The sequence below is a fragment of the Papio anubis genome, chromosome 8, assembly GCF_008728515.1.
Source record: "Papio anubis isolate 15944 chromosome 8, Panubis1.0, whole genome shotgun sequence".
NCBI classification, from domain to species: domain Eukaryota; kingdom Metazoa; phylum Chordata; class Mammalia; order Primates; family Cercopithecidae; genus Papio; species Papio anubis.
In genome coordinates, this window is record NC_044983.1 from 118,628,525 (window position 1) to 118,772,703 (window position 144,179).

General features: G+C 41.0%; 2 protein-coding genes and 2 pseudogenes across 6 annotated transcripts in view; 3 read left to right on the forward strand and 1 right to left on the reverse strand.

The window, feature by feature from the left end:
* Positions 1-2,947: 2,947 nt before the first annotated feature.
* LOC101017867 lies at positions 2,948-5,263 on the forward strand (annotated as a pseudogene).
* A 3,459-nt stretch (positions 5,264-8,722) lies between these two features.
* Positions 8,723-113,078, reverse strand: ATAD2 (ATPase family AAA domain containing 2). Of its 4 annotated transcripts, none has more exons than XM_009213544.4 (29): positions 112,280-113,078; positions 96,263-96,411; positions 88,876-88,925; positions 87,899-88,064; positions 87,132-87,234; positions 86,796-86,883; positions 85,809-85,979; positions 85,182-85,299; positions 76,473-76,580; positions 74,528-74,636; positions 74,165-74,280; positions 72,486-72,660; positions 71,303-71,391; positions 64,560-64,719; positions 63,462-63,552; positions 62,066-62,380; positions 61,593-61,725; positions 61,060-61,246; positions 59,856-60,041; positions 51,117-51,252; positions 49,110-49,306; positions 47,865-48,024; positions 45,732-45,854; positions 45,410-45,553; positions 39,681-40,073; positions 37,372-37,505; positions 34,418-34,546; positions 32,602-32,653; positions 8,723-8,740 (listed from the first exon to the last, which is right to left on the reverse strand). In XM_009213544.4, the coding sequence occupies exons 1-28, from the start codon at positions 112,448-112,450 to the stop codon at positions 32,612-32,614; spliced, it is 4,143 nt and encodes a 1,380-aa protein (XP_009211808.2). In that variant the 5' UTR covers positions 112,451-113,078; the 3' UTR covers positions 8,723-8,740; positions 32,602-32,611. The 4 variants fall into 4 exon arrangements, with proteins under 4 accessions (XP_009211808.2, XP_009211807.2, XP_003903177.2 ...); XM_009213543.4 differs by lacking the exon at positions 8,723-8,740 and adding an exon at positions 27,992-29,860; XM_003903128.5 differs by lacking the exon at positions 8,723-8,740 and having other exon boundaries at positions 31,339-32,653.
* A 3,870-nt stretch (positions 113,079-116,948) lies between these two features.
* LOC101014310 lies at positions 116,949-118,879 on the forward strand (annotated as a pseudogene).
* Positions 118,880-133,913: 15,034 nt separating this feature from the next.
* The window catches only part of WDYHV1 (WDYHV motif containing 1), a 20,364-nt gene continuing 10,098 nt past the window's right edge, over positions 133,914-144,179 (forward strand). The window contains exons 1-3 of one of the 2 annotated variants that reach the window (XM_003903132.3): positions 133,914-134,109; positions 139,832-139,931; positions 142,203-142,253. In XM_003903132.3, coding sequence (XP_003903181.1) covers positions 134,027-134,109; positions 139,832-139,931; positions 142,203-142,253 — 234 coding nt within the window. In that variant the 5' untranslated portion in view covers positions 133,914-134,026. Of the gene's footprint in view, positions 134,110-139,380; positions 139,400-139,831; positions 139,932-142,202; positions 142,254-144,179 lie in introns of those variants that run through there. The other variant, XM_021942608.1, reaches the window with a different exon arrangement.

Genomic DNA, 144,179 nt, shown 5'->3' on the forward strand with positions numbered 1-144,179 from the left:
AAATAAAATTGCAATGCTGTCTCAATAAAATACTGGGGATATTAATGCTGGTTTGTGAGGTTTTGTAGCTGAGAAACCTTTAAAAAGTTGTTGTTGGAGTATTTCATTTTTTTCTACTTTTATTTTTTTTTATTTTTATTTTTATTTTTTGAGATGGAGTCTTGCTCTGTCCCCCTGGCTGGAGTGCAGTGGCACGATCTCGGCTCACTGCTTTTAAAGAGAGTGGGTGTCTTAGGTTGGGCTGCCCCTAAAACAGACCCTGAGTAAGAGATATGAGGGCAAGTGGTTCATTTGGGAGATGAAGCCAAGAAGAATGAGTAGGGGAGTGGGGATATAAGAAAGGGAAGGGAAGGAAGCTAGCAACGGTACAGTTTCAAGCAGGTTGCTGCTGTGGGACCTAGTGCTCAACTCTGATGGAGAACCTAGAGATAAGGTATAGAACACAGCTCAGAGGTATCCCACCAAAGGGCCAAGGGAACAGGGGTATTATTCACCAACTCCCATCTATGTCTAGCCAGAAACTATTCACAGGGGTGTTAACTATTTGTCACTTCCAGACCACCTCCAGCGTGAGTCATGAGAAAACCCTCAGGTGGAGGGTTACAAACATTCGCAGGAAATTGCCATTGGCACGTACTGGAATGCTGAGTGCCAAAGCCATACCGTGTTTGTTCAAGGAAGGTGGTTAAGAACATGGGTTTCGAGTCACAGAGACCTCATTTAAGTCCTGCTTCTGCCACTTATGTGTGATAGTGAGTAAATGACTTAATTAGTCTCAGCATCTGTTTCTTTATTTGTAAAATAAAAATAATACTAGAACCTACCTACTAGGCCTTTTATGGCATTGTAAGTATAAGTGAGATACTGTCTATAATCTGCACACAAGGTGAGTGTTCACCACATGTATCAAATAATTGGTTCAAATGGACTTGAGAGAGTAAGTCAGCAAATTTTGTCTGTTAAACTTCTGTGGCAGACAACTCCCGGGTTGCCTGCGAGGGTCACACTTTCTTATAATATGAGTTTCCCCTAATAATGTCTAAATTATGTGATATCGGTCTCTGGAAGGAACTAGGGTGGACATCAGGACCAGTCCAATTCTTTGGAGCCGAGAGGGTACTATGAAGTCTAGAACAGAGAATCACTGAGGCTTGGTAGCTTTGTCTTTGTCGAGTCACATGAATGGCAACTATTTTAGGAACTTCAGCCAAGGGCTTGGAGCAGGACTAGTTCCCTCTCATTGACGTTTGGTTGTTCGAAACATCCATGAGGTAATTTACATCCTTTCAAAAATGTGCCTTTTTGCTGAAGTTAGATGATTTCTGTTACTTACAACCAAAGAATCTTAACCAATAAAACCCATCTGTTTTTTTATTTGTGTTATTTTTCAGAGCTATATTTTAGGCTGAAGCATGGTAGGGCAATCATGACTCACTGAAGTCTCAAACTCCTGGGCTCAAGTGATCCTCCTACCTCAGCCTCCCGAGTAGCTGGGACTACAGGCATGCGCCACTACACCTGGCGAATTATTATTATTATTATTATCATTATTATTATTTTTGTAGAGATGGGTCTCGCTCTGTTGCCCAAGCTGGTCTCAAAATCATGGCCTTAAGTGATCCTACTGCCTCAGCCTCCCAAAGAGCTAGGATTACAGGCATGAGCCACTGTGTCCAGCAAAAACCCATCTGTTTTTATTTTATTTTATCTATTTATTTGAGACAGAGTCTCACCTTGTCGCCCAGGCTGGAGTGCAGTGGTGCGATCTCGGCTCACCGAAACTTCCACCTCCCAGGTTCAAACTCCTGAGTAGCTGGAATTACAGGCATGTGCCACCATGTCTAGCTAATTTTTGTATTTTTAGTGGAGATGGGGTTTCATCATCTTGGCCAGGCTGGTCTTGAACTCCTGACCTCAGGTGATCGGCCTGCTTCAGCCTCCCAACATGCTGGGATTACAGGTGTGAGTCACTGCACCTGGCCCCATCTGTTTTTAACCTAATTAATTAACTGCTGAATGCTCTCTTCTTTTATCAATATTTATATATAAATATAATATTTCTTGGTATTTTATACTTGTTCCCAGAGCTAGTAGAAAACAAAACAAAACTCCCACAACCCTTCAGTCCTTTCTGCAGTTATTTTGCTGACTGACTATGCAAAGCTTAGAATATACAGTCATAACTAAATGGATTTCAATCTCATGAAGGTACCCAATATGTAAACAATTAACTTTGAGAAAATCAAACTGAAAATTTGTTCTTTCATGGCCTTGGAATGAGATAAATCTAACAGAAGCAGCTTCTAAAAATATAATCAAGATGATCTTGTATCTTTTTAAAAATAAGCCATTATGAGCAAGATCCTTCTCTTCTTTTCTGAAGTATGGGCTTCCCTTCACTGTAGCCATATGTGCCTCCGTTTCTTGTTAAACTCATATCTTTCTATTCTACTTTCTTGATCCGCTTCTTATCTATTTATCCAGCAATTAAGTCAACTGATACTTATTTAGTGCCAACTGTGAACTGATTGTGGTAGGTGCTAGATCTATAATCATAAAACAAAAGAAAACAAAACAAAACATCATTCCTGACCTTAAAGAGCCTATGATCTCTTAGTGAAACCAATATTAAATAAATAAGCATTAAAAAATACCTAGTCGCCGGGCACAGTGGCTCACGCCTGTAATCCCAGCACGTTGGGAGGCTGAGGCAGGTGGATCACTTGAGGTCAGGAGTTCAAGACTAGCCTGGCCAACATGTAAAACGCCGTCTCTACTAAAAATACAAAAATTAGCCAGGCGTGGTGGCAGGCACCGGTAATCCCCGCTACTTGGGAGGCTGAGGCAGAAGAATCACTTGAACCCAGGAGGCAGAGGTTGCAGTGAGCCGAGAGCATGCCGTTGCACTCCAGCCTGGGAGACAAGAGTGAGACTTCGTCTCAAAAAAAAAAAAAAAAAAAAAAAAACCCTAGTCAAGGTATGTGTCACTGCATAGGCATGGGCATGGGCACAGTCCTCCCCTACACCAGTGACCGATATCACCAGCTGTTGAAACTCAGTGGTGAGACCATGAGTCCAGCCTCATGCCCTGGCTTTTGTAGAAAAAGGAGCACTAGTTGTTGTGAATTATTTAAGAGGGAGTTGGTAAAGGCTCCTTAGTTGCTGATGAGGTTGTTGAAGAAATAATAAACAAAGGTGGAAAAGTGGTGGCCAACTATGATTCAGTGAAAACAGGAGAGAAGATTGTAAAGACAGCACTGGATGCTTTTAGAATAGATGTTGTGGTCAACAGTGCTGGAATTCTGAGGGACCATTCTTTTGCTAGGATAAGTGATGAAGACTGGGATATCATCCACAGAGTTCAATTGTGGGGCTCATTCCAGGTGACCCTGGGAAGTGTGGGATCACATGAAGAAGCAGAAATATGGAAGGATCATTATCACTTCATTAGCTTCAGGAATAAATGGCAGCTTTGGCCAGGCAAATTATAGTGCTGCAAAGTTGGGTCTTCTGGTCCTTGCAAATTCTATTGCAGTTGAAGGCAGGAAAAGCAACATTCACTGTAAAACTATTTCTGCTAATGCTGAATCAGGGTGGACTCAATTATGCCTGAAGATTTTGTGGAAGCCCTAAAACCAGATTATGTAGCATTGCTGGTCCTTTGGCTTTGCCATGAGAGTTGTGAGGAGAATGGGGGTTTGTTTGAGGTTGGAGCAGGATGGATTAGAAAATTATTCTGGGACCGGACCCTTGTAGTGGTTGTAAGACAAAATCAGCCAGTGACTCCTGAAGCAGTGAAGGCTAACTGGAAGAAGACGTGTGACTTCGAGAATGCCAGCAAGCCTCAGAGTATCCAAAAATCAACTGGCAGTGTAATTGCAGTTCTAAGTAAAATAGATTCAGAAGGAGGAGTTTCAACAAATCATATCCATCATGCAACATCTACAGGAACATCAAGATTTGCTGGAGCTATTGGCCATACACTCCCTCCATTTTCTTCTGCTTATACAGAACTGGAAGCTATTATGTATGCCCTTGGAGTGGGAGCATCAATCAAGGATGCAAAAGATTTTAAATTTGTTCACGGAGGAAGCTCTGAGTTCTTCTGTTTGCCTGCCTTTGGCGTTATCATAAGTCAGAAATCTATAATGGGTGGAGAATTAGCAGAAGTTCCTGGGCTTTCAAGGAACTTTGCAAAGGTTCTTTATGGGGAGCAATACATGCAGTTATATAAACCACTTCCTAGAGCAGGAAAATGAAAATGTGAAACAGTTGTTGCTGATGTCCTAGATAAAGGATCTGGTGTAGTAATTCTTATGGATGTCTATTCTTATTCTGAGAAGGAATTTATGTACTATAATCAGTTCTCTTTCTCGTTGGCTCTGGAGGCTTTGGTGGAAATTGGACCTGAAAGTCAAGGTAACTGTAGCCATACCTGATAGACCACCTGATGCTGTACTTACAGATACCACCACTCTTAATCCGGCTGCTTTGTACTGCCTCAGCAGAGACTGGAATCTGTCACACGCTGATCCTAACTTTGCTAGCCTAGCACGTTTTGACATGTGTACATGGATTATGTACATGTAGATTTTTTGCCGGGCATGTTTTATAATGTGTCAAAGATTCAAGATGATTAAGACTTGTTTTGCAAAACCAGTATATCCAGGGCAAACTTGACAAACTGAGATGTGGAAGGAAGGAAACAGAATTCACTTTCAAACCAAGGTCCAAGGAACTAGAGACATGTCATTTCAAATGCATATGTGAATCTTATGCCAACATCTGATATTTCAGCTAAGACACCCTCTGAAGATGAGGAACTTCAGAATACTCTTGTATTTGAGGAAAAAGTTCACGGCCTTAAGGATGTTGGGTGTGAGATGGCAAAGAAAGTAAATGCTGTATTTGAGTGACATATTAATAAAGGTGGAAATATTGCCACTAAGTGACCTGAAAAGTGGTTCTGGAAAAGTGTATCAAGAACCTGGAAAAGGCTTTGCTGATGCAATCATCATACTTTCAGATGGAGATTTCATGGAGGTAGTTCTAGGCAAGCTTGAACCTCAGAAGGCATCTGTTACTGGCAGACTGAAGGCCAGAGGGAACATTGTGCTGAGCCAGAAACTTCAGATGATTCTTAAAGACTATACCAGGTTCTGGCTGGGCGCAGGTGGCTCATGCCTGTAATCCCAGCACTTTGGGAGGTCGAGGTAGGTGGATCACGAGGTCAGGAGTTCGAGACCAGCCTGACCAACATGGTGAAACCCTGTCTCCACTAAAAATACAAAAATTAGCTGGACGTGGGGGCAGATGCCTGTAATCCCAGCTACTCAGGAGGCTGAGGCAGGAGAATTGCTTGAACCCGGGAGGTGGAGGTTGCGGTGAGCCGAGATTGCACCACTGCACTCCACTCTGGGTGACAGAGTGAGACTCAGTCTCAAAAAAACAAAACAAAACAAAAAAAGACTACACCAAGTTCTGAAGGGCACACTATATTATTAATAAAAATAGAATAATTAAATACTCTCTTCACCCAAATATGCTTGATTCTTCTGCAGAAGTGATCAGAACTAAGATGCAGAGGAAGTTACTTACCATTTTCAGATGTCGATAACTTTTCAGATTTTTTTTTTTTTTTGAGACAGAGTTTCGCTCTTGTTGCCTAGGCTAGAGTGCGATGGCACAATCTCGGCTCACCACAACCTCCACCTCCTGGGTTCAAGCGATTCTCCTGCCTCAGCCTTCTGAGTAGCAGGGATTATAGGCATGCACCACCACACCCAGCTAATTTTCGTATTTTTAGTAGAGATATGGTTTCTCCATGTTGATCAGGCTGGTCTTGAACTCCCAACCTCAGGTGATCCACCTGCCTTGGCCTTCCAAAGTGTTGGGATTACAGGCATGAGCCACTGCGCCCAGCCCAGATTTTTATTTTCTACTATTTTTTAATGTATCATTATTTTTGCAAGGAACTATATATAAGCTAGCATATAGTTATCCTTCTGTTCTTAGATCTGCATCTTCATAATAAAAAATGTTCACTCTTTTAGATTCTTTAGAATTTGTGATAGCATTTATAAAAGTTAAAAGGAAAATTAAATGAATAAAGGCCACTTTGATACCTTTAAAAAATAAAAAATACCTAGTTAGAAATCATGAAATATGTAATGCAGGAATATTGTACATTAAATGAGAGGTTAAAATACGAAGTCTTGTTTAGATTCCAGAGGTAAGAAAAACTTCTCTAAGACAGTGACTTCTATGCTGATAAATGAAGGATAAGGAATAGAGGTTAGATAGGTATAGGAAAAGGAAAGAGCATTCTAGACAAAAGGAGCAGCGTATCAAAGAGCCCAGAGGTAAGAAAAAAAACTAAAAAGGCCAAGTGGAGGCCGGGCGCGGTGGCTCACGCCTGTAATCCCAGCACTTTGGGAGGCCGAGGTGGGTGGATCACCTGAGGTCAGGAGTTCGAGACCAGCCTGGCTAACATGGTGAAACCCCGTTTCTATTAAAAATACAAAAAAATTAGTTGGGCGTGGTGGCAGGCACCTGTAATCCTAGCTACTCCGGCGGCTGAGGCAGGAGAATTGCTTGAACCTGAAAGGCAGAGGTTGCAGTGAGCTGAGATTGTGCCATTGCACTCCAGCTTGGGCAACAAGAGTGAAACTCCATCTCCAAAAAAAAACAAAAAGAAGGAAGAGGGAAGCTGTTTCTGGTTTCAGCATTTAGATGGATGGTAGTGGAATTTATTGATACAAGGAACTTTGGAGGAGCAGCAAGTTTCAGGGGAAGATCAAGATACATGGGCTTGTAGTTCAGAAAAATGATATGACCTAGAGATAGAAATTCGGGAGCAGTTGTATACAGATGGTATTTAAAGCCTTGCGAGTAGAAAACACCACCTTGGAAAACAGTGTTGACTGGTAAGAGAACAGAACCCCACACCAAATCTGCAGAACAACATGAAGCTAACGGTAGAGGAGGATGCCATCAAAAAGGCAGAAAGGCTGGGCGCGGTGGCTTACGCCTGTAATCCCAGCACTTTGAGAGGCTGAGGCGGGCAGATTCCCTGAGGCCAAGAGTTCAAGACCAGCCTGGTCAACATGGTGAAACCCCGTCTCTACTAAAAATACAAAAATTAGCCGAGTGTGGTGGCAGGCACCTGTAATCCCAGCTATTCGAGAGGCTGAGGCAGGAGAATTGCTTGAATCTGGGAGGCGGAGGTTGCAGTGAGCCAAGATTGTGCCACTGCACTCCAGCCTGGGTCACAGAGGAAGACTCCACCTCAATCAAAAAAAAAAAAAGACAAAATGTTTAAGAACAAAAGAACAGCCATAGAATCTGGAGGAAAAATCACATGAGTGTAGAGTAGGCATAAGAAAGCAGGCAGAAGAAAAAATTTGTTTCAAGAAAGCTGTATGCTGTATTTTGTGGAATGATGCTAAGTGGCAGAATATAAAAAAAGACTAAAAAAGTGCACATTGATCCGGCCACATGGCTGTCACTGATCCCCTTAGACTAATTTGAAGAAGTGTTTTTGCAATTTGCTATGCCCTATTCCAATCATGCTCTTCTCCCTGACCAAAAATTTTAAAAAGCAAAAACGATTCTCCTACATTTTGCTTTGAAATTTGTAGCACTCCTACTCCAAGGTGAGCAATTCTCCTTCATATAAAATCAATTCAAAACCTCTTTCATTTCCTTCCTGACCTTATTCTCACATGAAAACCTCCCCATTTTCTGAGGACGATCCACTTCAAGGGGAGGAACTTAAAATGCCTGTTCTTTTTTTTTTTTTTTTTTTTTGAGACGGAGTCTCGCTCTGCTGCCCAGGCTCGAGTGCAGTGGCCAGATCTCAGCTCACTGCAAGCTCCGCCTCCCGGGTTCACGCCATTCTCCTGCCTCAGCCTCCCAAGTAGCTGGGACTACAGGCGCCCGCCATCTCGCCCGGCTAGTTTTTTGTATTTTTTAGTAGAGACGGGGTTTCACCGTGTTCGCCAGGATGGTCTTGATCTCCTGACCTCGTGATCCACCCGTCTCGGCCTCCCAAAGTGCTGGGATTACAGGCTTGAGCCACCGCGCCCGGCCTAAAATGCCTGTTCTTTCCCTCATTACTTCCAGGCATTCATAACTCTGCCAGTTTTCTGTGGAGTGAAACGTTGGTTCCAGCATTTGCCTCTAGCATTAATTCCATTATTTAACAAATATTTATCATGTACTTTTATCACTAGATATACAAAGACACAGTATTTATTCTCAAGGAGCTTATAGATTCGTAGAATAAACTGAGATAGTGGTATGATATAGATATAAACAAGTATTTTACTGAGAGGAATTACTTATGGACCATAAACATGTATAAAATCATTGATGATTGGGCCAGTGGAAATGAAGGCCACAGTAAGATGCCATTTTACACCATTTAATAGATACATGTTACAAAGTTTGACATTTTCAAATTTTGGAGGAGGAGACATGCATTCACAAAGTCTCTTGTACACTACAAGTGGAGTGGAAGTTCTGTGGCCGTTTTGAAAACCGTTTGACATCACCTCCTAAAGGTGGACATTCACATGCCTTATGACTCTAGGTATATACAGCAGTGTTGGCTACTTTCTGTTTGTCCCTTCAGGTCTGCTTTCTGCCCTTCTTCATCCTGTTTTCCACTAAGGTGTCTGACTTGTATGGATTGCATCAACGGGATCCCATACACCATTGCTTCTGGTTGGGTTAGCTGCTGGGGAGCAACAGCAGGAAAAGAGTGAGAGTGAGGTTAGGGCATTTATTCCAGTTCCCTCTGTGAGGTTGCTGTGGGGTGCCCATATCCCTCATCTGATGGTTACTGCTTCCCTCAAGGTAGCAGAATCTACATGACTTTCTCTTTCCAGGTTTCAGTAACTATTCCCCGCCCTTGTTCCTTTGGGCTTAGGGGTAGTAACTAGCACCATGCACCTACACATTTGTAAATAAATGCTCTTCACAGGTACTATGCTAAGACACTGACTGATACAGTAATTGACACCAGACCTAGGTTAAAACAAAACAAAAAACAGAAACTTCTCAGAATAGGATTCTGGAACTGGGTTAGTCATATATTCAAACGCTTGTGCTCTGTTGTGAATGGAAAATGATATAGCTGTTATGAAAAACAGTATGGCAGTTCTTCAAAAAATTAAAAATAGCATTATTATTTGATCCATCAATTTCACTTCTAGGTATATACTCAAAAGAATTGAAAGCAGGGCCGGACACAGTGCATCACGCCTGTTAGTCCAGCACTTTGGGAGGTTCAGGAGGGTGGATTGCTTGAGCCCAGGAGTTCCAGACCAGCCTGGGCAACATGACAAAACACCGTCTCTACAGAAAAATACAAAATTAGGTGTGGTAGCATGCACCTGTGGTCTCACCTACTCTGGAGGCTGAGGTGGGAGGATCACCTGAGCCTGGGGAGGTCAAAGTTGCAGTGAGCCATAGTCACACCACTGTACTTAAGCCTGGGTGATGGAGTAAGACCCTGTCTCAAAAATTAATAATAATAAATAAAGTAAAATAAAATAAATTGAAAGTAGGATATTTTATTTTTTTATTTTTCAGATGGCGTCTTGCTCTGTCACCCAGGCTGGAGTGCAGTTGCGTGATTTCGGCTCACCGCAACCTTCGCCTCCTGGGTTCAGGAAATTCTCCCTGCCTCAGCCTCCTGAGTAGCTGAGATTACAGGTGTGCGCCACCATGCCTGGCTAATTTTTGTATTTTTTAGTAGAGACGAGGGTTCACTATGTCGGCCATGCTGGTCTCAAACTTCTGAACTCAAATGATCTGCCCGCCTTGCCCTCCCAAAGTGCTGGGATTACAGGCATGAGCCACTATGCCTGGCCTGGAAGCAGGATCTTTTTTTTTTTTTTTTTTTTTTTGAGATGGAGTCTTGCTCTGTGACCCAGGCTGGAGTTCAGTGGCGCAATCTCAGCTCACTGCAACCTCCGCTTCCTGGGTTCAAGCAATTCTCCTCCCTCAGCCTCCAAAGTAGCTGAGACTACAGGCGTGCACCACCACACCCGGCTAATTTTTTTGTATTTTATTTTTAGTAGAGACAGGGTTTCACTAGGTTGGCCAGGCTGGTCTTGAACTCCTGACCTCAGGTGATCCAACCGCCTCAGCCTCCCAAAGTGCTGGGATTACAGGCGTGAGCCACTGTGCCCAGCCCTTCCAGGGTTTTCATAGTTTTAGATTTTACATTTAAGTCAGAAGGACAATTTTCTTATGTTAAACTTGTATCTTACAACCTTGTTAAACTCAACTATTAGTACTAGAGGCTTTTCTTTTTTTTTTTTTTTTTGTAGATTCTATTTTCTACACAGATGATCATGCTATATGTGAATGAAGACAGGTTTACTTTTCCTTTCTAATCTGTATGTCTTTTATTTCTGTTTTTTAATTATGGTAAAATACACATAACATAAAATTTGCCATCTTAGCCATTTTTAAGTGTTCAGTTCAGTAATGTTAAGTATATTCACAGAGTTGTGCAACCAATCTCCAGAACTTTGGCATCTTGCAAAACTGAAACTCTGTATCATTAAACAACTCCCTAGCTCCCAGCCCCTGGCAACCACCATTCTACTTTCTGTCTCTATGACTTTGACTACTCTAGATACCTCCTATAGGTGAAATCATACAGGATTTGTCTTTTTGTGATTGGTGCATTTAACTTAGCAAAATGGCCTCAAGATTCATCCATATTGTAGCATATGTCAGAATTTCCTTATTTTTAATGCTGAATAATATTCCTTTGTATGTATATACCGTATTTTGCTTATTCATTCATCCATGGATGGACACCTGGGTTGCTTCCACATTTTAGCTATTGTGAATAATGCTGCTATGAACATGGGTGTACAAATATCTCTTCAAGATCCTGCTTTCGGCCAGGCGCAGTGGCTAGTGGAAGACAACCTAGACAGTACCATTCTGGACATTGGAATGGGCAAAGATTTCATAACGAAAACTTCAAAAGCAATTGCAAAAAAAGCAAAAATTGACAAATGGGATCTAAGGAAAAAGAGCTTCTGCACAGCAAAAGAAACTATCAAGAGAGTAAACAGACAGCCTACAAAATGGAAGAAAATATTTGCAAACTATGCATCTGACAAAGGTCTAATATCCAGCATCTATAAGGAACTTGAACAAATTTACAAGCAAAAACCCAACAACCCCATTAAAAAGTGGGCAAAGGACATGAACAGACACTTTTCAAAAGAAGACATACATGTGGCCAACAAGTGTATGAAAAAAAGTTCAATATCACTGATCATTAGAGAAATACAAATCAAAACCACAATGAGCTACTATCTCACACCAGTGAAAATGGCAATTATTAAAGAGAGTAAAAAAATAACAGATGCTGGCAAGGTTGCGGAGGAAAGGGAATGCTTCTACATTATTGGTGGAAGTTTAAATTAGTTCAGCCACTGTGGAAAGCAGGTAGCGATTCCTCAAAGAACTAAAAATGGAACTACCATTTGACTCAGCAATCCCGTTACTAGGTATATGCCCAAAGGAATATAAATCATTCTATCATAAAGATACATGTATGCAAATATTCATTGTAGCACTATTCACAATAGCAAAAACATAGAGTCAACTTAAATACCCATCAACAACAGACTGGGTAAAGAAAATGTTGTATGTATACACCATGGAATACTATGCAGCCATAAACAAGAATGAGATCATGTCTTTTGTGGGAACATGGATGGAGCTGGAGGTCACTGTCCTTAGCAAACTAACACAGAAACAGAAAACCAAATATCACATGTTTTCACTTCCAAGTGGGAGCTAAATAATGAGAACTCATGGACACAAAGAGGGTGACAGTAGACACTGGGGTCTACTTGAGGGTGGAGGTTGGGAGAAAGGAATGTATTTTTTCTAATCCTTTAAGATCAGAAAATGACTGTATTTTTTCTGATCTCAGTACCTAGTATTGAGTAGTAGGCTTAGTACCTGGGTGATGAAGTAATCTGTACAACAAACCTTCATGACACACGTTTACATATATAAAAAACCTGCACATGTAACCCTGAACATAAAATAAGTTTTAAGAAAAGGAAAAAAATTGTCTTTCTACGTATTAGCAACAAACTATTGGAAATTAAAATTACAATGCAGGGGCCGGGTGCAGTGGCTCATGCCTGTAACCCCAGCACTTTTGGAGGCTGAGGCAGGTGGATCACGAGGTTGGGAGTTTGAGACCAGCCTGACCAACATGGTGAAACTCCATCTCTACTAAAAATACAAAAATTAGCCGGGCGTGGTGGCACGTGCCTGTAATCCAAGCTACTCAGGAGGCTGAGACAGGAGAATCTGTTGAACCTGGGAGACAGAGGTTGCAGTCAGCTGGGATGGCACCACTGCACTCCAACCTGGGTGACAGAGCGAGACTTCGTCTCAAAAAATATAATAATAATAAAATAAAATTACAATACAGTAGCACTTACAATAGGATTCAAAAATATAAAATACTTAGGAATAAATCTGACAAAAAATGTGCAAACTCTACATGAGGAAAACTAGAAAACATTGCTGAGAGAAATCAAAGAAGATCTATGTAAATGGAAAGATATACTGTATTTATGGATTGGAGGATTCAAACTTGTTAAAATGTCAATTTTCCCCTAAATTCAATCTAGAGTCAATACAATTTGAGTTAAAATTTTAGTAGGCCTTTTTTTGTGGGGGCGGGGGAAGAAATTGACAAGTTGATTCTGTAATTCACGCAGAAATTTAAAAGACCTAGAGTAGCCAAAACAACTTTGAAAACGAAGAACACAGAGGGAGAATTAAAACTATCTGATTTTAAGACTTATTATAAAGCTATAGCAATCAAGAGTATGCAGTATAGTAGAATAGAGTATGGAGTATAGTAATCAAGTAGATCAATGGAACAGAATAGAGCCCAGATATGAAACCATACATATAGAGACAACTAATTTTTGACAAAGGCACAATGGCAATTCAGTGGGAAAAGGATAGTTCTTCTTTGCATATGAATTATTTTTTTTTTTTGAGACAGAGTCACGCTCTGTCACACAGGCTGGAATGCAGTGGTGCAATCTCAGCTCACTGCAACCTCTGCCTCCCGAGTTCAAGCGATTCTCTTGCCTCAGCCTCCCAAGTAGCTGGGATTACAGGTGTGTGCCACCACGCCCAACAAATTTTTTGTATTTTTAGTAAAGACAGGGTTTTGCCATGTTGGCCAGGCTGGTCTCGAACTTCTGGCCTTAGGTGATCTGCCCACCTCGGCCTCCCAAAATGCTGCATATGGATATTCTTCAAAACATACTTCATACTGTAAACAAAAATTAACTCAAAATGGATCACAGCTCTAAATGTAAAACTTTAAATTATAAAACTTCTGGAAGAAAATACAGGAGAAAATTGTTGGGATATTGAGGGAAATATTTATTAGATAAAATGTCAAAACTATAATTTATAAAAGAAAAAAGTGATATATTTAAACTTTATCAAAATTTAAAATTTCTGCTTTTGAAATACTTATTAAGAGTTTGCGAAGTCAAGCCATAGAGTGGGAGAAAATATTTGCAAAGCATATAAAGGACTTGTATCTAGAGTGTATAAAGAACTCTTTTTTTTAAAACTAATCAGATGAATTTAAAGTTTATCAAAACTCTTAGAAATTATGAACATGATTCTTTTATTTATTTATTTATTTATTTATTTATTTATTTATTTGAGACAGAGTCTTGCTCTGTCGCCCAGGCTGGAGTACAGTGGCAACATCTCAGTTCACTGCAACCTCTGCCTCCCAGGTTCAAGCGATTCTCCTGCCTCAGTCTCCTGAGTAGCTGAGATTACAAGCATGTGCCACCACATATGGCTAATTTTTTAATTTTTAGTAGAGATGGGGTTTCACCATGGTAGCCAGGCTAGTCTTGAACTCCTGACCTCCAGTGATCTGCCCGCCTCGGCTTCCCAAAGTGCTGGGATTACAAGCATGAGCCACTGTGCACGGCATCAAATTTAAGATGGGCAAAAGATTTGGACATGTCACCAAAGAAGATATATGGATGGCAAATAAGCATGTGAAAAGATGCTCGATATCATTAATCAGTAGGGAAACGCAAATTAAAATCATGAGATACTACTAAATACCTAGAAGAATGACTAAAAAAACCAAAAAATATCTGACCATTCCAAGTATTGGCCGGGATATGGAGGAAATAGAATTATTGTGGGAATGTAAAATGGTACCATTTTGGAAAACAGTTTACCAGTTTCTTAAAAGTTAAACATATACCTACTATCCAGCCACCTCTAAGACTTGTACATAAATGTTTGTAGCAACTTGATTTGTAATTTTATCAATTGTGTACTTAAATAAATGCAGTTTATTATATGCCAGTTATATAATTATTATGTCAATTATATATATATTCTTTAAAACATACTTCATACCATGTACAAAATACCATATACCATATATATACATATATCAGTTAATGAAGAACTTATATATATGTTATTGTATATATGTATACAAGACATATACATATACACACACGCACACATACATATATGTATATTAATGAAGAAAAAAACGTGTTGATCTGATTCACAGATGGATCTATACAGTATGCAGGCACCAACCCCAAAAGTGGATGACTACTGTTCTACAAATCCCACTTAGAGGTAACCTTGAAAGACGACGGTTAAGGGAAATTATCCCATCAGGCAAGAACTTTGAGTGGTATATCTGGTAATCCACATCATGTAAAAGGAGAAAGAGCCTGAGGTATTGATCTACACTGGGCTATGAGAAGTGGATAATGAGTTGGCTGACAGGTCAAGGACTTGAAGGGAATGAAATTGGAAAATTGGTGACGTGAAGTTTTTGGGAAAACTAAATAGGTACGTAGAGTATGTGAATTATTAAATGTCTATCAAAGAGTATTCAAACCAGAAAGCCTCTCATTGATCAGTTGACAAGAGGACCTCATCCTGTAGATGTTAGTTTCTTTCCCAGTCATCCCAGTGCTCACTCGAAGGTTTTTACAAAGTGATTACGGCAGTAGGAATGAAGGCTATGCAACTGCTCAACAAAATGGTCTTGTCCTCATCAAGGCTGACCCACCTATGTCTGCTGAGTAGTACCAAAACAGCTAAGAGCAAGATCAATACTGAGGCCCCAATCCAGCACTATTACCCAGGGAGAATAGCTGGCTACCTGGTGGGAAGTGGAAGAGGAAGCACTTTGTTCTCACAGCAATGGAAACACCAGAAAATAAAGTATCAGAACATATCTGAATATTGATTTGTGATTCTTTACCATAGTGTTTCCGCCAGTACCACCATCCGTGAACATATAGATTGCCTTAACCATCTTTGGGGTATTCCATACAACTTCATCTCTGATCAGGAGATGTTTTTATGGCAAACAATGTAGGCAATAAGCTTACCTCCCAGAACTCATTTGTCTTACCATGTATCATACCACCTAGAAGCAGCTGGCTTAATAAAATAGTGAACTGGCCTGTGAAGACTGTTATGGCATCAGGGGGAGACAACATTGAATTTGGGGTGGTGTCCTACAGGATAGAGCATATATTGTTTTTTTCCACTTATTTTTTACTGTGGTAAAATACAAATAACGAAAAACTTGTGGTCTTAGCTACATTTAAGTGTACAGCTCAGTGGTATTAAATACATTCATAATGTTGTGCAAACATCACCATCATCCATCTTCATAACTCTCTTCATCTTGTAAAACTAAAACTCTACACTCATTAAATAACAACTCTTCATTCTCCCCTTTCTCTAGCTCTTGGCCACCACCATTCTACTTTCTGTCTCTATGACTTTTGACTGCTCTAGATACCCTCCTATAAGTGAAATCATATAGGATTTGTCTTTTTGTGACTGGCTCATTTAACTTAGCAAAATGGCCCCAAAGTTCATCCATATTGTAGCATATGTCAGGATTTCCTTCTTTTTAATATTCATATATATATATATACACACACATATATATATTTACACGCACACACACACCACATTTTGCTGATCCTTTCATCTATGGATGAACACCTGGGTTGCTTCTACATTTTAGCTATTGTGACTAATGCTGCTGTGAACGTAGATATACAAACATCTCTTCAAGGTCCTGCTTTCAATTCTTTTCAATATATACCTAGACGTGGAATTGCTGAATCATATGAGGAACCGCCATACTGTTTTTCAGTGACTGTACCATTTTACAATTCCACCAACAGTGCACAAGATTTCCAATTTCTCCATACCTGCACCAACACTTGTAATTTTCTGGGCTTTTTTTTTTTTTTTGAGATGGAGTTTCTCTCACCCAGACTGGAGTGAAGTAGTGCAATCTCAGCCCACTGCAACCTCCACCCACCGAGTTCAAGCGATTCTCCTGCCTCAGCCTCCTGAGTAGCTGAGATTATAGGCGCCCACCACCATGCCTGGCTAATTTTTGTATTTTTAGTAGAAACGAGGTTTTGCCACATTGGCCAGGCTGGTCTCAAACTCCTGACCTCAGGTGATCCACCTACCTTGGCCTCCCAAAGTGCCAGGATTACAGGCGTGAGCCACCATGCCTGGCCAATTTTCTGGTTTTAATGTTAGTCTTCCTCCTGGGTGTGAGATGGTATCTCATAGTTTTGATTTCTCTAATGATCAGTGATATTGTACATCTTTTCATGTGCTTGACCATTTGCATATCTTCTTTGGAGAAATGTCTATTCAAGTCCTTTGCCCAATTTTGAATTGAGTTTGTTGTTGTTAAGTTTTAGAAGTTTTCTTTATGTTCTGGATATTAATTCCAGGTATATGATTTGCAAATATTTTCCCCCATTCAGTGGGTTGTCTTTCTTCTCTGTTGGTAGTGTCTTTTGATGCACAAAATTTTTAAAAATTTCATGAAGTCTAATTTTTCTATTTTTTAAAATTATCTGTGCTTTGGTGTCATATCCAAGAAGTCATTGCCAATTCCAATGTCATGGAAATTTTGCCATATATTTTCTTCTAAGAGTTTCATAGTTTTAGGTCTTACATTTAGGTCATTGATCCATTTTAAGTTAATTTTTGTATATGGTGCTAGGTAAGGGTCCAACTTCATTCTTTTGCATGTGGATATCCAGTTTTCCCAGCACCATTTGTTGAGAAGATTGTCCTTTCTCCATTGAATGGTCTTGACACCCTTATCAAAAATCTCTTGACCATATAAGTGAGGGTGATTTCTGGGCTCGCTGTTCGTTTCCATTTATCCTTATGTCTGTCTTTATGCCAGTACCACACTGTTTTGGTTACTGTAGCTTTGCAGTAAGTTTTGAAATCAGGAAGTGTGAATCCTCCCGCTTTGTTCTTCTTTTTCAATATGGTTTTGGCTATTCAAAGTGTTGTGAGATTCCATATGAAATTTAGAATTGGGTTTTCCTATCTTTCCAAAAAATTCCCCAAAAGTCACTGGGGTTTTAATGGGGATTGCATTGAATTTGTAGATCACTTTGGGTTATGTTAACCTCATCAACAATATTAAGTCTGCTAATCCATGAACATGGGATGTGTTTCAATTTATATATGTCTTCACTAATTGCTTTCACCAATGGTTTGTAGTTTTCATCGTACAAGTCTTTCACCTCCTTGGTTCAGTTAATTATCAAATATTTTATTCTTTTTGTTGCTATTGTAAATGGAATTGTTCTTGCAATTTCCTTTTCAGATTGATCATTGTGTTTAGAAATGCAGCTGATTTTGTGTGTGGACTTTGTAACCTGCTACTTTGCTGAATTCACTTACTAGCTCTTAACAGTTTTTTCTTTGGCATGTGTATGTGTGTGTAATCTTTGTTTTTTTCTACTTATAAGGTTTATCTGCAAACAGATAGTTTTACTTCTTCCTTTCCAACATAAATGCTTTTTGTTTTTTTCCTAAAAGCTCTGACTAGAACCTCCAGTACTACATTGAATAGAAGTTGCAAAAGTGCACTTCCTTGTCTTCTCCCTGATCTTTGAGGAAAAGCTTTCAGTCTTTCACCATTGGGTATGATATTTGCTGTGGGTTTTTCATATATAGCTTTATGTTGAGGTAGTTTCCTTCTATTCAAGTTTGTTGAGTGTTTTTATAATAAAAGTGTGCTGAATTTTGTCAAATGCTTTTTTTCTGAATCAGCTGAGATGATCATGTGTTTTTTCCCCTTCATTCTGCTAATTTAGCGTATACATTGATCAATTTTTGTATGTTGAATCATCCTTGCATTCCAGGAATACATCTTACTTGGTCATGGTGTACAATCCTTTTTTTTTTTTTAATTGATACGGAGTCTCACTCTGTCGCCCAGACTGGAGTGCAGTGGCGTGATCTTGGCTTACTGCAACCTCCACCTCCTGAGTTCAAACAAATCTCCTGCCTCAGCCTCCCAAGTAGCTGGGATTATAGGAGTAAGCCACCACGCCCAGCTAATTTTCTGTATTTTTAGTGGAGATGGGGTTTCACTATGTTGGCCAGGCTGGTCTCAAACTCCTGACCACAAGTGATCCACCCACCTTGGCCTCCCAAAGTGCTGGGATTATGGGAGTGAGCCACACGCCTGGCCTGCAATCCTTTTAATATGCTGCTGAATTCAGTTTGCTAATATTTCTTTTTTTTTTTTTTTTTTTTTGAGACGGAGTCTCGCGCTGTGTCACCCAGGTTGGAGTGCAGTGGCGCGATCTCGGCTCACTGCAAGCTCCGCCTCCCAGGTTCACGCCATTCTCCTGCCTCAGCCTCCGAGTAGCTGGGACTACAGGCACCCGCCACCATGCCCGGCTAGTTTTTTGTATTTTTAGTAGAGACGGGGTTTCACCATGTTAGCCAGGATGGTCTCGATCTCCTGACCTCGTGATCCACCCGCCTCAGCCTCCCAAAGTGCTGGGATTACAGGCTTGAGCCACCGCACCCGGCTCAGTTTGCTAATATTTCGTGGAGGATTTTTACATCAGTGTTTGTAAAGGATACTAAAGAAAACTACAAATATTTGTCAGTAGTTTCCTTGTACTGTCTTTGGATTTGGTATCAAGACAATTCTGGCTACAGAATGAGTTAGAAAGTGTTCCTTCTTTAAAAATTTTTTTTAGAAAATTTGAGGATTGGTATAGTTCTTTAAATGTTTGCTAGAATTCACTGGTGAAGCCATCATGTCCAGGGTTTTTCTTTGTCAGGAAATTTTTGATTACAAATTCAATCTCTTTGTTATTGATCTATTCAGATTTTTTATTTCTCTATGATTTAGTGTTGGTAGGTTTTGTGTTTCTATAAATGTGTCCTTTTCATCTAAGGTATCCAACTTGTTGGCATATAATTGCTCACAGTGCTATTATAATCCTTTATATTTCTGTAACATCAGTAATAATGTCCCCATTTTCATTCCTGATTTTATTTCATTTATTTATGTATTTATTTATTTATTTTTGAGATGGAATTTCATTCTGTCTCCCGGGCTGGAGTGCAGTGGTCCTATCTCATCTCAATGTAACCTCCACCTCCCGGGTTCAAGCAATTCTCCTACCTCAGCCTCCTGAGTAGTTGGGATTACAGGTACCCACCACCACACCTGGCTAATTTTTGTATTTTTAGTAGAGACAGGGTTTCACCATGTTGGTCAGGCTGGGCTCAAACTCCTGACCTCAAGTGATCCACCTGTCTTGGCCTCCCAAAGTGGTATTACTACCATGAGCTACCATGCCTGGCCTGATTTCTGACTTTGGTAATGTGTCTTCTCTCATCTTTTCCTAGTCCATCCAGCTAAAACTTTGTTGATTGAATTGTTTCAAAGAACCGATGTTAGTTTCATTAATTTTCTCTGTTGTTTTTCTATTCCTTATGTTGTTTTTCTCTGCTCTAATCTTTAATATTTCTTTCTTTTTGTTAGCTTTTGGTTGTTTGCTCTTTTTCTTCTAGTTCTTTAAGTTGTAAAGCTAGTTTATTGATGTGAGATCTTTCTTGTTTTACAATAGAAATTGTTTATAGTCATAAAGTACCCCCTTAGCACTGCTTCACTGTGTCACATAAGCTTTGATATGTTGTTTGCATCTTTACTTGTCTCTATTTTCTAATTCCCCTTATGATGTTTTCTCTGATCCATTGGTTAAGAGTGTGTTGTTTAATTTCACAAGTTGTGAATTTTCCAGTTTTACTTCTATTAGTAATTTCTAATTTCATCCTAATGTGATCGGAGAAGATACTTCGTATCTTTTTACATGTATTCAGACTTAAATTGTGAAATATGGTGTATCCTGGAAGATGTCCCGTGTTGCACTTGAGAAGAATGTGTATGCTGTTGTTGGGTAGAACATTCTGTATATGACTCTTATATTAGTTGGTTTCTATTTATTTGCTTATCTTCTGTGTGGTTGTTGTATCCATTATTGAGAGTGGGGTATTAAAGTCTCCAAATGTCATTGTAGAATCATCTGTTTTCTTTCTTCAATTCTGTCAATTTTTGCTTGATATATTCTGATGGACTGTCATTATGTGTGTGTAATGGTTATGTTTCTATCTTCCTGCTGTATTGAACCTTTATTAATAAAAGTTATTTTTTTTTGTCTATAAACTTTTCTTGTGCCTTAAAGAGTCTTTTGAATAATTTACACATTTAAGATCTTCCTGTTCACCTGCTTTCCATCAGCATAGATAACCAAAAGTTAGGTATAGTTTTCATTAAAGAGAAAAATTAAGTGAGAGACTAACAGACAAAAGGAGAGGACAGACAAAAGCAGGATTGGAGGAGAACAGATGGATGTTCATTTATTGAATGCATTCTGTGAGTTTATGTCTCGTAAATTTTTAAAACTAAAATCTAGTTTGTCTTATAGTCACCCTGCTTTTCTTTTGGTTACCATTTGCATGAAACATTTTTTTGCTACCCTTTCACTTTCAACCTATTTGTGTCTGGACCTAAAGTGAGTCTCCTGTAGACAGCATATAGTTGAATCATGAGTTTTTATCCATTTTGTCAATCTCTATATTTTGACTGGAGAGTTTAACTCATTTACATTTAAAGTCATTATAAATTACTTTATACTGTCATTTTGCTTTATCCCTGTTGTATGCCTTATCATCTTTTACCTTTATTTTCCTGCATTACTGTTTTTTCTTTGTGTTTAGTTGATTTTGCTGCGAAATGTTTACATTCCTTTCCTGTTTCTTTTTGTGCCTATTCTATAGTGATTTTCTTTGTGTTTACCATGGTATTACCAAGTTTATAATGCTCAAATTGGAATTCATACCACCTTAATTTCAGTAATATACCAAAACCCTCTTTTACAGCTCCATCCCCAATCCTTTAAGTTGTTAATGTCACAAAACTACATCCATATAAATCGTTTCTCCAAAAACATAAACAAATAATTCTTTTAAATGAATTACTTTCCTTTTTTTTTTTTTTTTCAACCTGGGATGTGGAGGTTGCAGTGAACTAAGATTGCACCACTGCACTTTGAGACTGGGTGATTGGGTGATGCAGTGAGACACTGTCTCAAAAAAAAAAAAAAATTAAGTGGAGTAACAAACCAAAGTTATAGCAACACTACTGTTAGTACTAATAATTATTTTGTGCTAGTGCTGCTTAACAAACCACCCAAAACGTAATGGCTTAAACAGCAAATATGTGTTTTCCTTTTTTTTTTTTTTTTTTTTTGAGATGGAGTCTCGCACTGTCACCCAGGCTGAAGTGCAGTGGCGTGATATTGGCTCACTGCAACCTCCACCTCCCGAGTTCAAGCAATTCTCCTTCCTCAGCCTCCCAAGTAGCTAGGATTACAGGCATGCACCACCATGCCCAGCTAATTTTGTATTTTTAGTAGAGATAGGGTTTCTCCATGTTGGTCAGGCTGGTCTCGAACTCCAGACCTCAGGTGATTTGCCTGCTTTGGCCTCCCAAAGTGCTGGGATTACAGGCATGAGCCATGGTGCCGAGCCCAGTACTAATTGTTTTTAAATATATATTAGTCTCTCAAATAATGTAGAAAACAAAAAGTGCAGTTACAAGCCATTACTGTAATACTACTACTAGCTTTTATATTCACCTATGTATTTACCATTATTCCGATATTTATTTCTTCATACAAGTTCAAGTTACTGTCTAGTATTTTTTTGACATTTCACTCTACAGGAGTCCCTTGACAGTTCTTGCAAGGCAAGTCTAGTGGTAACATACTCCTTCAACTTCTGTTTATCTTAAAATGTCTTAATTTCTCCCTCATTTTTGTAGGACAGCTTTTGCCAGATATAAGATCTATGGTTGACGGTTTTTTATTTGATTTTTGTTTTTTAGCATTTTAGCTAACTGCCTTTGATATTCCAATGTTTCTGATGAGAAATTTGTTGATAATCCCACGAGGTATCCTTCATACGTGATGAGTTGCCTCTCTCCTTGCTGCTTTCAAGATTCTTTTGCCTTTCAAAAGTTTGATTATGTGTCTTGGTGTGGATCTCCTTCAGATAATCTTACTTGGAGACTGAATTTCTTGGATGTTTATATTCATGTCTTTCATCAAATTTGGGAAGTTTTCAGCCATTATTTCTCCAAATATCTCTGCTGCTTTCTTTCTTCCCCTTATGGAACTCCCACAGTGTGTATGTTAGTCTACTTTATTGTGTTCCACAGGTTCTTTAAGCTCCGTTCATTTTTTTCAATTGTTTTTTTTTTTTTTCTGTTCCTCGGACTCTGTACTTCCCAGTATCCTATCTTCAAATTTGCTGACTGTTCTTCTGCAGGTTTCTGTTCAACTGTGCCTTTAAATCTCTTTACTAAATTTGTCATTTTAGTTATTACACTTTTCAGCTCCAGAATTTCTTTCTGATTTCTTTGTAGAGTCTGTCTTTTTATTAATAATAGTAAAAGCAATAAAATAAATAACACAGTTTTCTTTCTCCACATTTTCCTTTAGTTCTTTGAGCTCTTTAAGACAGTTTTTTTTCTTCATACTACATGTCTCTTAGTATAAGACAGTTTTTAAAAGAGTCTTCGCCTGGTTTATCTGCCATCAGGTCTTTTTCAGAAAGTTTTTGTTGATTATTCTTTTTTTTTTACTTTAAATGGACCATACTTTCCTGTTTCTTTGTAAGCCTTGTGATTTTTTTGTTGTTGTTGGAAACTGAACATTTAAATATATTACTGTATTAACTCTGGAAATCAGATTCTTCCCTTTCCCCAGGGCTTGCTGTTTTTGTTATTGTTATTGTTTTGGTTTTTTTTTAAATTTTTGTCTCTGTGCCAAGAATCAGTCTGAGCTGTAAACTTCAGATCTTTTCAGCTTTTCTGAGCCTCTCTTTGGGCATGCAGTCACTTTCTAATTTTCCCTGCATATGCAGTTGTTGAGGCTTTTCTCTTCACTTTTTTTTAGACAGGGTCTGTGTTACCCAGGTTGGAGTGCAGTGGCACAATCATGTCTTACTGCAGTCTCAAACTCCCGGGCTCAAGTGATCCTCCCTCCTTGGTCTCTCAAGGATCTGGGATTACAGGCATGAGCCACCACATCTGACAATATATACGGTTGTTTTTGAATGGTCTAGTCTTAATGTCTGGCTCCCAAAAGGGAAAAAGGGTGCCAGCCTTTTAAATCCCCCGAGAGCCACAAGAAAAAGACTTGCAACATTGGAGGGAAGTGAAACAAAGGCCGTCCACCTTCATCTGCACCTGTGTAATCAGGAGCAGCAATCAGAGTACAGATCCCTGATATTTGGAGGACAGGGTCCTTTCTCCCCACTCTGACTCCAACAAATTGTGTGTAAGCTGCTGCAGGAACACGTGCACAGCTGCCTGTCACAGGGCTGAGTGTGGGTAACTACTACTGTGCTAAAAGCTGAAATTGACTGAATTAACCACAATTTAGTGTCCAAGCCTTCCCCTGGAAGTTGCAAGCCTTCAACAGACCCTAGAATTCCAAAATAGTAACATCAGACTGATTTTGCCAGTACATTTGTCTTCTAGGTGGGGAGACAAATTCCTGGTGCTTCCCACTCCACCATCTTTCCAGAAACTTTGCAGTATATGTGTTAACCAGCAGTATTTTATGCCATCTCCCTCACATTCCAAAATGCAATAGAAAGGTAAGGGTAGAGATAACTTGTGTCCCCTCTCACCACGGCATTTAATAACCCAGTGGAATTTTTGCTTCCCATTCCTGAGACCTTGAGATCAGAGACTTTAGAATCTTATCTTAGTGCTCAAGGAAGAAACTCTCACCAGAGAACATGATCATTGTTCCAACTGATTGGCCTCTTTTAGGTCCCCATGCCACTGAACCAATTACCAGAGTAATTAAATACCCCGAGAGCCACAGGAAAAAGACTTGCAACATTGGAGGGAAGTGAAACAAAGGCCGTCCACCTTCATCTGCACCTGTGTAATCAGGAGCAGCAATCAGAGCACAGATCCCTGATATTTGGAGGACAGGGTCCTTTCTCCCCACTCTGACTCCAACAAATTGTGTGTAAGCTGTGAAGTCAGAGCACTTGTTTTCCTGGTTCCCTCTGTGATGTGATGTTGCCTGGGGCTGACTCGACACTGTAACTGCAGATCACTGCTTTTCTCAAGGTGGCAGACTACATGCAACTTCCTTTGGGTTTCAACAGCCAACTCCTCATCCATTACAGCCTAGGAAAGGTAACTAGGGCCAAGTTACTACTTGACATTCCCCTACACCAATAGTCTTTCCTTATTTTATCTTCAGTATGGCGTTTCCTAATGCCTAAGTGGATCTCTAGCACAACACGTACAACAGACAGAAGGTGCAAGAATGTCCTTAAAACAGTTTACAATAATCAAAACCTGGAAAAACTCTAAATGCCCCATGGTAAAGTGGATTGATAAACTGTAGTTTCCTCACAAAATGGATTATATAGCAGTCGAATGATGTACAATATGCAATCCTGTAAAAAATTTTAGCAATAATATTATGTGAAAAAAGGAAGCTCCGGAAGATATCATACATGCAGTAGCATAATACCACTATGGTAAAAATCTGATACTTAAAACGTGATTTGTAGGAACACACATACGCAATTAAATACATACAATACAAAGCAAAGAATGATGAGTGATTGAGGATTATAATTACAGTGGGTGGTAACGGGTTAATGTGTCCAATAGGTGATTTGGTTAGTTTCTTTTGACAAACAGGTTTTACGGGCATTTATTATTTAAAAAAATAAACTTTCAAAAGGTGGGGCATGCATGAATCGATGACGAGTGTGTCATGATGCATGCCAATTAATTCTGTATACTTGAAGTTAAATTTAAAAGTGGAAGGGGCTTACACAGGAAGCTATGCGAAATTAGAAGAAGGTCCTAACTTAGCCTGGGGAATTAAGATCTTTCTGGACCATCTCTGATGCCTAAAGTAGTCAAGTGAAAGGAGAGTTGAGGGTGGGTGAGAAAAATTATTGCTGACAGAGGATATAGCCTGAACAAAAGCCCTGAGAAAAGGCATTTTCTTTTATTACTTTTAAAAAAAAATTATACTTTAAGTTCTGGGATACATGTGCAAGAAAAGGCATTGTTTATAAAATGGCAATTTTGTGTTGGTATAAGGTTGTATGTATTAGTTTTCTGTAAATGTTATAACAAGTTACCACAATCTTGGTGGTTTAAAAAATTCTTTCAGTTCTGGAGGCAGAAATCTGAAATCAGTATCATTAGGCCAAAATCGAGGGATTGACAGGGCTGCACAACTCTGGAGGATCTAGGAAAGAATGTTGTGTGCTTCTTCAGCTTCTGGTGGCTAGTTGCTGACATTACCTTGGCTTGTGGCTGCAGGACACCAATCTCCGACTCTGGTTTCACAGCCTTCTCCCTTCTGTGTAAAATCTCCCTCTGCTCTTTTATAAGGATACATGTGATTGATCTGGGGCCCACAGAGATAATCCAGGATAATCTCCCATTTCAAGATCTCAAAATCTAAAAGAAACCCTTCCTTCTTTTTTGTTTTGCCATATAATGTAACGCTCAGTTTTCAGGGATTAGGACAAAGATATCTTTGGGAGTGGGGGAGGGGGTAATTTCTCAGCATACTACAAAGGTTATGTGCAAAATATGGACTGTAAAAACACTCTTCTGAGCTGGGTGCAGTGGCTCACGCCTGTAATCCCAGGACTTTAAGAGGCCGAGGTGGGTGGATCACCTGAGGTCAGGAGTTTGAGACCAGCCTGGCCAACATGGTTAAACCCTATCTCTACTAAAAATACAAAAATTAGCCAGGTGTGGTGGCACACACCTGTAATCCCAGCTACTCGAGAAACTGAGGCAGGAAAATAGCTTGAACAGGGAGGTGAAGGTTGCAGTGAGCCGAGATTGTGCCACTGCACTTCAGCCTGGGCGACAGAGCAAGACTCCGTCTCAAAAAACTATTCTCTTCTGCCTCGACAGCATCCCTACATTACCTGAAAATCCAGATATTTCCAACTGTAATCAACTAATAGCTGAAACTGGCAACTTTTCTCTTTTAATGTCATTGCCGAGGACCATCTACATATATATAGAAAATACCGATAGAGTGCCAATGGTTTTAATTTTGATGAAGTCCAATTGATCATTTTTTGTTTTTTTATGGATTGTGATTTTAGTATATCTAAGAACTTTCTGCTTAAGATCATGATGTGTCACTTCAAATATGAAGCTATAGAAAAAAGAAATATTGGCTGGGTGCAGTGGCTCATGCCTGTAATCCCAGCACTCTGGGGAGGCCGAGGTGGGTGGATCACCTGAGGTCAGGAGTTCGAGACCAGCCTGACCAACATGGAGAAATCCTGTCTCTACTAAAAATACAAAAAAATTAGCTGGGCGTGGTGGCACATGTCTGTATTCCCAGCTTACATGTGGGAGGCTGAGGCAGGAGACTCAACTGAACCTGGGAGACGGAGGTTGCAGTGAGCTGAGATCGCACCATTGCACTCCAGACTGGGCAACAAGAGCAAAACTCTGTCTCAGAAAAAAAAAAAAAAAGAAAAGAAAAAAGAAAGATCATGATTTTCTCTTACCTTCTCTTCTAAAAGTTTTATAGTTTTAGCTTTTATAGACAGGTCTCTGATCCATTTTGAGTTAGTGTTTTATGTAGTGTGAGGTAAGGATCTAATTTCACTTTTTTTTTTTTCGCATGTGAATATCCAATTAATCCAGCACCATTTGCTAAAAAATAACTATTCTTTCCCAACTGCCTTGGCAACTCTCTTGAAAATAAGTGAATATATAAAGAACTCTCATAACTCAATAATAAGGAAACAATTAAAAAATGGTTAAAATATTCAAAAGGCCATTTCAATAAAGATGATATACAAATGGCTAATAAATACATGAAAAATGTTCTCAACATCATTAATCATTAGAGCAATGCAGTTAACAACCACAAAGAGTACCACTTTGTACCCACCTGCATGGTTATTAAAAGCAGACAACAAGGCCAGGCCTGGTGGCTCATGCCTTGTAACCCCAGCACTTTGGGAGGCTGAGGCAGGAGGATCACTTGAGGCAAGGAGTTCGAGACCAGCCTGACCAACATGGTGAAACCCTGTCTCTAGTAAAAATACACAAATTAGCTGGGCATGGTGGTGAGTGCCTGTGGTACCAGCTACTCAGGAGGCTGAGGCAGGAGAAATGCTTGAACCCAGGAGGCGGAGGCTGCAATGAGCTAAGATTGCGCCACTGCACTCCAGCCTGGGTGTTAGAGCAAGACTCTGTCTCACAACAACAACAACAACAACAACAAAAGGTAAACAACAAAAACAGGACAGATGATAACAAAGGTGGTAAGAATGTGGACAAGCTGGAACCCTCATACAGTGCCAATGGAAATGTAAAATGGAACAGCCTCTTTGGAGAGCAGTTTAAGATAATCATAAATTTACCATATAATTCTGCAATTCTAGTCCCAGGTACCTATCCAAGAGAAATGAAAACATGAGAAAATGAAACACATGCATGTAAAGTTCACAGCAGTACTATTTGTATAAGCCAAAATGTGAGGCAATCCAAATGTCCATCAACTGTGGATGAATAGGCAAAAGGGCATATCCATACAATGAAATACTGTTCCACAATACAACATAACAAATTACTGATACATGCTACAACACTGATGAATTTCAAAAACATAATCCAGATGTAAAAGACTATAATTTCATTTACATGAAATGTCCAGAAAATGCAAATCTATAGAGACAGAAAGTAGGTTAGGGAATGCCTGGGGTTGGGGGTAGGAGGACTGATGGCAAATGGGCACGAGGAAGAGACTGGAAATCTCTCTTTTGGGGAGACAGAAATGTTCTAAAACTGATTCATGCTGATAGTTGTACAACTCTGTAAATTTACTAACAATCATTAAATTGTACTGTTAAGATCAGTGAATTTTATGATATATAAATTGTACCTCAATAAAGCTGTTAACAATAAAGAAATACATATAAGAATTGGAGACAGTATGTTTTATGCTTAAGGGTCTCTGAAGACCTTGCTCAGGATCTGCTGCTTATAGGAAATGAGTTGAAAAAAACACGTATTTATTTTATATGCTTTTACTGGTTAAGAATTACATTCCACTATCAGTAACAAAGATCCACTCAAGAATCCCTAAAATTATCATGAACACACACAGAGATACTTCTTAACTGTATATATGTATATATATGTGTCTGTGTGTATAGGAAGCTCAGAAGGCAGAAAGTACTCTCATCCTTGCCCTTCCAGAGAGCTTTCCTAGAAACTGTGCAACTTCCCTATCTCATTGGCTAGAATTTAGTCACATGGCCATATTTTGCTGCAATACATGAAACATAATTTTCCAAATGGGACTTCGTTACAAATAATGGAAGAATGGGTATTAGGAGGCAAGCTGGCAATCTTTTCCTCAATGTCAGGGAGCAATCTCTTAATTACATTACTTTGAACAACAAAATACTCTTGTGTATAAGGTGGGGAGTAGTAGGGAGAAGACACGAGTCTAAAATAAGCTCAATTAACTCTACAATGCATACATTTTAGGGATCACTGATAGAACTGGCCTAAAAATAAATGGCAGAGTGTAACTCCTCACTCCTTAAGAGTGGGCTGTCCATTGTGTGACTTCTTTTCAGAGTACAGTTCACAAGAGAGAAGTATAGTTCAGAAAAGATTAATTTTTCCATGGAGAAACCTGAGAAATACTACTTCACCTGGTGATCAAAGTCAACCAATAGGCAAAAATCACATCACTAGTATGCAACCTTGATATGACCACTTTGCCTCTGTGATCTTCCTTCCCCAAACCCATAATCCTGGTCCGGTCATGAGAAAAACATTAGACTATTCCAAAACAAGTATCTTCCAAAATATTTGCCTGGTATCCTAAATATTGGTAATGTCATCAAAAACATCCACATCCATTGGGTTGTCTTTTTGTTGTTGAGTTTTAGGAGTTATTTATATTATTTATTGAAGCATAAAATTTTAAAATTTTGATGAAGTCCAGTTTATCTAATTGCCAAACTCAAGGTCATGAAAATATCCTTGTGTTCTTCTAAGAATTTTACTTTTAGCTATTCAACTTAGGTCTTTAATCCATTTTTTTTTTTTTTTTTAAATCAACTTTTAAGTTCCAGGGTAAATGTGCAAGATGTGCAGGTTTGTTACACAGGTAAATGTGTCCCATGGTGGTTTGCTGCACAGATCAACCCATTACCTAGGTATTAGGCCCAGCACGCATTAGCTATTCTCAGGTAGGGATCTAACTTCATTCTTTTACATGTGGATATCCAGTTGTCCCAGCACCATCTGTTGAAGAAATGGTTCTTTCCTATTGAATAGATGTGGACACTCCTGTTGAAAATCAAATGACCATAGATATAATGGTTTATTTCTGGACTTTCTATTCCATTGACCTATATGTCTAACCTTACGCCTGTATTACACTGCTTTGATATATGTAGCTTTGTAGTAAGTTTCAAAGTCAGGAGGAAGTGAGTTCTCTCCTTTTTCAAGATTTTTTGGGCTATTCAGGGTACCCTGTAATACCATATAATTTTTAGAATTTACTTTCCTATTTTTCAAAAAAAGGCCATTGGGATTTTGATAGAAACTGCATTGAATCTGTAGACTGCTTTGGGGATTACTGCCATCTTACCAGTATTGTCTTCCAGACCATGAATACAGACTGTCTTTCTGTTTATTTAGGTCTTATTTAATTTCTTTTGGCAACAGTTTGTAATTATCAGTATGTAAGTTCTTACATATCCTTGGTTAAATTTATTCCTAGGTGTTTACTGTTTTAGATATTGTAAATAAAATTGCTTTCATAATTTCCCTTTTGGACTGTTCATTGCTAGTATATAGAAATACAACTGATTTTAGTATGTTTTCTATCTTGTAACTCTGCTGGTTTTTTTTTTTTTTTTAAAGACAGAGTCTCACTCTGCCGCCCAGGTTGAAGTACAGTAATGCAATCTTGGCTCACTGCAGCTTTGACCTCCTGGGCTCAAGCTCTGACCTGCTGCCTCAGCCTCCCAGGGAATAGCTGGGACTACAAGTATATGTCACCATGCCCAGCTAATGATTGCATTTTTTTTGTAGAGACAGGGTTTCACCATGTTGTCCAGGCTGGCCTTGAACTCCTGAGCTCAAGTGATCCATCCATGTTGGCCTCCCAAAGTTCTGGGATTACAGGCATGCGCCACCACACCCAACCTGCTGAATTCTTTTATTACCTCTAACAGATTTTTTGTGGATTCTTTAGGATTTCCTACATAATACAAAAATTAGCCGGGCGTGGTGGTATGTGCCTGTGGTCCCAACTACTCAAGAGGCTGAGGTGGGAGAATTGTTTGAACCTGGAAGGAAGAGGTTGCACTGAGCCGAGATCATGCCACTGCACTCCAGCCTAGGCGACAGAATGAGACTCTGTCTCAAAAAAGGATTTCCTACATATAAAATCATGTCATTTGTAAATAAAGAGAGTTTCACTTTTCCCTTTCTATTCTGAGTTCCTTTTGTTTTTCTTGCCTAAACTGCACTTTTGAGCAACAAATGAGAGATAACATTCAACACGGCAATTTCAGCATGGTTTTCAAACTCTAGATAGGAATGTAGCCATAACACTTCTAAAATCTGTAGAAGACATTTCAGGAAGCACTTTAGTCTTTGTACCTAAAATACATGCACCATATAAACATTCCAATGTCAACAGCACTTTAAATTTGCACAGCAATACATGAAAGAACAGACTTTACACTTCTTGTGCTCTGAATTATCTTTGCTATGTTTTAAAATACTTAAGAAATAGAAACAAATTTTAGAGACAGTTTTTACCTTTAGAATTTATTACATAAGCTATACACACAAAATGAAATCCTAGTTATAAAAGATGCATCTAGAAGAAGAATTTATAATAAACCAACAAAAATGAGAATGTGTATCTCCAGAAATATAGACATATTTAAATGTCCTCAGTGACTGGCACTGCTTTATGCATTACATAAGACAGTATCTACTAATTAAGGTATCGAATTTACTGGGTTTTAGAAGGCTTTAAAAACAATATCCAGATAAATCAACAACAAAAATACAGCTCAACTTTGAACTGCATTAAAATCCAGAGTCTCTCATTTTAGATGACCGTTCCTTATTCCTCTCAAAAGGTTTCCAACAGAAGCTATTTTACAAACTAATTATAAGAATGTCTTCTCCCCACTCTCCCCAAAAGCAAGTATGCATGGAAGTGCATGCGTTTAACCTTAAGAAATGTATTTTTGGTATCATTAATATAAAATTATAATATTTATATTTATAAAATTGCATATAAAAAGTATCAATAGAATATAACCTAAACACAATTTTAGAAAGATATCAACAGCTTGCAAATATAAAAGCTTTGTGCTATTAAAAGGTGTTTAACAAGGTAGTTATTAATACATTTGTTGTGTATATAATTACAAAAGTAAACCAAGAAATATTTAAAATCTTTATTAACCCAAATTAGAATTATAAAAATGTTTGTCTCAAAAACAGTAACTGTGATACTCAAGTACAGAGTTGTGGTGCAGCCAGAAGTTGTTCAAGAGCCTCCCGCAAATCATGACTTGCACTCTGGCTTTTAAGTGAAGACAAGGGAATCTCAAGGCAGATGGCAGGAGGGCATTAAAGAAAACAAAGATGACAAAAAAGATGGGAAGGACACAATGGTTAAGTAAGTTTCTTGTCTGATACAATAAACTATTTTTAGGAAGGATAAAATTAAAAGTGCTTAATACCAACAAAATTTAACGCTGCTAATTACTCTTAAGTGCCATAAAACATTAGTTAACAAAATAACTTTATTAAGAGTTGGCCAAACTTCAACTATTATTACTATTACTACAGGATCTTGTTCTAGCCAAGTTCCAATATTTATCAGTTATCTTACACATGACATTTATCTTAATATGTACATAAATAGGAAAGTTTAAATACTTTTATTTTACTATTTTAATCTTTTCCTTAAAGATGCAGGGTTTCATACTACATCAATTAGGCGGACATGACAAAAATGACTTAAATAGGAACTGAATATAAAGAATACTCGATACCATGACATCATCATCTGGAACAAATGAAGTTTTCTACCTCTTGCTCCATTTTCTAGATAAAGGGGAAGAAGAGCAAACAGTAAGTTTCAATATGGAATAAGCTAAAGAAACATTTCATTACTGTTTTTTTTCAGTAAACAACCTTAAGAATATTAATATTCATGTATATATTTGATAGTGAAAATAAACATTCAGTTCAATATTTAAGACTGCCACATAAACTGATTTTACCTATAGGACTTCATTATTTAAATAACTTTGAAATGAGTCTGGGGTGCATTCATCTTATGTTAAATTCAAATAGTATTAATCAAGGTACTGATGTAGTTAAAGAGTTTAGTATTTTACACTTTGTAGGTATCAATATTATATATATTATACTACATAGTATACTTTAGTAGGTATACTAAATACTATATATATACTAATGGGTATCATTTTTATATTCTGTAGTTACCAATAATATGCATAGGTAAGTAATATCTTTTTTTTTTTTAAATTTAGCACTCTATCTGGTGAAATGATCTGTTATTAAAAATAATAAGGCCAGGCATGGTGGCTCCTGCCTGTTAATGCCAGCACTTTGGGAGGCTGAGGCGGGAGGACTGCTTGAAGCTAGGAATTTGGGACCATCCTAGGCAACATAGCAAAATCTCTATCTTTATAAGAAATTTAAAAATTAGCCCAGTGTGGTAGCGCTTGCCTATAATCTCAGCTACTTGGAAAGCTGAGGCAGGATTGCCTGAGCTCAGGAGTTCCAGGTTATAGTGAGCTATGTTCTTGCCACTGCACTCCAGCCTGGGTGACAGAGAAAGATCCTGTCTCAAAAATAAATAATGCTATAATTAACACTCTAATACCTACTATAAAGGAAGATTAAGTACACAAGTCTTTTTTTTTAAAGACAGAGTCTTACTCTGTTGTCCAGGCTGGAGTGCAGTGGCTTGATCTTGGCTCACTGCAACCTCTGCCTCCCAGGTTCAAGTGATTCTCATGCCTCAGCCACCCAAGTAGCTAGGACTATCGGTGCACGCCACACCTGGCTAATTTTTGTTGTTTTAGTAGACGGGGTTTCACCATGTTGGCCAGGCTAGTCTTGAACTCTTGGGCTCAAGCAATCCACTCGCCTTGGCTTCCCAAAGTGCTGGGATTACAGGCATGAGCCACTGTGCCTGGCTGACAAGTCTTAAAAGAAGCTATTATTTTTCATTAATACACACACACAAAAAGGGTATTCATAATTTATGTTCCACTATTTATTAAAGACACAAACTATTGGCTGGGTGTAGTGGCTGATGTTTGTAATTCCAGTACTTTGGGAGGCTGAGGCGGGTGGATGGCTTGAGCTCAGGAGCTCAAGATCAGAGTGGGCGACACAGCAAAACCTCATCTCTACAAAAAACACAAAAATTAGCTGGGCATGATGGCAGGCGCCTGTGGTCCCAGCTACTTAGGAGGCTGAGGCAGGAGGATCGCTTGAACCCGGGAGGTGGAGGTTGCAGTGAGTTGAGATCACACCACTGCACTCCAGCCTGGGAGACAGAGACCCTATCTCTAAATAAATAAACAAATACACAAACTAAGTCCTAGATTGGAAAAATACTAAACTCACTTGCATTTAGAAATAATTCATAATCCACATATTAAAAATGATCTTTATGGAATGGGACATCAATTTTGGAAATAGAAAGATGGTCTTTAAGTTCTTACAATCAGTTTCTTACGCAGATTAAATAAAGCCTCAACAATCCTACATAAGTGATATATTAATGTGACCATAAGAGCATTTGTAAAAAGTTTCCACTCAAGAGTTTACCTGAATAAGTGATGTTTTATCATAGTCCTTGCGATGCTGATAAATACATTGGCTGATTACTGCATACAAATTTTCCAACTGAAATATGTTGTAGTTTCGACTTTTTTTAACAACAGTCTTCAAAAGATTCTAAAAGAAAATATGAGTGTCAATATGTGTGAGAGAGAAACTTCCTCAGACAAGATATTTAATTTAGAAGGTTTGGGGAATTATTAAAAGCCTGACAGAGCGCAGACCAAGTCATCTGATGACACAGGGCAGCCTCTGGCAGTGGCTCTGACATTTAAATGTACTTAAGTCTTATCTATAATCCTGGCCTTGACCTTGAGTAACTCCTATTCTAAAAACTAGAGCTGAGGGGATTGCCAATTCTGAGTCTAGCCATAAGCATCTACAAATTAAAAACTAACCTCAATTTAGATTAACAGGAGAAAAGCAAAGCTTTTTTGCAGGAGATTTTATGATAGTATAAGTACATTTTAACTAATTTTATTATGTGAAACTAAAAAAGATACTACATAAATGGTGAACTACCTCACCACTTCAGGGTTCTTATATAAAAAGGATTTTCCATCTGCTAAGTGTTTTTTTCTCATGACTAAAATGGTGGACTTACTGGATTTCTGTAATTCTTCAAGTCTGGTCCTACCAGAATATGCTGCCATTACCTCATAATTAACAAAAACACACCATTATAGTTAAGTAACAACTAACTAAAATGGCTACAGGTAATGGTCATAAAAACAATGTATGGGACCAATAATTTAGATCAGCATGTTAAAAACTGCAATTTAATACATTAAATAGTCACCTCCAACTACATATTTTATGCAAATTATTCTATACCAAGTATATCTTCTGATAAAAGGCCATTATTTATTGCATACCTAATGGATATACTGTACTATTACATAGTCCATTTTGATGGGTTATATTATCAGAAAAAGTAAAAATTGAAATAGTCTCAGTAATGAATTGACTATGAATGACATACATGTATACTGAGCAGAACAAAGCTGTAAAATTTATAACAATTAAGTAGAATAATAATTGCTACTCTTAACCCCAAACAACATAACATAGTGAACTTACACACAAGTTCCTGTTTCAGCACTAGGAATACCATTTTACTGTCATGAGATTTATATGGACTTTCAGTTCCACACACACTTTTTAATAGAGTTTTTCAGAAAGACTGCAGTTTTTTTAGAGAAACTACTCCAGGAATATTGCTGCTTCCTTCTCTAAGAAGTGTAGACATTGAGTTCTTATTAGCTCTGCTACATTCAAGAGAAAGGCTTTCCTAAGTTCATTAGTACTAACAGGTTCACTTTGTACTTAAACAGGGCAGATTTCCCTCTAAAATGCCAAAACTCTTATCTGTATTACAAATAATGTATCTTTGATAAATGTATAATGTTCTCAGACTTGAAATGTGGCCAAAATAAAACAGGTAAATTGGAATTGAGATGCAGAATGTTTTTACTTTTGAAGGAAAAGGGCAAGAAATCAATCTTATTTCAAATATGTTAAGGCAACTGTAACACATCCAAGTTGTTGGTTGAGGAGATAAGGCTGTTGTTTAGGTGTGTCAGGGTGTGGAGATCCAGATGTAGGATCACCGTTACAGAAGTGATGGCTATTCCAAAAGTAAAGAGTAACAGAGCAAATGATCAGAAAAACCCTGAGACGCTTACAAAAGTAGTTAAAGGCAAGGATGATTTAAGGACACAATAGTTAAGGAAGAAGAGTTATCTATAGTGTCAACTGTTACAGATATGGCAAGAAGAGTTCAGTTTAACAAAGGCAAGTATTATTAGCTATTAGGAGGTCATTTAATTACAGTGCTTAGGTTGAAAATTGAATTTAGGGGAATAGGCAGGGGAAAAGAATGAGCAACAGGTAACATGGCAGCTATAAGAATCACTTAGCTATTTTATTTTCCCTTTGATTCCTACCACGGATCCTTGGATATAATTCTTAATTTTGGGCCAGGCATGGTGGCTCATGCCTATAATCCTAGCACTTTGGGAGGCTGAGGCGGGAGGATTACTTGAGCTCAGGAGTTCAAGACCAAACTGGGCAACATAGTGAGACTTTGTCTATTTTTTTTTTTTAAGAAATAAAAATCTATTTTATATTAAAAAATAATAGTAATAATTCTTTTCTTTTTTAGATAGAGTTTTGCTCTTGTCACCCAGGCTGGAGTGCAGTGGCACGATCTTGGCTCCCTGCAACCTCCGCCTCCGGTTTCAAGTGATTCTCCTGCCTCAGCCTCCCCAGTAGCTGGGAATACAGGTGCCCACCACCACACTCAACTAATTTTTAATTTTATTTTATCTATTATTTATTTGTTCATTTTGAGACAGAGTCTCACTCTGTCACCCACGCTGGAGTGCAGTGGTGTGATCTCGGCTCACTGCAAGCTCCACCTCCTGGGTTCACGCCATTCTCCTGCCTCAGCCTCCCAAGTAGCTGGGACTACAGGCGCCTGCCACCATGCCCAGCTAATTTTGTTTTTGTACTTTTAGTAGAGATGGGGTTTCACTGTGTTAGCCAGGATAGTCTCGATCTCCTGACCTTGTGATCTGCCTGCCTCAGCCTCCCAAAGTGCTGGGATTGCAGGCATGAGTCACTGCACCCAGCCTAATTTTTTATTTTTAGTAAAAACAGGGTTTTGCACTGTTGGCCAGGCTGGTCTCAAACTCCTGACCTCAGGTGATCTGCCCACCTCGGCCTTCCAAAATGCTGGGGTTACAGGTGTGAGCCACTGCGCCTGACCTATTCTTAATTTGGAACAGGGGAAGGAGAAGAACAGTAAAGGGAAGTTTGGAGGAAAAAACGTTTTACTTTTTCATGTAAATCCCATGTAGCCAGAATGCTACTAGTCACAAGCCAGTGTTTGGGGATTACTAATCTGCAGAGTAAAAGCATTATGATTTCAATTTACATACTTTTAATCGCTCATGATCCACAACAAGTGAGGGTGTCGGCTGAGAAAGAATTGCCAAAGCCTTTTCAACACTGATGAGCTGCTGCTGTTCTACCTGGGAACGTCTAGCTCGAGTCATTCGCAGAACACACATTTCTAGAATGAAAAATCAAATAATTATTATTTGGTCCATAGATATGATGCCTAAAATAATAGTAACAGGCAGATTAAACAGGGCATGTTTACTAAGGACATAAACAGCAATTCTGGCTTATTAACTCATTCTATTGTAAGATTGAGATACCGCCACTCATACACTCAAAAATTAAGGACAGTTTGAGACATAGGTTTCATACTGAGTATTTCAAGGGGATTCTCAACAGGTTAGAATGTCTTCTACTTGGGCACAAGACACACAGAACTGAAAAGCTAGAAGGGACCTCAATAATCTAGAACAGGGGTTGTAAAATGCCATCCATGGTCAAAATCTGGCCTATCACTGTAAATTAAGTTTTATTAGAACACAGCCTGCCTGTAATTCCAGCACTTTGGGAGGCTGAGGCAGGTGAATCCCTTGAGTCCAGGAGTTCAAGACCAGCCTGGGCAACATGGAAAAACCCCATCTCTTTAAAAAAATAAAAAAAATTAGCTGCGCATGGTGGTACATGCCTATAGTCCCAGCTGCTTGGGCGGCTGAGGTTGGAGGATTGTTTGAGCCCAAGAGGCAGAAGTTGCAGTGAGCAGAGATCATGCCACTGAAATCCAGCCTGGATGACAGAGGAAGACTCTGTCTCAAAACAAACAAACAAACCCAGCCACATCAATTTTATCTACTGTCAATGTAGTTTTCCCAGCAGGGTTGAGTAGTTGTCACAGAGACCAAGATTGTATGGGCCCCTGTGTAGGCTAAAGTATTTAACTATCTGGTATTTGGTTCTTTAAATAAGAAGTCTGCTGATCTATGACTTAGAACAATACACTCAACGATAAATGAGAAAAATAAGGCCAGAAGAGGGGAAGAGACTTTTCTTTTTTTTTTTTTTTTTTTTGGAGATGCAGTCTTTTTGTCACCCAGGTTGGAGTGCAGTGGCATGATCTCAGCTCACTGCAACCTCTGCCTCCGCCTCCTGGGTTCAAGCAATTCTCCTGCCTCAGCCTCCGGTGCAGCTGGAACTACAGGTGTGTACTACCACGCCCAGCTAATTTTTGTATTTTTAGTAGAGACGGGGTTTCACCACATTGGCCAGGCTGGTCTCGAACTCCTGACCTCGTGATCCACCCACCTCAGCCTCCCAAAGGGCTGGGATTACAGGTCTGAGCTACCATGCCCGGCTGTGAAAAGACTTTTCTAAGGATATACATCTAATCGTTGAGACAGCCAGGATAAGAACCCAGATTTCTTGATATCTAAGCAAGTACCTGTGCCGCTAAATAGTATTCTTGTTAAAAAGAAAACGATACAAGAAAAATAAAACAAATCTGATTCAAACCAAAACATATTATACAGCCAGAAGATTAACATTTAAAATATTCACACTAGAAAGTATAGCCTAGACTACTATTGCTAATTACTCAAATACACTTAGAACTCATGTCAAAGAAGCCCTTGCAAAAGGCTTGCATTCAGTGTGTCAGCCACTGAAAAAAAAAAAAAGAAAAAAGTCCATTAACTTAGTCAATGCTTATTTTTGACCAAAATAAATTTCTGGCCCCATTATCCACAATTTTGCTTTGTATGATTAAATAATGTTTGGCTTTTCTAAAATCCAAACAAACCTACTATCAAGGGTTCCAGAAGATTCAAATGAGGACAATTCTAAATAGAAAATTTGCGGAGCAGGGTCCGTGGAATAAATATAAAAAATCTTGAACTTAACCTACAATAAGGGACAGAAAAATGATCAGGGTGGGTAAGAGTTGTTCATGCCACTCAGCAAGAATCATAGCAGACTCTTATTTTGCTTAAAAATGAAAGGGTATCATATGCTTTAGTTTGTTACATTTAATCTTCAAAATATCTCATTACCAAGCAACTGTCTATCTGCCCCAGTTTTGCAGATGAGCAAACAGACTAACAAGTTAAGTATCTTGCCAAAGGTCACAAGCTACTAAGTAGTGAATTGGAGGCTCAAATCTAGGTCTGTTTGATGCCACAGCTTGTAACTATCCTTACTAGCTCAATAGTAAACATACTGCTATTGTTTTCTAATTAACTAACATCTGCGCTCTGAAAGGCAAGCAAAAAGCAATAAACTAGGATGCAATTCGTTGTTTAGAAACTTTGAAATATCTTTTAAAATTAGTAAATTATTTTAATTGAAAAAGACGTACCTTTTCCTTCATTTTCATCAGAAATATGTATTATCTGAGAGCTAGAAGCATCTCCATTGCAAGCAGTCTTCTCTCTCCTTAATTCTGTACATGCTGTAGTCTTCCTAGAGTCTTCAAGCTCATTCTCGATATTACAAGTATTTGAATTATTTCTCAATTCCAGTTTGCTTTCAGAGGCATTTTGCTGCTTTTCGTTTTCTTCCACTGAAGACTCTCCTGTGTTTCCGGTCTCATTATGATCTACACTTGTGTCTTGAGTTTCCTCTGTATCACTCTCAATTTTGTGATCCATGGCATTCTGGCTATCATCCTTTGCCTGTGAAATCTTCCTTCGCTTTTTTATGGTGCCTAAGTACCATTTTGACTTTTTGCGAATTTTCCTCTTCAACTGAGCTTCAAGAAATTTAAAGAAAAATGATGAAAGAACATTCAACCATTTTCTAAAATTTGAAGAGTGAAAAACCCTGATATATGAAAGGATAGTGAGAAACCACAGTAGTTTTGTATGGTTAAAATACAGAAACAAGAATAGAGCATACTGTGAGAAGGTGGAGGAAGTGGGTAAGGCCCAGATCATAAAATGGTAAAAATTATTTTATCTTGAATACTTTTAATCTTGAATAATTTTAAGGAGGGTACTGACATGATCTGTCCGATGAATATTTTGCAAACATTACTTTGGCAGCAGTATGAGAAATGGACTGGAAGAAGGGCCAAACTTGAAATAGGCTACACTTATTAAGTGAGCATTTATCATATACTAGAAACTATCTTACTACATTGCCTAGACTGGAGTGCAATGGCTATACACAAGCACAGTCATGGCGCACTACAACCCCAAACTCCTGGGTTCAAGTGATCCTCCTACCTCAGCCACCTGAGTAGCTACAACTACAGGCGTATCCCACTGCATCAAGCATATACTAGGAATTCTAAGTCCCTTATGTACGCTTACTCATGAAAATTTCACTTTAACCCGGCCAGGTGTGGCGGCTCACGCCTGTAATCCCAGCACTTTGGGAGGCTGAGGAGGGCGGCTCACGAGGTCAGGAGATCGAGACCATCCTGGATAACACGGTGAAACCCCATCGCTACTAAAAATACAAAAAAATTTGCTGGGCATGGTAGCGGACGCCTGTAGTCCCAGCTACTCGCAGGAGAATGGTGTGAACCCGGGAGGCAGAGCTTGCAGCGAGTCGAGATCATGTCACTGCACTCCAGCCTGGGCAACAGAGCAAGACTCCGTCTCAAAAACAAAAACAAAAACAAAAATTTCACTTTAACCCAATGAAGTTTGCTACCATTATCATCGTCAGTTTACAGATGAAGAAACTAAGGTACAGAGAGGTTAAATATTCTGTCTAGACTAGATGCAATATAACCACACAGCAGAAGTCCTGGAAAGAAGTGGTAAAACTTTTAGGTAGTAGAAATGACAAAGGACAATTAAAGATTACCTTTCTCCCCAGTGGTTTTTTTCTTTTACTTCTTTCTTTCTTTTTTTGAGACAGGGTCTTGCTCTGTCACCCAGGCTGGAGTGCTGTGGCATAATCAATAGCTCACTGCAGCCTTGAACTCCTGGGCTTAAGCAATCATCCTGCCTCAGTCTCCCAAGAAGGTAGGGCTACAAATGTGTGCCACCATGCCTGGCTAGTGTTTTGTTTGGTTTTATAGAGATGGGGTCTTGCTCTGTTACCCAGGCTGGTCTTAAACTCCTGGCCTCAAGCAATCCTACCACTTTGGCCTCCCAAAGTGCTGGGATTGCAGACACAAGCCACAGTGCCTGGCCTCTGTTCAGTGATTTTTCTTAATGGTGTCTGGGTGCTTGTCTGCTGCCTCTTGGTTGTCAGAAGCTGCTTCTCTTGTTATCTTGATTTCTCTCTCTCTCTCTTTTTTTTTTTTTTGAGATGGAGTCTCACTCTGTCCCCCAGGCTGGAGTGCTGTGGCGCAATCTCGGCTCACTGCAAGCTCCAGCTCTGGGGTTCACGCCATTCTTCTGCCTCAGCCTCCCAAGTAGCTGTACTATAGGTGCCCACCACCATGCCTGGCTAATTTTTTGTATTTTTAGTAGTGATGGGGTTTCACCGTGTTAGCCAGGATGGTGTCGATCACCTGACCTCGTGATCCGCCCACCTTGGCCTCCCAAACTGCTGGGATTACAGGTGTGAGCCACCGCGCCTGGCCCTATCTTGATATTTTTAAAGCCAAACCTTTCTAAAATTATCAAACTATCTTTTGCTGGCATTAAATTCCTTCTACTTTGTCATATAATAACTTCATTTTTTCTAGAATTGTATTAGAATCTAGAATTGTATTAGAATACATTTTTCTAGAAATGTATTAGTATGCCTTTCTTATAGCAATCTTGCATCCGGATAAAAGCTGCATTTTCAATACCAGACAAAAGGTATTTCACAAAAAGTACAAAGTTTTTGCATCTGCTAGTGTAGCTGCAACAACAGCTTCACAAATTTCCTTCTTTTCTTTATTTTTTGAGACAGTCTTGCTCTATTGCCCAGGCTGGAAGGCAGTGGCATGATCTCAGCTCACTGCAACCTCTGCCCCGCCGGGTTCAAGCAATTCTCTTGCCTTAGTCCCCCGAGGAGCTGAGATTCCAGGAGGAGCTGGGATTACAACAGGTGCACACGACCATGCCCAGCTAGTTGTTGTATTTTTAGTAGAGACGGGGTTTCACCATGTTGGTCAGGCTGGTCTTGAGCTCCTGACCTCAGGCGATCTGCCCACCTTGACCTCCCAAAGTGCTGGGATTACACGTGTGAGCCACTGCGCCCAGTATTCTTTTCTTTCTTTTGAGACAAGGGTCTCGCTTCGTTAGCCAGGCTGCAGTGCAGTGATGCAATCTGGCTCACTGCAAACTCCACCTCCTGGGTTCAAGTGATTCTTGTGCCTCAGCCTCCCCAGTGGCTGGGATTACAGGCACTCTCTACCACACCTGGCTAATTTTTTTAATTTGTAGTAGAGACGGGGTTTCACCATGTTGACCAGGCTTGTCTCAAATTCTTGATCTCAAGTGATCCACCCGCCTCAGCCTCCCAAAGTGCTGGGTTTACAGGCGTGAGCCACCACGCCTAGCTCTTTATTATTATTATTGTTTTCAATGGTCCTTACACTGGATTCATTTGTCTTGAAAGGGCAGGATACTACAGCTGCAGACCTCAATCTATGGCACGTATCAAGCAATTCAACTTTATCTTAGAAGGTTATGACTTTCTCTGTTTCTTGGGAGCACTTCCAGCAATACTAGTGGCACCTCCTATGTGTCCTGTGGTGTTACTCAAGGTTTTTTGTACTATGCTAAACACAATAAAAAATAAAAAATACTTGAGAACTGCAAATCACTTTCTACTGCAATAAGCAATTTACTGGAGAGGTCAACTGCTCACCGCATCACACATCGTTTTAAGCAGACATTCATGAAACTTGAGCTCACCACAACACCAACAGGAGGTGGCTCCGAAATTATGGTAGTACAGTTATGTACTACAGTTAATTTTATGCAGTTGTGATTTATTTATTTCTTATTTTTTTGAGACGGAGTCTCGCTGTGTTGCTCAGGCAGGAGTGCAGTGGCGCGATCTCGGCTCACTGCAAGCTCCACCTCCCGGGTTCACGCCATTCTCCTGCCTCAGCCTCCCAAGTAGCTGGGACTACAGGCGCCCGCCACCATGCCCGGCTAATTTTTTGGATTTTTAGTAGAGATGGGGTTTCACTGTGTTAGCCAGGATGGTCTTGATCTCCTGACCTCGTGATCTGCCTGCCTTGGCCTCCCAAAGTGCTGGGATTACAGGCGTGAGCCACTGCCCCCGACCTAGTTGTCATTTAATACTGAATCTTTATATTTGTTTACATTTCTCTTGACCGCAAATGGTGCTATGTACGATCTGTGTGTGTGTGTTAAGTTTTGATAAATCTTAACTTTTTAAAATAGACTTGTGTATATTTTATAGTGGTAAGTGATAAAATAGACTACTGTCTATACATATTGTATGCATCTGTGACATACCTAATTTTTTCACTATTTCTAGGCTATGCAATTCAATCTGCAAGTTTTTTCAAACTGTTGCAAAGTCCAAAAAAATTTCCAAGATATTTATTGAAAAAAATCCACACATATGTGGACCTGTGCACCTCAAACTCGTTATTATTCAAGGGTCAATTGTACTCAGAACATAAACATCAAATGAATATCCACAAACAGAAGAAACTCACATAATCGGCACCCAGATTGAGAAACAGAATATATACTAACATTCCAAATCACCCTTATTCTAATTCTAGTCATAATATCCTAAAAGGTAAACAATATCCTGATTTATAACAGCATGGATTAGTTTTGCCCATTTTTGACTTCATACATAAAAATTTTAAATATATATTTTAAAATTTATGTCACATGTGAATATATCTAGGATTCACTCAACACTGGGAGGTTCATCCATGCTGTTGTATGTAGTTGACGTTTAAGGATTCTCATTGTATAATAATTCATATCTTTCCATTCTACTGGTAATGGGCATTTGAGCTACTCCCAGTGTTGAACCACGACTTTTAATGGCAAAACTGCAACCACTTTTGTACCAATCTAATATTATGAATATTGCTTCTTTGAATATTCTTGTACATGTTTTTTGGTGGATACAAAATATGTAATCCTATTGGGTAATCTATCAAACGATTGTTTTAAGGGAGCCAATTTCCATGTCATTAATTTCCACACATATATATTCTTGCTTAAAGTTGATTTGACTGTCAGCATTCTGGTACTGAAGGCCTCTTGCTAATTTTCTTCTCTTATCTTTCCTTTCCTAGCTGCCTCCTCCCATTTCTTCAAAAGAAGGGTTTACTCTTTCTCTATCTCAAATCAATTACCCGAGGATGGACAAACTTGCAACAGAAGGTTCTAACCCCAGCAAACACTGCTAACCCTAACCTTAACAGGCACACAGAGATCTAAAAAGGTAGCGAGGAATGGCCGGATGTGGTGGCTCACGCCTGTAATCCAAGCACTTTGGGAGGCTGAGGCAGGCAGATCATGGGATCAGGAGATCGAGACCATCCTGGCTAACACGGTGAAAACCCATCTAAAAAAAAAAAATTAGCCAGGCTTAGTGGCAGGCACCTATAGTCGCAGCTACTTGGGAGGCTGAGGCAGAAGAATGGCATGAACCTGGGACGCAGCGGTTGCAGTGAGCCGAGATTGCGCCACCGCACTCCAGCCTGAGTGACAGAGCGAGACTGTCTCAAAAAAAAAAAAAAAAAAGTAGTGAGGAATTACAGTGCCAAAATCTGGGAAAACAAATGAATAACAGAGGCTAAGAAGCTGAGCAGAGTCTGACAATGGGGCTTAAAGAACAAAAATTGGAATTAAAAGTCTGCCAAGGAAGGCAGGCCTCAGAAAACCCTACAGGCTTTGAATTGGTAATCTCTGGAGTTACCTCTTAAGAATAACGGGTGAGTAGGAAATAAACCAGAATTTACAGACATCAGTTTCAAATCCAGTCAGTCCACAATTAGATGGTGGCTTTTGGGTTGCAAGTGGTACATTATAAACTTGGATTTATTTCAAGAATGCAAAGTTGTCTTAATAGTAAGAAAATCAATGTAATTCATTGCTTTAACACAAATAAAGGAAAATAAAGGAGAAAGTGAATGGCATTAGTAAAGAATAAAGTTATAATTTCATAAACGAAAACTACTTGAGTACTTACCAGGAGTGCTGCAAGCCATGGGAGTACTTGGTGTCTTTAGCTTTTCATTCTGCTCTGGGTCTGATCTTTTGTCACCAGCAAGAGTGGAATTTTGCTTTGGCATCACATGGTAGTAAGACGGGGCATATTTGGAGGAGCTACAACCTTATAAACAGATATGTGGCATGTCAAAAGGATTTCCAGATTTCAAAATTACATGAAGGATTAACTAAAAGTACAAAATACATCTGAAGCATCCTTTTCAGATGCTTCTGAAATTCGTATATTCTGAAATTCATTCATAATATTAGGTTGGTACAAATCAACCAAATCACTTTCCTACCTCTTTTCTTTCTAGATTCCTGAATTTCTTCACAGAGCTGCTCAAAGTCTTCATCAAGTTCTTCTTTAATTATGGCATAGGCAGTATCTCTTAAAGCACAGGCTCTATGCCTAATAAGACGATCTATGAAGTGAATAAAAATTATAATTTTTAATTTCCCCCTTTCAATAATATAACAAAAATAAACTCAGCATATTGGTCTAAGATAGTAGTAGCTCTTACAATTCCTTTTTGTCCTATTCTGTTTCTGGTGCTAATCTAATGTTCTGGACATCTGATTCAATACGGCAGACTAAACCCAAACAATTTTACTCTCTGTCCTGTTTAGATCCCTTTGAAATATCAGAAAAAAAAAATCAATAGCAAGAAATCAAACAATAACAAAAATTAAAAGAGAAGGCTATCAGTGTCATTAGTGAACAAGGAATGTGAAAGAATTTTGCAAGAGGTATATAGAGGTTGTTATTCTATTGACAAAGAAACTAGACAAAGACAATGAAAAAACAACCCTCCACAGGAGACACTGGGAAAATCCTAAGCTCAGAGTATGAATACTACAAACTGGAATATGATTTGAGGCAGAAGACGGAATAAGTGAATGCAGGATTGCTTGAGCCACATCAATACTCCTCAAAGGACAAGAGTCTGCAAAATTCACTCCCAGGTTATACAGTATATTACACGCAGAATGTTGAGGTGGGTTTTCTAAAATGGCATTTGGGCCTGAAGAAAGTCAGGGCAAGGTCTAAGTAGTGATTCCTGAACCCAGCAGCATCAGTGTCACAGGGAAACTCATTGGAAATGCAAATTCTCAGGGTCCACACCTACAGAATCAGAAACCCTAGAGATGGGGTCCAGTGATCTGTATTTTATGAAGTCCTTTAGGAGACTGTGATGTCCACTAACATTTGACACCACTAGCCTGAAGTAATTTTAGACTGCCACAATAGACAGAAAGGGAGCAGCAGCAGCAGCATGACTGCAATGCAACAGTGAAAGCCCTCTGCCTCCAGGGTACCTCGTTCCTTCTTCCTACATACAATGGAATGTTCTCATCTTGTTAGTCTGTTTCCCACTGGTTAACTCCAGAACTCTGAACTACAGGGATATGCCTAGGGAAGGTGAGCTAGAGGACTGGGAGGGAAAGAATAGTAAGCTTTTCAATTGTTGAGAACATTTTCAGTAGTTTCCTATACTAATCAATCTATCTAACAAGAACCACCAATTTAAAAACAGAAAGCCAATGTACTGGAGGGGAAATTAATACAGAAAACAACTATTTTTAAAATGTATTTTTTTATCCACTGGTGAGTTAAAGAACTCTGCATCCGTAAGAACAGGAAGCGATCAAAAAATTAAATAAGCACCCAAGAAAGAACATTTCTTGGAAATGGACAAGCTGCAGAACAAACACATCATTAAAAATCCTTTATACATTTTCTTTTTAAAAATTTGTAAAAATTTATGGGGTGCAAGTGTAATTCTGTTACAGGCACAGACTACACATGAAGTCAGGGCTTTGGGGGTATCCACCACCCAAATAACATACATTGCACCCATTAAATTTTATATTAATAGAGGGGATAGGTGAGAGCAGAAGGGGTATATGCATAGAAAAAGTTCTGGAAAGATATCCTCAAACAGTGTCTGCCTTTGGAGAAAGGAAATGGAGGACTGGATTTTTAAAAATATTACTATTAGTAAGTCCTATATTATATTGCTTTTGTAATAAAAAGTATAATGGTCTTAACTAATAGAATATTTTAAAAACCATTTCATTACAGAGTGCCTACTTTTCCACTTTGAGGAAAAGCACTGATATACAAAATATACAAGCCATTTTGTGTCTCATTAGAGGATCTATCATGTAATTGTTAATAAACAGGGATTTGGGAATGAAAGAAACCTGCATTCAAATTCTCACTCTGCCCCTTCCTGGAAGTGTGACCTTGAGCAATGTTTTTCACCTTTCTACACTTCATTTTTACCATTTGTAAAATGGGGATAAGGTTGTTGTAAGAATTAAATAGTATTTTGATTATGTTTATAATATAGCACCTGACATAAAAATCAACCCTAAGTATTAACTGCCCCCCAACTCCACCCCCTGAAAAAAAATTCACTAATGCTCACCTCCAGGATCTCTATCTGGATTGTATTCTAAGGCATTACTACAGATTAGATCAATATCTCTCAAATAGTCTTTCACAGTCAGATACTTGTGTAGATCAATTTTACTGATTACAGATGAAAGGTCCATTGGTTGCTTTATTACAGTGACATAATCAGGAACCTAAAATTCAAGCAAATGATCAAATCACAAAATTAACTCTAAACATAACATGTGAGTCAAGTTTCTCTGCTAGGCAATATAGGAGATAGAGAATAAATACGTAAGAGATTATGATAATATATTCAACATAAAACCTTTGACTTGATCTAAGACTGTTTTTGTTTTGTATTTGTTTCTTATCCTTGGGCAGCTGTATTCTCCAGTAACAGCCTATATTCTTTCCTCATCCAATTGCCACCCATCCTTCAGGGCAACTTAAGACCTGGCTCTCCAGGTCTCTTCCAACTGTGCAGGTCATAATATCATGCCTGTTATCCCCAGCACTTTGGGAGGCTGAGACAGGAAGATTGCTTGAGGCCAAGAGTTTGAGACCAGGCTGGGCAACATAGCAAGACCCTATCTCTACAAGGTTGCAGTGAAAGATGATTGTGTCACTGCACTCCAGCCTGGGCAACAGAGTGAGGCCCCAACCTTTACTACAAAAACAAAACAAAACAAAACAAAAAAACAAAAAAAAAAACCACACAACAAAAAAAGGGCCGGGAATGGTGGCTCATGCGTGTCATCCCAGCACTTTCAGAAGCCGAGGCAGGTGGATCACCTGAGGTCAGGAGTTTGAGACCAGCCTCGCCAATATGGAGAAACCCTGTCTCTACTAAAAATACAAAAATTAGCTGGGTGTGGTGGCACATGCCTGTAGTCCCAGCTACTTGGGAGGCTGAGGCAGGAGAATTGCTTGAACCTGGTAGGTGGAGGCTGCAATGAGCCGAGATCGCGCCATTGCACTCTGGCCTGGGCAACAGGAGCAAAACTGTGTCTCAAAAAAATAACAAACAAAATAAGACATTCTCAATTACTTCTGGAATGTTTAGGTTGGGGAGACAAAGTTAATTGTCTGCAGGAAAGGAAAATGTGTTACCCTGCTCTTAAAGTCTCCATGTGCTTAGGACGCTAATCCGGTACATGTTTCCAAATAGATAAAACTAGTTCAGAGTGTAGGCAGAACCACATAAACTCTTCAAATATCCTTTGATTGTGAAGCATTATAGCCTAGAATACACTTGATCCAAAGATTAAATTAATACCTCATCAGGGTCAACAGGCTTAGTAAACACTCGGAATCGTTTGTCAATAGCAAGCCTATGCGTAACATTTCTTAAGAAAATCCTCAGTTCTCTAAATGTATCTTCTTCTTGTTCTTCTAGTCGTTTCACTTCTTCTGCTGTCAGCGATCTTGGCTCAGGTGGTGGTGCTACTGGGAGTACCTCCAAAGCCTGCAAAACTTCACATGAATGGAAGAGTTTAGTTATTGCTCCTCCATAACACTGAGGGTTAACAAGTGATTTAGTGAAAACAGAGTCAGGATTTGAGGGATTATCTTCCTTACATATGCAAGGAATCCAAAGATTTGGAATATAAAAGTACTACCATAATCTCTAACCCTACATCCCCTCTAGAAATCATTAGCAACTTATAATTTGGAATGCTAATTCCTACAAGTCATTACCTCTGTTCCATTTTAAGATAATTTAAGAGGCGGCCAGGCACAGTGGCTCACACCTGTAATCCCATCACTTTGGGAGCCCGAGGTGGGAGGATCACGAGGTCAGGAGATCGAGACCATCCTGGCTGACACGGTGAAACCCCGTCTCTATTAAAAATACAAAAAATTAGCCGGGCATCGCGGCATGTGCCTGTAGTCCCAGCTACTCAGGAGGTTGAGGCCGGAGAATGGCATGAACCCGGGGGGCAGAGCTTGCAGTGAGCCAAGATCGTGCCACTGCACTCCAGCCTGGGTGACAGAGAGGGACTTCGTCTCAAAAACAAACAAACAAACAAACAAACACCCAGATAATTTAAGAGGTTATTAAACTTTGAAATTGCATTATTTCCAGGACAAAAATATTCTAACTATAAAAAAGCCTTCTTTACTAGTTTTGAACTAATGAAAATGTATAATATGTTTCAAATATAACAAAAGGTTATTTTGTTTAAATAGATATCCAATGAGTACTCAGGATTAAAAAAAGGATTATTAGAGTCCTGCCACAATGAGCTGACAAACTACTAAGGGAGTAAGAGGCATAATTATATAATCGTAATGCCATATTAGTAGTATTTTAAAAGTATGATGGGTCATAAAGGCAGAAGTAATTCATTTTGCCCATATAAAATATAAGTTAGGAAAGGCTTCATAATAAAGAATAAATGAGGTATACTAAAAGGACAAGTATTTAGCCAGGTATGGTGGCATGAGCCTGTAGTCCTAGCTACTTGGGAGGCTGAGGTGGGAGGATGCTTGAGCCCAGGAGGTTGAGGCTGCAGTGAGCCTCGATCATGCCACTTCAATCCAGTGGGTGACACAGACCCTGTCTCAAAAAATAAAAATAAAAGAATAAGTAGTTCTTTAGACAGAGATGAGGGATAGAGAGAGAAGCTTTACTAACAAGAGAGCAAGAATTAATAAAATAGTGAAAAGGTAAAATTATGTTACATATGGTTTAAAGATAGTGTTTTATAAGAAAAAATGTGGCGGTGGAGGGCTGAGCAGAACACAAGTGCTCAAAATGAGCTTAGAAAGATAGATTGGGGGGGCTGGGTGTGGTGGCTCACGCCTGTAATCCCAGTACTTTGGGAGGCTGAGGCGGGTGGATCACGAGGTCAGGAGATCGGGACCACGGTGAAACCCTGTCTCTACTAAAAATACAAAAATTAAGCCGGGCATGGTGGTGGGCGCCTGTAGTCCCAGGTACTCAGGAGGCTGAGGCAGGAGAATGGAGTGAACTCAGGAGGCGGAGCTTGCAGTGAGCCGAGATGGTGCCACTGCACTCTAGCCTGGGCAACAGAGCAAGACTCCATCTCAAAAAAAAAAAAAAAAAAAGAAAGATTGGGGCTATACTATGAAATACCTTGTGTACCTTAAGAACTTCAGTCCATTTTAATGGGAAGCATAGACAGTTTTAAGCAGCAGATGCATCAACCTCATGACTGAGGTTTTGAGCTTGTGTTATCAGACATATGTCAATGCCATTAACTGTTTCATTCCCATTTTCTCAAAATTATTAAATATTAACTTTGATATAGAAACTAACCTGCTTTCTTTTTTGATATAGGAGGCTTAGCAGCTTGTTTTAGAATTAAATCTTCAAAAAATTTTGTCCGTTCTTCTTTACCCGGTAACTGGACATTAAAAATCTCTCCATAATCACGGATAAACAATTCTTGCACCTTAAAAAAGAAAACAAATGCAATATATATCATATATACAGATGACCCCCAACTTACAATGGTTCAATTTACAATTTTTAGACTTTTCAACAGCATGAAAGTGGTATGTATTCAGTATGTCCCTCCACTTACAATTGGGTTATGTCCAAAAAACCCATCATATGTCAAGGAGCATCTGTACAGTATATACACAGATATATGCAGTATATATACACACATGCATATGAAATGCATGTGTTGGCCGGGTACGGTGGCTCAAGCCTGTAATCCCAGCACTTTGGGAGGCCGAGACGGGCGGATCACGAGGTCAGGAGATCGAGACCATCTTGGCTAACACGGTGAAACCCTGTCTCTACTAAAAAATACAAAAAACTAGCCGGGCGAGGTGGCAGGCGCCTATAGTCCTAGCTACTCGGGAGGCTGAGGCAAGAGTATGGCGTAAACCCGGGAGGTGGAGCTTGCAGTGAGCTGAGATCCGGCCACTGCACTCCAGCCTGGGCGACAGAGCAAGATTCTGTCTCAAAAAAAAAAAAAAAAAAAAAAGACATGCATTTAATACAATAGCAGGTTATTATACACATATTTTTAATGACAAGTTAAACTGTATATTTTTTAAACAAGTCTTTAAAGAATGTTAGATTTATGTATAAACCAGGTTTACAAGAGATTAAGGAACTAAAAATCATGAGAACTCAAGAATCCAAACTACAATTAATAAAGGAACTAACTTGATATTTTACTTTTTTCATTTTCTTTTTTTTTTTTTTTAAGAGACAAGGTCTCGCTCTGTCACTCAGGCTGATTGCAGTGGTACAATTGTAGCTCACTGCAGCCTCAAACTGGGCTCAAGCAGTCCTCTTGTCACAGCCTCCTGAGTAGCTGACACTATAAGCACGCACTGCCACACTCAGCTAATTTTTAAAGTTTTTGTAGAGATAGGGTCTCCTTGTGTTGTCCAGGCTGATCCCAAATTCCTAGGCATAAGTGATCCTCCTGCCCTGGCCTCCCAAAGTGCTAGGATTACACACATATGCCACTGTGCCTGGCCCTGATACTTAAAAGGTCTGCTGAGATCAATTAATTAATTTTCCCAACCCCAAATGAGATGAGATATAAGAAAGAGCAGTTGTTCAAAAAGAAAAAGCAAGCAAACAAACAAAAACCAAAATATAAAGGCCAGAAGTTAAGTGTGGGCTACAAGAGAGATATTGGAAACTCAGTGGACTGCTGGTAAGAATGTAAAATAGTATAGCTGCTGTGGAAAACAATTTGGTGGTTTCTCAACGTTTAAACACAGAATTAGTATACGATGTGGCAATTCCCCTTCTAGGTATACCAAAGAAAACTGAAAACAAAAACTCAAACGAGTATTTGTACTCCAGTAATCATAGCAGCTTTATTCAGAAACGTCAGGAGGTGAAGATGACCCAAATGTCTGTCACCAGATGAATGGATACAAAATGTGGTATATACATACAATGGAAAAGTATTCACCCTAAAAAGGAATAAAATTTGGACACAAGATACAACATGGATGAACCTTGAAAACATTACACTAAACAAGATACAAAAGACAAATACATATTCAAATTATGAGGTACCTAGAATAAATAATTCACAGAGACAAATTATAACAGAAGTTACCAAGGGCTGTGGGGAGACAGAAATGGGGAATTACCATTAATAGGTACAGAGTTTCTGCTTGGGATAACAAGAAAGATCTGGATAGTGGTGATGGTTGCCCAACATTGTAAATGTATTTAATGCGACTATACTACATGCTTAAAAAAATTGTTAAAATGATAAGTCCTTTTTTTTTTTTTTTTGAGACAGGGTCTCACTCTGTCACCTAGGCGGGAGTGCAGTGGTGCAATCTCGACTCACTGCAGACTCCACCTCCCAGATTCAAGCGGTTCTCCCACTTCAGCCTCCCGAGTAGCTGCAACTATAGGTGCATACCACCACGCACATCTAATTTTTGTATTTTTTGGTTGAGATTGGGTTTCACCAGGTTGGCCAGGCTGGTCTTGAACTCCTGATCTCAAGTGATCGGCCCACCTCGGGCTCCCAGTTTTGTCATGTATATTTTACATGTGTAAGCTAAAAAGTAGACTAGAAGATACTAGAAGCTGGGAAAGGTGAGGAAAAGAAGGAAATAGGGAAAGATTTGTTAAAGGATACAAAATTACAGTCAGGAGGGGAGGAGTAAGTTCTTTTTTTTTTTGTTTTTTGGAGACAGAGTCTTGCTCTGTCACCCAGGCTGGAGTGCAGTGGCGCAATCTTGGCGGCTCACTGCAGCCTCTGCCTCCTGGGTTCAAGCAATTCTCCTGCCTCAGCCTCCTGAGTAGCTGGGATTACAGATGCTTGCCATCATGCCTGGCAATTTTTTTTTTTTTTTTGTATTTTTAGTAGAGACAGGGTTTCACTATGTTGGCCAGGTTGGTCTCAAATTCCTGACCTCAGGTGATCCGCCTGCTTTGGTCTCCGAAAGTGCTGGGATTACAAGTGTGAGCACTGTAAGATGACTATAGTTAACAAGATTACATAGTTCTAGGATGAGTGTGGTGGCTCATGCCTATAATCTCAAGACTTTGGGAGGCCGAGTCAGGCGGATCTGAGGTTGAGAGTTCGAGATCAGCCTGAGCAACATGGAGAAACCCCTTCTCTACTAAAAATACAAAAATAAACCAAGCATGGTGATGTGTGCCTGTAATTCCAGCTACTCAGGAGGCTGAGGCAGGAGAATCACTCGAACCTGGGAGGTGGAAGTTGCAGTGGGCTGAGATCATGCCGCTGCACTACAGCCTGGGTGACAGAGCGAGACTCTGTCTCAAAAAATAAAATAAAAATTATTCCAGTCAGGGGTTTATAAGCATAGTTTTGTAGACATCACATGTTCAAAAATATCTATTTGTTCTCTCATGCAAATGCTAACTTGGTTGGACAGAAAATTATAGGTCAAAATTATTTTACTTCAGAACACTGAAAATATTGCTCCACTGTCTCCTTAGCGGTCATTGTTGCCAATGAGAAAATAGAAGCAATTTGACTTTCCTTCCTTTCTAGTATGCTTTTTCTTTTGGAACATTTTTGGATTTTTCTCTGTACCTTTGGCATTATTTAAGTGATGTTATTTCTCATACTTGGAACACATGGGGCTTTTAAATCTTAAGAAGACTCATAGTATTCTTTAACTGTACAAAATGTTCTACTGTGTGAATATTTTCTCCCTAAACTTCTTGTTTTTATCTCCCATAAATCCCATGAGACCTTAATCTATCTCCTCCATTTGTTTTAATTTTTTCCTCATACTTTTCAAGTCTTTGTACTTTTGTATCACATACTTAAGAATTACTGGTCTTACGATCTTCCACTTTGCTAATTTGTCCTTCATCTGGGTCTGCTCCCTTCTCAGCCTATAAAAAATTTTATTTCCTTTTTACACGGGTTGTTTCATTTATAATGTCTCCAATCGGTTCTTTGTCACAGTTTGTGTTGGTGATACATGGATATTATTCATGAGGTTGTCCTTCCTCAAATGTTTATTTATAACTATGTGTTTGCCTTTTAAATCTGTTTGCCCATAGGTGCTATTTCTGTTTATTCTAGCTTCTCCCTCCAGTGACTATGAAAGCTAGTCTATAATGGAAGCAGAAATGTGCCTACAATTTGTCTTGTGGGCACAGGGGCTCCCCATTTCTCCTGATATCAGCAGCCATATATAAGCCTGTTAAATTAGTCCTGGGGCACAACCACACTGCCCTAGCTGAGGACAAACAACCCTGCTGACTGCTGCTTGGTATAGGGACTAGAAGTGAAGAAAGTCAATTACCCCAGGGTTGTCCAAAGGCTGTTTTTGTTTTGTTTTGTTGTGAGACAGGGTCTTGCTCTGTCACCCAGGCTGGAGTGCAGTGGCATGATCTTGGCTCACTGCAACTTCTGCCTCCCGGGTTCAAGCGATTCTCATACCTCAGCTTCCCAAGTAGCTGGGACTACAGGTGTGCGCTACTATGCCTGGCTAATTTTCATATTTTTAGTAGAGATGGGGTTTCTCCATGTTAGCCAGGCTGGTCTCAAACTCCTGACCTCAAGTGATCTGCCCGCCTCGGCCTCCCAAAGTGCTGGGATTAGAGGTGTGAGCCACCACGCCCAGCTCAAAGGTTCTTTCAACTCCTTCATTGAACCGATCCTCAGCTAGAAATCACTCTTGCCTTTCAAAGTAGTTCTTTCATGCATATGCTGTGAATTGTGGTCATCTTCATCAATCTAATCCTCACTACTTTGCGTTTCATGGATTCAGGAAAACTCCAAATCCACTAACAGCATTCTTTCTCATCTTTCCATACTGGCCTGAGTGGGTCCACTTGTGCTCATGCATATAGACAGTCGTTTTCTGACTGCAGTTTTGAGATGGACAAATTTTAATGTGGCTAATAATGGACTACACAGTATTTCTCATATAGTATAGTGTAATGTTATATCAATGGTATCACTAAATTACTGAAAACTTGCTTATTTGCATGCTTATGGACTATTCATTTTCTAAAAAGAGGCAATTCCTAGTCCCAGGCCCATTCTCCCCTACTTATAGAATGTGGTATTAAAATATTTTACCCAATTTGCAATTATAGACTTAGAAAACATTATCCTAACAAAAAAAGTAAGAGAAGCTATCTTTTAAGAAAATAATTTTGGTATAGAATTTCCACATTCTCAATAAAGTTTCCCCAGATTAAACTGATTACTTTTTTCAACCTCCCCACATCCATACAAAGTTCACCTAGTCTGTCTGTCTTGTTACCCAGAGCATAAAGCCATTATCTTTATTTCAAATCTCAAAATGATTAATAGTTTCAGTTGATAGAAGAAGCAGCCAGTAATACTATGGCTAACAATCTTTCTTTCCACTGTGTTAATCAGAACACTGCTAGAGTACTTCATTCATTCTGGCTCTGGACTTCCAAAAGAACTAGAAAAAAGAAAGACATTCAGGAGAGTGACTAGAATTTTGAAGAAACTACAACCTGGTGTGCTGTGTAACAAAGTCTACTACTATTACCACAATCTGTATTCTTGTTCTTTGGGCACACAGCTAGGTCAGATTTCCTAGCCATGCTTGCAATGAAGTATGGCTATGTGACTGAGCTTTAGCCAGTGGAATATGAAAGGAAGTGATTTACATCACTTCTAAGTCAGGCACAAGCAAGAGCCTGTCCTTTCAGTTGACTGGACTGAAAGCGACCTGGAAGGCTACATGATGAAAATAAGAAAACAGGCCAGGCAAGGTGGCTCATGCCTGTAATCCCAGCACTTTGGGAGGACAAGGCAAGTGGATCACCTGAAGTCAGGAGTTCAAGATCAGCCTGGCCAACATGGTGAAACCCCATCTCTACTACAAATACAAAATTAGCTGGGCATGGTGGCGGACACCTGTAATCCCAGCTACTTGGGAGGCTGAGGCAGGAGAACTGCTTAAACCCAGGAGGCTGAGGCTGCAGTGAGCCAAGATAGTGCCCCTGCACTGTCAGTCTAGGCAACAGAGTGCGACTCCATCTCCAAAAATAAATAAACAAACAAGTAAATAAAATTAAATATCTTTCAGCCTGAGTGTTTGAATGACTGCACAGCAGAAGACAAACTTGCCAATGTAATCAACCTGCCTAGTATTGTTAAAGTGAGTAAGAAATAAACTTCTACTTTATTAATAGCCCTAATGAATATACCATATCCTGTTTAATGTGAAAAAGGCCTGGGTTAGCAAGACATAAAAGAGTATTCAAATATACAAAGACTTGTCATGATGAAGATGTATTAGTCAAGTTCTATATGCAATCTGGGAAATGAATGGAGATTAAGAAGTGGAAGATTTGTGCTCGCTTCAGCAGCACATATACTAAAATTAGAACAATACAGAAGGTTAGCATGACCCCTTTATGGTTTAAAAAAAAAGAAAAAGAAATGAAAGCCTCCCTCAATAAGCTGGATTTTTAGGAGTCAGAGGTAACAAAAAGAACTGTGTAGAAAGTGTTTCAACATAGGTGAGATATCCACATAAAGGCGATAGAGTATGAAACTAGATAATTAAGTAAACTGGAAACCTTTAAGGACCTCCCCCACTCAAATAGTTTATAATATATACTTAATATTCATTTCCTAGCTTATTTAACTTGCAGGTTTTGTAATCAATTATTATTATACAGAGTCACTGGGGACATAATCTGGTCCCTTGATAACCTTGGCCTCCTTTCCTCCTACATTGCCCTTCTTGCTATTTTTCCAAGCTGCCAGACACAGATCTGCCTCAGAGCCTCTGCATTTGCTTTTTCCTCCGCTAGGACCTTTTGTCCCTCAGCTATTCCAATAGTTCACAACCTTACCTTTTCCACGTCTTTCCTCAAATATCATCATCTTTTTTTTTTTTTTGAGATGGAGTTTTGCTTTGTCGCCCCGGCTGGAGTGCAATGGTGGGATCTTGGTTCACTGCAAACTCCACCTCCTGGGTTCAAGCAATTCTCCCACCTCAGCCTCCCGAGTAGCTGGGATTACGGACACACATTACCACGTCCCGCTAATATTTTGTAGAGACAGAGTTTCACCATGTTGGCCAGGCTGGGCTTGAATTCCTGATCTCAGGTGATCCGCCCACCTTGGCCTCCCAAAGTGCTAGGACTGCAGGCGTGAACCACCATACCCGGCCAAATATCAACTTCTTGCTGAGGCCTTATCTAGCCTATTTAACACTGCAACCTACCCATACTCTTTTGGTACTCCTTAGCTAAATCTTTCTCCACAACAATAGTTAGTATTATAAATTTTTTTTTTTTGAGACGGAGTCTTGCTCTGTCTCCCAGGCTGGAGTGCAGTGGCCGGATCTCAGCTCACTGCAAGCTCCGCCTCCCAAGTTTACACCATTCTCCTGCCTCAGCCTCCCAAGTAGCTGGGACTACAGGCGCCCGCCACCTCGCCTGGCTAGTTTTTTGTATTTTTTTTTTTTTAGTAGAGACGGGGTTTCACCGTGTTAGCCAGGATGGTCCCGATCTCCTGACCTCGTGATCCACCCGTCTCGGCCTCCCAAAGTGCTGGGATTACAGGCTTGAGCCACTGCGCCTGGCTATAAATTTTTTAAAACTTCTCTCCCCCACTCAACTAAAATGTTAGCCCTATATGTGTAAGGATATACATTTTTGTCTATCTTAGTCACTGTTATATCTCCAGTGCCTGGAACCATGCTTGGGAGAAAATAAGCACTCAATAAATATTTCTTTAATAAGTATTTGAGCTTATCTTCCTACTAGTGTACTAAAAAGTGTAAACCAATTTTGTCAAAGGTGTGGAAAAAAACATTTAACTAATTCATTAAAATACACAGAAGCCTACAATATGCTTGTTATGTGCTCTATGGATACAAAGGTAACAAAAAATAGTCCCTAATTTCAGGTACTTTACTTTCTGATGGGGAAACAGAGTCAAGCAAATTAATATTTAATGGCAGGAGGCAATACAAATAAAGTAGGAAAAGGGAAAAGAGTATGATGGGTAGAAGAGCTATTGCTATTATTGAGAAATTCTGATCACAGAAGGCCTCCCTGAGATGATATCTGAGCAGAGATTTGAGAAAAACAAAAAATGATGCCAGGCAAATATGTAAGAGAAGAGTATTCCAGTCAGAAGCAGCATGGCCTTTTGTTCACTATTGGCAGTTGTCTAAATGGGCACAAACTTGAATGAGTAATTTAGTATTGTTAAAACTTGTAAATCTAAAATACTCAGCTACACCTATTCCACTTCTAGGAATCAATGCTAGAAAAATCCACATACTAGTGTTCATACAAACTAAAATACAAGGATGCTCACTATAACAGTTCAGTAGAAAAAAATCTGGAAAACAACCAAAAAACCTATCAACAGGGCTTTGGATAAATAAATTATACTACATCAAAAGTGGAAAAGCCATGCAGCTCTTAAAGAGACTTTAGCACTAACAAATACACGAGACACATTTATTGATAAGTGAATAAAGCAAATTGCAGAATAGTATGTATCATATAATCCCATTTTTTAAAAACTTTTTTTTTTTTTTTTTGGAGACAGAGTCTTACTCTGTCGCCCAGGCTGGAGTGCAGTGGCTCACTTGGCTCACTGCAAGCTCCGCCTCCCAGGTTCACGCCATTCTCCTGCCTCAGCCTCTGGAGTAGCTGGGACTACAGGCACCCACCACCACGCCCGGCTAATTTTTTTGTATTTTTAGTAGAGACAGGGTTTCACCGTGTTAGCCAGGATGGTCTCGATCTCCTGACCTCATGATCCACCCGCCTCGGCATCCCAAAGTGCTGGGATTACAGATGTGAGCCACCGCGCCCGACATATAATCCCATTTTTTAAGAGAAAAAATTTATGTATCCTTAATATATACATACACATATATATACACCATCTTACCCAATGAGCACATATACCAAATAGTTAACAATGGTATCTTTAGCAAGAAAACTTATCCTTTTATTCACTTCTATAGCATTTGAATTTTTTCAGTAAGTTATGATTATTTTGGTACAAACAACTCTCTTCTTAAAAGTATAATGACTCTCCCCCACATAAATTACCTCTTCTGGCAAAGCAGAATGGGGTTTGTCAGAAGTTGCAAGTAGTAAAACTGGAGCAAATGAAGGAATATTCTGTAATAATGTGGTAAATGTGGCTTTAAGTGTTGGTCCAACTATTTCCCACCACAAGTGGATATGAGGAACATACACTATACTTGGTGCTGTTCTCTTAGCTTCGCGAATCACCTAGTAGAGCGAGAACAAAACAAATTCAGTTAGAGTCAACATGTTAATAATGCTAGTTCTATTAGTCTGAAACAATGTTTAACCTCCCAGAAATAACATATAAAGTCCTCAAGTTTTTAAAATGCTCCTCCAAAATCCCACAACCTTATTTTTAAATGTTGTTTAAAAGTTTCATTTTTTTGAAAAGATAATTTCTTCAAGCAACTAGAAAATAGTTGGAGAAATCTAGATTTTTCTGTCGTAATCAAAAGTAAACAAAACTACAAATATAACATATTTTTATATTTTAAAAATGTTAATATAGCCAGGCGCGGTGGCTCATGCCTATAATCCACGCACTTTGGGAGGCCGAGGAGGGTGGACTGCCTGCCTGAGCCCAGGAGTTTGAGACCATCCTGGGCAACATGGTGAAACCCCATCTCTATTAAAATACATACAAATAAATAAATAAAATAAAATAAAAATAAATTTGCTGGATGTGGCGGCATGCGCCTGTAGTCCCAGCTACTCAGGAGGCTAAGGCGGGAGAATTGCTTGAATCCTGGAGGCGGAGGTTTCAGGGATCTGAGATTGTGCCACTGCACTCCAGCCTGGTGACAGAGAGAGACTCCGTCTCAAAAAAACCAAAACCAAAAACAAACAAAAGTTAATATACAAATACCAAAAACACAAAAAGCAGAATATCTGAGTACTTACTAAGGAGCAGTCACCATTTTAAGTACTCTACTCATTTAATTCTCACAACAGCCATATGAGGTAAGTATTATTATCTCCATTTTCCAAATGGGGAAAATGAGAGAGATCTAACAACTTTACTAAGGTCACAAAGATATTAAGGGTGAATGTGGGATTTAAAGTTATTCTCTTTAATGATTAAGCAATCACGCATAATTCTGTTTTGTAAACCTGAAGTTACAAATCAGAAAGACAAAAAAAACACAATGCAAAAAAATGAGGCAATTTTAGCTTTTATCTCCAAAAGGCTGTTTTGTCTTATAGTTGAGCACCAACAAATTACCTGGGCACATGTTTCTTCAGGGGATGTAGCACTAACTCCAAAAAGAACAGGAATGTCTAATGTATATACAGTAAATTTTTCCAAAGCATGAATGACAGCTGGTGCCAGGTGAGAACCTTGCCCAAATCCTGGTTCTCCTACTATCAGTATTCTTGGTCGAAAAGACATAGGTTGGTAACAAGCATTTCTGAAAGAGAAATCATTAATAAGCTATATTTTAGAAAAAACAGTTTAAAATTTCCCCCTAAATTGTCAATTATAAACTTTCATAAGTAAAATGTCTTGCCAATAAAGCCAACCAATCATAACATGGTTCACATAGTTTCTGGAAACAACTGATACCCAAAGCTTTTTAGGAATATTTTTATCGACTGTAATTTCTACTATTGTGACAACTATAACAACAGAAAATTTCTGGTAGTTTAATTTAAATAAAAAGCAGATTGGTTAGCATTTTTTACTTTTTCAACCACATCTCATTTATTTTTAGAAAATTTACACATGCAAAACATTGATTTGCAAGAAAAATATACCTATTCAAATGAAGAAAATTAAAATTGTCTTTTGCCTTATGAGAAGATTTCTGAGAAAGTCCATTGTCATAAACTGATGGAACATCATCATCACTGTAAGCCAAGTCACTTTCTAGCAGAGGACAAGAAATATCTATAAAACCAAAAAATTGCACATTAGTAACTTCTGGATTGCAAAGCAAATCTTTAATGATTCAGTTACCAAGTTAGCATACTTGAATTAAATTTTTTCAAAGAATCAAAAGTATTTCTGTAGATATGAATTAATAAGTAAATGTAAAAATGCACCCCAAACTTACAGCAAATTAAGTTAAGGGCAATCCATGGGTAAATTTCCTTCAAATATCCCAGGAAAAGCCTTACCAAATTTTTCTCAAGAGATTCTTTTACAAATAAATATTTCTGGTATGTATGAAACATTTCACTTTACTGATTATAAAAACTAACTTTAAATGGTCAATCAAGTTTTATACCTGAGTCTAATGTTTTATTTGTTCTGAATTCTGCATGTGGAAATACTCTCTGCAGGGCTTCTAAGATCTTGTCAACAGTGCTTTGCAGGAGTGGTTTCACAATGGTGGACAGTGCCTGCCCAGGTGATGTCACAGCTCTTTGGGACGCTGGTATCATCTTTTGCATAGCTACCTCGAAATCCTTAGCTGAGATATTAATTGAAGAGAGATCCAACTGTAGTTTCTCACTAGTGGTATAGATCTGTGGGTAGCGTCGTCGTAGAGCACATAAAGCAGCTTCAGCACATATTGATTTAATATCTGCTCCACAGTATCCTATCCAAAGCAACCAGGGGAAGAAAAGAACCAGCCGACCAAACAAAGAAACACAAAACTCTATTAGCATGACCATGGTTAAAAGAAAATTAAAAATCAGCCTCGCAATATAGTTAGCAAATATTTAAAAGTAGTAAAACCAAAATCTCTTTTACCCAGTAAACTTATCAGTTAGTAATAGCCAACAACAATCAATCAACTTTTACGAGTGCAATACACAAGCACTAAGTATAGCACAGAGGTCAAAATCAAGAGTTTTAAAATCACACAGACTAGATTCAAATTCCAGTTTGTAATTTACTAGCTGTTTGACCTTAGAAAATTCACATAATGCTCTCCAGCCATTTCTTTATCTGTAGAGATACTGCTACCTACATCATAGGAATGATGTGAAAATTACATGAAATAATATTTATAGAATGCTTAAAAGGATGACTAAAACATGGTCAGTAAAGAATAGCTATTATATTATTATGATATAATAATATATTGTATTTTGGCCGGGCGCGGTGGCTCAAGCCTGTAATCCCAGCACTTTGGGAGGCCGAGGTGGGCGGATCACGAGGTCAGGAGATCGAGACCATCCTGGCTAACATGGTGAAACCCCGTCTCTACTAAAAATACAAAAAACTAGCCGGGCGTGGTGGCGGGCGCCTGTAGTCTCAGCTACTCAGGAGGCTGAGGCGGGAGAATGGCGTGAACCCGGGAGGCGGAGCTTGCAGTGAGCTGAGATCCGGCCACTGCACTCCAGCCTGGGAGCACAGCGAGACTCCGTCTCAAAAAAAAAAAAAAAAATTGTATTTTATACAATTATATTATTATCTACTCTGCCCCTTATGGCCAATTTGTCAAATATCTCTATTTAATACCAAGACTTCGTGAGAAGAAAATGCCACAAATAAGAGATAAGAAACAAATATAACCTTGTATTTCTTTATTAGTTTGGTGCAAAAGAAATTGTGGTTTTTGCCATTACTTTTATAGGCAAGAACAACAATTACTTTTGCACCAACCTTATACAACTTGTTTCATATTTCAAATAAATGTAGTATTTATTTTAATTGCTTAAAACAATGTTTACCAACACAGTTTTCTGCTAGCTCTTCTAAAAATGTGTCCAGTGGTTTGGGATTCCAATCCCTGGTGTGAATCTTTAGAATCTCTTTTCGAGCCTATGAATAAAAACAATTTAATTTTTTACAACTATAATAATAAATGCTATTCAGATTAATTTCAATTAAAAATACTTTTGATTACCTAAAATTTTAAAGTGATCAGTACTTAATATTGGCCGGGTGCAGTGGCTCACACCTGTAACTTTGGGAGGTCGAGGCAGGTGGATCACTTGAGGTCAGAAGTTCGAGACCAGTCTGGCCAACATGGTGAAAACTACTCTCTGCTAAAAATACAAAGATTAGCTGGGCGTGGTAGCATGTGCCTGTAATCCCAGCTACTCGGGAGTCTGAGGCATGAGAACTGCTTCAATCCTGGGGGCGGAAGTTGCAGTGAGTTGAGATTGTACCACTGCACCCCAGCCTGGGTGACAGCAAGACTTCATCTCAAAAAAACAAACAAACAAACAAAAAACTCAATATAAGCAAAATATGAAAGTGAAAATAAGAAAAAGGATGTACTTTTTAGAGTTTAATGGACTTGTCTCATTATTAAACATATTTGCATTTATAGCACTAAAGTTATACTGGTCATAAATATAAGTAAGAGAAAATAAGTAACTACTAAAGTAGCTATTCATTCTGGTGCATGTTAAGAGCTGTTTTTAAGAGTACAGACAGCTCTTCATATATTTTCCTCTTTGGTTCCTAGAAGATTAAGTAGACTTAAAAAAACTTGGTAGGATTATATGATATTCATGAAAAAGCCAAGGCTAACAAACTGGCTAAGGATTAATTACTCATTAAGCCACATGTTCTGAAGCAACACTTAGAACATCCAAAGGCTACACTCAAATTGAAAGAATTTTAAGAGTAATTTTGGGAAGGCATTATTATATTTAAAGAAAAGAATAAAAATTTGTCCGCATGAGTTGTTCACTAACAACTATCACTAGACAAGACCAGGATACAAAACTCAAGAATCTCCAAATTTTTACTACACCAAGACTTATGATTAATAAACAGCAATATATTTTGTCAAAATTTGAGTGACATTAAATTCTTACCTCTTTATCAGGTAGGCTAAAAAGGAATTCTCTGTCAAAGCGACCAGGCCTTCGTAAAGCAGGGTCTATAGAATCTAGTCTGTTGGTAGCACCAATGACCACAATTTCCCCTCTGCTGTCCAATCCATCCATAAGAGCTAGCAGGGTGGAAACAATAGAACTAAATTTTAAAAATAAGAGAGAAGAGATTAATACTATGAACACAGTCTATATCATTCAGTAATATTTCTTCTTTTGGTAAGATTTAATGTATTACACGTGAATAAATTTTCTCAGAGCACCTCACTATTTCCAATGGATTAAAAAAATCTATAAAATAACATACCAAATGGCACATAGAAATTGAAATCAATGGAAAACAGATGGTCGTTAGACCCCCACAAATGAATCCTAGAAGATATTTCATAAAGCATAATTTCACAAAGGAACTTAAGAGTTCCCAAACAATATACAACATCAAAAAAGGCAAGGCATGGTGGCTCACGCCTGTAACCCCAGAACTTGGGGGCTGAGGTGGGAAGAGTGCTTGAGGCCAGGAGTTTGAGACCAGCCTGGGCAACATAGGGAAACCCCGTCTCTATTAAAAAAATAAAAATAAAAAAAATAAAGCCAGCATGGTGACATGACCTGGGCCTATAGTCCTACTACTGGGGAAGCTGAGGTTGTACGTAGTGAGCCAAGATTGCACCACTGCACTCCAGCCTGGGCGACAGACAGAGCAAGACCTTGTCTCAAAAAAATAAAAAAGAAAAGAAAAGGAAAAAAAGTGCTGGTAGCACCAGGTAGGACACACAGTATCTAAAAATAATAAAATTTCCATTGTGTATACATGATCAAAGAACACCAAAATAAAATAGAATATTCATAAAGCATAACAGAATTTTCATTACATTTTAAACTTTTTATTATACAGACAGAATAGTAAAATGATCTCCAAATTTCCATCACGAAGCTTCAACAATTATCAGTATGCCTTTTTTGTCTTCACCTGACCACTTTTAAAAAGAAAAATAAAACCTCAGACACACAGTTCAATTCATAAATATTTCATGTAAGTACTTCATGTATGTATTTCTAAGAGATAAGGACTTACAACAAATCCAACAATGTCATCATCCTAAGTGACTAATTCCTTAATATCTAATACCCAATTTTTCCTGATTGTCTCAAAATACCTGTTTACATTTGATTTAATCAAAATGTAACCACACACTACACTTATTTGTCACTCAATTCCTTGACAGTTCCTACTGTGCCTCTTACATTTTTTTCCTTCCACGCCATTTATTTGTTGAAGAAACTGGGTCATTTGGCTTGTAGAATTTCCTTCGCCCATTCCGGACTGGGCTGACTGCTTCCTGATAGGGTCATTTAAGTTGTCCCTCTATCTTTCATATTTCCTGGAAAGTGGTAGCTAGATCTAGAAGCTTTTTTTTTTTTTTTTTTGAGATGGGAGTCTCGCTCTGTCGCCCAGGCTGGAGTGCAGTGGCGCGATCTCAGCTCAGTGCAAGCTCCGCTTCCTGGGTTCACGCCATTCTCCTGCCTCAGCTTCCTGAGTAGCTGGGACTACAGGCGCCCGCCACCACACCTTGATAATTTTTTTGTATTTTTTTTTTTTTAAGTAGAGACGAGATTTCACCGTGTTAGCCAGGATGGTCTCAATCTTCTGACTTTGTGATCCGCCTGCCTAGGCCTCCCAAAGTGCTGGGATTACAGGTGTGAGCCACCGCGCCTGGCCTAGATCTAGAAGCTTAATGGATGCTGGCTAAACCATTTGGGATGACGTATTTCACAGGAAGATACCACGTAATTCCTATTATATCCCCACAGGAGGCACCTAATACCAGCTTCCCATTTAAGGTCAATCAGTGGGTTGAGTTTCGGTCAGGTGTTATCAGCTTGTTCCACCCATCATAAATATCCCCATCAACCTTCTTTTTTATCTTACTGCTTGAGTGGCCATTGATAATATTGTTTAGATAAAGGTTTCCCAAATTAGCACTACTGACATTTTGGGCCAGATAATTATTTGTTGTGGAGAGCTGTCCTGTAAGTGAAGGATGTTTAACAGCATGTCTGGCCTTCATCTACCAGATGCTAAGTAGCTGCCCTCACCAGTTGTGACAACCAAAACTGTCTCTAGATATCTGTCCCTGAGGGGAGGGGGATGGCAGCATCCCTGGTTAAGTCTAGATCCACTATTTCATAAGAGGCTACAAAATGGTGATTTTCTAATTCAATCATTTCTTTTGCATTTATTACCTGTGATTTTCCTATATAAAGAACTACACTACTTCAACTGCTGAATTGCCCTCAATCATGGCCTGTATAGGACAGGAAGAAATGTTTGATTCTTTCCTTCTTATCAGTTTGCAGAGTAATAAATAATAACTCAGCAACTTTAGGTGACCAGTTGAATTAAAAAAACTTATTACAAATTGATGATTTTTAAGATCTTGGTGTGTTCCCTGCCAGCAGTGGCAAGGGTGGTGGTGATGGGGAGAAGGCTCATTCTGTATTTTCTGGTTCTTGTGGCTACCTCGTCCCCTCACCTCCTTGCCCTGTCATGCCCTGCTCCAAAGAGACACCTGTCATTTCTCCCCACAAGTGGGTCTGGCCTGCGGAGGAGGGTGGGGTGGGGCATGCAGCTCCACCCTGCCTGGTTCCAGACTCAACCTGGGAGCTGGGAGTCCACACAGGCCGAGGGCTGTGACCTATACAGTGCATGATTATACAATACCGCCTATGGAGGAAGCTATCAGACATTCAGATAGCTCCTCCTTCTGGGTGTTATGGAAGAGTAGCTCTACATTTTGGCTGGGGTGCAAAACACTTAGGAGCTGGGTGTCTTAGATGAAGGTTATAGAAGAAACATTGTCAAAGAAAAGTTTGAAGTCAAAACTTCAAGGTGATCGAATTGCACAGCTTATTTGTGAATGCATTTTTTATCCAGCAATAGAACTCCAAGTTTTGAACAACAATGCTGAAAAGGGTTCAGGAAGTTTTGGTTGCACTGGAAAGAAAATTTATGCCAAGAACAGAAATTAAGAAATCATACCTTTTTCTTACAAATAAGATGTTTTCGTGTTTTTTTTTTTTAAAAAAACAAAACAATAACAAAAAACTGATGGTGGCTGGGCATGGTGCCTCATGCCTATAATCCCAGCACTTTGGGAGCCTGAGGTGGAAGGATCACTTGAGCTCAGGAGTTTGAGACCAGCCTGGGCAACATAGTGAGACTTCATCTTTACTTTAAAAAACCCCCAAAAAACCAAGCTGGGTGTGGTAGTGCATGCCTGTAGTTCCAGCTACTGAGAAGTTGAGGTGGGAAGATTGCTTGAGCCCAGGAGATCAAAGCTGCAGTGAGTTGTGATCATGCTACTGCACTCCAGCCTGGGTAAGAGTAAGATCCTGTCTCAAAAAACAAAAACAAGGCCTTGTGCGGTGGGTCATGCCTGTAATCCCAGCACTTTGGGAGGCCGAGGCAGGTAGATCTCTTGAGCCCAGGAGTTCAAGACCAGCTTGGCCAACACGGCAAAACCCCGTCTCTACTAAAAGTACAAAAATTAGCCAGGAGTGGTGGCACATGCCTGTAATCCCAGCTACTGGGGAGGCTGAGACACGAGAATCGCTTGAACCTGGGAGGTGGAGGTTGCAGTGAGCCAAGATCATGTCACTGCACTCCAGCCTGGGTGACAGACTGAGATTGTCACAAAAAGACAACAACAACAACAACAAACCAAACCAAAACCAACAACAAAAAACTAACAACACACAAAAAACCGATGTTTTTTAGGTATTTGATATATATCTATCTATCTACTGCAGTCATTATTTTTGATGCTCAAATTGTTTAATCTTCGGCCAGTGAGAGATCCCTCAAAATTGGCTCCTATGTCATTCTGGTACGATTCCAGTAATTTTTTTTTTTATTGCTTTCAGGCATTACAAAGTATTCCAGGCTTGTCTTGATTATTTCTGCTTCAGTGTTACAATCCGCCATCTCTCCTGAGTCCTAATATTTAGAGACCACACTCAGGGATGGACATTAGTTGCTCCTGGATTGTGATTGCTTCTAGGCCTTTTTAAAGTGTCCAGAGTTAGGATTTTTTTTTTTTCTTTAAAAAACAAACAAACAGAAAAACTTCGTCACAAGTTTCTATTGATATTTGCAATTCAAATTAAAGACTATAAGGGTTTTAGGTCGAGTGGGTGGCTCACGCCTGTAATCCCAGTACTTTGGAAGGCTAAGGCGGGTGGATCACCTGAGATCAGGAGTTCGAGGCCCAGTTCGACACCAGCCTGGCCAACATGGTGAAACTTTGTCTACTAAAAATACGAAAAATTAGCCAAGTGTGCTGGTGCATGCCTGTAATCCCAGCTACTAGGGAGGCTGAGGCAGGAGAATCACTTGAACTCGGGAGGCACAAGTTGTAGTGAGCCAAGACCGTGCTACTGCACTCCAGCCTGGGCGACAGACAGAGACTTCATCTCAAAAAAACAAACAAATAAAAAAAAAATTTAGGGTAATTTGACTTCTTTATTTCACATTTGTATCTCCTTTCCCTTAGGTTGAAATATTATTACCTAATGACACTCACATAATTACTTATTTGCATTATTCTACAGTATTACATTACTAAAATTAAGGTACAGAATACAGTTTAATCATCTTCAACATGCAATGTGCTAACTTCTAAAAAAGCTTAATTTAACATACATTTTTACTGTCAGAACTTTTAAGTTTTTGGTTAAAATAAGTTGAATACTAAATTTCTCTTAAAAATGGAGCTATATTTGGCCAGGCACAGTGGCTCACGCCTATAATCCCCGCACTTTGGGAGGCAGAGGCAGGTGGATCACCCAAGGTCAAGAGTTCAGGACCAGCCTGGCCAGTATGGCGAAACCCAGTCTCTGCTAAAAATACAAAGAACAGGCCGGGTGGGGTGGCTCACATATGTAATCCCAGCACTCTGGGAGGCCCAGGCGGGCTGATCATCTGAGGTCAGGAGTTTGAGACCTGGCCAACATGGTGAAACCCCATCTCTACTAAAATACAAAAATTTAGCCAGGCATGCTGGGGCACACCTGTAGCCCCAACTACTTGGGAGGCTGAGGCAGAATAATCGCTGGAACCTGGGAGGTGGGGGTTGCACTGAGCTGAGATCATACTACTGCATTCCAGCCTGGGCAACAGAGCGAGACTCTGTCTCAAAAAAAAAAAAAAAAAAATATATATATATATATATATATATGAGATAGCATAGTTTTGCTACAATTACTCTGTAATTTTTTTGCCAAAATCTTCCAATACCTTTAGAACTATCCCAAAACACAGTAAATATTCAACTTACTTGATTATGAAGTGATGGAAGTATTGTTAAATATGTTTCTTCCTGTTAGCACAATGAATGCAGTGTGACTGATAATGAAATGTGTCACATATAAAAAGTTTATCTGATTACTAACAGGACATGCAGAGACAAAACTACTTTACCATGGTACTTAACATATATTTTAATTTAGTCACAGCAACAAACAAAATTGTTTATCAAGTTCAAAAGGCCATTAGAATATAGCAAATCTTGTTAGATGTTAGAAAAGCTAAAACCCACCTATCAATCACACACTATATCTTATTCATCTTCTACATTATCTACAATATAAAACAATACTACTAGCATATATAAAGACAAGCAAACATTTCCTTTTGGATATTCCAAATTAATTAAGCAATTACACGTCATTCATGAAACCATTTAAAAAGAAGTTCTAAAAAACTGAAATAAATTGGGACTAAAAGCAATTTAGATTCAGGTTGGGACAGTAGCACTAGTAAAAGTGCTCCCTTGGATAAGCAACTAATCATCGGGGTTGAGGGTTCAATTTACCCCTCTTTAAAATGAGGAGATTGGTCTAGTATTAGAATCCTAAACTAGTAGTAATGCCCTAAGTTAGATTTTGTTTAGCGCAGGCAATGTCTTAAAAGCATCCAAATTAGCTGGCAAAATTTAAGATACTTAATTTGAACATAAAATCTGAGGGAACAAAATCAATTTTTCAAGCCTGGGTAAGCTTCTGCACATCAGTAACAGGTCAGACATAAAAGCAACTGGATATGCTCCTGTGATAGGACATTCAGTCACATTCCCCACCATAGCCCTACTCTTACTACTGGCTTAACATCACTGACCTGCCGACATTTGTTTCTATCATGAGTTAAATCTTCTGTAACCAACACTTTTCAACCATGCTTTACAACGCACTGACACTCGGAGCAGGTTTATTTTTTTTGAGAGGGAGTCTCACTCTGTCACCCAGGCTGGAGTGCAGTGGTGTAATCTCAGCTCACTACAACCTCCACCTCCCGTGTTCAAGTGATTCTCCTAATTCTCCTGCCTCAGCCTTCCAAGGAGCTGGGATTATAGGTGTGCACCACCACACCTGGCTAATTTTTTTTTTTTCCAGTAGAGACGGGGTTTCACCATGTTCGCCAGGCTGGTCTCAAACTCTTGACCTCAAGTGATCCGCCTACATTGGCCTCCCAAAGTGCCAGGATTACAGGTATGAGCCACTGCGCCTGTCCACATTTTTTATTTTTGTACTATATATAGGGTTCTACTACCAAAGAAAGGAACTATTAGCTTATAAAGTTTCTTTTACCATTTAACATTCTATCTCTCACACATAATACCACTCAGGAAATAGGATGAAATGTTGAAGTGCCATCAAGCAAGTTTTACCTATGAATCTGATCTTGCCTGCTTGACCGTACTGGAGCCAGACCATCGATTTCATCAAAAAAAATAATTGATGGGCGCATCTGATAGGCCTAGAAAGTAGATTGAGTGGTCATTTGTTAGCATAAACAGCCTCCAACACGTAGACTTAATATAAACCATTTTAATCAATTTTCATTCAAACATGCTTACCAGAATTTATAAAGCTGAATATACACTATTTCAATCAGCTTTTCTTCAAACTTGCTTACCAGAATTTATTTATAATTTTTCTTTTTTTAATAGATGGAGTCTCACATTGTCACCCAGGCTGGAGTGCAGTGGCGTGATCTTGGCTCACTGCAACCTTTGCCTCCTGGGTTCAAGTGATTCTCTTGCCTCAGCCTCAATTTATTTATAATTTATAACTATTTATAATTTATAAATTTAAATGTAAGTTCCAATAACTGGGTTTTAAGAATTCAAACTAAATTATAATGACATATGGTTTAATTTTCAATTGCATTTTCGGCTAGAAGTCTTCAAAAGACATACTCCACTGGTTATATACATTAGATTTCATATAGCTATCATTCCTGGACACACAAAAATATCTACTGAAGACTACCTATGGAAACAAGACAAAGAATAGAAGACAGTGACATAGTCTTCCTCCATGACAGGATGGGAAAACATTATTTAGCAAGATGCCACAGTTTTTATCCATTTCCATAAACATAAAATTAAAAAAGAACCTCAGGAGAGTTCCAAAAAGAGATTTAAAAGCATTTGCAGCAATACGCCTCAGGAGATCAGAATGTATTATCTCACAATGTACTGTCAATACAATCCGGGATATGAAAATGAAAGCCGCCCCAGGGCAGAACTAGTCTCCAATTCCCATACTGAGCCATAATTCACTACTACTATCTCGAAATATGAGATTACCACTCTCTTCCTAAGCATGAGACCTAAGACTCCAAAGAACTAAGATCCAATTATTTCTTTCCCTTCTTACTATAAAACTGTTCACTGTAGGTCAGTGTCATCTCGACATATAAAAAAAATAATCTAGAAAGATTACATATTTAGTCTAATTCTTTTGGGTTTATTTAGGACACTAATTAAATGTAAGAGTTATCTAATCCTCACACACATCTCCCTAGATTACAGAACTATCCAGATATATAAAATTTTAATATCGTACCTGATCAAACAGCAATCGTAGCTGTCTTTCAGATTCTCCTACCCATTTACTTAGACAATCAGCACCTTTCCTCATGAAAAATGCTACTCTTTTATCCCCTTGACTGCACTCATTGGCAAGTGCTCTGGCAACCAGAGTCTTTCCAGTTCCAGGTGGCCCATAAAACAAACAACCTCTGTAAAACAATACGTTAACATTTTAGTATTACATTTAAAAAGCAGACTTTTAAAACAAAAATTAGAAACCAATTTCATGATTAATTAGAAAATTAAAATGTGTAAGACAACTGAATTATTGTACAGTTTCATGCCACAAAGCACAACTTAAAACCTGGGAGTTAATACTGATACTGTAAAATTAATATTGAAACTGTAAATAAAACTCTATTTGAAACATTTTAACAATTCATTCATCATGTTCATCATATTATCTCACCTTGCATATGGAATCACATATCACAATCATGTAATTCAATTTGTATGGGGGAAAACTTAGGTTGCAAGGAAGAAATGTGAAAGAAAATTCAAGAAATTTCTTTTTAATTTACTAAATTACTTTAACTAGGTACGTCCAACATTTCCTGTAAGAAGTAAATGTTATTTAATATTAATAACTTTCCGCGTTATTTTTAGAGATGGGGGTCTCACTGTCAGCTAGGCTGGAGTGCCGTGGCATAATCATAGCTCACTGCAACCTCAAACTCCTAAGCTAAAGCAATCTTCCTGTTTTAGTGTCCCAAGTCACTGGAATCACAGGTGTGAGCCGCCATGCCTGGTACTTTCTAATTTTTTTTTTTTTTTTGGAGACAGAGTCTTGCTGCATTGCCCAGGCTGGAGTGCAGTGGTTCCATCTCGGCTCACTGCAACCTCCGCATCCCGGGTTCAAGCAATTCTCCTGCCTCAGTCTCCCAAATAGGCGGGACAACAGGTGCCCGCTACCATGCCCAGCTAATTTTTTGGGTATTTTTAATAAAGATGAAGTTTCACCATGTTGGCCAGGCTGGTCTTGAACTCCCGAACTCATAATCCACCCACCTCGGCCTCCCAAAGTGCTGGGATTACAGGCGTAAGCCACTGTGCCTGGCCACTTTCTAATTTTTTAAATTACAAAATTTAATTTAAAACCTACCAATGTTTACCTGTGATTGACATATGGTACATTACTTATTTATTTATTTACTTATTTTTTTGGAGATGATGTCTCGCTCTGTCACCCAGGCTGGAGTGTGGTGGCGCAATCTCAGCTCACTGCAACTTCCGCCTCCCATGTTCAAGCAGTTCTGCCTCAGCCTCCCAAGTAGCTGGGACTACAGGTGCACGGCGCCAGGCCTGGCTAATTTTTTGTATTTTAGTAGAGATGGGGTTTCACCACGTTGCCCAGGCTGGTCTAAAACTCCTGAGCTCAGGCAATCCACCCGCCTTGGCCTCCCAAAGTGCTAGGATAAAGGCATGAGTCACCGCGCCCGGCCCAGTATATTACTTTTATGATGGGGGAAGTTTATTAACTTTTAAAAGTTTATTTAAATTATTGCTTCTATAAAGGTGATTCAGAGAGAAAAGTTGTATAATGAAAAGGGAAAAGGGAACTATCGCTTAAAAATGGGTTAATAAGGTATAAGAACTACAAGACGCAAGAGTAGCACAGATTTTCAGCTAAAATTAAAAATATAATTAAATTACCTTGGGGGTTGAATTTTAAATTTTTCAAAGACTTCTGGATAAAGTAATGGAAACACCACCATCTCTTTTAGAGCTGCTATATGACTAGACAGGCCACCAACACTATCAAATCGTACCTGGTAATGGAAGCGAACATTTACATTCTTAGATTTGGAGTCCAGATTAAAATGTCACCCCACACCTTAACTATACCTAACCCATACATAATGAATTAATAATACCTTAATTGTGACCTTAAGATTAACAAAAAACGTCTTTAAAGGTTAGAGTTTTGACTGAAAAGAAAAATCATCAGTTCCTTTTTTTAACTTTAAAACAAAGCACATTATAGATCAAGCATATGTTTCAAAACAGAATACTCACTGAAGAATCTAGTTGCATTGGATCAACATCGGCAAGGCTTGCTCCAATTTTCATTCGATCTTTATACATGCCTTTTAATTCATCTTTTCGAAAATTTAGTGGGAGGCACCTATTTAAAACCACACAAACCCATCAACTCACCCTCCTTCCCAAATTCCATGTTTGAATATAAACATTTAAGTTAAAAAAAAAAATCTAAATTTTAACTGGAGCAATCTTAAGATATGTATTTTAATTTCCTAATTTTCTGTAATAGGTCCAGAACTTAAGTGTTAGAAATATTTATATCTGAAGCTTTATTATGAAATTAAAGATACATAATGAAATAAAAATATCAAGATACCACAGGCACTGTAAAGTGATTCATGGTGGTGAAATCAGATAGTACCAACCTACATTTTAATGGAGGTGTCTAACATAGACAGGGTATTTACCATTTGCCAGACACTGTTTTAGTTTTAGGTGCTTTACATGGATTAAGTCAATAAATCCTCACAACAGTCTTATGAGAAAGGTATTATTATTTTTCCCATTTTAAAACAAAACCAAGACATAGAAAGATTAACTGATTTGTCCAAGATCACCCAACTAGTAAATGGCAGGGCCAGGAATCAAACACAAGTGGTCTGTCTCCAGACCTATAACAACTCTGCTATAATACCTCTCAGAAAAAATATTCACAGTCTACCAGCATTTGGATCCAACATCAATCCTCTCAAGCAAGTTCCCTAACTACTTCCTTTTTTGTTGTATTGTTTTGTCTTTTGCGTTTTTTCTGAGACGGAGTCTCACTCGGTCACCCAGGCTGCAGTGCAATGGCGTGATCTCGGCTCACTACAATCTCTGCCTCCTGGGTTCAAGCAATTCTCCTGCCTCAGCCTCCTGAGGAGCTGGGATTACAGGTGCGCACCACCAACACCCGGCTAATTTTTGTATTTTTAGTAGAGATGGGGTTTCACCATGTTGGACAGGCTGGAAGTTCCCTAACTACTTTCAAAACTATTCAAAAATAGTTATGGCCAGGTGTGGTGGCTCACGCCTGTAATCCCAGCCAAGTCACTTGAGGTCAGGAGTTCGAGACCAGCCTCACTTCTACTCTAGTCTGAGTGACAGAGTGAGAACCTGTCTCTATTTAAAAAAAAAAAAATCCAAGCACCTAAGCACTGCATTTTCATTTACTCAACCACATCTGTAAAATGTAAATAATCCTTGCTCTATCTCCCTTAAACAATTATTGGGAAAATCAAATAAGTTGGTTAGTATATGTGAACTTATACTACAAGGAGTTATGAAATGAGTAAAGCCTTCCATTTTCCTTAAGAGTTCCTCAGAACTTATCATTATTCTAAGAAAAAAAAAATACATGAAATGAAAAAGAAAAGGTTATTTCCTTAAGTCACTGTTTGACCAGAACCACTGTGGGCCATACATAATGATTTGGCAAGCGGGCCAGGCATGGTGGCTCACAGCTTAATTTCAAAGCTTTGGGAGGCTGAGGCAGGTGGATAACTTGAGGCCAGTAGTTCGAGACCAGCCTGGCCAACATGGCGAAACCCCATCTCTACTAAAACTACAAAAATGAGCCGGGTGTGGTGATGCACACCTGTAGTCCCAGCTACTCAGGAGGCTGAGGCAGGAGAGTCGTGTGAACCCGGGAGGTGGTGGTTGCAGTGAGCCAAGATCGTGCCACTGTACTTCAGCCTGGGCAACAGAACCAGGCCCTGTCTCAAAAAAAAAATTTTGGCAAGAAATCAGTCATATGTTCTAACCTGTTATTCTGTTTCAATTGTAGGTAATTCTAAGAAGACAGTATTCTAGTTTATACATTAACCTGTTGTGCAACTTTTTAATCAGCCAGTCTATACTTATATCCAAATTATTGTTTTCTTATCAATTTTTAAAAAATGTATCTGTTGGTTTAAAAAGGTATTGATATGGCACTTACCTATTGATAGCCCTATTACGACTCCTTTTCCTCCGCCTCTCAAAGTGCTGTTCATCCTCAGAGGAAGAAGAAGAAGTCGAGTCACTACTGTGGATTGCATGCCTTCGCCTAAAGTAAAAAAGAAAATTGAAATCATGATAATGGAGGGCAGGAAAAAGAAAAGGCATAAGAAAAGCATCAGAAATATCTAATGCTTCAAAAAGGTTTATCATAAAATTATTATATCTGCTGACCCACTGACATAAACTTTGTTGGCGGAATCTTTCAAAGCGAATAAAAGACAAACAACTGAGAGGAAAGGAAAAAAGACTGAGGGCTGTGGCAGAGCTGAATATCAAATGTTCATGAAGACAGAAGGCAGGGTGACTTCTTAGTCTTGACACAAACCAGTTATTCTTGAAGTGAAAGGTGGGATAAAGAGGGTATTAGAATATTTTGGGCTGGGCATGTTGGCTCACACCTGTAATCCCAACACTTTTGGAGACCGAGTAGCAAGGATCACTTGACAGGAGCTCGAGAACAACGCAGTGGGACTTCGTCTCAACTAAAAATCATTTGAGCAACTTGGCAAGATTTGGTCTCTACTAAAAATCAAAAAGCTTAGACAGGTATGGTTGTACACATCTGTTGTCCCAGATACTCAGGAGGCTGAGGTGGGAGATTTGCCTGAGCCTGGGAGGACGAGGCTGTAGTGCATGATTGCACCACTGCACTGCAGCCTGCTGGGTGATAAAGTAAGCCCCTGCCTCTATTAAAAAAAAAAAAAAAAAAAGTATTTGGGACTGTAATTTGAAACTATTTTCAATATTACACTATATATAATATTCACATTTGGGAGGAAATCACCTACTTTAAAATGTCAAATAACGTTTTTGAGACGAAGTCTTACTCTGTAGCCCAGGCTGGAGTGCAGTGGCGTGATCTCAGCTCACTGCAACCTCTGCCTCCTGGGTCCCAGTTGAGCAATTCTCCTGCCTTAGCCTCCCAAGCAGCTGGGACCACAGGCATGCGCCACCATGCCCAGCTAACTTTTGTATTTTATTTATTTATTTATTTTTGGTAGAGATGGGGTTTCACCATGTTGGCCAGGCTAGTCTTGAACTCCTGACCCTCTGATCCGCCCACTAGAGCCTCCCAAAGTGTTGGGATTACAGGTGTGAGCCATCATGCCCGGCCTAAAATATCAAACAATTTTAAAAGAAGGACATGAGATTTTATGTAAACAAAAGGGTATCAAGAAAGACTTTTTAAATGCTAGGAAACAGTGAAGAATAAGATGGCCTTTTATCAACAGTATACCATCCACTGTAAATTCACAACTGTCACTTAACAGCCATGTAAATGCGGATGAGTTACTCAACCCATAAGTTTTCTCACAAAAAAGAAAGATATACTATCAAATACTTAGTCTGGTTGGTAATACTAAATAAGAAGCTGGGTATTACAAATATACAAGAAAATTTTTAATCACTTCTACCTTTGAATGGTTGCAAAAGACTCACAGAAAAAACAAAGAGTCTGGCTAGGAAGAACTTTAATTAACTTGCTCAGGGTCTAGAGCTTTGCTGAGTCAGAGTGCAATGATGGTAAGTAGTTATTTCCAAAAATATAAAAGGTTCACAATCTATTATCTGCATAATGTAGTTCCAGAAACGTATATCCAAAACACTCTGAAGTTATTCCATTATTCCCTTGCAGCAAATCATAACCTGACATAGTACAAGGCAATTTTTAGTTTATATTTTGTCCCACTTACTATGATTATTCATATGTTTTACTACAGAATTATTAATATATTTGACTACACAGTGCTGGCTTGGAGACCCTAGAGATGTTAATGTTGCCATACTACATATGTTGTGTGTTATCTGTAAATCCAGCCAAAAAGTCTGAATTCTGAAACACAAATGGTTTTCCAAGGGTTTTGGATAAGGCGTTGCGGAAACACAGAAATAAATGAGAAAATAATCTTTCATCCATCCATCTACCCAAATACACCCAAGACCATCTTTGTGATCAGCCTGAAACTAAAATTATTATATCCAGTACAAGTCTGCAATTTTATATGAAAAACTTATTCATTATTACCATGAATATTAGACTTTAATGTATTCACATAATTTTATGTGTAGTCACAGAATTCAGACTAACCTCCCAATTAATAAAAAAGACTAACATTAACTGACTGCTTTCTGTACCGTGTGCTTGACGTAGTATTAATCTTAATTAAAATTGCGAAAAGTGGATTATTAGTAGGCTCAATTTACAGGTAGGGCCAGTGTGGCTTCCAGGTTAAATAATTTACTCAAAATATCAGAATTAGTCATTGATGTTGTCAGAATTCAAACTTATATGTTTATTCAAAATATCTGCATTCTATACATTACTATACTGATGATTTCCAGTTTTTTATTTCACAATCAATAAAGTTAAAAGCAAACAATAACACAACCTGTGGACCAACGTGAAATTTCTGACATTTGATTTGCAAAATGGAGATTATTTTTAAACATCAAAGTACAAATACATACAGCACTTAATGTATGGCAGACACTATTTTAAATGCTTTACATGTATTAACTCATCTAATTCTCACAATACTGAGACAGGTTCAACTATCCTCACTTTACAGATTAAAAAAACTGAAACAGGCCAGGCGCAGTGGCTCACACCTGTAATCCCAGCACTTTGGGAGGCCGAGGCGGGTGGATCACCTGAGGTTGGGAGGGAGTTCAAGACCGGCCTGACCAACATGGAGAAACTCCGTCTCTACTAAAAATACAAACAATTAGCCAGGCATGGTGGCGCATGCCTGTAATCCCAGCTACTCGAGAGGCTGAGGCAGGAGAATCGCTTGAACCCGGGAGGCGGAGGTTGCGGCGAGCTGAGATCGCGCCATTGCACTCCAGCCTGGGCAAAAAGAGCAAAACTCCGTCTCAAAGAAAAAAAAAACAAAAAGCCAACCAAACAAACAAAAAACAACAACAACAAAAAACTGAAACAGAGTTAAGTAACTTGCCAAAGGCCACTAATAACTAGTAGAGCTGAGCTCCAAGCCTAGACAGTCCTAGCCATGGGTCCAGGTTCTTAGCAATTAATTACTCTATACTGTAGAAAGGTCATTACTTCAGTTTGAAAACACTGTAAACACTATTCCACAAGGTAGAGAAAGAGGGAATCCTCCCCAAATCATTCTATGAAGCCAGTATCACCCTAATACCAAAACTAGGAAAGGACATAACCAAAAAAGAAAACTACAGAGCAAACATCCCTGTGAACATAGATGCTAAAATCCTTAACAAAATACTAGCTAATCGAATCCAAAAACATATCGAAAAGATAATCTACTATGATCAAGGGGGTTTCATACCAGGGATGCAGGGATGATTTAACATACTCAAGTCAATAAATGTGATACACCACTTAAACAGAATTAAAAACAAAAATCACATGATCTCAATAGATGCAGAAAAAGCATTCAACAAAATCCAGCATCCCTTTATGATTAAAGCTCTCTGCAAAGTCGGCATACAAAGAACATACTTCGATGTAATAAAAGCCATGTATGACAAATCCACAGGAAACATAATACCGAATGGGGAAAGGTTAAAAGCATTCCCTCTGAGAACTGGAACTAGACAAGGACGCCCACTCTCACCACTTCTATTCAACACAGTACTGGAAGTCCTAGCCACAGCAATCAGACAACAGAAAAAAATAAAAGGGCATCCAAGTCAGTAAAAAGTTAGTCAAACTGTCTGTTTGCTGATTATATGATTGTACACCTAGAAAACCCTAAAGACTCCTGCAAAAAACTCCTAGAACTGACAAAAGAATCCAGCAGAGTTTCAGGATACAAAATTAATGTACACAAATCAGTAGTAGCTCTACTATATACCAACAGCGGCCAAGCTAAGAGTGAAATAAGAACTCAACTCTTTTTACAATAGCTGAAAATAAAACAAAATACTTAGGAATATACCTAACCAAAGAGGCAAAAGACCTCTACAAGGAAAACTACACAACACTGCTGAAAGAAATAACAGATGACACAAACAAATGGAAGCACATCCCATGCTCATGGATGGGTAGAATCAATGTTGTGAAAACAACCATACTGCCAAAAGCAACAAATTCAACATAACTCCCATCAAAATACCAGCTATCATTCTTCACAGAACTAGAAAAAACAATCCTAAAATTCATATGGAAGCAAAAAAGAGTCCGCATAGCCAAAGCAAGTCTAAGCAAAAAGAAATCTGGAAGCTTTACATTACCTGATTTCAAACTACGCTATAAGGCCATAATCACCAAAACAGCACAGTACTAGTATAAAAATAGGCACATAGACAAATGGAACAGAATAGAGAACTCAGAAATAAAATCAAATACTTACAGTCAACTGATCTTCAACAAAGCAAACAGAAACATAAAGTGGGGAAAGGACACCCTATTCATCAGATGGTGCTGGGATAATTGGCAAGCCACATGTAGGAGAATGAAACTGGTTCCTCATCTCTCACCTTACACAAATATCAACTCAAGATGGATTGAGGACTTAAATCTAAGACCTGAAACTATATAAAAATTCTAGAAGATAACATCAGGAAAACCCTTCTAGATATTGGCTTAAGCAAGGGTTTCATGACCAAGAACCCAAAAGCAAAAACAATTAAAGCAAAGATAAACCGGTGGGACTTAATTAAACTAAAGAGCTTTTGAACAGCAAAAGGAAGAATCAGCAGAGTAAAATGGCAACACACAGTATGGGAGAAAATCTTCATAATCTATACATCTCGCAAAAGACTAATATCTAGAATCTACAACAAACTCAAACAAATTAGCAAGAAAAAAACAATCCCATCAAAAAGTAGGCTATGGACATGAACAGAAAATTCTTAAAAGAAGATACATAAATGGCCAACAAACGTATGAAAAAATGCTCAGCATCACTAATGATCAGGGAAATGCAAATCAAAACCACAATGCAATACCACCTTACCCCCGCAAATATGGCTATAATCAAAAAATAAAAAAATAATAGATGTTGGTGTGTATACAGTGACCACTTCTACATGGCTGGTGGGAAAGTAAACTAGTACAACCACTATGGAAAACAGTGTGGAGATTCCTTAAAGAATTAAAAGTAGAACTACCATTTGATCAAGCAATCCCACTACTGGGTATCTACCCAGAGGAAAAGAAGTCATTATTCGAAAAAGATACTTCCACATGCATGTTTATAGCAGCACAACTCGCAATTGCAAAAATGTGGAACCAACCCAAATCCCCATCAATCAACAAGTGGATAAAGAAGTTGTGGTATATATACACAATAGACTACTACTCAGCCATAAAAAGGAATGAATTAATGGCATTCGCAGCTACTTGGATGGGATTGGAGACTATTACTCTAAGTGAAGTAACTCAGGAATGGAAAATCAAACATCATATGTTCCATGTGTTCTCACTAATAAGTGGGAGCTAAGCTATGAAGATGCAAAGGCATAAGAATAACACAATGAACTGTGGGGACTCAGGGGGAAAGAGTGGGAAGGGAGTGAGGGATAAAAGACAACAAATTGGATTCAATGTATACTGCTTGGGTGATGGATACACCAAAATCTCACAAATCACTACTGAAGAACTTACTCATGTAACCAAATACGACCTGTTCCCCAAAAACCTACGGAAACAAAAAATTTTAAAAAAAGGAAAAGGGGCTGAGGCAAGTCAGTATAATCCATTTTCATAGGAAAATGTTTCCTAAATCTGAAAAACAAAAACCAAAAATAAAATAAATAAAAAATAAAAAATGTTTTAAACACACATATCTGCCCACATGTGCTCATCCCCCAATCTCCATTTTATTACACCCACAGACACTGGACCAGCACTTTGAATCTAACTAAGAACTTCAACTTCTTGCCAGTTCTAATTCTTTGACAAAAGATGAAGAATATACTGAAATACTAGTGATGCAATTGTGCTATTATGTTACCTTATTCAAAGGTAACATTACCTTTAAAAATAATTAGCCAGGCATGATGGCATAGGCCCATAATCCCAGCTACTCGGGAGGCTGCGGCAGGAGAATCACTTGAACACAGGAGACAGCAGTTGCAGTGAGCCGAGATTGCGCCACTGCACTCCAGCCTGGAAACAGGCGAGACTCCGTCTCAAAAAAACAAAAAAGTCAGAAAAAAAAAAAAAAAAAAAAAAACCCCAAATAATTAGAGGAGAAAAAAAAATCTGTAACAAGGAGCTACTCAACGATGTGAGGCTTTTTCCACAGGGGAAGACTAGACACTGTGAACCAAATATGGAAACTCATGAACATCAAAGTGATAAAAACAACAACAAAAAAACCCACATACATTGTAGGTGGTAACTGTAGAGTTAGTCAACCAACAAGTATGCTACTTCCAGAAACATACGTTCATTAAAGATGGGAGAAGAGGCCAGGCGCGGTAGCTAACGCCTGCAATCCCAGCACTTGGGAGGCCCAGGCGGGTGGATCACCTGAGGTCAGGAATTTGAGACCAGTCTGGCCAACATGGTGAAACCCTGTTTCTACTAAAAATACAAAAAAATTAGCCAGGTGTGGTGGCAGGCGCCTGTAGTCCCAGCTACTAGGGAGGCTGAGGCAGGAGAATTGCTTGAACCCAGGGGGCGGAGGTTGCAGTGAGCCAAGATCGCACCACTGCACTCCAGCCTGGGCGAGAGAGCAAGATTTCCTTTTAAAAAAATAAAAGACAGGCCGGGCGCGGTGGCTCAAGCCTGTAATCAACGGGAGGCGGGGAGCGAGCCGGATCCGCGAGATCCAGGAGATGAGACCATCCTGAAAGCTAACTTTCACGGTGAAAACCCATCTCTACTAAAAAATACAAAAACTAGCGAGGTACGTGATGGCGTAGTCAACTTCTCGGAGGCTGAGACAGGAGAATAAAGCGTGAACCGAGGCCGGGCTTGCAGTGAGCTGAGATCGGCCCTGCACTCCAGCCTGGGCAGAGGCTGAGACTCAGATCTCAAAAAAAATAAAAAAATAAAATAAAAAGGAGCAGAAAAGCCAAATCCCAAAGTAGCTGCCACTCTTAGTACTGCTGGATCAAACAGAGATCCACCCCTTGAGTTAGGTAACCATAATAGTGCCTCAGTCCTGTGCCTGGTGGTGGTGGGGATTCTAGGGAACACTGTACCTTCCTTTCCTTTTCTGAAGATCATTACATTTCACCACCAAAATAGAGGTCTTTACATTCTAAGGGGCCTGTGAGAATACTGATGTGCAGCCTCCTTTCAAGTGCAATTAATCTTCAGAAGCCCTGAGAGACTGAGTTTGTCTTCCTGATCCTCCAGCCTTTTGGACCCTGGTCATGTGAAATAGGATGATGAAATAAGAAATCTAGATGTACACTTGTGATTCTTACAATCAATTACAATGAAATGAAAAGACCTAGGGACACAAAGAGCATTTCTTATTTTTCCTAAAAGAAATCAACCTTCAGCATTTATAAAGGTGCTGCCTTCCATGACCAAAACATGATCAGAAGGTCTGTTTCTAGGAGAAAACTTCCAAGAACTGTTCAAATAATTGAAATATCCTAAGGCTTCGGTCTTACTTCTGAGAAAATTATAATATTAAGGGAAAAAAGTACCATTTCCCATACAAATAAAATTTTTTTCCTGGTTTCTTAGTCTTCTCTCTCACTGATGAACTACCAACATGCTACTATTATCATGATTATTCCAATGTATTGATGAGGAAGTATCAAGAATTATCTCTTTGACCTGGTGTGGTGGCTCACACCTGTAATCCCAGTACTTTGGGAAGCTGAGGCAGGTGGATCACTTGAGGTCAAGAGTTTGAGACCAGCCTGGCCAACATGGTGAAACCGTGTCTCTGCTAAAAATACAAAAATTAGCTGGGCGTAGTGGCAGGTACCTGTAGTCCCAGCTACTCAGGAGGCTAAGGCAGGAAAACCGCTTGAACCCAGCAGGCAGAGGTTGCAGTAAGCCAAGATCACGCCACTGCACTCCAGCCTGGGAAACAGAGCAAGATTCCACCCCGCCCCACCTCCCCCAAAATAAGTAAGTAAAATAAAAATAGAAGATTTATCTCTTTGGACTTAAATTTGACCAACAAGCAACAACTGTTGGGATGTAGAAGGAAAAGAAATCCACAAATATTGAACAGTCAAAGAAAATAAATGTTTCCTACAACAGAAGAGGAATAAATTATAAAATAGATCCAGAAAAAGATAACCTGAGTCATGAAAGGTCTAGAGGCCATGTAGTTTAGAACATCTGATATGGTAGGAAAATGCATCTGTGATAGTATGCGAAGAAAAGACTAAACCTATATTCTAACTTAATGTGAAGATTAAATGAAACAATCTATGTAAAATGCTTAACACAGAGACAGGACTACAGTAAACCCTGAGTCTATGGTTGCTCTATTATTAAAGTGTGGAAAAATGGAACAAACTACCTTACTAACGTAGTTACTAACACTTCCTATTAGTGGAAGCAAAAGCAAAAACTAGTCAGTGGTACTGGGGATTAGACTACTAAAGGCATAGAAACTAAGCTCTCCCAAATACACAATTCTAGAATTTTATCCTAATACACCCAATCCTGAAAGTCTAGAGTCCAGCTCTAACATAACCACAATTATGTCGTCATAAATCAATCACTATTTCAGAACCAAACCTGTTCATTCGTTTACAGTAAGGACTTCTTGGTCCTGCAGAAGATAATCGGTATCTTGGTCTTGCAGGAGAAGCTGGGCCACTATAAAATATGTTGGGCTTTCTCTGGTGACGAGGTTCTAAAAAAAAGAAAATATTTTGCTGTTCATATTTGAAGTCATTTACGTTCAGAGGGTTGCAGCTGATAACATGTATAGCACAGACACCAACCAACCAAAAACACACACTGGCCATAAACAACCATTGTGACTGTAGAGATGTGTAACAGGTGATTATCAGCCTTGCATGTTCATGCTCACAAGTACTGTGGTATAATAGTAACATAAATCAAAAGAAGTCCTATCTCTATACAAACTGACAAATTAAGTAGAAAGCTGTGCAATTTAAAATAAAGACAGATATAAAATTCAAAAATAGCCCAATTATTTGCTTTTGTCAAGGCTAACATTTAAACTCTCTTCAGAGAAATTATTTGTTACAAACTTAGGATAGGTAAAGACAACAGTAATGAGTATTCAACAAAATGAAAATATGAAAAATACCAAAAAGACAAGAATAACAGAGGAGAAACAGCAAATATAAAGCTAATATAATCACATCTCCTGGAAAGAGTATGTACAGCACTTACTTTCCAGTGGCGCCTGGTAGTAAACAGTAGCTTTTCTCTGTCTAAGATAATATCGTTTCTGATTATCTTCTCCATCTTCTTCATCTTCATCATCTTCATCATCATCATCTTCATCATCTTCATCTTCACCATCATCTTCATGTTCCTGGTCTTCACCCTCTTCAGATGATTCTACGATTAAGAAATACTTACTTCCAGAAGGACACTCAGCAAAATGTTAACAATTTTTAACATAGGTGAGTTGGGAAAGATCCACCCTTTTAAAGCTTATCTACTCCTAGATTGTTCATGGGAAGAACTTATAATTCTTTTCCAATACTAAAAACTGTACAAAAACGAGAGGAAGGAAAAAAGAAAGCAGAGAAAGAAGTTTGAAGACTACTGTTAAGCAAGTACCAAACTAAAATTTATAGTCTTTCTATGAATTTCATTAATATAGGTGACTAAACTTAAGCGTCCAAGTTAACGTAACTTTTTGACAAGTTTTCGAATTTCCTCATTAAGCTTTTGGTTTCTAAACCTAAGTTTGACATTTCACCCGGCCCAACTGGCTGTCATGGAGTTACAAGCTGCATAACTCAATCTACTTATGATTAACATGCTCACCAAACATTTAAAATGCATTTCAGAAAACTGATTTTCACTCAAGTTCTAATAGATTATGGTAATAAGTTCTAAATGGAATAGCAAAACATAATTTTCATCACCTTTAAACTAAAAAAGAGATATACAGCGTGTTGTCCATAGCAGATGTATTACACGAGCAAACCAGTATTATTTGCTTTAGATTGCTGATTTCAGTTACTTTCCCAAACAAAACATACTATCCTTTTAAGCTCTCCCCTGTCCCCACTTTTAAGTTACCAATCCTCTGATCTCTCACAAACTATCATAAATGTCACACTTTCTAAATAAAAAGGCTATTTTCTACTAAATAAAAAGTTCTTAAATTCAATCCCAGAAGACAGAACAAGAGAAGAGACTAACCCACACTGCCTTCTTGATTATCAGTTGTTTCTTCATCAGTTCTTTGAATATCTTTCTGTTTTCCTCTTGTGTACATATTAAGATTGCTCTAAAATGTTTAAATAAAAGCCATTAACATTTGGAATCTATTTATTAAAAAAATTAAGTTGGATCCTCCAATCTTGTTCAAAATGAAGAGATTTACAGCCATAAACTCTTAAATTTCTAGCAGTAACTGTTGACTGATCAAATAAATGCTGGAAAAAGTGATGTTTAAGCAAAAATGGATTAGGTACTATAAAAAAAATTTTAACTGGATATTATTAAATCATTCCCTTAATAGAAGAATATATTTACTTCTTCTGTTTCATTAAACACTCCCAAGTCTTCAAGTTCTCTCATTCGCTGTCTACGCATCTTCTTCATGTCATCCATTTTTTGAAGTACAGCTTCAGCAGTGCTTTAAAAACAAGATACAAATATAAGTGAAAATTGTAAAAGAGTAGCAGAATTTAAAAACCTTTATTTTCTTCCACTGCAATCTTTTGGCACTAAGGTTTTAAATATTTTTATAAAAAGCATTGATTTACTTGTATAAAAATATTTTTAAATTTCTTTCCAAGAATAGAGACATATATAGAATTGTCAAAAAGACCTCAAATAATCATTCTCAGGCTGGACGCGGTGGCTCACACCTGTAATCCCAACACTTTGGGAGGCCAAGGTGGGCGGATCAGGAGGTCAGGAGATCGAGACCATACTGGCTAACACAGTGAAACCCTGTCTCTACTAAAAATACAAAAAAAAAAAAAAAAAATAGCAGGCGTGGTGGCGGGCGCCTGTAGTCCCAGCTACTCGGTAGGCTGAGGCAGGAGAATGGCTTGAACCCGGGAGGCAGAGCTTGCAGTGAGTCGAGATCATGCCACTGCACTCCAGCCTGGGCGACAGCGCTAGACTCCGTCTCAAAAACAAACAAACAAACAAAAAACCACAAATAATCATTCTCCTCTATGCTTTACGTAGTAGAATGCATTAAATGTTTGGGCTGGTTGAAATCCATGATTCTTCCCGAACAAAAAGTCTCTGACAGATAAATCATTTTGACCTAAGGAATTTTTACTTACTTAGTTATAAGTTTGTCAAACAGCATGGACTGGTTTACACCACTATAACGACTTCTAATCCTACAGCTTCGACGTACTTCAACATCACCATTATCTTCATGTAAGTGTTCTGAACTTTGAACGATGTTTCTAGTCCTCAATGACCGAGTAACTGGAATCACTTTGTCTTCACAAATGCATACATAAAAATAAATAGAAACATTTGAAGTAATAGTATTTATAAAACGATTCTAAAATGAACAATTGAAAAGCTATACTTTCATGTAACAAAATTACAGTATCTTAAACTTAGCTTTCTTAAAAACATTAGAAGACAAAAATAAAGTTAAAATATTCACCTACCATAAGATCGAGCCCATCTACTCCCAGGAGAAGAGGAAAGATATGTAATACAAAGACTCGTACATGAATGTTCAAAGCAGCTTTGTGATAGCCCCAAACCAGAAACAACTCAAGTACTTCAAAAGATGAAGAGATAAATTGTGGTATATCCATACAATAGAATATCCATATAATGAAATACTACTCAGCAACAAAAAAGCGACCACACGGATTTCTCAAAGTAATTACGGTCAGTGCAAGAAGCCAAACAAAGAATACTGGATGATTCCATTTATGTAAAACTCTAGATAATATAAACTAAGCTATAATAATGGAGAACAGATTCTAAAATGAATGGTCACAGCTATGTTCCAATGAAATTACTTGCTCAGGAATCTGGCGGGGGGTAGTGTCAGAGTGAGGAAAGAAGCTAGAAGAGCCAGGAGGAATTATAAAAGGGCCTGGGGAAGTTTTTGGGGGTAGTAACTACCTTCACTATCATATTGTGGTGATGGCTTCATGGCATATACTTACGATAAAACTTAACAAATTATACACTTGAAATATGTAAAATTTATTGTATGTACCTCAAGAAACCGGTAAACAGAATATGAATTACATATTTTAAGATCTGAAATGCCTTTAACAGTACTTACCTTCTCTGCGCTCTTCTTTTTTTTTATCAGCCTGCTGTCTGGCCAACTGCCTATATTTTAAAAAATGAGATGAATTCAAAACAGTTGACATAACTTTATTTTTATTTATTTATTTAGATGGGATTTCACTCCATCGTCCAACAGGAGTGCAGTGGCACAATCATGACTTACTACAGCCCCAAACTGCTGGGCTCAAGCAATCCTCCCACCTCAGCCTCTCCAGTAGTAGAACTACAGGCATGCCTCACTATACCCAGCTAACTTTTAACATTTTTTGTAGAGATAGAGAGGTCTCGCTTTTTTGCCCAGGTTGGTCTTGAACTCCTCGCCTCAAGCAATTCTCCCACCCTAGCCTCCCAAAGTGCTAGGATTATAGGCATGAGCCACCATACCTGGCTATAACTGACATAACTGTATTTCTTATATTCCATAATACTACAAACAAGACAAAAAGTTAAATCAGCCTGGAGAACAAATACTAAGACACCTAAAAACTTAAAATATACTGAAAAAAATAGGCCAGGCAAGGTAGTTCACGCCTGTAATCTCAGCACTTTAGGAGGCCGAGGTGGGTGAATCACCTGAGGTCAGGAGCTCCAGACCAGCCTAACCAACATGGTGAAAACCTGTCTGTACTAAAAATACAAAAATTCGTTGGGCGTGGTGGCTGGTGCCTGTAATCCCAGCTACTCAGGAGGCTGAGGCAGGAGAATCGCTTGAACCCAGGAGGTGGAGGTTGCAGTGAGCCAAGATCGCGCCATTGCACTCTGGTCTGGGCGATGGAACGAGATCCTGTTTCAAAAAAAAAAAAGCTTGACAATCTGTATGCTTATATAAGTTATGGTTAAATACAGTTAAACAAAGCCTAAGATCTCTGATTTGAAGTTCAATGATATATGTAATAACTCTTAGCTAAACAGAATATATCAAAAGCGTGTTGAAATATGAAATGAAATCCTTAAGTATTTAAGTAGAACTGAACTAAACATTGAACTAAACCGAGCAAAATCAAGACCTGTTTTATGACACAAGGGTATAATGGTCCCATATCCTTGAGAAATTTATTACTATAAACACAACTAATGCCTCTTAGTGATATGTTAATTGTCTTTTAAAAACACCTGCTGGCTACAATTTTTATATGCATGATTTTCACTCACATGTAGAAATAGTCCCATTTGTAAATGATCTAGTCCATCTACAAACTGGCAAACACAATCTGTGAATTGGAAACATCTTCCAAGCTCTATAAAAAAGTATCCCCCTCATCTTTTTTTTTGAGATGGAGTCTCGCTCTGTCATCCAGGCTGGAGTGCAGTGGCGTGATCTCGGCTCACTGCAAGCTCCACCTCCCGGGTTCACACCATTCTCCTGCCTCAGCCTCCCTGAGTAGCTGCGACTACAGGCGCCCGCCACCATGCCCGGCTAATTTTTTTTGTATTTTTAGTAGAGCAGGGGTTTCACTGTGTTAGCGAAGATGGTCTCGATCTCTTGACCTCGTGATGCACCCGCCTCGGCTTCTCAAAGTGCTGGAATAACAGGCGTGAGCCACCGCACCCGGCTGCTTAGTAGAGTTTTAGAAAAAAGATGAGGGGGCCGGGCACGGTGGCTCACGCCTGTAATCCCAGCACTTTGGGAGGCCAAGATGGGCAGATCATGAGGTCAGGAGATTGAGACCATCCTGGCCAACATGGTGAAACCCCGTCTCTACTAAAAATACAAAAAAATTAGCCGGGCGTGGTGCTGGGCGCCTGTAGTCCCAGCTACTGGGAAGGCTGAGGCAGGAGAATGGCGTGAACCTGCGAGGCAGAGCTTGCAGTGAGCTGAGATCGCGCCACTGCACTCCAGCCTGGGCGACAGAGTGAGACCCTGCCACAAAAAAAAAAAAAGAAAAAACAAAAAAAATCGAAGCAAAACAGTATGTGCCATTAATTTGTTTTTAGTGACTCAATTTTCCATACTTAGGCTGCATCTGTTAATCGACCTATGTATCAAGCCATTTGCAAGTGAGCTGGTTTGTATGTGGAATTTCAAATACAACTTAAAGTAAAATCAAACCCTCTTTCCCAGATGAGTTAACTTATATATTCTCGTTAACAAAGTAAGTCTTCATTAATTTCTCATCTCTCTTGGAAGACAGGTAAGAATTAAGAAGAAAATAAAAACTTCTGGCTGGGCCCAATGGCTCATGCCTGTTGTCCCAGCACTTTGAGAGGCTGAGGTGGGTGGATCACTTGAGATCAGGAGTTCAAGACCAGCCTGGCCAACATGGTGAAACCCCATTGCTACTAAAAAAAAAAAAACAAAAAAACAAACAAACCAAAAAAAAAAAAAAACAAGGCAGCCAGGTACCTGTAGTCCCACCTACTCAAGAGGCTGAGGCAGGAGAATCATTTGAACCTGGGAGGCAGTGGCTGCAGTGAGCCAAGATTGCACCACTACATTCCAGCCTGGGCAACAGAGCACGGGGTCCATCTCAAAAAACAAACAAACAAACTTTTGAGTAGGTAAAGGCTTAGTTTCTTCAAAACCTCACAGACTTTTCTCATAAAGGAGCTCCTCCCTTTATAGAGGGAGGTCTATACATTTTATAAACCAGGCCCCTTTCAGACACTAGAAATAGAATGACTAAAGCACTATTTTTCTGAACCACCCACCCCTACTGCCTTCTTTTTGCCTGCAGGAGGAAAGCAACCTTCCAAGGGTTGGTAAACTTCTCCTTCAATTGCTACACAGTAAATATTTTAAGCTTGTGAGCCATACAGTCTCCTCTGTCACAGTTACCTAACATTACAGGGTGAAAGGAGCCACACACAAAATGAATGGGCATGGCAGTGTTCCAAGGAAACTATTTACAAAAATATGCAGCTGGACTTTGTCAACCTCTGCAAATCTGATGAAAGCTACGGTATACACAAGTTTAAACATTACTTCAGAGGTTTTGTGTACCCTCTGTGAAGACTATACATAATCACTGTACCCTAGTTAAGAGCCCCAGGATCAAGTAAGCATGTAGATCCTGCCCTCATGACATAGTTACTCATATCTTTCTGTCTTTCTCTAAGAATCTTGATCCTCTGGTCTTTGAGCCTCAAGTAGATTGAAAACAAAGAGTAAAAAAAAGAATGAAAAGGAAGGAAATAAAGAGATTTCTATAGTTGGGCATGCTGACAACAGTGAAAAAGAAACAGGGAAAGTATATGAAAAAGGACTCAAAAATACTGTAGGCTCTTTTATATAAGCCTTATGCAAACAGATACTGATGTTACCATTACGCAAAATAATCATCACTATTTGTAATAATGACCTAAATGTAGGGAGAGGATTTTTGTACAGGAACTCTGTACCGTGGACGTGGTGGCATGTCCCAGCTACTCGGGAGGCTGGGGCAGGAGAATTGCTTGGACCCGGGAGGCGGAGGTTGCAGTGAGCCGAGATCATGCCATTGCACTCCAGCCTGGGCGACAAGAGCAAAACTCTGTCTAAAAAAAAAAAAAGGCCAGGCATGGTGGCACATGACTGTAATCCCAGCTACTCAGGAGGCTGAGTTAGGAAAATTGCTTAAACCTGGGAGGCAGAGGTTACAGTGAGCCAAGACTCCACTCCAGTCTGGTTGACAGAGCGAGACTCCATCTCAAAAAAAAAAAAAATACACACACACACACACCATGGAATTGTACACTTTAGAACTGTGAATTGTATGGTGTATAAATTATATCTCAATAAAGCTGTTATTAAGAAATTAATATGGCCAGGCTCAGTGGCTAGTGCCTGTAATGCCAGCACTTTGGGAGGCTGAGGCAGGGCGGATTGCTTGAGCCCAAAAAAGTTCAAGACAAGCCTGGGTAACATGGTGAGACTCCATCTCTACAAAAAATTTAAAAATGAGGCAGGGTGTGGTGGCTCACGCCTGTAATCCCAGCACTTTGGGAGGCCAAGGCAGGCAGATCACTTGAGGTCAGGAGTTCTACACCAGCCTGGCCAACATGGTGAACTCCTATCTCTCCTAAAAATACAAAAATTAGCTGGGTGTGGTAGGGCATGCTTGTAATCTCAGCTACTCAGAGGCTGAGGCAGGAGAATCACTTGAAGCCAGGGGGCTGAGGTCGCAGTGAGCCAAGATTGTGCCACTGCACTCTAGCCTGGACAAAGAGTGAGACTCTGTCTCAAAAAAAAAAAAAAAAAAAAAAGAGCCAGGTGTGGTGGTGCAAACTTGTAGTCCCAGCTACTTGGGAGGCTGAAGTGGGAGGACCACTGGATCACTTGAGCCTGGGAGGGTTGAGGCTACGATGAGCCATGATCGTGCCACTACACTCCAGCCTGGGTGACAGAGCAAGGTAATAGTCTCATAAAGAAAAAAATAATTAATAAAAAGGATAGAAATTCTATATTTTAGAAGTAATCTAATTAAAAATACCAAGTCATTCTTCTTTAAATCCAGATAGAAAGCATTTATTTTATTATACGCCCTTAAAACCTTTCTAACATAAAGCCAAGTACAATGTTTTATAAACTTGAATAATGTACAGATCCTTTCAAAGGTAAAAACAGGACTTCCAACATTAATTTTTTTGTATGACTATGTAAACCAAACTAAATAGAAGTTCCTCTATAAGTTTTAGACAAATAAAACTATAAAACCATTAAACAATTAATGTAATAAGGAGTTTTGCTAAAACGAAATAACCATTTGGTGTATGAATGTGGTATTGACTGCTATCAGTTTCTCTCGAGTTTGGCATGTTGTGTATCATATTTACTATATACTGCAGGTACCATGATGAGGCAACTCATCCACTTCTCTTTATTGGAAGTGTGCCAAACATTTATTTAAATAGTATGTCATGCTATCACATCACATTGCTTTTCATACAGAAGCAGATGCATTATTTATGAATTCAGGTCTAATTCTGTTCTTATCTCATTAATCTAAGATAACTAAAGTAGTACTACTTGGTGCCAATTCAACTGTAAACACAAATGTATGGCCTCAGATTTTATGGCAATTCTCTATAAGGTAACAATTTAGGGGGCCTAAAATGTTTATTTTTTTCTTCAGATCGTGAAAAACAATTTTAAGTTCTCAGAGACAGTTAATGGACCACTACCTTACCCCAGAAGAATAAACCTTAAGACTTCAAATTTCAGAAATATCGGGCTAGTTTATATTGTACTTCATCGTTGTACATTTCCCCCCATTTTAACATCTCCGAAATTGGAATGTGTCTTATTGATGGCAACTGTGTTTTTTTTTTAGTGTCCCATAAACATTGTCATATGTTTTAACTGCTGATTGCATAAAATACAGTATAAAACACTCCCTAAACAATGGATGAAATAAGATGCAAATTAAAAAATATATATTAAAAGAATGATGAAATAGCTGAGAAAAAAATTAAAAACTCAAAAGGGCATAACCTTGCTTATCTAGAAAATATGGCATACAAAATAAAAGAATCAAAATTCCAGGCCGGCATGGTGGCTCATGCCTGTAATCCCAGCACTTTGGGAGGCGAGGTGGGTGGATCACCTGAGGTCAGGAGTTCGAGACCAGCCTGGCAAACATGGCGAAACCCCATCTCTACTAAAAATACAAAACTTAGCTGGGCATGGTGGTGTGTGCCTGTAATCCCAGTTACTAGGTGGGCTGAGGCAGGAGGATTGCTTGAACCTGGGAGGCGGAGGTTGTAGTAAGCTGAGATCATGCCACTGCATTCCAGCATGGGCAACAGAGCGAGACTCTGTCTCAAAAAAAAAGAAAAAAAAAAAAAAAAAAAAAAATCAAAATTCCATTTAAGAGCATGAGGATTTCAGTCTTCTAAGTCATTACAAATTGTTTATTTATAAGTAATCTAAGAACGATTCTTTGTTTTTGGAAACAGGGCCTCACTCTCAGTGGTGTGATTACAGCTCACTGCAGCCTTGAACTCCCCAGCTCAAGTGATCCTCCTGCCTCAGCCTCCACAGTAGCTGGGACTACAGGTGTGTGCCACCATGCCCAGATAATTGTGTTATTTTTTGTAGAGATAGGGTCTCGTTATGCTGCCCAGGCTGGTATCAAACTCCCCGACTGAAGTGATCCTTCTGCCTTGGCCTCCCAAAGTGCTAGGATTACAGGCGTGAGCCATGGTGCCCAGCCAAAACAATTATTTCATCAAACAAATTTTACTCTAATTAGGGCTTTTTGCTCTGAACCAAAGATATTCCAGTTCCATGAATTTAGCCAAACTACCTGATCCACTAAAATTGATTTCTTGAGTTTAAAATGGGTTTCATGCCACCTCATTAGACTAAAAACAAAACCAAAAAACCGTATGTACAGACTGCTTTAGAAATTACACCAACACATAGAAATTCATAAATGACTCAGAATTGATAAAAAAAACTTTATAGCAAGCAATCAGAAACAGAACTACGATTATGAATGAAGGCTTTGTATAGACTATTAAGTGGAGCCATAAATCACGAGCTAAGTTATAGTCACAAAAGGTCTCTTTAGATACTCAAATACCTGAGAACTGATCCTACATCAGCCAACCTTGTTAGCTGTAGTCATACGTATCACAGGTATCATCTTCGAATAATAAAAGCATGAATAGGTACATATTAAATTTTTTTTTTTTTTTTTTGAGATGGAGTCTCGCTTTGTTGCCCAGGCTAAAGTACAGTGGCACGATCTCAGCTCACTGCAACTTCTGCCTCCTGGGTTCAAGCAATTCTTCTGCCTCAGCCTCCCGAGTAGCTGGGACCTCAGGTGCGTGCCACCATGCCCAGGTAATTTTTTTTTTTTTTTAGTAGAGATGGTGTTTCACCATATTGGCCCGGCTGGTCTCAAACTCCTGACCTCGTGATTCGTCTGCCTCGGTCTCCCAAAGTGCTGGGATTGCAGGTGTGAATCACTGTGCCTGGCCTTGTATTTTTTTTTTTTTTTTTGAGACTGAGTTTCGCTCTTGTTTCCCAGGCTGAAATGCAGGGGCATGATCTCGGCTCACTGCAACCTCCACCTCCTGAGTTCAAGTGATTCTCCCGCCTCAGCCTCTCGAGTAGCTGGGATTACAGGCATGCGCCACCAGCTAATTTTGTATTTTTAGGAGTGATGGGGTTTCTCCATGTTGGTCAGGCTGGTCTCGAACTCCTGACCTCAGGTGATTCACCTGCCTCCGCCTCCCAAAGTGCTGGGATTACAGGCGTGAGCCACCGGCACCCAGTCACATATTAATTTTTTATTTAGTAATACTCACTTGTGATCATTTATTTTCAAATAAACTACATGTTATGGCCCTGGAACCTTGATGACCAGTCAAAAATACAGTTCAAAAATTAAATGCAAATCCTAAATTACTGCTTTAAAACTATTTTGAATTAGTGTTCAACCATTTTGTATTACCTTGTAAAATGCCTGCCATTACCAAGTTGCTCCGTTATATCCACATTCTTCTCAAAACTAGAATCTGAAGAATTCTGTGCATCTTTTCTCAAAGCTCTTAAAGCACGTGTCCGGTGGTAGGTTCCAACTTCCTTAACTGATGACCCATCCTTTAAGAAAAATTAAGAAAGCCATCTAAGTTTTTCTTTACAAAACTCCCAATTTAAATTCCTCCAAAGAGTATTCTCTGATTACAAGTTAGTAACAACTGCTTTTTGTGCAGAATCATTTTGCATCTCCCCAAGAAACTACAAGTTAGTATCTAGAATAACTATTTCATGATAAACAAGTATCAGCAATGTCTATGAAGCAGCTAATAAAATTTACTGGTTTATAGTTCATAACAAGTAGTTCATAACCACTTTATAAAAAGTAGTCTTGACAGTAAAGTTTTCCACCACTGACAAAAAGTTGTAATAGTTTATTATAGTAGGTACTCATTTATTTTAAGGCTATGGAAGTTAGAAAGACCTAAGAAAGATACAGACTCACCAAAATACTGCCACCTAACCACCAGCAGCAATCTCAAAATAACTGGTCCATCAGAATTATAATTTTGGCTTGAACAATGAAAAAGAGTTATTACTATATATTTTGCCCAGTTTAACCCAGATAATGCAACAGCTGAATTAAAAAACTGTTTAGGGGCTGGGCACGGTGGCTCATGCCTGTAATCCCAGCATTTTGGGAGACCTAGGCAGGTGGATTGCTTTGAGCTCACAAGTAACAGAATAACATGGGCAACGTAGCAAAACCCCATCTCTACTAAAATTGCAAAAAAATTAGCCAGGCATGGTGGTGCACACCTGTGGTCCCAGTTACTTGGTAGACTGAAGTGGGAGGATGATTTGAGCCTGGGAGGTGGAGGCTGCAGTGACCCGTGATCGAGCCATTGCACTCCAGCCTGGGCAACAACCCTGCCTCAAAACAAAACAAAACAAAACAAAACAAAACGAAACAAAACAAAACTGTTTAAGTATGTTAATCTGTTGTAAAAACCATACAGCTCTATGTAACTTCATTTTAGTACAATAAATAGACTAGAAGCTAATGGGCTGCTTTATGAGCTAGAGGTTCTGTCATAAACTATTGCAAAGCTCATACACCGCTCTGAAATCATATAGAGTATTTTCACATTGTAAGTCAAAGGTATCTAAAATACAAACAACAAACAAAACAAACAAAAAAAGATAGGGCCAGGCGTGGTTGCTCATGCCTGTAATCCCAGCACTTTGGGAGGTCGAGGTGGGCGGATCACTTGAGGTCAGGATAAGAGACTAGCCTGGCCATGGCCAACATTGTGAAACCAAGTCTCTACTAAAATACAAAAATGAGCTGGGCATGGTGGCGTGTGCATGTAGTCCCAGCTACTTGGGAGGCTAAGGCAGGAGAATTGCTTGAACCCAGGAGACGGAGGTTGCAGTAAGTAGAGATTGTGCCACTGCACTCCAGCCTGGGCGACAGAGCAAGACTCTGTCATAAACAAACAAAAAAATCAAAGACAGAAGTCAAAGTCAAAGGTCCTAACAACTCGATAATTCTATGCCCTACTACTCTGAAAACTGATCAGTTTAGAAAAACAGGCAGTGCTTTAGGAAAAAAACACCAAACATTTGAGTCCCTGGATCACATCCCAGACTGGCTTTACTCTATTGTTGAATGTTGTTTTATCTGGGCATTTATTTTTGATTTGAGCAAAATATTTGGTTGGTTCACAATAAAAAGGATATTTATACCACAATAATCTGTGTAAAAATTAGATAGGTACTTCAAAAATAGTAAATGATGTGTATGATTTGTCACCATCTTTATCAGTGTACCTATATTTGAGGATGTTTGAAAAAAGAATACTTACACCTTGGGTGGTGTATTATTTTTAAGACAAATATTTACATCTTAGATCAGTGTAGTGTAATGTACGACTTTTTTTTTCCATTTTCCAAGGAAAACTTCCAAGGAATATTTCCAATTTCCAAGGAATATTTAAAGGGAATCTACTTCCAAATTATCAACTTTCATGTCCTTTTTCTTAAAACTGATCAGCTTGAAAAGGCACAAGGCATCCCATTCATTTGCCTTTCTCCATTTTAAAAAAGAAAGTTCTAAAACCACAATGAGATACCAGCTCACACCAGTTAGAATGGTGATCATTAAGTCAGGAAACAACAGATACTGGAGAGGATGTGGAGAAACAGGCACACTTTTATACTGTTGGTGGGAGTATAAATTAGTTCAACCATTGTGGAAGACAGTGTGGCGATTTCTCAAGGATCTAAAACCAAAAATACCATTTGACCCAGCAATCCCATTACTGGGTATATACCCAAAGGATTATAAATCATTCTACTATAAAAACACATGCACTCACATGTTTACTGCAGCACTATTCACAATAACAAAGACTTGGAACCAACCCAAGTGCACATCAATGATAGACTGGATAAAGACAATGTGGTACATATATACCATGGAAATGCTATGCCGCTATAAAAAGGATGAGTTCATGTCCTTTACAGGACATGGATGAAGCTGGAAGTCATTATTCTCATCAAACTAACACAGGAACAGAAAACCAAACACTGCATGTTCTCACTCGTAAGTGGGAGTTGAACAATGAGAACACATGGACACAGGGAGGGGAACACCACACACTGGGGCCTTTTGGGGACTGGGGGGCATGAGGAAGGACAGCATTAGGAGAACTACCTAATGTAAATGAGGGGTTGATGGGTGCAGCAAACCACGATGGCACATATATACCTATGTAACAGAACTGCACGTTCTGCACATGTATCCCAGAACTTAAATTTAACTTATAATTTTAAAAATAAATAAAATTAAATCTAAATAAATAAATAAAACAAAAAAAGAAAGTTCTATCTCTCACCCTTTCTGAATGTCACTATTGTAGACACTTCAAGGTATTAACAACTTTCACAAAGCCAAAGAAAAACACTGGTGTAGGTGTTAAGAAATTGAATGAATAGTCTGGGCATGGTGGCTCATTCCTGTAATCCCAGCACTTTGGGAGGTTGAGGCGGGCGGATCACGAGGTCAAGAGATAGAGACCATTTTGGCTAACATGGTGAAACCCCATCTGCACAAAAAATACAAAAATTAGCTGGGTGTGGCAGCGCGCGCCTGTAGTCCCAGCTACTTGGGAGGCTGAGGCAGGAGAATTGCTCGAACCTGGGAGGCAGAGGTTGCAGTGAGCTGAGATCACGCCACTGCACTGCAGCCTCGTGATAGAGCGAGACTCCATCTCAAAAAAAAGAAAAAAATAATTGAATGACTAAAGAAAGGCAACAAATACCTTCCCTTATTAGGTGGTTTTCAATTCTCTGCTTTCAATAAAATTGAAAGGAGACCCAATAAAGCTAAAAGAACATTAAAAATCATTTTTGGCAAGTGATTTTTGATGCATAACAAAAACAAAACTGAGTGGCACTGCTAAGCATAACTCCTTTCATTACTGTCTACTTATATGAACAATACTTACATTTATAAAAACAATGGAACTGATACACAAAAACACAGTCTTGATTTTTTGCTTGTTTGTTTTGCTTTAGGAGCTTTTAATGCTTAGACTGAAAAAGATCACAGGGTAGGTTTTTCATAGTCATTGATCCATCTCTGACAAGGCAAGAATTTTCCCTTCACCCTGGTCACAGGTAGAAGTCCAGACTCTCTCCTAGCAATGTCTTCAGAATGGAGGGGCTACCTTTGCAGTGCAGTGTCTCCCCAACCCAGAGGCAAGAAAGCAAGAAGAGTATGTAATGAGCACCCATGTGCCAGGCCCATGCCAGGCATTTTCAAGAGAGCACTGTCTTTAGCAATAACTATGATACATCCACAGATATATGAACTAATTGGGTGGGTAAGGGAACTTCAACCATGTGAGAGCTAATAAAATCTTACTTTTCTTGCTCACAAAATTGGAATGATACAGAGATTAGTGAAATAATTTTTAAAATCTTACTTTCTACATTTTATCATTTCAAATCCAAGTAGATAATATGTTCTTGTTGTTTTGATTGACAGAGCATTAATTCTAACAACTCCACCCACAAACGTTTTATTTCTTGGCACTCAGAAGCCCTCTAAGGCTCAGAAATTTTTCTTAAACTGATTTCATGTCCTATTCAAGTGTCGTCTACAACCTGCATAACCAGTACTTCGTACGATTTGTTTATACTTTAATTGCATATAAAAGTTTTTAAAGAAATACGTAGTATTTTTATTTAGGTACCTCCAAACTTGAATTCACCTGTGTAAAACATTTTTAAAGGATACAATTCTCTTTTGAGTACCATTACAGCTACGCAGAGGTTTTCACTGGTTCTATTTTTTTACTGTTATTGATCAGCATGCTAATACTGACTGTCTTACATATAGTTGGCATTTCAAATAAACGGCTTGTATGGAAAAAAATTTCACATCAACATAAAATGCAGCGGGTTAAGTGGACTGAAAATGCAAATTAAAAGAGAGAAAAAAAGAATCAAGGTAAACTTTGTCTGCTAAGAGTTTGTTCATGTTCTTATTTTTAAATGTTCCACAACATATCAACTAACTGGTTTTTAGAATGCAGTGGATACATGTAAAGTCTGACATAATAGTTTTATTCTTTTTAATGTCAACATCAAAAGATGACAGAAATTACATCCTTTGAAAGAAATAAAAGAGGGGGAAGTTGAGATGATAACTTAAAACTGTATAAGAGAATAAAGAACTAAAAACCAATTTAGGAACTCTTAGGAGAAAACAGCATTGGATTTGGCAATGATTTCTTAGATGACACCAAAAGCACAGACAACAAAATAAAAGTATGTTAAGTTAGACCTCATCAAAATGAGCACCCTTTATGCACAAAGAACACTATCAATGGAGTGAAAAGGCAACCTACAGAATAGGAAAAAAATTTGCAAATCATATACTGATAAGGTATATAGGGTTTTATATATATATAGACACACACATATATATATATCTCCAGAATATTTAAAGAACTCCTTTGCAAAACAAGCAAACAATTAAAAAATAAGCAAAAGATGTGACTAGAGATTTCTCCAAAGATAAACAAATAGCCAATAAACACATGAAAAGATGCTCAACATCACTAGTCATTAGAGAAACGCAAATCAAAACCACATTGAGATAACACTTCATACACATTAGGATGGCTATTCACACACACACCAAAAAAGGAGAAAATAATTGCTGGTGAGGATGCAGAGAAACTGCAATCCTTGTGTGTTGCTGGTGATAATGTAAAATAGTAAGGCAATTCCTCAAAAAGTTAAACACAGAATTTCTGTATGATTCAGCAATTCCACTTTTGGGTATATAGCCAAAGAAGCAAATGCAGGGACTTGCACAAATATTTGTACACTCATGTTCATAGCAGCATTATTCACAATTCCCAAAAGGGGAAGCAACCCAAGTGTCCATTGACAGATGGACAGACCAACGAAACGTGGTCCATACAATGGAATATCATTCCTTTTTTTAAAAAAAGGAAATTTTAACACATGCTACAATATGGATGAACTCTGAAGATACACCAAGTGAAATAAGCAAGTCATAAAAGACAAGGCTGGGTGCGGTGGCTCACACCTGTAATTCCAGCACTTTGGGAGGCCAAGGCGGGCGGATCACGAGGTCAGGAGATCGAGACAATCCTTGCTGACACAGTGAAACCCCGTCTCTACTAAAAACACAAAAATTTAGCCGGGCGCGGTGGCGGGCGCCTCCCAGCTACGTGGGAGGCTGAGGCAGGAGAATGGCGTGAACCCAAGAGGCGGAGGTTGCAGTGAGCAGAGATTGCACCACTGTACTCCAGCCTGGGCAACGGAGCGAGACTCCATATCAAAAAAAAAAAAAAGACAAATATGATTCCTCTAGGAATATGAGATTCACAGAACAGTCACATTCAGAGACAGAAAGTAGAATAGTGGTTGTCAGGGACTAGAAGGAGACAGGAACTGGGAGTACAGAGTTTCAGTACTCTGAATGGGTACAGAGTTTCAGTTCTGGAAGATGAAAAAGTTCTGGAGCTGGATGGTGCTGACGGTTGCAGAACAATGTGAATGTACTTAACGAACTATATGCTTAAAAATGGTTAAAACGGTCAGTTTTATGTTATGTATATTTTGGTACATTAAAAAAGAAAATAAATGCTACCACATTCATTAGGATAAAAAAAGATTTTGTTTCCTTACAAAACAAGAAAAGGGGTGGGTGGGGATAATACTAGGAAAAAACATTTCCTAAGAAACTTGGAAGACAATCTTGTAAGTGACATAAGAGAATCTTTGATTTGCATAGTGAATGCCTTGTCATTCTCTCCAAATAAGCACTAGGCAGCAAGAAAGACTCAACAATGTGGGGGAAAAAAATGTTTTGGGGGAGTCCCCTATATAGAGTATACACTAAAAAAATTTTAAATGTATCTTTCAAAAACAGTTCTAACAAAAGCAATATAAAAATAAAAGCAATACATGCCCATTATAACTGGAAAAATGAAAATGTCACCCTTAATTTCAGCCATCCACAGACAACCTCTTTTAATCTCTTGGTGCAAAAACCATTTTTTTCCTATGCAAACATATTTACATGATTTAAAAACTGAGATAATACTATATATGTTTTATAAGTTTTTTCTGGCAATATCAACATTTTTTCATGTCATTAAATATTACTCTAAAAATTTAATGAATAGTATTTCAGCCATTACATGAATCTATTTAACAAATTGCTGAATGTATTATATTTAGGTTGCCTGCAATTTTTTCTGATGTTATAAACATCTCTACATGAATTATCTTGCATATATCTTATTTCCTAAGGAAGACTAGCATAGGTATTAAATCGAAGTCATCTAATCTCCAAGAGGTAAGTTCAACACTGTTAACAGTAATTAACACTGGATGACAGAGATGGGGACTTTCACTTTCTATTTTTCACATTTTCACATGCACTACCAGAAAAAAATTCCTAAAAAGTAAAAAACAGAGAAGACAAACTTAATCTGAAATTTTAACCTAGAGATGTAGTATTCTCATCTATTCTTTGGCTAAAATCTACTTAAATATTGAGAGCACTGATAGTTCTTTAAAAGTGAAGTTTTAAGAGAGGAAATGTTAGTATTTTGTTAAATTTTAAGTCTCTCATGACCTTGCAGAATCAGTAAATTAGCATAGAGAAAAAGCAGCAAGAGAACGACAAAAAAGAAGTTTTCATAAAGTAGACACAGTTGCAAAATAAAAATATTCCACGTTATTTTTCACAGAAGACCAAGCTTATTCAAGCTTTAAATTCATTTTTTTAAAAGTATGTTTGGGGGTGGAGGGGGTCAGTTGTCTGAGTCAATTCAAATATCAACAAATGGGGTTTAAATAGGATGTACTCAACACCAATTTAGGGCTCCTTGAAAACTTAAACAGCAGTATATTCTAATACCCAATGATATACATGTTATAACACTATACTTGTGATATCCTTTCTTAGCTTTGTCTTTAAACATGAGTTTAAATCACCTCACCACCTACTCTGTAAACTCCAATTTAGTTTCTGCCTCTACAGCTCTTTCAGTACATTCCCAACTATCTCCCAATAGCTAAATCCCATAGGCTTTTCTCAACCTCACTGACTTCTACAGAACTGATCACTTCTTTATTTATTTTCAGAGATACAGTCTTGCTCCGTCACCCAGGTTGGAGTACAGTGGCACAATCATGGCTTACTGCAGCCTCAACTTCCTGAGCTCAAGAGATCCTCTTGCCTCCGCCTCCCCAGTAGCAGCTGAGGCTACAGGATGTGCCACCACGCCTGGCTAATGATTACGTATTTTATTATTTTGAGACGAGTCTTGCTCTGTCGCCCAGGATGGGGTGCAGTGAGTGCAGCGGCACGATCTCAGCTCACTGCAATCTCTGCCTCCTGGGTTCAAGCGATTCTCTCCCTCAGCCTCCTGAGTAGCTGGGACTACAGGCAGGCGCCACCACACCCAGCTAGTTTTTGTAGAGACAGGGTTTCACCACATTACCCAGGGTGGTCTTGAACTCCTGGGTTCAAGTTATCCACCTGCCTTGGCCTCCTAAACTGCTGGGATTACAGGTGTGAGCCACTGTGCTCAGCCAATTTTTATTTTTTTTATTTTAGAGATGGGGGAGGGGGTCTCACTATGTTGCTCAGGCTGGTCTCGAACTTCTGGCTTCAGGTGATCCTCCCACCTTGGCCTCCCAAAGTGCTGGGATTAGAAATGTGAGCCACTGTGCCTGGCCTCTACTTTCTTAAAATGCTTCGATCCCTTGGTTTACATAATACTCTTGGTTCCATGATTCAACTTCTCACCTTTAAAATATAGGCACTGCTTCAGACCTCCTTAATTCTTTTTGCGCTTTGCTGTTTTCTTTTTCTTTTTTGTTGAGATGGAGTCTCGTCCTGTCACCCAGGCTGAAGTGCAGTGGAACCATCTTGGCTCACTGCAAGCTCCGCCTCCCAAACAGCTGGGATTACAGGCGCCCGCCACCACAATAGCTGCGATTACACCACGCCCGGCCTGTGCTTTGCTGTTTTCTGTTCATCCTCAAAGATAACCAGTCCCAACCTCTTAGCAATTCTGGCATAAAACTCCCAATGGTCGGCTGGGCACGGTGGCTCATGCCTGTAATCCCAGCACTTTGGGAGGCCGAGGCAGGCGGATCATGAGGTCAGGAGATCAAGACCATCCTGGCTAACACGGTGAAAACTCAGTCTCTACTAAAAATACAAAAAATTAGCCGGGCGTGGTGGCAGGCGTCTGTAGTCCCAGCTACTCGGGAGGCTGAGGCGGGAGAATGGCATGAACCTGGGAGACGGAGCTTGCAGTGAGCCGAGATTGTATTACTGCAGTCCAGCCTGGGCAACATAGCTAGACTCCATCACCAAAAAAAAAAAAAACCTCCCAATGGTCTACTGCTCACTTCTTTAGCTGGAAACAACACTGTCTTCCCTCCGTGTGTTCAACTCTCAGAGATCCTGCGCTGTATTTCTTGACATTTTTCTCCATTCCTACTAATATCACCTTAATTTAAACTCTAGTTTTCTGTTTTGGTATATGTGGTAACAATGCATTAATTAAGAACCCAAACTCTAGAGATAGAGTGCCTAGGATTTGATTCTTGGCACATCACTTAGAGATGTGTAATCTTGTGCAAGTTACATAAGGTGTCTTAGTATCCATATACTAAGGATATCAATATACTAAGTATCCTTAGTATCTAGTCTCCATATACTAAGGATCTAGTAATCTAGAATACTTAGTATATGGATACTAGATACTAAGAATCTTGTAATGAGGATAACAATAGTTTATAAACAGGAGAAATATATGTGTCTATCAAGTACTATGCCTGGCACATAGCAACTGCTATGTAAGTGGTAGCTATTATCATTATAATCTTTTTTTTTTTTTTTTTTAAGACAGAGTCTGGCTCTCTTGCCCAGGCTGGAGTGCAATGGTGCAACCTCGGCTCACTGTAACCTCCGCCTCCAGGGTTCAAGCAATTCTCCTGCCTCATCCTCCCACGTAGCTTGGATTACAGGTGTGCAACGCCATGCCCGGCTAATTTTTGTATTTTTAGTAGAGACGGGATTTCACCATGTTGGCCAGGCTGGTCTCGAACTCCTGATCTCAGGTGATCTGCCCACCTTGGCCTCCCAAACAAAGTGCTAGGATTACAAGCATGACCCACCCGCCCAGCCTACCATTACAATCTTTTAACTGGTCTTCCTTAACTCTAGAATTTTTAACTATAATTCACCCTAAACACTGTCTCATCAGATCCCTCTTCTGGCTCTTCACTGTCTCCCAAACAAAGCTATAACTTCTAAACCTAAAATCAAGGGCCCTGTCTTGCTTATGACTGAATACAGAACTGACATGTCACCCAACTCCAGGGAGCACCACTCACTGCCACACCCAAAAGCTCCCTATCTATGCTTTGTGATACTTCATTAAGCTGTACACTTTTCATTTTTCTGTATTGTGTTATGCTTTAAGTTTTTAAAATCTCCTATATGTTACAAATATTCATGTTGAGTTTTGAGTATCTTTCCAAACTTTCAAATAAACATACAATGTTTAAAATAGTACCTTCTACATACTGAAGAATGTTTTATTTTACCTAACACATGGAAAAATAAAAATGTAGGTAAACAACCCAAAAGTAGGCCAGGCGCAGGGGCTCATGCCTGTAATCCCAGCACTTTGGGAGGCCGAGGCAGGTGGACCACCTGAGGTCAGGAGTTTGATACCAGCCTGGCCAACATGGCGAAACCCTGTCTCTACTAAAAATACAAAAATTAGCTGGGTGTGGCAGCAGGCGCCTGTAATTGGGAGGCGCTTACAGCTACTCTGGAGGCTGAGGCAGAAGAATTGCCTGAATCCACGAGGCAGAGGTTGCAGTGAGCCGAGATTGCGCCATTGCATTCCAGCCTGGGTGACAAAAGCAAAACACAGTCTCAAAAGAAAAAAAAAAATACCAAAAGTAATGTACGATCATCATCGATTAACAAAAATCACCCTACTATATATCCTTAAGTGACTCTTCAACATGAGAAACAACCCTAAATTTACAGAAACCAAAAAACCTTAGACCTTAGAAAACAAAGAAAGTACAGAAATAGACAATGGCTAATCTGATTCTGGAAGAAAAAGAAACTACAGAAAAGATATCCAAAGTCATAAAGTTGGTAGGATGAAAATAAAAGTTTTAAAAAAACAACAAAAAACAGACTTAGAACACCACCACCACAATATTCAGGGAACCTATATAAGTCAAGAAAAAACAAAAACACAAATCCATAAGCCCAGCTGAATGACATTATACTCAAAATGTAAAAACAGAATGTAGTTAATAAATAGGTGACTATAGGTAACTTCAGAACTTGAAAATAATGTCAGCCTGATCAGAGGTAATGAAAGGAGAAGTTCTGAAAAGAAAGGTCAGCCTGAGATTAGGAAAAATTCAAGTTAATGTATTAATATGAATAAATGTAACCAACCATAAAAGTAACCTAGTCTAAGAAATGCTCTGTCAATAAATATATGGCTGAGGAAACTAAGAAATATCCAAATATAATCAGGGTGATCAGGGAATGAAGTCTCTGAAATGCATGGTTGATATAAACAGCAAGGTGAAATCCAACCAAATGTATTGAATGTAAAGTCCCCAAATCAGAAAATATTCCAATTACAGAGACATGTTTCATTTTTGGTACTGATGGGCTTGTCAGTATGAATATATTACCCCTAAAGACCACTGATTTATTTTAATCAAATCCCATGCTAAGTAACACTGAAATTATAATTTGGTGTACACAGACACCTTGATGTATAAAAGGAAGGAGTACTTTGTCTCAAAAAGGTATAATGCCTGCTGGGAACTGTGGTGGGGGTTGGGGGGAATCCTTTCTACCCTACAACATCCAGCTGAGTGCATTCTAATTGCTCAACCACCATATACCACAAATATGGGATTTATGGCAAATAGTCTCTGTATATTGCTGTTAGGTCTCCTCTGCTAGACTTCCGTCTCTTTAGAGTAACAACAATCAACAACAAATATTTAATATACACTTACTTCCTGCTAGGTTCTGTTCTAGGTGCTGGGATAACACTGCCAAACAAAAAGTCAAAATCCAAGTCCCCGTGCAGTTACATTCCGATTCGGGAAGAGAGAAAAATACTTAAAAATACAAAAGTATAGATTATGTTGGAAGGTGATAAATGTTAGGAGAATATAAAGCAGAATAAAGAGGCATGTCAGGTGAGTGGTTTGTAATTTTAAATATGGTGCTTACGGTAAGCATCATTGCAAAGGTGAAATTTTAGCAAAGACTTGAGGTAGACAGACTCCTAAATTTGAATCATAGTCACACAGCTTACTATAAGGTGAATTTGGGCAAGTTATTTAAGTCTCTGTGCATCGGTTTTCTCATATAAAAAAAAATCTTATCTACCATGTAAGGTTATAAGGACTGAGTTATTTATTTGTACAATTTCTGGACCACATTAAAGTACAACTCCTGAGGTTTTGTTTTTTGGTTTAAAATAACGTAAAAAAAAAAAAAGTTAAAAGAATTGGTCATGCAGATATCCAAGGGAAGAGTACTTCCAGGAGAGGTATACCAAATGGAAAGGCCCTGGTATTAAAGGAGTAGCTATGCCTGTGTGGCTGGAAAAGAGTGGGTTTTGTAAAGGGGTGGAAAAAGATGTCATTATAAAGGAGGCAGGGATGCTTAGGGCTGCTCCCAAACTTACAGACTTTCACTTAAATAGGGAGTCTCAAGAAGGTTTTGAGTGATCAACTGTTTTGACTTTTAATTTAAAAGATTCACTGCATTTGCTGGGCGCGGTGGCTCACGCCTGTAATCCCAGCACTTTGGGAGGCCAAGGTGGGCGGATCATTAGGTCAGGAGATTGAGACCACCTTGGCCAACATGATGAAACCCCGTCTCTACTAAAAATACACAAAATTAGCTGGGTGTGTTGGCGGGCCCCTGTAGTCCCAGCTACTCGGGAGGCCGAAGCAGGAGAATGGCGTGAACCCGGGAGGTGGAGCTTACAGTGAGCCAAGATTGAGCCACTGCACTCCAGCCTGGGAGACACAGTGAGACTCTGTCTCAAAAAAAATAAAAAATTAAAAAAATTCACTGCATTACAAACTGACTATTGGTGGGGCATGGTGGTTCATGTCTTTAATCCCAGCAATTTGGGAAGCTGAAACTGAAGGACTGCTTGAGTCCAGGAGTTCGAGCAACATAGTGAGACTCCATCGCTACAAAAAAACTTAAAAATGAGCTGGGTGTGGTGTCGTGCACCTGTAGTTCCAGCTACTTAGGAGGCTGAGGTGGGAAGATCACTTGATCCCGGGAGGTTGAGGCTGCAGTGAGCCGTGACGGTGCCACTGCACTCTAACCTGGGTGACACAGCAAGACTCTGTCTCAAAAATAAATAAATAAATACATAAAGAGAACTGATTGTTGAGGGAAGGCGGGGGCATAATATATACATCAAACAGTAGAAAACAGGAAGGAGGCCAATCAAGAATTACAATAATCCAGGAAAGATAGCCAGGTGTGGTGGCTCACACCTGTAATCCCAGCACTTCAGGAGGTCGAGGTGGGCTGATCACCTAAGACCGGGAGTTTGAGATCAGACTGGCCAACGCGGTGAAATACCAGCTCTACTAAAAACACAAAAATTAGCTGGGCGTGGTGGTGTGTGCCTGTAATCCCAGCTACTTGGGAGGCTAAGGCAGGAGAATCACTTGAACCCGGGAGGCGGAAATTGCAGCAAGATGAGATCACGCCACTGCACTCCAGCCTGGGTGACAGGGCAAGATTCTGTCTCAAAATAATAATAATAAAGAAGTAAATAATCCAGGAAAGAGATTATGGCTTGAACCAGCATGGCAACACTGGAGGACATATAAAGTGGTCAGACTTGGAATATATTTTGAAAGTAGAGCCAACAGAATTTGCTAATGCACTGGATGTGAGGAGTCAACAATGACCTAAGGTTTTTTTTCCCGAGGAACTGAAAAAAAACGGAGTGGCCATTAACTAAAACTGACGATGGTCTTAATAACTGACAACGACTGAGTCCTAATTATATGTTAACTGTTCAATTAATCTCCTTACATGCATGATCACATTTAATCCTCACTACCAATGTGGTGGGTATCACCCCAATTAACAAGTGTAGAAACCTGCTGATTATTGGTAAACCTGAGAAGCAGAAACTGAAATTCATAATTAACAGTTTTCTTTTTCTTTTTTTTTTTTTTTTTTTTGAGACAGAGTCTCGCTCTGTCCCCCAGGCTGGAGTGCAGTGGCGCGATCTCGGCTCACTACAACCTCCTCCTCCTGAGTTCACCCCATTCTCCTGCCTCAGCCTCCCAAGTAGCTGGTACTACAGGGGCCCGCCACCACGCCCGGCTAATTTCTGTATTTTTAGTAGAGATGGGGTTTCACCGTGTTAGCCAGGATGGTCTCAATCTCCTGACCTCGTGATCCGCCCGCCTCGGTGTCCCAAAGTGCTGGGATTACAGGCATGAGCCACCGCACCCAGCCAACAGTTTTCTTAAGAGGCTGTATATCTGGCCAGGCAGGGTGGCTCACATCTGTAATCCCAGCATTTTGGGAGGCTGAGGCGAGTGGAGTACCTGAGGTCAGGAGTTCGAGACTAGCCTGGCCAACAGAAACCCTGTCTCTACTAAAAATCTAAAAATTAGCCCGGCGTGGAGGCATAAGTCTGTAATCCCAGCTACTTGGGAGGCTGAGGCAGGAGAACTGCTTGAACCCGGGAGGTGGAGGTTGCAGTGAGCTGAGATCGCACTAGTAAACTCCAGCCTGGATGAGAGAGCGAGACTCTATCCCCAAGAAAAAAAAAAAAAAGGTCTATGTATTTAACCAGTATTCAATACATCAGTATGTATCATTATGTTCATATGATCTAGTGTTATCCCAGACATAAATAATCAATCAGTATTGAAATAGCTTTTCTGAACACAGGTTAATAAGTCCAGTAACCAACTTCAGTGCAGAAGTGTTTGGCCTCTCCAGGTCTCTGCCAATTCCTGGCACATGAGTGAGAAACAAATCCTGAGTCAGGAAATTACTTGTCTTTTCAATTCAGAATCACAATTTCAGAGATTGAAGGGACTAAAGTTTTTAACCCACTCCCCTCAGCAGAGTAGCAACCAGAATGGGATGCCCAGAGAAGATACCGGCAACTAATTTTATATAGTTATCTATATACAAGATCTTAACAGGAGACTTAATCCAAGACCCTGAAATCGTCCGCTGAACTGAAGAGGATTACATTGTCACTTCCACCAGACACTTCCCCTGAGCCTCTCATTCTCACTCCCAAGTTCCCAACCCTCTCTCAGGTCCTATTTTTCCTACTCCATACCTACCCTCACTCACTTCAACACCTTGAATCCAACTATATTACTTGCTGCTTTAACTAAATTTACTAGCGAGCTTCCTTGACTTCAACCTTCTGTGAATGCTGAAACCCTTCCACCTAGGCCTCTTTCAGCAGCTGGGGTGGGGAGGTGGATGGGAGGAGAGTAACTCTGCTCAGCTTTAACTCTGCCCTGCAAAAACCTTCACTGTACTTCAGACCTAGAAGCAGCACTTCTTTCAAGAGGACCCTCCTCCCTTCCAAACTTCCCCTATAGACACTGTTTGTAACTGCAGCATGACGGAAGAGAAAGGGAACGATTTGGGAGGCAGGCAATCTGAGTTCCAATTTTAGATCTACCCCTTACTGTTTACCTTTTTGAGTCCGTTTCTTCATCTGTCAAAGAGATATCACAACTATGCATTCTCAAAGGGTTATGATGAGGCTTGGAAGGGGGGGTACAGGAAATGTTGGTCCTCATCCCTCCACATTATGCAACCGGGTATTATTCACTGCGATCTTATTACGGAACCCCTCTGGATCGTTAATGGAGGTCAGAGAGCCTGAATTACAACCTGTCCGTCCCTGTGCTCCCTCCCACCCCCCAACGTTTATGGCGCAGACAGAAAGCAGTCAGAGGATGCGTGTTGCCTCCAGGTTGACGCGAACCTAGGGCAGGAGCCTGGGCGATCGATCGGCCAGGAAGGGGGATCTTGGGGGCGGCCGAACAGCTGCCGCTTGGCCCCAGACTGCACTCCGCTGTGGCAGGCTTCGATTTCCTCTTGCGTAAAAGTAGGTGGTGACCAAATGCTTAGTCCTCTCCCGGCCAGCCTCAGCTCTGCGACCCGCCCCGCACCTCCGATCCCCAGAGCTTCCATTTTACTCGTCCTCGACCACACTTCGTCCCCGACAACTGTCACCTAGACCGGCGCCGCCCACCCCCAGGCCCCTCCGGGCGCCGGGCTGCGGACAGTACCCACGGGAACCGCCCAGGGAGCCTGCCTCAGGCCGGTACTCACGCCCGCTTTGGCCGTGGTCGCCACGGGCTGCTTCTGCGCCGCGCCAGCCGAGCGGAGCCGCCTCCGGCCGATCTGCTCCAGACTGAGGAACTCATTGGACAGGTCCAAGGAGTCCGTGGCCGAGGAGGCGGAGTGGTTGTGCAGTTCCAAGCTGCTGCGGAGAACCACCATCTTCTCTCCCTAATGGCCTCGGTGTGCGCGACTGCAGAGGGCTCCAGCCCCAGGCGGCCGCAGCTCTGGCTCTTCCGCGCTCCGAATTCTGGCGCCACAAGCTCCGCGCCAGCGGCCGCAGCGCGCGCGCCCAGGATCCCTCCGCCGCCTGTCCCGCCCACGCCGCCGCCATGGAACAGCAGGCTCGAAACTCTCCTCCCATTTGTAGAGCGAAGGAGGCCGGGCCAACGTGGAGAGGAACACAGGCCGACAATATAGAGGATGTGAGCAGACAGTCGGCGGACAACGCTGACTTCTTTTTCTTCACATAGTTCCGGCTCGCTGAGCCCGGCGGAAGGAGACGACGGGAGCGGTGCACAGCCCGTTTGGAATTTTGGCGCGTGGACGGCGGCGGGGGAAGGGAGGCCTCCGCGCGCTCTGATTGGCTGGCGGGGCCCGGCGTCTCCTCCCCACCCCTGTTGACACCTGCTTGCTGCTTCCCGCCATCCAGGATTCAAATGCAAAATGCCCACTCCTTGAATGGAGGGAAATAAAGCACTTGGCCTTTGACAGGTTTTGACTTGAGTTTTTTTTTTTTTTTTTTTTAAATTGAGGGCTTAACGAAAACAAGTTAACTACCAAAAAGAAAGAAAACACAAGGAGCTAAAAGCAACTCAGCAGAGTGCCATCGTTTAGTTAAGGACGCGGGTTCTGCACTCATCTTTGCCATTGAACATCCCACGTAGAAGATCTCGAACAAATTATTCACCTCTCCAGGTTCTAATTTCCTCACAGGAGAATTGCTTGAAGCCGGGAGTCACAGGTTGCAGCCAGCTGAGATCGTGCCACTGCACTCCAGCCTGGACAACAGAGCAAGACTCTGTCTCAAAAAAAAAAAAAAAAAAAAAGACCCCCCCAAAAAAACAACAAGAAACTGTCTCAAAAAAGAGAGCAGGACTCCCAGTTAAATGTGAAGTTCTGATATACAACAAATACTTTTTAGATGTATTTCGGAATGTATATATACTCGGAAAGTAACTCCGATTATAATACCTAAGGCCCTAAAATACTATTGTTATACCTTGGAGCCATGCTTGCACATAATAAGTGCTCAATAAGCGTTTGCTATTATCACAGAATACAGAAGATGGCTCCTCTAAGATGGCAGTTACTTGACTACTTTGAAATAGATAACACGCTGAATGATCAGAATGTCCGAGGGATCCTAGTGAAATACATGAAAGCTGTTTATTGATTTGGATAACTGCAGTTCATTAATTTAATATTTGTTAAATACATATTGAGACTCTATTATGTGCCAGGCATTATTCTAAGCAGTGGGGATGCAGCAGTGAATAAAAAGAACAAAAATGACCTAATGGAACTTAAACTCTAGTGGAAGGAGAAAGACAATAAACTAAATGTAAGTTTTTTTTTGTTTTTTTTTTTTTTTGAGACGGAGTCTCACTCTGTCGCCCAGGCGGGAGTGCAGTGGCCGGATCTCAGCTCACTGCAAGCTCCGCCTCCCGGGTTTACGCCATTCTCCTGCCTCAGCCTCCCGAGTAGCCGGGGCTACAGGCGCCCGCCACCTCGCCCGGCTAGTTTTTTTGTACTTTTTAGTAGAGACGGGGTTTCACCGTGTTCGCCAGGATGGTCTCAATCTCCTGACCTCGTGATCCGCCCATCTCGGCCTCCCAAAGTGCTGGGATTACAGGCTTGAGCCACCGCGCCCGGCCTAAACGTAAAAGTTTTAAAGTGGCAAGCATTACAGAGAAATATAAAGTAGGGAAAGGGGAGGGAAGAGTGCAATTTAAAATAGGGTGATTAGGGAAGGTCTAGCTGAGAAGTCTGACAAAGGCCTAAAGGTTAGATGGTTCTGGGAGAAGAGAGAAGCGGGAAGCAGGAAGGGGAGAGCAGCAAGGCCAATGAGAACAGAGCCACTGGGTGCAGAGCCTACGGGACTCTGGGTCTTAGTTTGAAACTTTTGAGGGCTTTTATTATAGCCACCAAATTCCCATTCAAAACCCTGAGATGAAAAGACATCTCAGGGTTTTGAACAGAGGTTTGACTTATTCCAACTTTAAAAATAATCTGTGTGGCTGCTTAATGAAGAATGCAATGTCTGGGGACATATAAAAAGTATTCCTTGTTTTTCTGAACTTCGCATTTAACTGGGAGTCCTGCTTTTTTTTTGAGACAGGTTCTTGTTCTTTTTTTTTTTTTTTTTTTTCAGGCAGAGTCTTGCTGTGTTGCCCAGGCTGGAGTACAGTGGCATGATCTCAGTTCACTGCAACCTCTGCCTCCCGGGTTCAAGTGATTCTCCTGCCTCAGCCTCCAAAGTAGCTGGTATTACAGGCGTGCACCACCATGCCCAGCTAATTTTTGTAGTTTTAGTAGAGACGGGATCTTGCCATGTTGGCCAGGCTGGTCTTGAACTACTGACCTCAGGTGATCCACCTGTCTTGGCCTCCCAAAGTGCTAGGATTACAGGCGCAAGCCTCCGTCCCCAGGAAGACAGATTATTATTCTGTCACTCAAGCTGGAGTGCAGTGTCGCAGCCACGGTTCACTGCAGCCTTGACCTCCAGGGCTCAAGCAATCCTCCCACCTCAGCCTCCCTAGTAGCTGGGACCACAGGTGTGTGCCATCACACCTGGCTAATTTGTTTTTAGAGACAGGGTCTCACCCTGTTGCCTAGGCTGGTCTCAAACTCCTGGTCTCAAGCAATCCTCCCACCATGGCCTCCAAAAGCCTGGGATTACAGGTGTGAGCCACTATGCCCAAACAAAATTTTTCTGATTTTTCTTGCATGAATATGTTTCACTTTTACAATAGAAAAAACTTTAAAATAATTGTTTAACCAACATAAGTGAAAAAGGAAGGAACAATATTTAAAGTAGCACAGTTTAAAAAATTAAAAAGTAGCAGAGTTTACCATTACTTGGTTTTAAAATACTATATACGGCTGGGCATGGTGGCTCACGCCTGTAATCCCAGCACCTTGGGAGGCTAAGGCGGGCAGATCACAAGGTCAAGAGATTGAGACCATCTTGGTCAACATGGTGAAACCCCATCTCTACTAAAAATACAAAAAATTAGCTGGGCGTGGTGGCGCACACCTGTAGCCCGAGTTACTTGGGAGGCTGAGGCAGGAGGATTGCTTGAACCTGGGAGGCGGAGGTTGCAGTGAGCCGAGATGGTGCCACTGCACTCCAGCCTGGCGACAGAGCGAGACTCTGTCAAAAAACAACAACAACAACAACAAAAACCACAAGACTATATACTGTATATACCATCTCATTTGATTTGTTTATTCAGGAAATTCTAATTGAGCCCCCATCTTATTCTAAGCATAGTTAGAGGTGCAAGGAGTAAAGCAGTGAACAACACAAACAGAAACCCTAGGTTCACGGAGCTTACATTCTAAGAGGTACTCAGTGGATAAACAAGTAAATAAACAAGGTAACTTCATTATAGCAAGTGGTACAAAGAAAATGAAACAGGGGCACGTGACAGAGAGTGGTTGAAGGGAGAGAAACATATGGTGGACTTGAAAGGTCAATCTGAGGCCAGGCAGGGTGGCTCACGCCTGTAATCCCAGCACTTTGGGAGGCTGAGGTGGGTATCACCTGAGATTGGGATTTCTAGACCAGCCTGGCCAACCTGGAGAAACCCTGTCTCTACCAAAAATACAAAATTAGCCAGGCGTGGTGGCGGGCGCCTGTAATCCCAGCTGCTCAGGAGGCTGAGGCATAAGAATCTCTTGAACCCGGGAGGCGGAGGTTGTGGTGAGCTGAGATTACGTCACTGCACTCCAGCTTGGGCAACAAGAACGAAACTCCATCTCAAAAAGAAGGAAGGAAGGGAGGAAGGAAGGAAGGAAGGAAGGGTGGGTCTGAGGTCAGGCATGTGTCACACCTGTAATCCCAGCACTTTGGGAGGGCGAGGCAGGCAGATTGCTTGAGGTCACGAGTTCAAGACTAGCCTGGCCAACATGGCAAAACCTTGTCTCTACTACAAATACAAAAATTAGCCAGGCTTGGTGGCACACGCTTGTAATCCCAGTTACTAGGGAGGCTGAGGCAGGAGAACTGCTTGAACCAGCGAGGCAGAGGTTGCAGTGAGCCAAGATTATGGCACTGCACTCCAGCCCTTGCGACGGAGCGGGACTCTGCCTCAAAAATACATAAATAAAAAAGAAAGGTCAGTCTGAGGAGGCGACATTTTAGATGACACATAAAACATGAGAAGGAATCAGCCCTTCAAAAAATTGGCAGAGAAGGCCGGGCGCGGTGGCTCAAGCCTGTAATCCCAGCACTTTGGGAGGCCGAGACGGGTGGATCACAAGGTCAGGAGATTGAGACCATCCTGGCTAACCCGGTGAAACCCCGTCTCTACTATAAAATACAAAAAACTAGCCGGGCGAGGTGGCGGGCGCCTGTAGTCCCAGCTACTCGGGAGGCTGAGGCAGGAGAATGGCGTGAACCCGGGAGGCAGAGCTTGTAGTGAGCTGAGATCCGGCCACTGCACTCCAGCCTGGGCGACAGAGCGAGACTCCGTCTCAAAAAAAAACAAAAACAAAAACAAAAACAAAAAATTGGCAGAGTTTTCCAGGAATGAGAAGAACAAGTGCAAAGGCCCTGAGGTAGGAAGTCCAAAATAATTGAAAATGCTTCTAGAACTTCAAAGATAGAATTCTCCAGGGAGCTTATTAAACACACTACACAAAGCCAGGTGTGGTGGTGTGGGCCTGTAGTACCAGCTACTTGGGAGGCTGAAGTGGGAGGATCGCTTGAGCCCGGCAGTTCCAAACCAGTTGGGGGAACATAGTGAGACCCAGTCTCAAAAAATAAAAATAGTCCACCCCTGGCCCGCGCCAGCAGGCTGGCGGCCTTATGTTGGGTCACGGGGTCTCCGGCAGCATGGCGGACTACCTGATGAGCGGCGGCACTGGCTATGTCCCCAAGGACGAGCTCACCACACAGCAGCTCTTCACCAGGGCCCATGGCCTCACCTAGGAGTTCCTGATTCTCCCAGGATTCAGACTTGATAGCTGATGAGGCAGACCTGACCTCAATCCTCACCCGGAAGATCACGCTGAAGACACCGCTGACCTCTTCCCCCATGGACACTGTGACAGAGGCCAACATGGCCATCGCAATGGCTCTGATGGGAGGTATTGGTTTCATTCACCACAACTGCACCCCAGAGTTCCAGGCCAACGAGGTGCGGAAGGTCAAGTTTGAACAGGGCTTCATCACGGACCCCGTGGTGCTGAGACCCTCGCACACTGTGGGTGATGTGCTGGAGGCCAAGATGCGGCATGGCTTCTCTGGCATCCCCATCACTGAGACAGGCACCATGGGCAGCAAGCTGGTGGGCATTGTCACCTCCCGAGACATTGACTTTCTTGCTGAGAAGGACCACACCACCCTCCTCAGTGAGGTGATGATGCCAAGGATCAAGCTGGTGGTGGCTCCAGCAGGAGTGACATTGAAAGAGGCAAATGAGATCCTGCAGCATGGCAAGAAAGGGAAGCCGCCTATCGTCAATGATGACGATGAGCTGGTGGCCATCATTGCCTGCACTGACCTGAAGAAGAACCGAGACTACCCTGTGGCCTCCCAGGATTCCCATTGGCAGCTGCTGTGCGGGGCAGCTGTGGGCACCTGTGAGGATGACAAATACTGCCTGGACCTGCTCACCCAGGCGGGCATCAACGTCATTGTCTTGGACTCGTCCCAAGGGAACTCGGTGTATCAGATTGCCATGGTGCATTACATCAAACAGAAGTACCCCCATTTCCAGGTGATTGGGGGGAACGTGGTGACAGCAGCCCAGGCCAAGAACCTGACTGATGCTGGTGTGGACAGGCTGCACGTGGGCATGGGCCACGGCTCCCTCTGCATCACCCAGGAAGTGATGGCCTGAGGTTGGCCCCAGGGCACTATTGTGTACAAGGTGGCTGAGCCTAGCGCTTTGGTGTGCTCATCATAGCCGATGGTGGCATCCTGACCACAGGGCACATCAAGGCGCTGGTCCTTGGTGCCTCCACAGTGATGATGGGCTAACTGCTGGCTGCCACCTTGGAGGCCCCCTGTGAGTACTTCTTCTCAGACAGGGTGTGGCTCAAGAAATACTGAGGCACAGGCTCCCTGGATGCCATGGAGAAGAGCAGCAGCAGCCAGAAACGATACTTCAGCGAGGGGGATAAGGTGAAGATCACACAGGGTGTCTTGGGCTCCACCAGGACAAAGGGTCCATTCAGAAGTTCGTGCCCTACCTCATAGCGGGTATCCAGCATGGCTGCCATGATATCAGGGCCCGCAACCTGTCTGTCCTTCAGTCCATGATGTACTCAGGAGAGCTCAAGTTTGAGAAGTGGACCATGTCGGCCCAGATCGAGGGTGGTGTCCACGGCCTGCACTCTTAGGAGAAGCGGCTGTACTGAGGACAGCGGTGGAGGCCAAGGTGGTGGAGGGGGCAACCCCCAGTGTCCACCTTTGGGCACAGCCTCCCTCCATCACTGAGTGGTCCACAGATTTGCACTATGGGTTCCCCAGCTCCTTTCCAGGGAGAGAGTGGGGGAAGTTCTGAGGGGTCTGTGGCCCCTCACTGGGCATCCCCTGCAGAGTCAGGACTGCTCCCTGGGCCAGGCTGCTCTGGGAGCCCCCCAGAGCCCAGCCAGTCGGACTCTCAGGCCCTGCGCCTGCTTCAGGTCTTGCTCCAGCCTGGTCTCCACCCCAGGGGCAGGCAGCCCCTACTGGCTTCTCCTGTAGGGCACCTCCCTGCCCCCAGTCCCCCAAAAAATGGTGCTTTCCTGGCCCTGCCTCTGGCCCACTGCTCCCTCAGCCATGTGGCACTTCTGAGCTCCTGACCTAGGCCAAGGGGAGGTCTCTGTCCCCTTCCTCGACCCTGGGCTACCCTTGGGTCTTGCTCCTCAGGTCACTTCCCTGTCTCTGGCCCCGGGTAGAAGGCTGCCCTGGTCATAGCCGCCTGCCCCTCATTCCTGACTCACCACCGTCCCCAGGTGTACCATTCCTGCCCTCTCCTCAGCTGCAGTTGAAGGCTTTAACTTTGCACGCTTTGGGATCACAGTTGCGTCATTGTGTATTAAATAATCAGAATAAATCAAGCAGGTCTCAATGCCAATAATAATAATAATAAAAATCAACATATTACACAGAGCTTCAGGTGCCTTCTCTAAAGAGCCTGATTCCATGGGTCTGAGATAAGGCCTGGAAACTTGCTTTCAGGAAGTCTCCAGTGATTCTTATCCACAGAGTGATTTGTGTCATGCTGTTCTGGAATATGGTGAGGAAAGAGTTGATTGCTAGAGAAGTAGCAATACAAGGGTATGCATAGGCCAGATGGCGTGCTTCAAGAGCACAGTAGAGAGGGGTGTTGTTGTTTTGAGAAAGGATCTCACTCTGTCACCCAGGCTGGAGTGCAGTGGCAGGATTTTGGCTCACTGCAACCTCCACCTCCCAGGCTCTAGAGATTCTCCCACCTCAGCCTCCAAGTAGCTGGGAGTAGCTGGGACTACAGGGGCACACCTCTGCTCCCAGCTAATTTTTTGTATTTTTCGTGGAGACGGGGTTTTGCCATGTTGCCCAGGCTGGTCTCGAACTCCTGAGCTCAGATGATCTGCCCACTTAGGCCTCCCAAAGTGGTGGGATTACAGGCGTGAGCCACTGCGCCCAGCCAGGAGGGTTTTCTTTTTTTTTAAGCATTTGATTTACTTTAGAGACAGGGTCTCCCTGCGTTGCCCAGGCTGCAGTGCAGTGGCTATTCACAGGCGCAATCACAGCTTGCTACAACCTCGAACTCCTGGATTCAACCGATCCTCCCACCTCAGCCTCCTGAGTAGCTGGGACTACAGGCAAGCGCCACAACGCCAGGATGGGAGTGTGGTTTTGATCCATTTGCAAAGAGCAACTGTGAAAGGACAGCAAAGGCAAGAAGTCACATGATTCGCTCTTTGGTGAGAGTGACTGGAAGCAGCAAGAACAGATGTAGAATGAAAAACTAGGAGGTTACTGCACTGTCCTGGTGAGAGAAGATGGTAGCCTAGACTAGTAGCAGTGAGCAGAAGCGAAATGGACACAGATGGGGGGATCTATTTCAGATCACAGCCTACAGAAGATCCTGTCTGCCTTCAGCAGAAGGACTTTGTCTAGGTGTGCTGTTGACATAAAGTGACCTTGTGAGGCCATCCACAGGAAGCCACACCAGCAGGAGGCTATTTTAGCTGGTCAGAGCTGAGCAGGCTAAAAAGGCAACACGCTTTACAGTGATTATTTTAGACACCCGCTACAATCAGAGGTAACTCTCTTCCCTGGGCTAGACCAATTAGGAGTTATCAACTTTTCTACTTATATTGTATTTATTTTTAAAGATGTAGTATATTCATACGGTTATGTTTTAAGTTACAAAGGAGCATATGGATTAAAAGTCTCCTTCATACACCCATTTGCTAGCCATCTTGTCACCTTTCCCATCAACAACCAAAGTGATTCATTTCTTGGGTATCCTTCCAGAGATCATCTATACCAGGCATGTTCATTTCCTGAGGCTGCCGCAACAACTTACCAAAAACTTGGTGGCTTAAAACAACAGAAACTTGTTCTCTGATGGTTCAGGAGGCCAGAAATCCAAAACCAAGGTGTTGGCCATGTTGCTTCCTTCTGGGGGCTCTGAGTGAGAAACTATTCCATGCCTGTCTCCCAGCTGCTGGTGTCTGTTGACAACCTTTGGAGTTTCTTGGCTTGTAGGAGTGTAAGTCCACACTTTGCTTTCACCATCATATGTCCTTCTTTCCTGTCTTTTTGTGCTTGTACTCAAATCTCTCCCCACTTTCTTTTTTTTTTTTTTTTGAGATGGAGTCTCACTCTGTCGCCCAGGCTGGGGTGCAGTGGCACGATCTCAGCTCACTGCAACCTCAGCTTCCTGGGTTCAAGCGATTCTCTTGCCTCAGCCTCCAGAGTAGCTGGGATTACAGGCACCTGCCACCACGCCCGGCTAATTTTTGTATTTTTAGTAGAGACAGGGTTTCACCATCTTGGCCAGGCTGGTCTCGAACTCCTGACCTCATGATCCACCCTGCCTTGGCCTCCCAAAGTGTTGGAATTACAGGCGTGAGCCACCGCACTCAGCCCCCCCTTTCTCTTATAAGGACATCAGTCATTAAACTATTTAGATCACACCCTAAATCCAGGATGATCTCATTTTGAGATCTTAGTTATATCTGCAAAGATCCTGTTTCCAAATCAGATCACATTGACAGATAAGAGGGGGGTTAGGACTTGAATATATCTTTTTGGAGCCACTATTTAACCTACTACTCTAGGGACTGGCAAACTTTTTCTGTAAATAGCCAGAGAGTAAATATTCTAGGTTTTGTGGATGGTATGATATTTGTAGCAATTACTCAATCCCATAGTAGTGAAAAAGTGGCCACATACAATATAGACACAAATGGGCATGATTGTGTTTCAATAACACTTTATTTACAAAAACAGGTCTCAGGATGTATTTGGCCCAAAGAGGTCATAGTTTTCTTTTTCTTTCTTTTTTTTTTTTTTTTGAGACACAGTTTCTCTCTTGTTGCCCAGGCTGGAGTGCAATGGTGCGACCTCAGCTCACTGCAACCTCCGCCTCCCAGGCCTCTGCCTCAGCCTCCCGAGTAGCTGGGATTACAGGCAAGCATCATCACGCCTGGCTTATTTTTTTTTTTTCTTTGTATTTTTATAGAGACGGAGTTTCACCATATTGGCCAAACTAGTCTCCAACTCCTGAGCTCAGATGATCTGCCCACCTCGGCCTCCCAAAGTGTGGGATTACAGACATGAACCACCACATCCGGCTAGTTTTCTAACCTCTGATTTATACTATATAAGTAAGTATGAGAGCATGTGTTTGCATGGGTATTCATTTCCACCTTGTTTGCACAAATGTAGCATACTGTACACTCTGTTCTGTACTGTGCTGCTTTATCTAAGTCTTAGTGATCTTTCCCTGTGAGTACATAAAGAACTTCCTCCCTTTATTCAGCAACATCATAGTCCACTTTGTGGACACACCGTATTTTATTTAAGCAGACCTTTCTTGCGAACATTTGTTTCTGTTCTCTTGCTATTGCATAACTGCTATGAATAAATAGGTTCAAATATCACTTCCACATTGTATCTGTAGAATAAATTTCTAGAAGTGCAATGGCTAGGTCAAAAACTATGTACAACAACTAGATGCAATAATATGAATAAATCTTGCAAACAGAGTATTAAGCAAAAGGAGCCTGATTTTTAAAATGTATAATTCCTTTTATATTAAGCAGAAACACAGATAAAACTAACTTTTGCTGTTAGAAGTCAGAATATTGATTATTCTTGGGGTTGTCAAACATGAAGGCAGGCAGGGCTCAGTGGCTCATGCCTGTAATCCCAGCACTTTGGAAGGCTGAGGCAGGTGGATCACTTGACGCCAGGAGTTCGAGACCAGCCTGGTCAACATAGTGAAACTGTTTCTACTAAAAATACAAAAATTAGTTGGGTGTGGTGGCACACGCCTATAATCCCAGCTACCTGGGAGCCCGAAGCAAGAGAATTGCTTGAAACTGGGAGGCAGAGGTTGCAGTGAGCTGAGAAGATCGCACCACTGCACTCCAGCCTGGGGGACAGAGCGAGACTCTGTCTCAAAGAAAAAAAAAAGAAAAAAAAAAGTTAAAAAAACAAACAAACAAAAAAAACAACTAAGCAAACCAATCAAAATTCCAGAACACTAACAGATGGTCAGCCAAAAGCTTTTCTCTATCCCTTTATTCTCTCTTTATAATATTAAACATTAAGGAATTACCACACTGGGGCCAGGTGTGGTGGCTTTAGCCCTCCCAACATTTTGGGAGGCCAAGGTAGGAGGATCCTTTGAGGTCAGAGGTTCAAGACCAGCCTGGGCAACATGGCGAAGCCCCATCTCTATGCAAAATACAAAAATTAGCTGGGTGTGGTGGTGCACGCCAGTACTCTTGGCTGCTTGGGAGACTGAGTCAGGAGGATCACTTGAGCCTGGGAGGTGGAGGCTGCAGTGAGCCAAGATCTTGCCACTGCGCTTTAGCCTGGGTGATAGAGTGAGACCCTGTCTCAAAAATAAAAAATAAAAAATAAAATTACCACACTGGTTTCAGCTTTTGGTTGGATTAGAGTTGAACTGTGCCCTCATAAAGGATATAAACCTCCCCTTGTGAATGTGATCTAATTTGGAAATAGGATCTTTGCAGATGTAATTAAAATCTCAACATGAGATTATTCTGGTTTATGGTCAACCCTAAATCCAGTGACTAGTGTTCTTATAAGGGAAAGGATAGAGAGATTGGTGCATACAGACACAGAGAAGGCAGTGATGTGAAGACAGGCAGAGATTGCAGTGATGCGTTTATCAGCCAAGAAATGCCAATGTTTGCCAGCAACCACCAGAAGCCAGGAGAGAAGCACGGAACAGATTCTTCCTCCAAATCTCCAGAAAGAATCAACCTGGCTGACGCTTTGATTTCAGACTTCTGGACTCTTGAACTGTGAGAGAATACATTCCTGGTTTTTAAAGGTTACCAAGTTTGTGGTAATGTGTTACATATAGCAGCCCTGGGAAATGTATATAGTACAGTTGGTCTGGAATTGGTCTTCTGTTGGTGACCAATTTTATCTTTCCTAATCTTAACTATTCTACTTAGGAGTGACTTGATTTAGGGGGGAAAAGAAAAGGCAGTAGAGGCTGGGTGTGGTGGCTCACACCTGCAATCCCAGCACTTTGGGAGGCTGAGGCAGGTGGATCATCTGAGGTCAGGAGTTCAAGACCAGCTGGGCCAACATGGTAAAACCCCATCTCTACTAAAAATACAAGAATTAGCCGGGTGTGGTGGTGGGCGCCTGTAGTCCCAGCACTTTGGGAGGCCGAGGCAGGTGGATCATTTGAGATCAAGAGTTCGACCTGGCCAACATGGCAAAACCCCGTCTCTACTAAAAATACAAAAAATAGCTGGGTGTGGTGGCACACGACTATAATCTCAGCTACTTGGGAGGCTGAGGCAGGAGAATTGCTTGAACCCAGGAGGCAGAGGTTGCAGTGAGCCGAGATTGCGCCACTGCACTCCAGCCTGGGCAACGGAGTGAGACTCCATCTCAAAAACAAAAACGAAAACAAAAACAAAAACGGAGGTTCTTGTTGGCAACCCCTGACTGCTTCAAAAAGACTCAAGTGTTCTTACTTCACGTGCCACAGAAAAGAGGCTCAGGTAAGAGCTAATCATGATTCCACTACCTCATTTGGGATGAGGTCATAAGTGGGTCCCTCTCTGTTCTTTGGTAGCAAAATTAGAAAGTATACATTAGTTTGGATGGGGATTTCTTTCAGGAATATTGCAAATGTGAGCTTACTTAAATTGTATACCGAATCTTATTGATTTCCCACAAGAGAGGAAAAAACATTAATTGAATGGAGGTGGGGAGACATTATTGACATTTGCCATATATTAGCTATTCTATTCCATGTTTAGCTATATCCCAGATTCGCCTTCTATCTGGGAGATTTTTCTCTTTGGGTGGGTTTGGTTGAGGCAGGGCCCAGTCTCCTTCTGTGGAAATCCTACAGGGAAATACACTTCATTTCCCTGGAAACCTGGCAATGAGGACTCAGGCATGTGACCTTGGACCAGCCAATGGGCTGCTCCTATCTGAGGCATTTATTGCCTCTGGGAGGAATGACCCAAAGATGCGGGGATAGAGATTATTCCTGGTGGCAGAGCAAAGGATACAGAGGCATGGCATTATTAGAAAAGAGTGGTTTCTCTTTTCTTTTTGAGATGGAGTTTGACTCTTGTCGCCCAGGCTGGAGTGCAATGGCACATTCTCGGCTCACTGAAACCCCTGCCTCCAGGGTTCAAGCGATTCTCCTGCCTCAGCCTCCCAAGTAGCTGGGATTACAGGTGCCTGCCACCACTCCTGGCTACTTTTTGTATTTTTAGTAGAGACAGGGTTTCACCATGTTGGCCAGGCTGGTCTCAAACTCCTGACCTCAGGTGATCCACCGGCCTCGGCCTCCCAAAGTGCTGGGATTACAGGCGTGAGCCACCACGCCCGGCCTCCTTCTTTTTTAAAAAAAGACAAGGTGTTTCTCTGTTGCCCACACTGGAGCCCACTGGTGCAATCATAACTCACTGTAACCTCAAACTCCTGGGCTCAAGAGATCCTCCTGCCTCAGCTTCCTGGGTGGTTAGGACTACAGGCACATGCCAAATGGTGGCATCTTAACCAACTGTTTCTTAAATGTTTGGAGCATTATCTCAGTGTAACCTGGGCTGTGCTTCCTCTCCTCTAAGTCACACCCAAATTCTCGCCTCCTCAACCTTCCAGTAAACCTTTTTTTCTGCTTAAGTTAGCCAGAAATGCTTTCTGTTGTTTGCAACCAAGAACAGTGACTGGTGGCCGGGCATGGTGGCTCACACCTGTAATCCCAACATTTGGGAGGCCGAAGCAGGTGAAGCACCTAAAGTTAGGAGTTCAAGACCAGCTTGACCAGCGTGGTGAAACCCCATCTCTAATAAAGATACAAAAAAAAAAAAAAAAAAAATTAGCTGGGCATGGTGGTGGGCACCTGTAATTCCAGCTACTCGGGAGCCTGAGGCAGGAGAATTGCTTGAACCTGGGAGGCAGAGGTTGCAGTGGGCTGAGATTGCCTCACTGCAGTCCAGCCTGGGCAACAGAGTGAGACTCCGTCTCAAAAAAAAAAAAGGAACACTGGTGTGAGACCTCAAGCTGCAAGAGGAATTTTACCAGTATTTTTAGAAAAGACACCCACAAAACCAATGGTGGAAGGCCACGTGAGGCAGATACTCTTTTCAGATTTGGGGGTTGGAGGATCAGGAGAGAAAGAGGAAGGGAACAGGAAGTGAGAAGGGAAGATATATTCTTTGTTTTTTGTTTTTTTGTTTTTTTCTGAGACGCAGTTTTGTTCTTGTCGCCCAGGCTAGAGTGCAATGGCGCAATCTCGGCTCATTACAACTTCTGCCTCCTGGGTTCAAGCAATTCTCCTGCCTTAGGCTCCCGAGTAGCTGGGATTACAGGCACCCACCACCACACGTGGCTAATTTTTTGTATTTTTAGTGGAGATGGGTTTCACCATGTTGGTCAGTCTGGTCTTAAACTCCTGACCTCAGGTGATCCACCAGCTTCGGCCTCCCAAAGTGCTGGGATTACAGACGTGAGCCACCGCGCCTGGCCTGGAAAATATATTCTTTTTTTTTTTTTTTTTGAGACAGAGTCCCTCTCTATCACCCAGGCTGCAGTGCCATGGTACCATCTCAGCTCACTGCAACCTCTGCCTCCCAAGTTCAAGCGATTCTCATGGCTCAGCCTCCCCAGTAGCTGGGACTACAGGCGTGTGCCACCACGCCTGGCTAATTTTTGTATTTTTAGTAGAGATGGGGTTTCACTGTATTGGCCAGGCTCGTCTCTAACTCCTGATCTCAGGTGATCCACTCGCCTCTGCCTCCCAAAGTGCTGGGGTTACAGGCGTGAGCCACGGCGCCCTGCTGATATATTCTTACAATGTGGTTTTCAAACCTTACCTCTCTATTGACCTCTCCTGAACGTATATAGTTCAGTTTCTCAGTTTTCCCATGTAAGGTATGGTACACAGCAGTGAATCTAATACCACAAGTATGGACCTGCTTTCCACCCCAATCTCTTTCAGATTGGTCTTTTATTGTGTTTCAACCCAGCCAACTTCCCACCCCCAGCGATAAGGACTCTACCCTCTGAGTTCACATAGTACCTTGCTGCCATAGCACAAACTGCTTTGTATTGACATGATCGCTTTAACTTGGGAAAATAGTATAATGCAAATCAGATAAATGCAAATTAAAATAAGTGGGAATGTCAGAGTTTTGGTTGTTTTGTTTTGCCAAATTGTTTTTCTTTTGAGACAAGGTCTCGCTCTGTCACACAGGCTGGAGTGCGGTGGCTGACTCATACCTCATTGCAGCCTTGATCGCCTGGGCTCAGGTGATCCTTCTGCCTCAGTCTCCCAAAGTGCTGGGATTACAAGCTTGAGCTACTACACCCATTCTAGTTTTTGTTTTTTAATAATAATCCTTGGCTGGGCACGGGGGCTCACGTCTGTAATCCCAGCACTTTGGGAGGCTGAGGCGGGTGGATCACCTGGGGTTGGTTTAGTTTTGTACTAAAAATACAAAAATTAGCTGGGTGTCATAGCACACACCTATAGTCCCAGCTACTCGGGAGGCTGAGGGAGGAGAACTGCTTGAACCTGGGAGGTGGAGGTTGCAGTGAGCCAAGATTGCACCACTAGACTCCAGCCTAGTGACAGAGTAAGACTCTGTCTCAAAAAAAAAAAAAAAAAAAAAAAAAAAAAAGCATTAAAAGCACATCCTTCCAAAAAAAAGGTTAAAAAAACCCTTAAAGCTCAGTGTACTGTGTGCTATAGATTCCCTGGATCTCCTTTTACATGTCTGTGGCCTTTCTTATAATTTCCTTTGTTATTTATCTCTCTTCTAAATACCTGCCCTTTAATATCTTAATTTCACTAGATACAGGCTTCTTTGAGTAGCATCTCATATTTCTTCCTTAACCAGATCATTGGAGTTTGTAGGTCAGAATCTGGTTCTCAGTACCTCCTAGTCTTCTGAAACCATATCCCTTTTTATAGTTTCTATTGTAGGATCATATTTTTTATCTATTTATTTCTATTTTTAGCAGAATTTTGCTCTTGTTGCCCAGGCTGGACTGCAATGGCGCCCTCTCAGCTCACTGCAACCTCCACCTCCCAGGTTCAAGAGATTCTCCTGCCTCAGCCTCCCGAATAGCTGGGATTATGGGCATGCACCACCACACCTGGCTAATTTCATGTTTTAGTAGAGCGGGTTTTCTCCATGTTGGTCAGGCTGGTCACCGAGACTCCTGACCTCAAGTGATCCACCCGCCTTGGCCTCCCAAAGTGCTGGGATTACAGGCGTGAGCCACTGCGCCCGGCCTCTATGTTTTTTATGATCTATTTTTTTCAATCTAAAAAGTAATTCCTGCTTATAAGAGAAAGTTTAGAAACAGGAAAAAAAAAGCACAATATGGCAGTTTAGAAACAGCTGGTTATCTCTCAGTGTGCATTCTCCCCTTCTTTCTTGAGACACTCAAATAATACCTGCACTGCTCAGAATAAACTGTATGTTTCCTGATCTCCTTTACACCTGGATGTGATCACGTGAGCGTCTTTTGGTCAGTGGAATGTGAGCAGCGTGATGTGTACAACTTGCAGATTTTGTCCTTGAACCTCCCACTACTCCTTTTCCCTGGTCTTACCAGTCAGAATGCAATCAGCAGGTAAGGTGGCAAGCCATCTTCAGCCACGCGGACTAGGGCATCACTCTAGTTATGGCCCCCAATAAGACATCAGGAGCCTGGGTAACAGATATTGCAGAGACACTATATCAGCTCTGGAATGTATATGCTCAGGCTGTGGCATGAGAGATGCATTTGTATCTCATTTAAGTCACTAATATTTTTGGGTTTCTTTGTTACAGCAATGTCACCTGTATTTTAATTAATAAAAATATCAATTCAACAAGGATTTATGCCAGCTACAATGCTTATACCCTGCTCAGAGCTATGTGAGGATAATAATCATCACTGCAAATTTATGTAGTTTCTTTTTAAATTACTTATTTATTTTTTAAGAGATGAGGGTCTCACTCTGTTGCCCAGGCCAGACTGCAGTGGTGCAATCATAGTTCACTGCAGCCTCAAACTCCTGGGCTCAAGCAATTCTTTTGCTTCAGCCTCCTGGGTACCTAGGACTACAGGTACCACCATGCCTGGCTAATTAAAAAAAAATTTTTTTTTGTAGAGACAGGGTCTTGCTGTGTTGCCTACATTGGTCTCAAACTGACCTCAAGCGATCCTCCCGCCTTGGTCTCCCAAAGTTCTAGGATTACAGGGGTGAGCCACTACACCCGGCCTATGTAGTTGTTTATTACACAGGGTACTGAGAACTGCAGAACTCTCAGCACAACTCGGTTCCAAATCCCTGCACTAACAGACTTGACCAAACTCTAGCATGGCTTCTAGCAGTATAAGGCTATGTCAGCCTTCTCCCCCAGACCCCCATTAAAATGCCTGCCTAAGAAAGCTCAAAGCTGCCAGGAAAATTTACTATTTGTTGTTGCCAGTACCTGATGATAGGCCCCTGACCTCCTTTTCTTAGAGCATTTACTAAAAGGGCTTAGAATTGTAAATATGTATTACTTACAACTCAGAAGTCCTTCTCAAGGACTTAGAGAGCCATTCCTTTGAAATGTAATCATCAGGAAGGATAGGGCCTCCGACTCCCAGTCTCTGTGGGAGGATACAATCCTAACTTAGATAACTGCCAGCTAGCAGACACCGCTGGCCTAATGGTAGTTACACTGACCAACCCTTTGTAATTTTCACTTCCCTGGCTCTACTGAGTGCTGCCCCCGGCAGCTCCTCCCTGCTGCCTCATTCTCCTTGAAATGCCCAAATCACCTCTGCACAATTGGAATGGAGCTCAGCTCTTTCCCCTACCGTCAATAGTTGCTGAATAAAATCTGTTTTTATCGCTTTGACTGATGTTCAACGGCTGTGTTTATTTTTGACAGTACCTATGTTGTGCCAGACACTATGCTAAGTGTTTTGCAGAGATTATTTAATTTTCACTGCAGCACCCATTAGATAAGCACTCTACTATTATTATCCTCATTTTGCAAAAAAACTGACACTCAGAAATCCTAGTGTTACTTATCCAAGGTCACTCAGGGTAGTAAGTAGCCAAGATAAGATCCGAGTGTGTTTCTGACTCCAGCACTATTTATATTATTTTACCTCTCAGCCCTGGAAGAGCTCATGGCAGAGGTAGAGACAGATTGAGTTGCTGAGCATGCTACTGCTGTTCAAGACATATGAATAAAAAGTTGTGATAAAACAGGAAAAAAAAAAAAGCTGCAGGAAGATGGAAGCCAACAATAAACTCATCCTGGGAAAAGCTGCAAATAAGGCATGCGAAAGAGTGCATCAGACAGAGTGTACGTACATCTTGTGCAAAGGCTTGGTGTATCAAAGGAAGAATAAGACACTCAGAGACAAGAGTATGGCGGTGGGGGCCAAGGCGGGTGGATCACTTGAGGTCAGGAATTTGAGACCAGCCTGGCCAACATGGTGAAACCCCGCCTCTACAAAAAAATACAAAAAATTAGCTGAGGTGGTGGGGGCGGAGGTTGCAGTGAATCGAGATTGCACCACTGCACTCCAGCCTGGAAAACAGAGTGAGACTCTATCTCAAAAAAAAAAAATATATATATATATATAGGGTATGTGGGAAATAATGAAATCAGATTTTTTTAACCAAAAATAGTTGCTAACATTTATATTATATGCCACCAACTATTCTAAGTGCTCAACTAATCCTCATAATGACCCTATGAGATAGTAGCATTATCATTAACTTCATTTTACAGATGAGGAAACTGAGACACAGAAGAGTGAAGTAACTTTGTCCAAGGTCACCCAACTGGCAAGCTGTAGTGTGATAACCCTACCTTGTTTTAACCTGAGTGACTCTCTCCTAGCAGAGAGAGCCGGACAGACTCCATTTTAGTTTCTTCACTTGCAGTCCCCTTTATCCCCCTTAAGGGAATAACTAGTGCAAGCTGACTCCAAGCACTTCCAGGAATGCACCTGCTGATAAGATATTGGGTCAGGCTGTACCAGCAGCTCCTGGGAATGTGCTCTGTGGAAGGTACTTAAAAGCCCCTGCATTTATCTCTTAGTGATAGTTTAAGCCCCTGCACCTGGAACTGTTTACTTTTTTGTAACTGCTTCTATAATCAATTAATTTTTAAAAACTTTTTGCCAATTCTGCTTCTGTAAAATTGTTTCAGTTAACCCCCACTCCCCTACTGAGACCATAGTATAAAAGAGAATCTAGCCCTTTCTTCGGGGCCGAGAGAATTTTGAGCGTTAGCTGTCTCCGAGTTGCTGGCTAATAAAGGACTCCATAATTTGTCTCAAAGTGCGGCGTTTCTCTATAACTCGCTTGGTTACAACAGTAGAACCTACCTAGCCTGGCTTCAAAGTCCTTTAGTAAGTAGTCTGTGCCCAGTCAGGATAAGAAACTACACAGTAGGTCAAGCAAGGGAAGTTAAATGTAAAGAACTATTAATTATGTTAGCTGCACACGGCGGCGCGTGCCCGCAGTCTCAGCTACTCAAGAGGCTGAGACGGGAGGACCACTTGAGCCCAGGAGTTTGAGGCTGCAGTAAGCTATGATTGCGCCACTGCACTCCAGCCAGGGTGACAGAGGGAGACCCTGTCCACCCCCCAAAAAATTATTAACTATGATAAAGGCATAACTACAACATATAAGGAAAATCTATTCAGTACCTTACTGTATAGAGGGAAGTTAGGGAGAACCCTGGTTTTTGTGTCAAGAGGCTGAATAAAGGTTATTGCCAGGCTAAAACTGCAAGGTTAGGGAGGGACCATGTTCTGAGTCTGGGGCTGGGGCAGACACCACAAGGATGTTCTCACCACCATACCCATCCCACTCACTTTAAATGGAGCATTTAGACCATTTACATTCAATGTTAGTATTGAGTTGTGAGGTACCATTCCATTCATCATGCTTTGTTGCCTGTGTGCCTTATTTTTGTTTTTGCTTTTTAAATTGTATTTTTGTTTTATAGGTCCTGTGTGATTTATGCTTTAAAGAGGTTCTGTTTTGATGTGTTTCCAGGACTTGTCTCAAGATTTAGAGCTCCTTTTAGCAGTTCTTGTAGTGGTGGCTTGGTAGTGGCAAATTCTCTCACCATTTGTCTGAAAAAGACCGTATCTTTCCTTCCTATATGATGCTTAGTTTCACTGGATACAAAATTCTTGGCTGGTAATTGTTTTGTTTGAGGAGGTTAAAGATACGGCCCCAATTCCTTCTAGCTTATAGGGCTTCCCACTCTAAAGGAGAAATGTTTACCAGAGTTGCTATATAGCATAGAGGCTATGTGGAAGTTTGTATTAGGAGCTGAGAGGCAATAAAATTGGTAATTGACACAGGAACTGGGCTCAAAGTCTTTAGGATTTATCGGCTTTGGGACTCAAGAGATTGGAAAATCAGACTGTGGATGGCTAAAATCAATGTAAACATCTCAGTTTTTATAATGGGAAGTACCCTGATTAGCTAGTTATCTTCATTGCAAATATAAACAATTCAGAAGACTGTAAAGTGTAAAGTCCTTGAAACTGAAAGTCCCTGATATTAATACTATTCATTCACCAGAGATAAATTCTATTTTTTTTCTTTTTTTGAGACGGAGTCTTGCTCTGTCGACCAGGCTGGAGTGCAATGGCACTATCTTGGCTTACTGCAACCTCCGCCTCCCGGGTTCAAGCGATTCTCCTGCCTCAGCCTCCCGAGTGTCTGGGACTACAGGCGCGCGCCTCCACGCCCAGCTAATTTTTGTATTTTTAGTAGAGACGGAGTTTCACCATTTTGGCCAGGCTGGTCTCGAACTCCTGACCTCGTGATCCACCCGCCTCGGCCTTACCAAGTGCTGGGATTACAGGCCTGAGCCACGGCGCCCGGCCCTAAATACTATTTTAACAATATGGTGTCTTTTCTTCCAGACTGCCAGTAAATGAACAAACACATGATTAACACAAAAAGGATACCATATGGACTCTTTAAACTTTTTTTTTCCAAATTTACTATATCAGGGAATTAATATATCTTTTCGAGCCAATAGATATAGGTCTTCCAATTTAAAAGATTAAGTTACAATAGAGTGAGATTTGGGGTGCTATCCCTTTCGGAAAGCGTCCTCGATGCGGTCACATTGGAATTAACCTCCACTCCCCTCCTCTTCTCTGGGCTCCCGCGGACTCCAGGCTGAGTGCTGAAGTGTGGATTTTCACACCCAAACCTCTGTTATTTCAGTGTCTCACCTGGCTTCTCCACAGCGCAGAAGCTCAGCCCCAGGTTGGAAGAGCCTCCCCGGGAGATTCACAGCGAAGCGCTATTCAGGGCCCAACTCCAAGCCCAAACCTAGCTCCACCCTAAGCCGCCGCCAAAGACCCCTCTTCTCCCAAACCTCACTGGGGCCCCGCCCCTGACTCCGCCCACGAGAGCCCAAGCCTCCAGTCCTGCCCCACCCCGGGCTCCACCCACCAGCCGGGCTCCGCCTACCCGGAAGCACGCAGTCCTCCTCGTCCCGGGCTCCGCCCACCGGGAGCTCTCGCCGCTCACCCCACCCCGGACCCGCCCACTTCGCTTGGGCTCCACCTTCCCAGGAACTGGCGCCGCTTGCCCGAGCTCTGCCCATTTCGTCCCGGGCTTCCCGCGCCGAGAACTCGTGCTGCTAGCCCCGCCCACCGCGCTCCTGGCCCCACCACCCGGAAACTGTCCCGGCCGCCCCGGGCTCCTCCCACCCCGCCCTGAGAGCCCGCGCGGGCCGCTAGACGCCCGCCCTTTCCTACGTCTGGTCCAGTCGGTCTTCCTCCGGCGTCGGCGCTGGCCGAGCTAGCTGGCCATGGAGGGTAATGGCCCCACTGCCGTTCACTACCAGCCGGCCAGTCCCCCGCGGGACGCCTGTGTCTACAGCAGCTGCTACTGGTGAGGGGGCGCGGGCGCAGCCTCTGGGTCTCCCAGGCTCCCGGGCCGCGAGTTGCAACCAGGCCCCGCCTCTTCCCGGCCCCTGCTCAGGGGCGCTCCCGGCCTCTACCGGCGGGTTCTACAGTTCTGCGGGAGTAGGGAGCGGGAATGGCAGCTCTTGTCTCTTGAGTAGAGCGTGGGCTGTTGGATGGGGTTGGGAATTCGTCCGGAATCCTAGGGTCGATAGTGCATTACCTGTGCCTGGCGCTTGTCGGTTGGATTTGCTCAGCAGATCATCTGCTTCGGGGCTAGGAAGGGTGGAGCTCTGAAAACCTTTGGAAGTTACTCTGCTGAAGCATGTGGGGTTTCAGACTGAGGCGAAGGTCATTTTAATTTTGGAAGAGAATGGAAGCACAGAGAGTTTGGGATAACTTCCCAAGGTCACCCAGCTAATAGCAGCCAGGAATCCAGTTCGGGCTCTCTGGCACCAGAAACCATGATCTTAACCATGTTGTCATTATAATAATGGTTACATTCACACAGCACTTGTTATATGCCACGCGTTGTTCTGGGTGGTTTAGGTAAACTAAATCACTGAGTATCACAATACCCTAAGAAGTAGGTATTGTTATCCCCAGTTTAAAGATGAGAGCACTGAAGCACAGAGGGCTGCAAGTAATTTGCGCAGGGCCACATCGCTTGTGAATGAAGGAGTGGGGATTTACAGGCAGAGTCTGGCCCCGGAGTCCATGCTCTGCACCCCTGTCCTAGGCCACCTCTGCAGCTGAAGCACCGCCCCTGCCTTGGTCCTTTTTCATTCCCATGCCTACTCTTTCCTGAGTAATGGTTTCTTCCCCAGCTTCTAGTCCTTGCACAGGTACCCTCAGTGCTATCTAAAACTACCCTTCCCCCTTCTGCTTGTCACTAAACCAATGCCACCGAACATTTGTTCGGCCCTGATTGCATGTCAGGCTCAGTGGCAGGTGCTTCCATCGATGTCCATGAGTAGCTTCTTTTACTATCGTTATCCTCATTTTACTAATAAAAAGAGTGAGCCACAGAGAGGCTGTTGTGTGCCCCCAAATCACACATCTAGCAAGTGGTGGTGCTGAAACTGGAACATCTTCGTGATTTTGAAGTTCATGCATTTTAACTGCTGCACTCTTTTTCTGTCCTGCCTCTTCTAAATCCCGTTAGTTCTCCTCCCTAATGTCCATTGTTTTATTCATTCATTCAATAAATGTGTATTAGGCACTTGGAGTATGTGGCACACTTCTGGGCACTGGAGATACAGCACTGAACAAGATCGACAAATTCACTCATGGATCCCTTGGTTCTTGTATTTTGATGAGGGAAAAGCAGATAAGGTCCGGTGCGATGGCTCACGCCTGTAATTCCGGCACTTTGGGAGGCTGAGGTGGGCGGATCACTTGAGGCCAGGAGTTTGAGACCAGGCTGGCCAACATGCAGAAAGCCTGCCTCTACTAAAAATACAAAAATTAGCCAGGTGTGGTGGCACACGCCTGTAATCCCAGCTACTCGGGAAGCTGAGGCAGGAGAATCGCTTGAACCCAGGAGGAGGAGATTCCTGTGAGCCGATGCCACTGCACTCCAGCCTGGGAAACAGAGCGAGACTCCATCTCAAAAAAAAAAGGCAGACAAAAACAAGTAAACCATGTTTGGGTGGTGGTAAGTGCTGTGAGAAAAATAAGATAAAGGATGGTGGCTTATTTTCTATTAGGATATTTTGAGAAGACATTGTTGATAAGGTGATATTTGGACAGAGATCTGAAAAGAGAGGGTGAGAGCTTTGCAACTATTGGAGGATGGTCATTTAAGCAGGGAGAACAGCGGGTACAAAGGCTCTGAGAAGGAATTGTGCTGTATGATAGGAACAGTGAGGAGACTGGTACAATTGGAGTATCGGAGTTAGCGCAGTCTTGTAGAAGAATGGTAAGAGATGACCACTCTACCGCAGGATTTCTCCGCCTAGGTTCAAGTGACATTTTGAGCATGATAATTCTTTGCTATGGGGGCTGTCCTGTGTATTGCAGGACATGTAGCAGCATCCCTGGCCTCTACCCACTAGATGCTGTTAGCACCCTAGCTCTAGTTGTGACAACCAAAAATGTCTCCAGACATTGCTAAGTGTCCTGTAGGGCGTGGGGGGCAAAATCGCCTCTTGCTGAGAATCAGTGCTCTACCCTGTCTGAACATGTCAGGTGGGGACACTGCACTACTTTGGCTCCTGCAGCTTTGTGGGTTTTTTTTATTTTTGAGACAGAGTCTCAGTCTATCACCCAGGTTGGAGTGCAGTGGTGCCATCTCGGCTCACTGCAACCTCTGCCTTCCAGGCTCAAGCCATTCTCCTGCCTCAGCCTCCCGAGTAGCTGGGACTACAGGCACCCACCACCATGCCCGGCTTATTTTTGTATTTTTAGTAGAGATGAGGTTTCACCACAGTGGCCGGGCTGGTCTCAAACTCCCGACCTCAGGTGATCCACCCGCCTCGGCCTCCCAATGTTCTGGGATTACAGGCGTGAGTCACCATGCCTGGCCATCCTGCAGGTTTTTAAACTTGAAATGAGTGCCTCCTGTCTACTTCTGTTAGCTTCTGTCATGTTAGCTTCCAGATGTTACTTATGCTTCAAGACCCTGCTTAATGATAATAGTGGCAGTTGGTATTTGTTTGGGACTGTGTCGTCGGCAGAGCATTTCTGATTCTGACTTGTTTTGTGTTTTTCAAACAATTGTAGAATGCCTGCTTTGTGCTAGGGATCCCCGCCATCTGCATGCATCTGTGACCGCAGCTCATCTCTGGGAACCCCTGCAGCATCCCAACCTTTCTGCTACCAAGATGATCAGCTGACAGCTTGGGGCAAATCCACAGCCCGCCCGCCCACCCGCCCTTCCTTCCTCCCTCACTCCCTTTTTTGAGTCACTTATGCTTTGTTTAGAGTCTAAAGAACATTTCAGGTATTATCCAATCACATATTTTGTTTGGATTTTGATGTAATGATCCACAGCTCTTTTTTTCTTTTTTTTTTTTTTGAGTCATTTATGCTTTTGTTTAGAGTCTAAAGAACATTTCAGATACTGTCTAATCACATTTTGTTTGAGTTTTTTTTTTTTTTTTGAGACGGAGTCTCGCTCTGTCGCCCAGGCTGGAATGCAGTGGCCGGATCTCGCTCACTGCAAGCTCCGCCTCCCAGGTTCATGCCATTCTCCTGCCTCAGCCTCCTGAGTAGCTGGGACTACAGGCGCCCACTACCTCGCCTGGCTAGTTTTTTGTATTTTTTAGTAGAGACGGGGTTTCACTGTGTTAGCCAGGATGGTCTCGATCTCCTGATCTTGTGATCCACCCATCTCGGCCTCCCAAAGTGCTAGGATTACAGGCTTGAGCCACCGCGCCCGGCCCTTGTTTGAGTTTTGATGTAATGATCCACAGCTCTTTTTTTTTTTTAATCATTTATGCTTTTGTTTAGAGTCTAAAGAACATTTCAGATATTATCCAATCACATATTTTGTTTGAGTTTTGATGTAATAAAAATCTTTTTTTTTCCCCTTCCATCTTTTATTTTAGATTTGGGGTTACATGTGCAGGTTTGTTACATGGGTGAAGTGTATGTCTTGGGGGTTTGGTGTACAAATTATTTTGTCACCCAGATAGTGAGCATACTACCAGTTAGATGGTTTTTGATCCTTACCCTCCTGTCACCCTGTACCCTCAAGTAGGCCCCATGTCTACTGTTTCCTTCTTTGTGTCCATGTGTACTCAAGGTTTAGCTCCCACTTATAAGCAAGAACATTCGGTGTTTGCTTTTCTGTTCCTGCGTTAATTCACTTGGGATATTGGTCTCCAGCTCCATCCGTGTTGCTGCAAATGACATGATTTTGGTTCTTTGTCATTGCTGTGTAGTATTCCACGGTGGATGATATATACCACATTTTCTTGATCCAGTTCACTATTGATAGGTACCTAGGTTGATTCTGTATCTTTGCTATCATGAATAGTGCTGTGATGAACATATGTGTGCATGTGTCTTTATGGTAGAAGGATTTCTATTCCTTTGGGTATATACCCAGTAGTGGGATTGCTAGGTCACATGGTTGTTCTGTTTCGAGTTCTTTGCTACATTTCCAAACTGCTTTCCACAGTGGCTGAACTAATTTACATTCCCACCAGGAGTGTATAAGCATCCCCTTTCCTCCACCACCTTGCCAGCATCTGTTATTTTTTGCCTTTTTTTTTTTTTTTCTTTTTTTAAAGACAGGATCTCACTTTGTCACCTAGGCTTGCAGTGCAGTGGCATGATCATGGCTCACTGCAGCCTCACCTTCCTGGGCTTAAGTGATCCTCTCACCTCAGCCTCCTGAGTAGCTGGGAGGCTTTTTTGACTTCTTAAATTATTTTTATTTGTTTATTTTTATTTATTCTTTTTTTTTTTTGAGACAGATTCTCACTCTGTAGTCAGGCTGGAGTGCAGTGGTGCAATCTCAGCTCACTACAACCTCCGCCTCCAGGGTTCAAGCGGTTCTACCTCAGCCTCCTGAGTAGCTGGGACTACAGGCACGCACCACCACACCCAGCGAATTTTTGTATTTTTAGTAGAGACGGGATTTCACCACATTGGCCAAGATGATCTCCATCTCTTGACCTCGTGGTCTGCCTGCCTCGGCTTCCCAAAGTGCTGGGATTACAGGCGTGAGCCACCGTGCCCGGCCTATTTATTCATTTTTTTTTTGACACAGAATCTCACTCTGTCTCCCAGGCTGGAGTGCAGAGGTGCCATCATGGCCCACTGCAACCTTGACCTGGTGTCAATCCTCCCACTTCAGTCTCCCGAGTGACTGGGGCTACAGGTGTGCACCACCATGCCCAGCTAATTTTTATGTTTTTTGTAGAGTGGGGTTGTGCCATGTTGCCCAGGCTGGTCTTGAACTCTTGGGCTGAAGCAATCTTCCTGCCTTGGCCTCCCGAACTGTTGGGATTACAGATGTGAGCTACTGCACCTGGCCTGACTTTAATAATAGCCATTCTGACTGGAGTGAGATGGTATTTCATTGTGGTTTTGATTTGCATTTCTCTAATGACTAGTGCTGTTGAGCATTTCTTCATATACTTGTTGGCTGTGTGCATGTCTCTTTTTCCTTTTTTTTTTTTTTTTGAGATGGAGTCTTACTCTGTTGCCCAGGCTGGGGTGCGGTGGCTCAATCTCGGCTCACTGCAACCTCTGCCTCCCGGATTCAAGTGATTCTCCCGGCTGAGCCTCCAGAGTAGCTGGGATTACAGGCGTGCACCACTATGCCTGTAAGTTTGGTGTTTTTTGTATTCTTATTAGAGACAGCTAATAAAATTAAGTTTTGTATTTTTAATAGAGACGGTATTTCACCATGTTGGCCAGGCTGGTCTTGAACTCCTGACCTCAAGTGATCAAGTATCTCAAGTTGCTGGGCCCAAAACTCATAGAATATTGACATTTTATCAGTTATAAAATGCCTCCATGTACAAGCACTGCTGGGGAAGGTAATCACCTCTATGTGGAGAGGGGTTTACACACAGTATAGGTTGAATACCAGCTTGTTGGGATGTTTTAGAGGAGATTCAAACGTTAGCTAGTTGTTGGATGGCATGGTGTTTAAGGTCTTTTCCCACTTTTTGATGCCATCATCAGTATTTTGTTCAAATTTAAAAGGCACATAGATGTTCTCTAATCTTGATTAAACAATTATTTTATTTCAGTGAAGAAAATATTTGGAAGCTCTGTGAATACATCAAAAACCATGACCAGTATCCTTTACAAGAATGTTATGCTGTCTTCATATCTAATGAGAGGAAGATGGTAAGTTGGTGAGTGAGTGCAGGAAGAAAACGAGATTTAACATGACGTTAGAAGCTAAATTAAATTTAAAAAAAGAAGCAAAATATAGCATGGGTGTAGTACTCTTCTGAAGTGTGCTTTATAAAATACAGCAACATTTAAAAGTTTTCTTTTGAATGAGATTTTTTTCCTTACAAGGCATGATTGAGTTAGATGAGTTGAGTCCCTTCTGTTGCCCAGGCTGGAGTGCAGTGATGCAATTCTTGGCTTACTGCAACCTCCACCTCCCGGGTTCATCTCCTTCCTCAGCTTCCCGAGTAGCTGGGACTACAGGCATGTGCCACCACGCCCGGCTAATTTTTGTATTTTTTAGTAGAGCTGGGGTTTTGCTATGTTGGCCAGGCTGGTCTCGAACTCCAGGCCTCAAGTGATCCTTCCGCCTTGTTCCCACAAAGTGCTGGGAGTACAGGCGTGAGCCACCATGCCCAGCTTAGTCCCTTATTTTAGGTAAGGAAATTTGTGATGGTCGACACAGATTAAGTCTTTTCTTTAGGCATTAATGTAGACCTGGTTTTTTTTTTGTTGTTGTTGTTTGTCTTTTATTTTCTTTTTTGATATGGAGTCTCGTTCTATCGCCCAGGCTACAGCACAATGGCATGATCTCGGCTCACTGCAACCTCTGTCTACCAGGTTCAAGGGATTCTTGTGCCTCAGGCTCCCGAGTAGCTGGGACTGCAGGTGCCCACCACCATGCCCGGCTATTTTTGTATTTTCAGTAGAGACAGGCTTTCTCCACGTTGGCCAGTCTGGTCTCCGACTCCTGACCTCAGGTGACCTGCCTGCCTTGGCCTCCCAAAGTGCTGGGATTACAGGCGTGAGCCACTGTGCCTGGCCATTTTTTTTTTCTTTTTTTAAATTCAAGATGGAAGATGTAGACTTTAAAAAAAGTGCTTAGATATGCATACTCTCAGTTTTAAAGTAAGGATTTGTCTCTGGAGTTTAAATAGAACTACAGTCAACTTATATGAGGAATTAGAAAAAGGAAGCCCTTCGTATTTTGTAAAACACGTTTGCAGGCATCATCTCATTTGATCCCAGTGGAAGCCCTGTGAAGGCAGGCAAGGTTTGGACAACTTTCTTCATTTTATAGATGAGAAAATTAAGACTTAGGGTGGCCCTATGAATAATTAAATGGGAAAGCAAGACTTGATACCTGCAAGGACTTCTGATTCCTAGTTCAGATCCCTTTTCACTCTCCGAAGACCATCATACAATAACTTGTGGTCTTGAGAGCTTTCATTCTTGGGGATACTTAGAAGGATTTAGATTTCTTCCTCTTCACTCATTCTTTCACCTTGATTTTTGCATGCTTAAAAATATTTTATGGCCGGGCGCGGTGGCTCAAGCCTGTAATCCCAGCACTTTGGGAGGCCGAGACGGGCGGATCACGAGGTCAGGAGATCGAGACCATCCTGGCTAACACAGTGAAACCCCGTCTCTACTAAAAATACAAAAACTTAGCCGGGCGAGGTGGCGGGCGCCTGTAGTCCCAGCTACTCGGGAGGCTGAGGCAGGAGAATGGCGTAAACCCGGGAGGCGGAGCTTGCAGTGAGCTGAGATCCGGCCACTGCACTCCAGCCTGGGTGACAGAGCGAGACTCCGTCTCAAAAAAAAAAAAAAAAAAAAAAAAATAAATTATATTTTATTTCTCATGTATGTATTGCTTTAAAGAATTTAGTAGTAGCCAGGTACAGTGACATGTGCCTGTAGTCCCAGCTATGCTACTTGTGAGGCGGCTGAGGTGGGCAGATCACTTGAAGCCAAGAGTTCAAGGCTGCAGTGTACTATGATGGCACCTGTGAGTAGCCATTGCACTCCAGCCAGGGCAGCAGCGCAAGATCCCATCTTGTCTGGGCGCAGTGGCTCACGCCTGTAATCCCAGCACTTTGGGAGGCCGAGGCGGACAGATCACTTGAGATCAGGAGTTTGAGACCAGCCTGGCCAACGTGGTGAAACCCTGTGTCTATCAAAAAAATATATAAAAAATTAGCCGGCTGTGGTGGGACACACCTGTAATCCCAGTTATTTGGGAAACTGAGGCAGGAGAATCGCTTGAACCCAGGAGGCAAAGGTTGCAGTAAGCCCAGATTGTGCCACTGTACTCCAGCCTGGGCGACAGAGCAAGACTCTGTCTCCAAAAAAAAAAAATCCCGTCTCAAAAATAAAAAGGGAAAATAATTTAGTAGTGGTTTAACTGAAGGCATGGCTTATGAAATGTATTGTGTTTTGTAGATACCTATCTGGAAACAACAGGCGAGACCTGGAGATGGACCTGTGATCTGGGTAAGACAGTTAATACAGAGAGTATTGATGCATTGTGACTTGTAACCCCTTAGTGTTCTGTATGTTTTGGTAAAGCATAAGTGACCTAAGCAGTAGATAAAGGCTGTGATAATTATTAATAAATTGACCTTTTGAGAATAGATGTTATTTGGTCTAAGGTAGAAACACTATAGGCATATATTCTTTTAACTTTTTGTTTTGAAATTGTTATAGGAATGATTTTAAATGGTGGATATATTTGTGATCTCCTAGACTCTTACCATTTAGCACAGGAAGGAACTTTGGCTACACATTAGAATTATCTGGAGACTGTTAAAAATGTAGTTTTTGGCTGGGCGCGGTGGCTCATGCCTGTAATCTCAGCAGTTTGGGAGGCCAAGGCAGACGGATCACTTGAGGCCAGGAGTTCAAGACCAGCCTGGCCAACATGGCGAAACCCCATCTCTAATAAAAATACAAATATTAGGCTGGGCGCAGTGGTTCACACCCTGTAATCCCAGCACTTTGAGAGGCTGAGGCAGGTGGATCACTTGAGGCCAGGAGTTCGAGACCATTCTGGCCAACATGGCAAAGCTCCGTCTCTACTAAAAAAAATACAAAGATTAGCTGAGCGTGGTGGCACGCACCTGTAGTCCCAGCTACTTGGCAGGTTGAGGCAGGAGAATTGCTTGAACCCAGGAGGTGGAGGCTGCAGTGAGCTGAGATTGCGCCACTGCACTCCAGCTTGGGTGACTGAGAGAGACCCTGTCTCAATAAATAAATAAATAATGTAGTTTTCTGATTTAGTAAATCTAGAGAGGAGTTCAGGAGTTCGTGTTCTTGATGAACTCCCAGGTGAACATGACTGGCATCTGAAAAATACAGATCTACTCCCGCCCCTTTATTTTTCAGGGAAGAAATAAACACAGAAGAGCAAAGTAAGTAGCTCAGAGTCGCATGGTCAGTGGCAGAACTGGGTCTCAGACCTGGGTCCTTTTTAGTACACATCTACATGTCACCTTAACCCGTTCCCCTAAAGAATGGAGGCCAGGGTTGGGCATGGTGGCTCATGCCTATAATCCCAGAACTTTGGGAGGCCGAGGTGGGTGGATCACCTGAGGTCAGGAGTTCGAGACCAGCCTGGTTAACATGGTAAAACCCCGTCTCTACTAAAAATACGAAAATTACCTGGGTGTGATGGCGTGTGCCTGTAATTCCAGCTACTCAGGAGGCTGAGGCAGGAGAATCGCTTGAACCTGGGAGTCAGAGGTTGCAGTGAGCCGAGGTCGCGCCATTGCTCTCCAGCCTGGGCAAAAAGAATGAAACTCCATCTCTAAAAAAAGAAAAAAAAAATGGAGTTTTTATGCTAATAAACACGAAAACAAAGTGAAAGTAAAACAACACTGATGAAATGTAACGAACTCCTAGTTTCTGGGTATTTATTTAAAATTATGTATCATTTGATTGGCTTCACTCATTTATTTAACATGTATATATTGAGTGTGTTTTATATGCCGGGCTAAAAACAGATGAAAACCCCTGGCCTCACAGAGCTGACGTTCTCAGTTCCGTTGCCAGCAGGTGATCTTGCGTGAAAGCTGCTCTTGCATGAAAGCCCAAGCCCCTCAGCTCTGGGGTTAGGAGCATGGGCTCTGGAGTCAGGCATACTGGGTTTAAGTCCAAGGCCTCTCATTGGTCAACTGTGGGATCCGGATAGGTTATTTACCCTCTCTCTTCAATGTCTGCCCCTGGTCAGTGGGGTCGTGAGGCTTAAATGAGATAATGCACAGGAAGCATCTTCCTGGTGTCTGCTACTGGTACTCAGGAAGTATTGGCAGTTACTGTTAGCAGTGGTCCCAAACCCCTGTTACAGATGGTCTGTGTGCACGAGAAGTCATCCTTATTGCTGAACAGCTTAGCTGATTTTGAGTGGTGGTCTCACTCCCC

What these genes read in the sequence shown, in the direction of transcription:
- ATAD2 (XM_009213544.4), bottom strand. Translation starts at nt 112,450, where the DNA reads ATGGTGGTTCTCCGCAGCAGCTTGGAACTGCACAACCACTCCGCCTCC. An exon ending in TGTTTAATGAAACAGAAGAA is followed by an intron (nt 86,884 to 87,131) that starts GTAAATATATTC and finishes TAAACATTTTAG; the next exon opens with AGCAATCTTAATATGTACAC. An exon ending in ATAAAACATCACTTATTCAG is followed by an intron (nt 32,654 to 34,417) that starts GTAAACTCTTGA and finishes CCCTTTATCTAG; the next exon opens with AAAATGGAGCAAGAGGTAGA.